The sequence below is a fragment of the Bubalus bubalis genome, chromosome 3, assembly GCF_019923935.1.
Source record: "Bubalus bubalis isolate 160015118507 breed Murrah chromosome 3, NDDB_SH_1, whole genome shotgun sequence".
Lineage (NCBI taxonomy): Eukaryota > Metazoa > Chordata > Mammalia > Artiodactyla > Bovidae > Bubalus > Bubalus bubalis.
The window spans coordinates 24487600-24598049 of NC_059159.1; the positions used below are offsets into that span (position 1 = coordinate 24487600).

General features: G+C 49.9%; 5 protein-coding genes and 1 long non-coding RNA gene across 19 annotated transcripts; 3 read left to right on the forward strand and 3 right to left on the reverse strand.

Moving 5' to 3' along the window:
- Window positions 1-19284: 19284 nt before the first annotated feature.
- LOC112583689 (syncytin-1) lies at window positions 19285-33116 on the reverse strand. Of its 7 annotated transcripts, none has more exons than XM_044939051.1 (3): window positions 32326-33114; window positions 28099-28924; window positions 19285-21856 (listed from the first exon to the last, which is right to left on the reverse strand). In XM_044939051.1, exon 3 carries the CDS (start codon window positions 20731-20733, stop codon window positions 19825-19827), a length of 909 nt encoding a protein of 302 aa, XP_044794986.1. In that variant the 5' UTR covers window positions 20734-21856; window positions 28099-28924; window positions 32326-33114; the 3' UTR covers window positions 19285-19824. The 7 variants fall into 7 exon arrangements, with proteins under 7 accessions (XP_044794986.1, XP_044794985.1, XP_044794987.1 ...); XM_044939050.1 differs by having other exon boundaries at window positions 32287-33114; XM_044939052.1 differs by having other exon boundaries at window positions 28099-29657; window positions 32287-33114.
- Window positions 32763-63949, forward strand: SP2 (Sp2 transcription factor). Of its 3 annotated transcripts, none has more exons than XM_006074315.4 (7): window positions 32763-32899; window positions 52470-52546; window positions 53363-54337; window positions 56826-57138; window positions 58465-58639; window positions 58826-59019; window positions 62713-63949. In XM_006074315.4, the coding sequence occupies exons 1-7, from the start codon at window positions 32893-32895 to the stop codon at window positions 62811-62813; spliced, it is 1842 nt and encodes a 613-aa protein (XP_006074377.2). In that variant the 5' UTR covers window positions 32763-32892; the 3' UTR covers window positions 62814-63949. The 3 variants fall into 3 exon arrangements, with proteins under 3 accessions (XP_006074377.2, XP_025136042.2, XP_044794984.1); XM_025280257.3 differs by lacking the exon at window positions 32763-32899 and adding an exon at window positions 40392-40530; XM_044939049.2 differs by lacking the exon at window positions 32763-32899 and adding an exon at window positions 49675-51349.
- Window positions 38994-55746, reverse strand: LOC123332614. The gene is made up of 2 exons (XR_006549495.1): window positions 55503-55746; window positions 38994-40625 (listed from the first exon to the last, which is right to left on the reverse strand). It is a non-coding gene; the product is annotated as an uncharacterized LOC123332614 (long non-coding RNA).
- Window positions 63950-70296: 6347 nt separating the features above from the next.
- PNPO (pyridoxamine 5'-phosphate oxidase) lies at window positions 70297-77204 on the forward strand. The gene is made up of 7 exons (XM_006074312.4): window positions 70297-70578; window positions 72977-73101; window positions 74149-74248; window positions 75097-75150; window positions 75404-75532; window positions 75836-75906; window positions 76127-77204. The coding sequence occupies exons 1-7, from the start codon at window positions 70441-70443 to the stop codon at window positions 76293-76295; spliced, it is 786 nt and encodes a 261-aa protein (XP_006074374.1). The 5' UTR covers window positions 70297-70440; the 3' UTR covers window positions 76296-77204.
- A 4680-nt stretch (window positions 77205-81884) lies between these two features.
- Window positions 81885-86928, reverse strand: PRR15L (proline rich 15 like). Of its 6 annotated transcripts, none has more exons than XM_025280263.3 (4): window positions 86706-86842; window positions 86293-86518; window positions 83201-83259; window positions 81885-82255 (listed from the first exon to the last, which is right to left on the reverse strand). In XM_025280263.3, the coding sequence occupies exon 4, from the start codon at window positions 82224-82226 to the stop codon at window positions 81924-81926; it is 303 nt and encodes a 100-aa protein (XP_025136048.1). In that variant the 5' UTR covers window positions 82227-82255; window positions 83201-83259; window positions 86293-86518; window positions 86706-86842; the 3' UTR covers window positions 81885-81923. The 6 variants fall into 6 exon arrangements, with proteins under 6 accessions (XP_025136048.1, XP_025136046.1, XP_006074375.1 ...); XM_025280261.3 differs by lacking the exon at window positions 83201-83259 and adding an exon at window positions 84332-84394; XM_006074313.4 differs by lacking the exon at window positions 83201-83259 and having other exon boundaries at window positions 86766-86920.
- Window positions 86929-98374: 11446 nt separating this feature from the next.
- Window positions 98375-107836, forward strand: CDK5RAP3 (CDK5 regulatory subunit associated protein 3). Its single transcript, XM_006074311.4, has 14 exons — window positions 98375-98510; window positions 98736-98781; window positions 100485-100616; window positions 100896-100996; window positions 101380-101428; window positions 102265-102443; window positions 102666-102802; window positions 102981-103125; window positions 103522-103632; window positions 104155-104233; window positions 104801-104889; window positions 106662-106867; window positions 107237-107408; window positions 107500-107836. The coding sequence occupies exons 1-14, from the start codon at window positions 98505-98507 to the stop codon at window positions 107563-107565; spliced, it is 1518 nt and encodes a 505-aa protein (XP_006074373.1). The 5' UTR covers window positions 98375-98504; the 3' UTR covers window positions 107566-107836.
- Window positions 107837-110450: the final 2614 nt, after the last annotated feature.

Below are 110450 nucleotides of genomic sequence, written 5' to 3' on the forward strand. Positions count from 1 at the left end.
AGAACCAAACACAGACAGATACCACGGAGTCACTCCACTCCCTGTCGGCCCACAGTGACCACGTGTGCTGGTGCTGACGGACATACTCCCTCATGGTGTCACTGTGACCTGCAGTGGTCACACACATGCTCACGCAGAGACCCTCACTCCAGAGGAGACCTGCACTCATGTGCCTCCATCACACACTCCCCCTCCCTCACCTGCAGACCCTATAGTGAGCACCTGCTGTGTTCTGGGCACCGGGCTGGAGGCAGATCCAATATGGCGCCTCAGGGAATTTGCAAGGTGACGGGATAGGCGACTCAGACCAATAAACAGGTTGTTGCCAAGCATGCACTAAGGGCTGCAGAGGAGTAGACATCAAGTACTATGGGGACTTACTCAGTCTTGGGGGTCCCGAGAGTCTTTTCACATAGTGTGGCATCTTTCCCTTTCTAAAGATGCACTCCTGCTAAAGGCTCAGGGCTTCACAATCATTGTGAGGTAGGTATTAATATCCCCATTTTACAGGAGAGAAAACTGAGGCTTGAATAAATGAGAGGAAAGTCTTGCAGCTGATAAGGTAATGGAACACAGACTCCAACCCAGAGCTTCCTGAGTCAGAGCCCAGGTGCTCATGGCCACCATTAAACTGCCTCCGCTGGGGACTTGAACTTTCACACTCTCAGGACCTACTCTCTAGAGCCATTCAGCAACCCTCCTAATGCCACCCAGACCCCCCAAGCCCCAAGCTTCTTGTACACACACAGGCCCACCCTCCAGCCAGCTGACCTCACGGGTCCTCCCTCCCAGGAGTCAGGGCCACTTGTCACTAGAGGAGCCATAATTGGCAGGTGCTGAGGCTGCTGCTGGGGCTTTAGAACAGGCAGATGGGAGGGAGGAGAAGGGCTCCTGAGGCAGGGGGCTTGGGAGCTGGGACGGGGGAAGAGGGAGGGGGCTGGCTCCAGTGCCCTCTCCTCCTCTCTGCAGGTGTAATTAGCCCTGGCAGATGAAAGGGCGTCTTTGAAAGCGGGTGAGATCCTTGTCTGTCAGCAGGGCGCTCTGGGTGGCATCGGCAGCTTATCCTGAAACCACACACGGCACCAGAGCCGGGCTGTCTGGGCGCTGCCCGGGAGGCAGGGAGGCAGACCCCAGGGGCGTGGGCCCTTGAATCCCCTCTCCCCAGTCTCCCGGCCCTGGGCTTCCTGCCTCTTTGGGCAGGAGCTTCTCAGAGCAGAGAATCCTCCAGAACCTGGCGGTGCCAACCCCAATAGGCTGATGCCCCATCCCTGGGCCTGAGGGGGTAGCGTACTTCCTCCCCTCCCCTGCCAAGCTGGACAACAGGCCAAGGACAATGGCCCTAGGCAGTCCTTTCATCCTGAGATCTCAAAGCGCCATCTAATTAACCCTGCCCAGGTTGGGGACTTCCTCTGAGTCCCTTTAGAGGGGTGTGGTCTGGGACCAGCAGTTCCCAGATCCCTGCTTGGATAGGAGCCCTTAGAGAACAAGGTCTCCCAGAGTGTTCTTCCTGTTTGGGAACTGGGGATACAGAAAGGGATCTCAGGGGAGCCTGAGTTTGAGACCCAAAGGGAATGATCTCTGATACATCCCATCAGTCTCCTCATGGATGGGTTCAAACTTTAGCAAAGGATGAATCTCGCAAACTCCTGCAGTGAAAGAGGCCAGATACAAAGAGCACACTACATGACTGCATTTACATGACGGTCGAAAAATCGGCAAAAAAAAAACCTATATGCTCTTCGAAGTCAGAATATTCTATTACTCCTGGGTAGGGGTTAATAACTGGAGGGGACACAGTGAGGGCTTTGGGGTGCTGGTCAAATTCTGTTCCTTGAGCTGAGTGCTGGTTACCCAAGTGTGTTCACTTTGTGAATTTTCACTTCATTTTTTAATTTACTTCTATCATGTACTTGTGGCACCTTTCTCTTTTTGTTTGTTTTCTTTTAATTTATTGTTTAATGGGAAGAAAATTGCTTTACAATGTTGTGCTGGTTTCTGCCTTACAACGAGACAAATCAGCCACATATCCTATCTTCCTCTTAAGCCACCTTTCTATATGCATCTCATACTTCAATAAATGTTTGCATTAAAAGATTTTTACATATCAAGCCAAAACTATGCTTTTTGAATCCTTGAAGGACCTCTCATATTGGTCTCTTTCCTCGGCTAGAAGATCATAGTGATCACTCCAGAATGAAGACCTAGTGGGGCCAGATTCCTGGAGAATTTCTGGACTGTATGTGCGTGTGTGGATAAGAAGGGGGATAAGAAACTGTACAGAGTCAACACACTGGGGGAGGCTCTTGCACCCCTTTTCCGGCCACCCCCCCCCCCCAATACTCATACTAACACGCTAACCAGTGCTATTTTGCTGAAAGCCAATGGATGCTTTGATGCCCAGGGAACCAATGAGATTGTCAGAATCTCTGCTTTCCTCTGCCCCACCCCCTCTAGTCTGCTCCTGAAATCCATTTCCAGTCCACTCCCACCTTCTCCACCCCCCCATCCCCTAAGGTCAGCTCTGTCCCTTTCATCTTCCTCCTCTGCTTCAGGGCCTAAAGAGGTATCTGGGGAGAGGTGGAGGGGTGTTCGTGGAGAAGCCTTTGGTCTCCACCTCATCAAATGACATCCTTGCTTCTTTGTCTTTCCTCTACCCTGGAAAAGGGTAGGAGGCATTGCTTTCTTCTACTGCCACTGAGGGAGAGGGTTTTGAGCTGGACCTTTGGGACAACTTCCTGATAACTGAGGTGGCAAGACGTGTGTGAAGAGACCAAGGAAAGAACCAGGAGAGAAATGCACGAACACAATGATGGTGCTTCCCCTGACATTGTCTGGTTGGCATAAATGTCTGGGTTTCTCAGTGGGTAGCCCAGAACCCAGTCATATCAGACACTGAACCTCTGCCTGTGCTATGTGACCTCAGGAGGGACCCACTCTTTCCTGCTCCTAACTTAGTGGGGAGACCTGGTGCCCACTGGTTTGATTGACGGTCTCCATAACCTGGAGCCAAGAGCCACCTTCCCTAGTCTTCTGGCAAATCTCAGCACCCGTTGAACTCATCCTCTCTAAGCAGCTCCACTAAAACACACTAAGAGGGATTTGTACTTTTCTGAGCTTCCTTCCAGCAGGCAGAGTCCTTGACCTTCTGAAGTATTCTCAAGGACCCTTGTTTTGTTCATTAATTATATCAGAAGCACCCAAAACAGTGACTGGCCCATAGTAGGAGCTCTATAAATATTTGCTGAATGACAAATGGTTCTTATGCTTGAAAAGTCCCCCTCAAGTCCATCCTACATCCCTATAAATGGCATTCAAATTTTCAGTTGTTGGAGCTTCAGAAGAGAGGGGTCATCTGCCATCAACAATGATGGATTGAACACCTACTGTGAGCCAACCTTTGAGATATGTGACTGTCTTTTCATAATTTAAGAGTTTTTGTACATCACAGGGAAATATAGACATTTTGTAGTGCCTTTAATTGGAGTATAATCTATAAAAATATTAAGTCTCTATGTTGTACACCTGAAATTAACATGATGTTGTAAATCAACTACACTTCAATTAAAAAAAAAAAAAAGTCTTGGCTCATCTCAATGCTTCTTACTACCTCCCTTCATCCTCCAAGTCCAACTTTCATTCAACCTCAATGATCTATGCTCCAAGAGTTACCCAAGGTTTAATAGAATACAAGAAATAAGGAGCTTGTTTTCTCTAATTTTGTTTGTTCTTTCTGTTTCTTCTTGTGTCACCGTTTTAAGTAAAGGCCTCTGCATTTCTCTGTCCTTTGTCTCTGTGTGCCTCTTGCTCTCCGTAGTCTCTGTTTCTTTGCGTGTGTGTCTGTTTCTTCCTTTGTCTTTGGGTGTGCCTCAGGCCCTCTCTCTCAATCTCTCTCTCTCTTTTCCTCCTTTCCTTTACAGCAAATGGGTAAACAGGTGGTTGAGAAATGGCAAATGGGAGGGGGAAAAAAAAAAAAACAGAAGAGGCTAGAGTGGAGTGTTTTCTTCCAGGTATCAGGGTCGCAGGTAGCTCCAGCCCTCCCTGGGAGCGAGTCCGGACAGGTGCAGCGCCTGTCCAGATGTTGCGCAAAGCGAGGCACGTGCCCAAAGCCCAGGCCTGGATCAGGTTGCGGGGCAGGGACAGGGGTGGGGGTTTGTCCAGATCAGAAATAGCCTTTCAGGTCCCTGTCCCGGACAAAGACCCTGGCCATCGCCGGGACTGCTCCTCCCCACTCCGGCTTGCGGGCGTGGAAGGGTGGGTTGGGGGAGGCCGAGAGGTAGTTTGCCGGGAAAGGACACTTGGGGACCGGGGAGGGGAGTTCCCTGTGTCTGGGCCGCGGGGGGAGCTGCAGGCCGGCGGGGGTGAGTAAGGCCCAGCGGACGCAGGAGGCTCAGTGGCGGCGGCGGCGGCGATGGGGAGGAGGGTAATTACGCTGGGAGGCTCTCGCCACAGCACGTCCCCACAAATGAGAGGCCCCGGGCCCCAGACACCACACAACAAAGCAGGAGGCAATTATTTGGCTCCAGTGGGAGGGGACAGCCCTTCGCCGGCCCACTGCCGCTGAGCACCCGGCCTCGCCGAGGGCGCGGGGGCTGAGAGAGCAGGGACCGCTCTCACCGGCCCCCGCGGGCAGGGGGGCCCGAGGGACTCCCGCTGGGTTACCCTCAGAGGGGGTCCCGGTTGGGGCAGGCAGAGCTGTAGGAGGCCCTCAGCATGATTAGAGCCATCGCTCAGCCAGCCCGGAGCCTCCCACAAGGCCTCGGGGAGGCCTCCTGGGCACCCAGGAGAGCGAGGCGAGCAGGACCCAGGGCGGGGCTGGGGCGCGGAAGACTCTGTGCGAGTCCTGGGGAAGCCAGTGGCCAGCATCTGAACCCCCCTCACCCCTCTTCCCCAGCTGTGGCCACACAACTGGCAACCGGGAGGCTCCCAGGCAGGTGGGAAACCACAGAGGAGGGAGCAGGAGCCAGGGAGATTCCAGAGCACGTGGCCAGACCTGGAATTCACACAGTTGATATGCAAATCAAATGCAAATTTGTCTTCTTTTATTGCCCCCCTCAAAAATCTTCGGATCAGGCCCTTTTGGAAGTGAGATATGCCTGATGAGCTGGGAGTACTTCAGCCTCCGCTGACCCTACCCCCCGCCCCCCACCTCCCACCCCCGACTCTCCACCCACCCATGTTTGCTACAGGAAAACTGTTAGTTAAGTCCTGTTAATACCTTGGATTCATTTAGGGCCTTCCTGCAAAGGACTTTCCCCTCTTTAGATGAAAGAGCCCAAAGTACAGATGGGGAAAAAGAGGCCTCAAGAAATTCAGGTACTTTCCCCTGCACTAAGAGCCCACCTGGAGGATGGCAGGGCTCCTGGAGCCTTCTGACAACAACCCTAGGTTATCCATGTGCCAACTGTGGGAGGGGAAAGAGTTCAGACTAGGAGCCCTAAAATCTGGTCTCTGGTCTCAGCCCCTAACTTGCTGGGTTATCTTGTTCAAGTCACTTCTCTAGGTTCAAGCCCTTCTCTAGGGCTTGGTTCCTCTGAATGTCAAAGGACCACCTCTGGAATAAAGCTCTTCCATATGTCTCAGGGCCATCTGGTGTTGTTGCTCAGAGACCTCTGAGACCACCATCCCCATCTTCATCCCCATCAGCTCCCACCCTTCCCTGCTCCAGTTCCATGGAGAGTGAACCCCTAACCCCTGACTCTCTCTTCAAAATCTCGCTCAGAATCTGCTTCAGGAAGCCTCTCCTGATTAAGCCTGCTGAACTGATTGCTCCCTTATGTTGGGGCCCCTCCGTCTGTGAAAGGCATTGTTTGTCCCCTAAGTTTGGCTGTGTTGTTATTGTTGCTGAAAGAACTCCTAAGTAATTTTGAGAATGTGTGTAATATCCCCTTCTGCCCCCGCCCCCTGCCCCCAGCACAGGCTGCAGGCAATGACTGTGTCTCTTCCATTGGACTAGGGCCTTCCTAAGGGCCTGGACGGTGTCCTTGGGACAGAGGCCCCCACCTGGGTGGAACTGTGTCTCTACCATCAGATTAAGACCTTCCCTTAGGGTTGAGGACTCTGCCTCCCTGACTTGCCTAGAGCCTTGTTCAGCAGGGGCCCTTCTCAGGGGAGGAGGGACCCAGACAGTCTGCCTCTCCCAGCTCTTCACTGGCTGATTTCTCAACTTCTCCTTCAACTTCGTGCCATGGCCAGGTGGCTGATTTTGCCATCTCCCTCTCCTGCCTGGGGGTCGTTCTGCCTCTTCCTCAGGAAACTGGCCTGCAATCTGCCTCCTACCCTCCCTCCTCCTCTCCTAGCCTCCTGCCTCCCGTCATCCCTCTCTAAGACCTCAGGGCAAATATTTGCCATCTGCCTTGTTAGTGGGATCCTGGGGCTGGCTCTCAGTCTCTCTGCTGCCCTGGGGGGTCTGAGAACACTTCTCATTAGAACTGCCCTCACCACCGCCAGAATGCTTGGAGGTCCCTTGTTCACTGCCCTCCTAGGTTTCCTGGGGCCGGCAGTGTCTGGGATCCGAAAGTCCTAGTCTATCCTCTCTACTCCGGGGCTGGAAAACCTGTCAGAGTAAGCCTGAGGGGGTGGAGGGGCCACTGACGCTGCATGAATCTTCCTGAGTGTCGCTCATTCACAGCTTCTCTGCCTTCACCTCAGAGAGACTCCTTACCTGGGAACCTGCCGCTTGGTATTAATTCGTATACTACATTTGTTGGTCCAGCCCAAGAAAATTAATGCAAATGCAATGCAAACCTGATACAAAGAGGCTCCACATCTGAAGGAGACTTGCCTCTCTTTCCAGAGGTGGTGATTCGCAATTCAGAGAAACTGAGGCTTAGATAGAATGCTTTCCTGGCTGGGATGCTGGGGCCTTTGGAAGATTCCAAAGGCCACTGACCTGAGTTGTGCAACAGGTATGCTCTCTTCTTCCTTGGACCTCATCTAGCCTGTGGGGCTTCTTTCACACAGTTTCTATTAATACACTTTTCCTTCTCTATGACTTGCTCCTTCTCTGGCTCCTGCCACTCCTTGCCCTCTGCACAGGAGCCCCAAACCCCACCATACTCCCTGTAGTTGAGTGACAGAGATGGTTCCCCAAGTCGACTCTGCGGGGCCTCACCTGCCCCAGTGGGTCCTCCCCACCAATCTGCTCACGAACCTAAAATCCCTGCTATTAGAGTGTTTCTGTGAGTGCCAGTGATAAATGCAGGCGACATCTATTTAAAGACCTGTGACACTGAGGGGTCTGGCTGACAGGTTACCACCTCAGTAGAAAGTAGGAAGTGTAGATTTGGGATGGTTGGAGAGGGCCAGGGAAGAAAGCTGGAGTGAAAGAAGGAGTAATCGCTAGAAATACATTCAGTTGACAGGCGTTTATTGAACATTTACTGTGTCCCAAGAACTGAGCTGGGCCTGCAGGTGTGGTGAGGAGTGCCCGCCCTCATTTAGCACAAGGGGGTTGTTCTCAAGCTTGAATTAGACCAGCATCACCTGCGATGCTCACTAAAACAAAAGGTCCCAAGCCCCTCTTGATTTAGGCAGTCTCTGAGGTCCCGGGAATGTGCATTTAGACAAGCATTTCTCCCCTTGCCCAGTGATATCCATGCAAGTGGTCTGGGGATAGAAAACCCTGGTAGGGACTTCCCTGGTAGCCCAGTGGTTAAGACTCTACCCTTCCAATTCAGGGAGTACAGGTTCAATCCCTGGTTGGGGAAGTTCCACAGGGTGTGGCCAAAAATATATAAATAAAATTTTTAAAAAGGGGGTGCTTCCCTGGTGGTCCAGTGGTGAAGAATCTGCCTTGCAATGCAGGAGATACTGGCTCCCACAGGCCTCAGTGCAGCTAAGCCTGTGTGCCACAACTGCTGAACCCATGTACAACAACTACTGAAGCCCGAGGTCCTAGAGCTCGTCCTCCACAACAAAAGCAGCCACAGCTAGAGAGTAGCCCCCAGTCTCCACAACTAGAGAAACCTGTGCTACAAAGACAAATTGCAGCCATCAAATAAATAAATAAATATTTAAAGAATTAAAAAGAAGAAGAAGAGAAGAAGAATCTGCCTTGCGATGCAGGGGACGTGGGCTCGATCCCTGGTTGGGGAACTAAATCCTACGCATTGCAACTACTGAACCTGTGCGCCATAACTAAGACCCCATGCAGCCAAATAAGTAAATAAGTATGAAAAAAAAAAAAAAAGATTAATGTTTCAAAAGTCTTTTATAAATCCCTGGTGGTATGTTTTGAATTCTAAGAACATCCTGGAGTTTTGAGGCCCCTGGGAGGCAGAAAGAGGGGAGGAGAGTGCTGAGAGGAAGAATGAGCGGGGGGTCTGAGCGGAGGTGCAGGATCTCCTCAGGGCGGCTAGCTGGTCCCTCACGGTCCCTCTCTCCTAAGGAGCAGGCCTGGCTCCCTCTCCTGAGGAGGGCCTTGCTCCACCGCAGCCTGCTGATTCCTGCCCTTCCCCTCCCATGGGGAGCAGGGCACCTTCTCTGAAGTCCATGGAGGGTCAGCACCAACCGGGCGGGATGGCAGAGCCGTCTGGCACAGACCCCAGGCCATACTCCCCACCCCACCTGTTCCTTCTTCCTGTTCTCAGAGGTCCTCCTGGAGTCAGTGACCATGCTAAAGAGAGAGGGGCTGAGAGGAAGGGCTTGAGGAAGCAGAAACGGTAGAGGTAGAGAGCGGAGGGAAGAAGCTGCCCCCCTCCCCTCTGCGCCTGGCGTTTGATGCTGGGGGTGCGGAGACATCTCCTCTCCCGGAAACTCAAGGCCAGACAGATAAACACAGATGGAGGGAGAGACTCAGCTGCTTTATTTATGGGCCCGGTGACAGGCCCTCTCCTGTCTCAGAGTCACTAATCTACCAGGCGGAAGAGACATCCCACCCCCTCGCCACCGTCTTCCCTCCCTCCTAAGACTGGGGCTCAGCCAGGCTCCAAGCCTCCCCCGCCAGTCGGGCGCAGGCCTGCGGTGCCAGCTCCTGGAGCCTGGGGGAGAAGCGTCCAGGGCTCAGGGTCTACCTCCAACAAAGTGGAGGACTTCGTGTCCTGCTCCCCTATGCCGCACCCTGCTCTGAATGGGGCATACAGAACCTTTGACTCTGCCAAGGAGACCCACTCCTATGAATGTGCCTGGGAACAGGGGGATGGTTTAGACACCACCTCAGGAGGTCCTTCCCATGGAGAGGCCACACAGTTCAAGTGTCTGGATTTGGAAGTGTCTGGGGAGCCCCCTGGGCTGGCCTGGCTTAGGCCTCCCTAGAGCAGGGACTTATGGGAGATTCCTGATGTCCCCAAGGGGTCAGACTCAGAGCCAAAGGGTCTGGTTCCCTGCAGTATTTCTTCCTCCTTCTCCTTCTTTTTTTTTTTTTTTTTCCTTCTTTTTGCCACACTGCTTGTGGGGTCTTAGTTCCCCTACCAGGGATCTTACCCAGGCCCCTGCAGTGGAAGCGCAGAGGCCTGGATGGCCTAACCACTGGACCGCCAGGAAAGTCCCTGCAGTGTTTGTTTCTAATGATCTCCCTCTAATGGTAATTAACACCCACACAGAGGGGCTCCAGGGACCCCTGTGAACTCTTCCTTCTCTCCCATGACATACTCCCGCCCCTGGCACTCTCTTAAATAGGGTAAATTCCACTGGAATTTACTGGAGTGGGATCCAGCAGTCACCAGGTCTCTCAGCAGCTGGACAACAGATTTTTCTGGCCTCCCCTGCCCTGTGCCCATCTGCATGGCCTCTTCATCCTGACATTTTGATCCAGGTCTACCCCAAATCTGGTCAGGGGGAGAAGTAACTCAGCCTTCCAGAGAGAACAGGTCCCTCAGGCCCCAGGCTTGGAGGTCAGAGAGCAGCCAGAGAGCAGGAAGAGGAGGGGGTCAGGGAGGGGGCAGATTCCTACGTGGTGGTCAAAACTGGACACGGGGAGCCTTTAAAATCCCAGAGATTTGGGGATTTAGTTCATAGGATCAGACGGCCAGCCGGCTCCCTGACTCACCAGACAGGGACCTGTTCAACTTGCCTCTCTCTGTCATTTCAGTGACTTTGGGTCATCCATGGGCCAGGGAGGAACTTCACCAAATGACACACTCCCCTACCCCCTCCCCTTCGGGTCTGTCCGGCTCTCTGCCGCTTCCCCTCCTCTGCACCTTATCTTTGCAACCTCCCCCAGCCTGGGAAAAAGGGGGTATTTGGAAACCAAGCTGAAATTTACCGTGAAGTCTCAGGCAGTTTCTTCTTCAGATAAATGGGCATAGCTTAAGGATAAGTGACACTCACTTGCCTCTCCCCCTAAATCTCCTTCACCTTCTCCTCTAGGAAGCCCCTCTGCTGGATTTTCTCCCCATCTTTCCAGCACCACCTCAAGATTTCATTCATTTGCTGTATGTCCTTGTTTCTGGACTCTGATGACGAATCAGGGATGTGTTCTGTCTTTCCCCTCAGACTGGGAAATCTTTGTGGTCTAGAACCATGTCTCCCCTACCTAACCAAGAGCTCCCTGAAACAGTCTCCTTCTGGACCTATTCCCAGTGCTGGGCACAGGACCCTGCCCACTGGCAGGCAGAGCCAACAGCCAGCCCTGGGGAGGGATGAGGGTGGAGGAAGGCAGGCACACTCATTTCTCCAGTCCTGTAAACAGATCACCCCAAAGGTAAACCCAGGGAGTGAGAGGAGCTTATGAGAAAGGCTTCCTTCCGAGTGGGGGAGACTTTTAATTTGAAAAGAAGGAAAAAGAAAAAGCATTTTCCCCCAAGAGTTTTAAAAGTGCCTCATCCCCCCCTGCCTTTCTTCCCCTTCCCACTTGCTTCTTCCTTGGAGGCCAAGACAGAGGGCAGAGGGTCTGCCCCATCTCTTTTGGACTGTCACGGTTCTCCCTTCTCCTCCCACTGGCCTGTCCTGCCCGCCTGAGGGCCCTGGCTCCAAGCCAAGTGTCAACCTGCCCAGCCCCACCCAGGGTCCTTACTCAGGGCAGAACCAGCTGGGGAGGCAGTGCCTCCTTTTCCTCCTGACATCTGTCAACCTGTCAACCCCAAAGTCCCCTTCCACGTGACAAGATGCAGTATTAATATGGGAAGCAGCCTGTGGACCACTCTGAACTCAGGGGCATTTCTCGATTCACAACAGAGAAGATGTGTGTGTTCAGCTTGGGTGTGTTTTCACCTCCTTCAACTGATTTTAGAATCCATGGTCTCGGAGAGGTCATTGTGTCCATCCTCCTGCCTATGCTGAATGAACATCTCTGTTGGGTTTGAGACCACCACCACCCTAGCAAAGAAACCATCATATGCCTGAGAATTCCCTGGCAGTCCAGTGGTTAGGACTCGTGCTTTCACTGTGTTGGTCCGGGCTCAATCCCTGGTCAGAGAACTAAGATCCAAAAGCCATGCAGTGTGGTTAAAAAAGAAAAAGAAACCACCACACCTCTCCCCAGTATTCTGAAGCAATGACATGCAGAGACCCACACAGAACCAACAGGCTGGTTGGTGTTGGCTACTCCCATTTAAACCTAGGAGACTGGGGTCCCATCTAGTTTCTGATTGGCAGAAAGCTGCTGCCCAAGAAGGCGTCTCTTCCCTTTTGCCAGCTGCCCAAAGAGCTAATGAAAGCTCTCATTTACCGAGCTCTTATTGTGGATCAAGCACACACAGTTTCTGGTTGAACCTTCACAACAAACCCTAAGGTTGGTCTTATTATTACTCCATTTTATAGATGAGGAAGGTTATGGCTACATTTCCCAGTCTCCCTTTAGGCCAAAGGCAGAATCATTGTTTGATAGACAGCAGGGGGTGGGGTGCCCACTGTGGATAAGGCTCTGAGCACTTGAGGGAAGGGTCAGTGGACAAACGCCTGGCCCTGTCTTGGGATGACATCTCTTTTTAAAAGAGTTTTATTTATTTACTGATTTATTTGGTCACAAAGTATGTGGGATCTTAGTTCCCCGACCAGGGATCAAACCCACACTCCCGCTTTGAAAGGTGAAGTCTTAGCCACTGGACCACCAGAAGTCCCAAAACACCTGTCTTGAGGAATGTTCAGCCTGGAGGAGGGCACTGGTGATCTGAGAGAAGAGTCAGATTGTACTTGAAAAAACAGCAATTTCCTGATCCCTAATGCCAACATCCCACTGGTACGAGCCAGAGGCTTCCATGTCTGTGTCCAGGTCCCAGGTGTGAGCCTAGGTCCCTGCCGACCCTATCCCCGGAATAAACAGACTTGGGATTCCTCTTCCCCGAGGACAAGAGAAAACCCCTTTCCAAGGCTGAAGAATTGTTGTGAAACACAAAGACCTTCTGAGTTCCCCAGCTGCAGGCCTCTCCTGAAGGAAGAACATTCTCCCACCTGAAAGAAGAGAGATGGCTAGCATGAACTCTGAAGGCATCTTGGACTTCCGTCCCATCCCATTTCCTCTTCTTCGTCCTGGCCAAGCTCTGGGGATTATGACAGTCCTCAATGTGGGCAATAAAAAGTGCCTAATTGGTTGTTGTCCAGCTGAGGCTGCTCCCTCTTCCCCTGGTGGGGGCGGGAAACCGGCTGAGTTGGTTTCACTTTTGTTACTTCAGCCTCCCCATGGTTGCTGGGTGATAGCGGAAGCAGGCATCCAGTGGGAGTCAGCTGCTAGTCCATGATACTGCTTCTGCAATAGGCATCCCTGGGGAGGCAAAGGGCCCCAGAGGGGACCAGAATGGTAGGTAGGCCACACTGCTCCTAACCTGGGAAAGAGGATACCACCCCCTGGCTTCTGTGGGAGTCAGGAGGAGTGCAGGCATGCTCTCTGCTCTGGCCTCAGCCGCAGCACCTTGAGGTAGAGGGCAGGGGAGGAGAACACGGGCTCCAAAGCCAGGCTGCACCTGACTGTGCCATTATCCAGCTACTGATTCTGGGCAGGTTACTTAAGCTCACTGTGCCTCAGCTTTCTCATCTGTAAAGTGGGGCTAAGCACATACAAAGCACTTAGAGCATGTAAGCCTGGCATGTAATAAATGTTGAATGATTGTAGTCACTAGCACTTTCCTAGCTTGGCGATGGGAGTGAAGAGATGGGATGTAAGTCAGGCTGAATTTCCACATGGGGGGAAGCAGGGTGGGGGGTGGATGAGATGATTTCTGGGGCAGAGAAGCTGGGTTTCCCAAGGGTTTCTCCGAGATTGCCCATGCTGAACACAGCTCTTCTTGTTTCCTCTTGGGGATAATGGACCTGACCTGTCTACCTGGGTCTTAGCCAGAGACTGCACAGTCACCTACGCTGGATGGCTTCTTCCCTTCCCATTTTGAGGACACCCCTTCTAAGCTTAGGACTTCTCTGTGGTTCAGATGGTAAAGAATCTGTCTGCAGTGCAGGAGACCCAGGTTTGATCCCTGGGTCAGGAACATCCCCTGGAGTAGGAAATGGCAACCCACTTCAGTATTCTTGTGGGAATAATCCCTATGCACAGAGGAGCCTGGCAGGCTACAGTCCATGCGGTTGCAAAGAGTTGGACACTGAGTGACTAACACTTGCACTTACTTGCTTCTAACCTTGGGCCAGAGAGCCCTGAAAGCCAGGAGGGTCAGTGAGACCCCAGGATGGGAGATCCTCTGCTGTAGAGGCTGTGTTCCGCTCCCCCCAGCCCTCTCTCCCACCGCCCACCTTGCCTCTCCTGACCTTCAGCAGGAAAGCTATTCCTCTCTTCCTACCTCTGATTCTAGGAAGGGCAGAGCCAAGCACAGGCTCCTCACATTCCTGGCAAACCTGCCTCCCAGGCTGCGTCTTCTCCCCCTGGGAGTCTTTGAACAGACTGTTCCCTCCTCTGGGAAACACCCTGCACACTCTGCAGCTCTCATCTGGTCCTTCCTGAGCCCCTCCTGTACCGGACACCAGCCCATCCCTTCCTTGCCTGTCCCTGCCCTGAGACTCCCCAGGGCCTTCAACCTGAGACCCTGTCTCTCCCCTCGGTCCAGGGTGAGTGTCCAGCCTCCCCCATCAGGCTTCGAAGCTGCGACCTGTGTCTTACTTCTGATCCCCCTGGACCATGCAGGTCATCCCTCTGGGTCTCAGCCATGATAACCTTTTCCCATTCTTCAGGCTCCCCATTTTTGATCCAGGAGAGCGGCATAGTCACTGGGCTGCCTGCCACCTCTGACTGCACCTGGGGGCTTGGCAGACAGACAGCCACCTGTCTCAGGAGGCTCAGGTGGATGCCGGCAGGCAGTGGAGGCCAGGGGCTCCCCATCAGGGACTCCCCAGAAGCCCGTCCAGCGCTGGAAGCTGCCGCAACAGATCACCCAGTGACAGGGTCAAGACCCAGCTAGGCTGCAGCAAGAGAGGAAAACCCCTCACCCAACTGTTGTGCCCTGCTCAGAACTTTTTCTGCCCCCTCCCCATCCCCTGCGGCTGCTCTGTGTCTGCTGTCTCTTGGGTGGGGGGATGCTTGTGAGTAGGGGGTGGAGTGGGAGGAACGCTGCTAGCCTCTGGGGGGCAGCTGAGATTTATGGGACTGGATTTTTACAGGCTGGGGAGAGGCCCCAGGCGGGAGCTGTGGAGCCTGACTGAGGAGCAAACGCATAAAACCTCCAAACATGAAAGTCTCAGCTGCAGCCTCCCCCCACCCCCTAGGCCTGTGGGTGGTGAGAGATTTACAGCTCTTGCACAAGGCCTGGAGGGGACCTGGGGAAGTTGTGAGGACACTTCAGAGCCAGGGTAACTCCTCACCAAAGCCTTCACCTTTCTCCTCTAGGAAAAAAAAATTACTCACCACGAGAACAGGTTGGAGCTGCCAGAAAGATGGTTATCACTGCGGGGACCCCGCCCCACCAGGTGACTCCCAACTTCCTCCCCTACCCTGGACTCTTCTCTGCCCTCAGGTCAGGGAGAGGTGCCTGGGGCTATGTGGTGGGGAGGAAGAGGGGACAACCTCCAGGAGTGCCTCCCTCTGGGGACCGTGGGGCTCAAGCTCCCAGGGTCCCATTTCCCAGACAAGGAAAGGGCAACAGTGGCCTGGAAGTGGGGGCAGGAGTGCGGTTGGGTTCCCGACAATTCGGGAAGAGTCTCAACATTTAGGGAGTGCTTTCAGAGTGTGTCCGTAGGGTAGGAGTGTTACCTGAAGGGAGATAAGGATGGCCCAATAAGAACACACAAACAACGAAAACCCCGGAGCTCAGCGGCGGTCTCTCGGATCAGCCAATGAGCCAAAAAGCTGAGCTGGGACTCTCGGGAGTGGAAGGCACTTGACTCAGCCCCACACCCTCAGTTCTTGCCCACTCAACTCAGCTGCCAGTTTTCCCCTGGGCCAAACCTCTGGCTCCTTCCCTACCCGTGGCAGGATTATCTGTGTCTAGGGCTCCACACTGGGGGCAGTTTAGTTGGTTCAAGGGTGTATTTTGGTCTCCTCCCTGACTCTGGACTCGGCACCCCATCATCCTGGTCCCCCACGTCCCCTGCACCTGTATTGAGAAGCCCTAAATTTCAGCTGGGTGGGGGAGGGGTGCACTGCAAACCACTTGAAAGGGGCCGGTGAGCATCGTGGGACAGGTGGAGATCCAGAGCCTTTGAACTGGGAGGGGGCGGGGCTGCTGCCAGAAGATGGAAATCCTGGGCCAGGCTGGCAGCGCCACAGGGAGAGGGACGGGGAGGAAGCCCCATAAAAGGCTGACCCACCCTCTCTCCAGCCTAGCCTTCCGTTCCACGCCCCTTAGTCCAGCCTCCCAAGACAAGAGCTGGCGCTGAGACAGCTAACTGAGTAATGTCTCGGGTGCCCAGCCAGGTGGACAGAGACTCACTGCCAGGCCCCACCCTGAGTGGTGGGTCAGCACCCCTAGGACCAGGCCGGGGCACGGTGGGGAGGAGACGGAGGCACTGCCAGTCCAAGCAGGGCACCACTTGAATCCAGCCCACCAGGGAAGAGGTTGGGGTGGGGAGCCCTGTATTCAGGAGAAGGTGGGGTGCAGCTGTACTGTCCCTCTTAGCCTTTCTCTGACTGGCAGGCAGGTGGGCAGGGCAGGGAAGGAGGACAAACTCAAGGTCAGCGCTCCAGAAGGGAGGGGGGAGTCAAAGGGGAAAGAGGGCTTTCTGCTCCCTTGGCCCCTAGCCCCCTTCAGATGACAGGCCCAAGGAGGAGTGGGTCGGGCTGGTCAGGACCTGCCTCCAGCCTGCCTTCCTTCCCAGCAGGTCGGCAAAATTACTCTCCTGGTACTGCTTTTTTTTTTTTTAATTTTTTGAAGCCAGATCAAAGGTGGGATCCAGCTGGGCACTCTAGTAAAATCTCAGCAATGCGGAGCCTCGGTTTCAGTAGGGGAACCAGGAGCTGGGGGAGTCACTGTCCCTGAGGGCTCGGGGATGCGACCAGAGTCAGGAGTGGAGCTGGTGGGTGGGGGCCCTGTCAGGAAGGATCAGTGACTGGAAGGATCCAGGCCAGGCTGCGGTCACCCTTGTCTCCACTGCTCTCCAAGGAGGGACCCACCCACGTGTGACTCTCCCAGTCCCAGCATCCAAGCTAACTGGAACCTGTGTTCACATTGGCTGCATGTCACCGTGCTCATCCTTGTCACTGGCTCCAGGGCATTCCTTTGTAAACCAGGAAGCTCTTAGATTAGATAAACTTACTCCCTCCTGCTGCAAAAGAGAGCGCATTCCCCCTTTCCATTCTGAGTTCAGACTAGAAAAACTCATCTCCTTACTTCTCTGTACTCTCCTGGTGAAGCTGAGATTCAGTCAGCGGAGCCAGCAGCAGCTCTCCCTGCCTTCCTTGCTGATGACCACAGTGTCTTCCTATGTAGGCCAAATAACTGCTATTCTTGTTTGGGAGACTTTTTCCTTCCCCCCAAGGACTACCACATCTCTTCTTCTTCCTGGGGCCGCACTGCCATCCTTAATATTGTGACTGGATGGGGTTAATGGAATCCTGCATCCATACTGGTTTTCCGAATGAACACGTCCTTGGCACTGTCAGCGGGGGACTTGTTGTGCAAGCAGCCCACCCTTCTTTCCTCACGAGTCCTGAAGTCTGGAAAGGCCTGGTTGTGACTGGCATGCTGCTAGACACAGATGCGTCCAACAGGACAGAGGCAGATTTCCCCAGAACCTTGGCTGACCCTGAGACACCCTCCTTGGTCATGACAAGGATGGCCCTCCTTGTTGCCCTAGGCAACAATCCTTTACTCAGATTCCGGCGTCTCCCAGACGTTGAGGTCCCTGGCAAGGCCGATTTGGGATGGACAGTGAGAATGTGTGTTCCTGGGCACACACACTTAGGTGGGTCTTGATGTAAAGGAAAGGAAAGCGAGAGTGCTACTTTCACAAATTCTGCCATCACTACCGCCCTGCGTAACCTCGGCCAACTCCTTCACCTTCTCAGGGCTTCAGTTTTCCAACCATAAAATAGGGGGTTAATTGTCCTTCCTAGGGAAGCTAGCAGGGTTCGTTGGGCAATGTCTCTGAAGTGTCTAGGAGGAAGGAGATCTATGAATATAAGGGATCATTAGAGAGGATTTCACAGCCATTTTGTGGGCCCCAACGTTATTATTAATATTATTATGGTTATTGTTATCACCACTTCCCGAGTCTCTGCCAGCTGGGTTGGAACTCCCAAGTGAAGAAGTCGTGCTCTTGAGCCCAGTGTCCCAGATAATGGCCTTACTCAATGCCCACTCTCCACACTCAGGGGGTCTGGGGGACTCTCAGGAGGCTAGTGACGGAGAAGGAGATGGAGTTTTGACAGAAGGGCGTTGGGGACCCAGAAGAGAAAGTGCCTGCCCAGGGAACTTCACAACTGCTCTGCGTTCCTAGAGATGTTTCCAGTCTGCTGTGGGGAGTCTGGGCTCTGAGAAGCAGACATGGAGCTGTGTTCCCAAGGTCAGGAAGGGTAGGGAGGGGCTGGACGCAGGCAAGAGGCCGAGGGGGAGAGAGGATGCTGTTACCACAGGCAGTAAGAGGAGCTGGTTGGTAGAAAATGATTCCTTGGAGAGGCAAATGGTTCTTTTCAAGGAGTCTTTTGTAGAGGCTGGAACGTGCTCTGTGTTCAGGCGAATCAGGGCACAAGCCTGGCAAACAGTGGGTACTCAATGAATGCTTGCTAAATTGGATTTTCAAGCTTGTCTTTCTGCTCCAATATTAAAAAAACAAAACACCCAGCATCCGCTGTTTGGAAATGCCTTGGACGCCCCCTGGTGGCGACACACCAAGGCTGGGGAGCCGCCAGTGCCTTCCATCCTAAAAGGATCCTGTGGGGGCTGCCTTTTGGAGGATTCACAGAGCTCATCCCAAGGGGACTGGGAGTAGGGAGAAGCTGGGGAAGGGGAGGAACTCTGTGGGGAAGGATGAGTGGAATGTCCTCGCTGGAAGATTCCATGGCAGTTGGTGGAGGACAGCCATAGGTCTGGGCAGGGGAACCACGGGACAGAGAGAGTTGATGAGTCAGTATTAGGCTAGGCATCTCTGGGTAGTGGAGAAGGAGGGGTCACTGTGTGTGCGCACCTGGAGTGAGGATGGGGTAGCTGCCAAAGTAAAATCCGGGAGATACATTTTACAGCCTCTGTTAAATTTTTCGTGCTCAGAAAAGACTAAGGAAATCTGGATAATTGAAATCATAGATGGACCTGGGAGAAAAAAAAAAAACAATGGTTCATTTAAACTAGGTCTATGTCCCATCAAATCTTTCTCTTGGGATGTAAGAGTGTCAGGAATGGTTTGAAAAGTCTGCAACTTTGATTTTTCTGTAGGTGGCAAGAGGAGATGAGAATGTAGAAAATCAGAGGAGGGAAAGAGAAGCAGAGGCTACTGGGAAAATCCTTAAGGCAGAACGAGCAGCCTGTAGAAGGCTGAGTTGGCTGCAACTCTTCAAAAATAACACTAAAGCTTGGGTTGTAGTGATGAGTGAGGATCAACAGAAAGTTAAGTGCTGGGACATTGATATTCTTCTGATTTCTGGACATCCAACAGCAGCTGCACCAGGTGGTTCCTTTCATAAGAGGTCCCAGAAGGAATGTGGAGCTTCTTGAGGGCAAAGACTGTGGTTCTGCAGCCATCCCTCCCTCCCTCTGGTGCCCTCGGCATCCTCAGGGATAGATGCTCACTATCTGGTACTGATGAATCAGATGCGGGCAACCACATGCAGAAAAGGAGGAAAAGGAAAATGTCAGGAAGCAGGGAAAACATGGGAAAATGAAGAGGGAAAGGGGTTAAGAGACAGACAAGGAAGGAGAAGTGAAGTGGAGGTGGAGGAAGCTGGGACTGGAAGAGAAGGAGCTCAGTACATGAAAAATGTTAAAAGGATGCTGTAAGGTATAGTTTGGGCCGAGGCAGAAAAGGAGAGACAACCTCAAAGGAGGTAGGTTACCTTTATTCAGCCAAGGAGGGGTGACAGTTGGCCTAACGACCAGGCTGAGCGCAAGAGGGATCAGGGAGGCTTCATATTTAATGGGAGGTTTGTGGAAGCGATAAGGGAAACATTATCAGGTGGGACGTTTTGGGTTATCTTTAGTTGAGATGGCATTTGTAGTTGAACAGGGGGTGGGAGGTTTCTGGGCAGGGGGTGATAAGTCCCAGGTAGATGCAACCAGCCCGGAGCACCAGGGTGGGACTTAAAAGTTCAGTTTTGTTTTCCCCCGCAGTTAGATAATTCAGCAAGAGCCTTTGAGACTGTTGTTTTCTTTTCTAGGCCCAAGGACTCCTTCATTCCAGACCCTGAAATCATAAGAAATGGGGAAAAGGGCACTGTATCTCTCTGGCTACTTCCTGCTGGATAGGGACGATGGTTCTGGGTCTGGAACGGAGGATCGTCCTAAGGCCCAGGTCTCCTTTTCCTGAGGTCGGGGTGAGGCTCTTAAGAATGATCTTGACCTGGTCTCGAGAGATGACCCAAATTCATTCTTGGAGAAACCTTTGAAAGAGATTGAAGAGACAAGGTCCAAATAAGAGGAATAAAATGATAAGTACCAATGGTCCCAAGAAAGGGAGCAACCAAGGGAGGGCCAGTTGGAACAGGTTTTGGGGAGTGTAAAGGTTTTGTAACTCTTTTCTTCGGCATTCGATTCTGTCTCTAAGTTCTTTGACTCTGCCCTGGACTATGCCCGTTTCATTAACAAAATAGCAGCAGTCCTCTCCTAGGAAAAGGCAGCTCCCTCCCTTTTCCGCGGTGAGAAGGTCCAGGGCTCGCCCATTTTGTAGGGCCACAGAAACTAATGAGTTAATTTGTCTTTGGACCAAAACGAAGGACTCCACTACCTGCTCCATATCCTCATTGAGTTCTTGGGACAGCTTGTAGTAGAAATGGGCCGAGGTCGAGATGCCCCCGGTCCCGGTGCCTAGGGCTGCTGCTGTGCCGGTCCCAATCAGGAGGGGGGCTACGACAGCTCGTCTTTTCCTGTGGGAAAGTTCCCCTTGGGGGTAGACTATTTGTTCTATCTCTTCTCTGAGGAATGTTAGACCTGGGGTCAGGAACACCAAGATGCAAGGTCCAAGGGGGTCAAGGGGGAGACATGAATATGCGTAGGTCCCACAGAGAATGAAGATTCCCGGGTTGGTGCAATTATTTGTGCTGTTCCAGAGAACCCAAGTGGAACAGGAGCAGGGAGCGGAGTTTGTAAGACCAGTGTAGTTGGGACTAGAGTAGTTAATACAGGTTAGGTTTGAAGAGGCTGAGAGAAGGACATGGTCAGAGACTGGCCCAGTGAGTTGTGTAGTTTTTTGTTGGGGAGGGGAGGTACAGTTGCCCTGTGACAACCAGGTTGAGGGTAAGGGAACTGCTATGTGCGGTGAGGGAGACAGTGACATGCATATCCAACACTGGGATGTGTGTTGTGTGTACTGGAAGAATTGGAAGGAAGAGTTGAGAAGGCGGGTAAGGTGTTGGTTGTCAGAGGGAGGTTTTAGGAGACGCCGTAATTGGGAAAGGAGGTCTAGGCGTTTATAAGGCTCAGGGGTAGCCTGTAACTGGGAAATTATGTTCTTTATGACTTGTTCTTGTTTCTTTTCCCGATATTAATCTAGTACCCCACTCCCGTTGGAGAAGGCAATGGCACCCCACTCCAGGGTTCTTGCCTGAAGAATCCCAGAGACGGGGTAGCCTGGTGGGCTGCCATCTATGGGGTCTCACAGAGTCAGACACAACTGAAGTGACTTAGCAGCAGCAGCAGCAGCAGCCACTGCCGTCTGAGTACCCCCAGTGGGTAATGGGATAGAAACATACATTTCTTCCATTTAGCTTATGGCAGGTGCTCACGAAATTCCCTCTCTTCTGTACTTTAACAGTGAGTAGGGATTTAGACTTCTGCCCCCCCCAAGGTTCATGGTCTTTGAGCCATATTATAACATGAGGAAGGAACATAGGAATAGATGTCTGAGCAGGGGCAGGGACTAGCCAGAAGGCAGGGGAGTGCAGGAAGGATAAGGAACAGGGGGAGTCATGGGTCTGTTAGTTAGGCAGTGTGGAGGAAATAGCACCCTAGGAGTAGAACACAGCTAACAATGTAGGCGATATCGACGAAGAGATGAAGGCTAGGTGACCAGTCCCGAGGGGAGACAGTTACTGGGCTTATAGCAAGGACTAAGATTAAGAGTGCAGTTATAGTTAGAGAGAAGGGGAGAGGCCAGTCAGGGTGAGGGGCAGAAGGCCCCAAGTTGGTGGTTGCTTGAATCTGAGGAGGAACAGTGTTCATGTATGAGAGTAAAGAAATCAATTTCTTCTGGACTTAGGTTGTAGAAGGTCCCCTGGAGCCATGGATGAGACACCGGGGTGGTCAGATCTTCGAAGGAGGTTCCGGTCGGGGCGCTGGTCCAGAGGTCTTGTAGTAGTTGGGTCAGGGACAGTTGTAGGTTAAGGAGTGTCCGGGTCATTCAGTGTCCTCTTGGATGGTTGACAGGGGTTGTCGCCGGGTGAATTTTAAGGAGGTGGGTCCTGTGGGGGAGACCTGATAAGTCAGTTAAGGAGGGCAGAGCAGGGTCGGAGGTAACCGGTTTCAGGCGAGAGGTGTACCCAGGAGGTGACCTTCTGAGTTTAGCTGCAGTCGGCGTGAGGAGGAGGATTTTGAATGGTCCCTGCCACTCTGGGGTTAGGTCACCCTGTGGGTTATTAGACAGGTAGACCACGTCCCCAGTTTGTAAAGGGGGCAAGGGGGTTTGGGGGTCAGGGGCAGGCAAGTTGTGGTTGACGCACTTCTAGAGGGCATTGTAGAGTTCCATCAGCAGAGGGGAGTGTAGGAAGCTTGGTATGGGAGGCGGTTCGGGGGGGAGTCCAGGAGGGAGCATGGGCCTTCTGTACATCACCTCAAAGGGGCTCAGCCCCAGGGGCTTTCTGGGCAAAGCCTGTACTTTGAGGAAAACAATCAGCAAAAGTTTAGTCCAATCCAGATGTACCTCGAGGGATAGTTTGGTAAGAATTTCTTTGATTATTCTATTCATCCTTTCTACCTTTCCTAAGGACTGGGGACGAAATGGAATGTGAAATTTCCAGGGTATCTGTAAGAATTGGACAAGTTGTTGGGTGACCTTGGACATAAATTCTGGGTCTTTATCAGACTGTAGGGATGAAGGTAAGCCAAACCTGGGGATAATTTCTGTGAGGAGGATTTGGGCCACGGTGTGGGCTCTTTTGTTTGTGGTAGGAAATGTTTCTACCCATCCCGAAAAGGTGTCCCCAAGGACCAGGAGGTATCTGAATCTCTGAACCAGGGGCATAGGAGTAAAGTCTGTCTGCCAATCCTGTGCTGGGAGGCTGCCTCGCATTTGATGGTTTGGAAAGGGTGTAGGTTTATGCTTGGAACTGGGACTGGTACGTTGACCTGTCTGACAGGAGCGGGTAAGGTTATCTAAATGTTGTTGGTCAGCAGTCGACATGGGGAAGTGGTTATGGAGGAGGAACTGTTGGAGTGTCTTGGACGAGGGATGAAAGAGTGAGTGTAGATAAGAGAGGATTTCTCTGGTGGTGGGAGGGTTGGATGGAGTCAGGGCTAAGATGACAGGGGACTGGAGGGAAGGATCGACAGGGCTATCTCCTTTGCCTTCTGGTCTGTGGCATTGTTGTAGGCTGATATGAGACTTCCCTTTTGATGTCCCCTACAGTGGAGGATGGCGGCTTTGTCTGGTCAGAGTGCTGCCTCTAGGAAGTCTGTGGATCAGGTCTGAATTAATAGTGGGGGATCCCTTTTGGTTTAGGAAACCTCTTTCTCTCCATATTAGGATGTTTGCATGAAGAATGTTACAGGCATATTTGGAGTCTGTGTGGATGTTAACCCTTAGATTTTTAGCCCGAGTTAAAGCTCTGGTGAGAGCTATCAGTTCTGCCTGTTGGGAGGTGGTGTGAGGTGGCAGAGGTGAAGCTTCAATTGTCTGGGCCCCATGATTGTGACGAAGGTCCCCTGGATGATGGCATATCCTGCTGCAAAGGGTGGGATTTTTGAGAGCTGCCATCAATGAACCAGTGTGGGGTGTCTGGGTCTAGGATGGGCTGATCTGTTAAATGTTGGAAGGGGTTTTGGGTAAGATCTACTGTTAGGCTGCAGCTATGTAGGAGGGGGTCTGTTGTAGAGGACGTGGGTAATAAGCTGGCAGGGTTAACGGGAAGAGCAGGGGGAGAATGAGAGCTGAGGGTTGAGGAGAAAGGCATGTAGGGCCTGTACCCTGGAAGGGGGAAGGGAGAGAAGCGCTCGATGTGATAGTAAGTCTCGAAAGGTGTGTGGAGAACAAACTGTTAAAGGGGCATGTTAGAGAGTTTATTTTCTTTGGGTACGAGCACTGCAATAGCAGCCATGGCCTGTACACAGGGAGGCCATCCCTGGGTCACCATGTCAAGCTGTTTTGACAGATAGGCAATGGGAGCCCAGGTACCTCCGGCCCACTGACACAGAAGTCCCAGGGCCTGTCCTTGGTTGGACTGTGCAAATAGAAAGAATGGTCTAGTGTGATCTGGCAGGTGGAGAGTTGGCACTTGGAGGAGGCTCTGGGTGAGCTGGCAAATAGGATTGGCCAGCGAAGAGGGGTTAAAGAGGGGCTCATCTGGACATCCTTTAGTTGCCTCATAGAGTGGCTTTGTAATGAGGGGGAAGTTAGGGATCCAGCTACTGAAAAAGTTAGGAGGCCGAGGATACACAGGAGCTCCCTTTTTGTTTTTGGAAGTGGACAGTTAATCAAGGCCTGGATTCTACCTGGGGGAATAGTTCTTTGTTGGTGGGATATGGAGAGCCCCAGGTAGGTGACGTTTGTCTGGGCTATTTGGGCCTTGGATCGGTATACCTGATAACCCCAGGATCCCAGGGTTCCAAGAGGTTTGGCAGTATGTTGGAGGCAGAGTTTTCGGGTTGGGCTACAAAGGAGGAGGTCATCTACGTATTGGAGATGACTCGGGGCTAGGTCGAGTGTCTGTAGGTCCTTTTGTAAAGACTGTCCAAAAAAGTGGGGGCTGTCTCTGAACCCCTGGGGGAGAACTGTCCATGTTAGTTGTAGGGAAACATGAGTCTTGAGGTCTTGCCAGGTGAAGGCAAAAAGGGTTTGGGAGAGGGGGTGGAGGGGGATGGTGAAAAAGGCGTCTTTGAGATCTAATACCGTGAAGTGGATTGCAGTCGGGGGTATGGCAGACAGAAGGGTGTAAGGGTTAGGGACTACTGGGAATGTCGGCATTGTGGCCTCGTTGATTTTTCGCAGATCCTGGACCAGTCTCCAAGAGTTTGGTCCCTTCCTTACTGCCAGCATTAGGGGTGTTGTGTGGTGAATTGGTAGGAATTAAGATGGAGACTTGAAGAAGATGGTCTATGATAGGCTTAAGTCCCTTGTGGGCCTCCGGGGTAAGAGAGTACTGTTGTTGGGTGATTATAGTTGAGGGGTCTTTTAGGGTAATGTGGAGTGGGGGATGATGTTTGGCTATGGATGGGTGATCAGTGTCCCAGACTTGGGAGTCTAAGGCGGGTAGATCCAAGGGAAGGTCAGGGTGAGGGATAGGGACAGTCCAGGTGCCATCTGCATGCAGAATATAGAGACTCTATAGAGGGGGGGTATGGTAATAAAGACCCCCAATTTGGATAACAAATCTCTCCCTAGGAGTGCCATGGGACACTGAGCCATTATGAGGAATGAGTATATGAGGGTCGATTTTCAAAACTGACAGAGTAATGGAGGGCTGATTTTTGCCCTTAAGGGAACTCCACTTCAGTTGTTCAGTCATGTCCGACTCTTTTGGACCCCATGAATCGCAGCACGCCAGGCCTCCCTGTCCATCACCAACTCCTGGAGTTTACCCAAACTCATGTCCATCGAGTTGGTGATGCCATCCAGCCATCTCATCCTCTGTCGTCCCCTTCTCCTCCTGCCCCAAATCCCTCCCAGCATCAGGGTCTTTTCCAATGAGTCAACTCTTCGCATGAGGTGGCCAAAGTATTGGAGTTTCAGCTTTAGCATCATTCCTTCCAAAGAACACCCAGGACTGATCTCCTTTAGGATGGACTGGTTGGATCTCCTTGCAGTCCAAGGGACTCTCAAGTGTCTTCTTCTCCAACACCACAGTTAAAGAGCATCAATTCTTCGGTGCTCAGCTTTCTTCACAGTCCAACTCTCACATCCATACATGACCACTGGAAAAACCATAGCCTTGACTAGATGGAGCTTTGTTGGCAAAGTAATGTCTTTGCTTTTGAATATGCTATCTAGGTTCGTCATAAATTTCCTTCCAAGGAGTAAGCGTCTTTTAATTTCATGGCTGCAATCACCATCTGCAGTGATTTTGAAGCCCAAAAAAATAAAGTCTGACACTGTTTCCATGTTTCCCCATCTATTTCCCACGAAGTGATGAGACCAGATGCCATGCTCTTGGTTTTCCGAATGTTGAGCTTTAAGCCAACTTTTTCACTCTCCTCTTTCACTTTCATCATGAGGCTTTTGAGTTCCTCTTCACTTTCTGCCATAAGGGTGGTGTCATCTGCATATCTGAGGTTATTGATATTCTCCCGGCAATCTTGATTCCAGCTTGTGCTTCTTCCAGCCCAGCATTTCTCATGATGTACTCTGCATATGTTAAATAAACAGGGTGACAATACACAGCCTTGACGTACTCCTTTTCCTATTTGGAACCAGTCTGTTGTTCCATGTCCAGTTCTAACCGTTGCTTCCTGACCTGCATATAGGTTTCTCCAAAGACCCCCCTTTATTGTGAGTTCTGAGTCTTGAGTTGGGCCAGAGTAGGAAGTTGAGAGAGAGAAAGTGGCTCCAGTGTCTACTATAAAGGAGGTCTTTTCACCAGCCACTACCCCGTCTACCCTAAGTTCCAAGCTTGTGTCCAGGACACGGGCCAGGGGGCTGGAACCCAGATCCCATCATTGGAACAACTCTCGTAGGGTTATGCTGGGGTTCTGGGGAGAAGTGGAGATCTCTCCAGGGGTGCCAGGGCATCCCTGTGGACATCCCACTCTCCAGATCTGGGAGGTGGGGTCCTCCCCAGGAGTGCCAGGGTGTCCCTGGGGACAGTCCATTTTCCAGTGTCCCGAACAACCACAGTTTGGGTATGCTTTTGTGGGTTTGGGCATGTCTTTGCCCAGTGTCCTGACTGGTTGCATTGGAAGCAGGGTCCGGGGGGGTGGGTCTTAAGCCCCAGTCTAGGATGACTTGGGCCAGGCTGATCTCTTCCCTTAATTGCTGCCGCCAAAAAGGCATATTTAGCTTTTCTCTCACGGTCTTTTTCTCTCGTAGCCTCTTCCTATTATTGAACACCTTGAAGGCTAATTCTAGAAGGTCTCTTTGTGGGCGGTCTCAGGGCCCTTCTCTAGTTGTCAAAGCTTGTGTCTAGTGTCAGGGGCGGACTGGCTGATGAACTGAACATGAAGGTACAGTAACCCAGCAGGGGTGGTGATATCTAGGATGGTATACTTCTGGACTGCCTCTGTGAGGCATGCCAAGAATAAGGCTGGATTTTCGTCCGCCCCTTGGGTGATTTCCCTGACTTTATCATAACTGACATGTATAGGAGTATTTTTCTGCATTCCTTCTAGAAGGCAGGTAATCATATGATTGAGTCTCCTGATACCTGGGTCACTGGGCTGGTAAGTCCAGTGGGGATCTAACTGAGGCACCGCCTCATCAGCAGCTGGGCTATCCAGGTCTTGGTTATGTAAGTCATCAGCATGGGCTTTTGCCGCTTGCCAGATACGGTCTTTTCCATTTGGGGTGAGAGTGGCATTTAGGATATAATATATGTCACTCTACGTGAGGTTATAGGTCTTGGAGAGTCTCAGGAATTCTTTTCTGTATCTGGTAGGATTTTCAGAAAATGATCCTAACTTTTCTTCTATCTGGCTCATGTCTGACAATGAAAGTGGCACGTGGACTTGGGTGGGGCCGTCTGGTCCTGCCACCTCTCTCAGGGGAAACATGTACTGACCCTGTGGGTACTGACCCTGTGGGGGGGGGGGGATGGGGGTGGGGCGGGGGAGGGAAGGGGTCGGGGTCAGGAAGATGCGGTAGTGGGGTTGAGGGAAGAGTCAGGAGAGGTTTCGGAGTCAGTAGGTGAGCTGGATGAAGGGGAAGGAGAGGGTCGGAGGTGTGGCTGGTAGGGAGGGGGCTCGTCAGTGGGGTCAAGCTCCAGGGGTGCGGAAGGCACCATAGGCGGTTAGTTGAAGAACAGCCCTTTTGTTTGGGAGACAAGCTGCATAGAAGGACCTTGTGGGTGGAGCAGGCCTTGCATAAGGAGGGCCTGCTCTGAAGGGCCCAAAAGGCTTGGGCACGTGGGACCTCTGACCACTTGCCATTCCGTTTAGGGAAGTCGGTGAGATTTTGAAGAATGTTAAAGTCAAATGTGCCAAATTCAGGCCAGTGGCCTTGACTGTCCAATTGGTATTGAGGCCAGATCTGTATACAGAGTTGTTTTAAGCGGTTAGCTTTAAGTTCAGTGAGTAAGAGCGGTTTGAGATTTTTGAGAACACAGGCCAGAGGGGAATCTTTTGGGACAGACTGGCCAGACCCCATAATTGAAAGGCAAGCAGAGACTCCTATTGGGAGTTCAAGTTGTCATCCATAACAATAGGAGTTATGAAAAGAGAGCTCTGTGTCGAGGTGGAGCATCCCCCATGGTTGCTTACAGAGTGGCCTTAGGCCAGGGGTCCCCAGGACCCGGAGAGGACTGGGTTCTAGGGTGCCTCTAGAACACCGTCCAGATCTTACCTTAATCTAGGGGCCGGCTTGAGTGGAGTGTTGCATGTAGAGTAGTCGAATGGCAAGAGTTCCCTATACCGGAGGCTTTCAGAGAGAGAGAGAGAAGGGGATAGAGCCGGAGGCCTGTGGGTACATAAAGCACCAATAAAGCCTTAGGACAAGGATTGCACCACTCACAAAGGCACTAGGCGTCCCTGAGGGGAACTTATGAGCCCTGGCAGAAAGTGAGTTCACGTTTCCAGATTCCAGGAACAGGGGAAACAACGAGAGGGAGAGGGAGAGTGAGAGTGAGAGCGAGAGCGAGCGAGAGAGACAGGACACAGGAGTGCCGCGCCCTCTCCCGGGTTTCGGCACCAAAAATGTAAGGTATAGTTCGGCCAAGGCAGAAAAGGAGAGACAACCTCAACGGAGGTAGGTTACCTTTATTCAGGCAAGGAGGGGCGACAGTCGGCCTAACGACCAGGCTGAGCACGAGATGGATCAGGGAGGCTTCATATTTAAAGGGAGGTTTGTGGAAGCGATAAGGGAAATGTTATCAGGCAGGACGTTTTGGGTAATCTTTGGTTGAGATGGCATTTGTAGTTGAACAGGAGGCGGGAAGTTTTGGGCAGGGGGTGGTAAGTCCCAGGTAGATACAACCAGCCTGGAGTATCACGGTGGGACTTAAAAGTTCGATTTTGTTTTCCCGGAAGTTAGATGGTTTAGCAAGGGCCTTTGAGACCGTTGTTTTCTTTTCTAGGCCCAAGGACTCCTCCAGATGCAGTCATTCAGTCAGTCAACAAGCATGTACCATGCACCGGCTATATATCAAGCAATGTGCTGGGAGTGAAAGGTGCTGTGGTGGACAAGACAAATAGAGGGACTTTAGCGGTGGAGAACAGGTTAACTTTACAAGTTAGAAATGGGGAGAAAGTGACAACTTAGAGCAGGAAGAGGCTGAAAGTGGTTGGAAATAAGGCAGGTATCACCAAAGGAGAAGCTATGTCCAGATGCACCCATGGAAGATCACCAAAGGAGAAGCTATATCCAGATGCACCCATGGAAGAGATTCTTCTCCTGGTTGATGCTGAGACCTGCAGCTGGAACCACCTGTCTGCCCTGGCTCCGTGGAGATCGAAGCAGGTAGGATGGGCAGGGGAGAAACTCAGGAAGAGGGACAGGAATGGGTACAGGTGGAGGTTATAGACTATTCATAGTGGTTTACCTGAGGACCCCCACCAGAAAACATCTTTGGGCTGACAAGCAGTTCTCTAATTTAGCTGCCTGTTGGAATAACCTGAGGAACTTAATACCCTCACCAGGGTTGCACCCCCAGAGATACTGATTTTCTTGGCCATGGTTTAGAATTTATTAAACAATCTCTAGTGTTCTTGCCTGGAGAATCCCAGGGATGGGGGAGCCTGGTGGGCTGCCGTCTATGGGGTCGCACAGAGTCGGACACGACTGAAGCGACTTAGCAGCAGCAGCAGCAGTGAATCTAAAGAGCAGCCAGGGGAAAGCAGGCATTAGGAGCTGGCAACCTTGCCTGTCCTCTCTGTAGAGTCTGGGGGCCATCTGCGGGAAGCAATCTGTGGGAAGAGAAACTGTGTGATGGCTTTAGTGTGTTGTAAGTGAGGCTCAAAGACTCCAAGGGTCCAGGCAAAAGTACAAGGGGGTCCTCTCCATGGCAGGTGCCCCCTTCCTCAGCTGTACCTCTGGTGGAAACAAGAAACATGGTGGTCTTTAAAGGAACCATTTAAACTACTCAAAACTGCTGCCAAATTCTTCGAAGTTTTTGCACCCTGCCCACTACCCACACATACAAATCCCTCCTGCTTCTGCTGGCTTCATGACGGGGCTTCTGGGGTGGAAGAAGCACAGCGGCCCCAGCTTTCATCTCACAAGAGGTTTGGCAGCAGCCCAGCAGGAAATTCAACCCCACCTCGCCCCTCAAATCCCTGCACCCTAAAGTAGCTGACTCATGGAACCCGGGTGGAGTCTTTGGCTCAACAGTGAAGCAATCTTACCTTGAATAATGGCATGGGAACAGAATGTACAGTCTACATAAACAAGTCATATGTAGATGTAATTGTATGCAAATATTCATTCTTTAGCTCAGCATACATTTCTTGCCAGTCTTCTAGTACTGGCCTCAAAACTTCCACTGCAGTCCACAGTCTACAGTCAGAAGAATGAAAGTGGGTAATGCAGTGTGAGAGAGTGAAGCTCTTTGCCTGTGCCAAGAACAGCCCAGAGAAGGAAAAGGATCTGGCTTAGCAGGAGATCAAACTCGGAGCAGGTTCTTGAAGGATGCACAGGAGTTTACCAGGAAAAAGGAAGGAAAAAGTAAGACAGGAAATAGATGAGTATGTGTTTAGGAACTGTGGAACCTTTTCTTGAGGCAAAAAGGTAGGATTATGGAAAGAGAATAGGATGGCAGAGGGAGATGAAACATGCAAGATACACCAAGAGTGTGAAGGCCATTGTTTGCCTAGAAAGGAGTATGGACTTTTTATCCAGAACAGCGAAGGGAGCCAATGAAGGATCTTAACTGAAAAAGTGAATTCTTTTGAAGTCCTATTTTTTCAAAGGGATAGCCTGGAAGAGACTAGTAACAATTATTCAACAATTACAATATACTGGGCATACTGCTCTGTATTTTATTACATCAACCCTTCATGATAATGTTATTCAAACTGCCGGTCATGATCAAGAAAAGAAAGTAAGGGAAGGGATAAAATAGGAGGAGGCTGGGATTAACATATACACATAGGGCTTCCCTGGTGGCTCAGATGGTAATGAATCTGCCTGCAATGCAGGAGACCTGGGTATGATTCCTGGGTTGGGAAGATTGCCTGGAGAAGGGAATGGCTACCCACTTCAGTATTCTTGCCTGGAGAATTTCATGGACAGAGGAGCCCCCATGGGCTACAGTCCAGAGGGTCGCAAAGAATTGGACATGACTCAGCAACTAACACTTTCACTACTATATATAAAATAACAACTTCCCTGGTGGTGCAGTGGTAAAGAATCCACCTGCCAATGCAGTAGATGTGGGTTTGATCCCTGGTTTGAGAAGATCCCATGGAGAAGGAAATGGCAACCCACTCCAGTATTCTTGCCAGGAGAATCCCACTGACAGAGGAGCCTGGTCAATGGGGTCACAGAGTCATACACAACTCAGCAACTGAACATGCATGCATATATAAAATAGATAACCAATAAGGACCTACTGTATAGCATAGGGAACTATACTCAGTAATTTGTAGTAACCTATGAGGGAAAAGAATACACACACACTGTGTATGTATTTCAGAAGGAATACATTCCTTCTGAAAAGGAATACAAACACACACACACATATATATATCTGAATCACTGTGCTATACACCTGAAACTAACATAATACTGTAAATCAACTAGACTTCAATATTTAAAAAAAAAAAAAAGGAAAGGAGGGAGGGAGGGAAGAAAGAAAAAGATAGGACAAGACAGAAAAACATCAGTGGATCATGGTAGGAAGGGTAAGTATTGTTTTTGTAAAATTTTATCATACACTCACAGGAGTATAAGTGTACCGGGTGAGAATGCAAATGTATTTCTCACTGTGGGGTTATGATAAAAAAAAAAAGGAAAGTCCTGCTCTAAGTTGTAGGTGTGAGCAGCCTCATTTCACAGATGAGGACATAAGATGCACGGAGTTTCGGTACCCTGCCTCTCTTGTAAGTAGGCCGTGCGAGTTTCGAACCCAGGCTGGTATGACACCAGAGTGGATTCCTTCTCACTAACGCGTTCCAAAGTTACACATCTTATAGGGAAGATAAACCTACCCAGGTCGCGCCTGCCAAGTGCTGTACTCACAGCACTTCATTCAAGGAGGTAAGTGGGGGCAGAGGCCAATTCTGTCCACCAGAGGCGCTCGTTAGAATACATATTTCTGTCGTGCGCCGGACACGAGAGGCAATCCTAGAATCTTTTAGAGAGCTTCAGGTGATTCTGATGCCCACGTTGGCAGGTTGATGCAATAACCAGGAGAGGATTATGAGGGATTTGAACTGAGACGGTGAAAACACTTTGAGAAGTGTCACGCAGCCCCAACTCCCGCTATTGTGCCTGCCGCCAATGTCTCACTGACAAAGTCGCCTGAAGGCTCACTTCCCTCTTCAGAAGCGATGAAAGATAAAAAATTGAATAAAAGGCTGGTGGCTTTCAACTCACCAGACAACGGGTTGAAAAGGCTGGTGGCTTTCAACTCACCAGACAACGGGTTGAACAGCAGAAGAACGAGACGCCCCTACCACACCAGGGCAACGCTGGATTTAGGATCAAAGTAGATGCTATTTATAGGGCATTTGTCGGCCTCACCCTGAGGACTTTTGATTGGCTTTAGGGCAGATCTATCACTCATCTTCTGGATTAAAGGTGGGTGGAAGGTCAACCACGACCAATACAAAACCACTCCTTAGCTAAGCCCCTCCCCATCTAGCTTCCTGTTGCTGTCCATCAACCACCTGGTAGGTGGGACTTTGCCTCCCTTCAGTTGGCTGGCGAACATGTCGTTCACTCTTCAGTAAGCTTCCGGTTGGTGCCCTCTACCGTCCGTCAGTGACATTTCACAGGTCTATTGGCCAAGGCAACGTCGCTCTAGATGCCTCTCTTTGATTGGTTGATAGTGCTGTCGGTCCCCAATGTACCGAGCTCTTATTGGTGAACGCTGCCGTCGCTCGGGCGGTGACAGGCTCCGGGATTGGCGGGTGCTAGGCGGGCGGTGTCAGGCTCTCGGTGGCGGCGGAGGCGGCGGAGGCCAGGGAGGAAGATGTCGTAATGAGCGGTGGGTCCTGACCGCTGCCGGCGGGGTCTTCCCGGCTCTGAAGGGTCGGGAAGACGGGCAGAGGCCGCAGGGAGAGGGAGCCGGGACTGGGGGTTCCCCCCTGGGGCCGGACCTGGCGCCGGGGCCCGGCTCCGGTAGGGGCGGGGAGGGAGGATTCCCGCCCGGAGGAGGAGCGGGGCTGGCCAGCCAGGCGGAGGCACCCGGAAGGGGGCGTTCGACTCCCCGCCCCCTCGGAGCCCGCTAGGCGGGAGGGAGGCGCTTCCGGGGCTGGCGAGAGGAGCGGGCACCCAGGGCAAACCTGGCACCCCGTCTGCCTGGTCGCCGGCCCACCTGAGTGTTTCCCGGCCCGGGGACGTTGCCTGGGTCTGCTCTGAGGAGGCGGTCGGCTCCCTGTGCGCTTGTCCTGTGTTCCGGGACCCTCTTGCATTCTGACTCTAGGTGCCCACCAGCGATTCAGTGTTCTCCCGAGTGCAGAGAGGGGCGGGGGAATACTTGAAATTCCGACGGCGCCAACACATGGGCACTGATGGGCGTGGAAGCCAACGTAGTTCTCTGGGTAGAAAGTCTAGAGATGGTACCAGGACACAAGGGCACTCCCTAAGTAGATGACCTCTCGCCTTAAACTGAGGAGTGGGCAGAAACCTTTTAATATTTTCTCTTGCATCTTTGAGCTTCCAGCTAGATATCTGCCAACGCTTAGCAGAATTGTGAGACGTTTAAGAACTTGTGGACAGAGCTCCCAGCCTGTTGCCTGATATCCCATGGGGGTGGGGAGGGTGGAACTGCCGAATCCCAAAGGCCAGGAGCAAACCTAATGAATAACTGAAAAAGTAAAACAATATGGATATTTACTTTCTTCCTCCACCCCACCTCCATGCCCATTGCTAGCTTATGATTCTCAGCCTTCTACCCATGCTTCTTGGCTTATGTTCTGGGTGGCTTTCTAATTTTAGATGAAAAGGAATTGTGTCTTCTCCTCTGAGCAATTGAGAAACCTGTCCTCACAGCATTCCTTGGTTTTGATTCCAAGATACTGTCATGTTTAATTGTTTCTTAATTAACTTGATCCAGGGGGCCTCAGTCTGGCTTTTCTCAGTGCATATTATCCCGAAGTTTGTGTCTTCTTCTGAGACTTCTTGCTCACTTATCTGTTGCTTTCTTAGAGAAAGGGAGGGAGGAGCTGGTAAATCCGCTTTAAACAGTGAATTGACCCATGGTCACCATTACACGGGTTTGATTGCAGATAGAAGAGTGATGACTGTTGGGCAGTACACTGGCATGCAGTAACCTTGCATGCTGTACCTCAGAAGGCATTAAGTATGACAGTGGAGGACTAAGTGTTGAGTTGGTATTTTGGATGATTTTTCAGGCTAGAACATTTAGGGTGTTGGCCAGCTCATAGAGAGGCTTTGAAGGGAATGATGGTAGAATCCACACCATAGGAGTAATTTAGATTTGATAGCATAAAGAAACCTGTTGTCTGCAATAATGAATATAACTGCAGTGTCTTGTTTTGTTTTAAATTCTTGTGTGCGATGAAGGGGGCGAATATGTCAGACAACCTATCAAATGGGCTGATGATGTCAGTGTTCCAGTGGCTTCTCAGTTCAGTTCAGTCACTCAGGCCTCCCTGTCCATCACCAACTCCTAGAGTTCACTCAAACTCATGTCCATCGAGTCGGTGATGCCATCCAGCCATCTCATCCTCTGTTGTCCCCTTCTCCTCCTGCCCCCAATCCCTCCCAGCATCAGGGTCTTTCCCAGTGAGTCAACTCTTCGCATGAGGTGGCCAAAGCATTGGAGTTTCAGCTTCAGCAACAGTCCTTCCAATGAACACCCAGGACTGATCTCCTTTAGGATGGACTGGTTGGATCTCCTTGCAGTCCAAGGGACTCTCAAGTGTCTTCTCCAACACCACAGTTCAAAAGCATCAATTCTTTGGCACTCAGCTTTCTTCACAGTCCAACTTTCACATCCATACATGACCACTGGAAAAACCATAGCCTTGACTAGACCAACCTTTGTTGGCAAAGTAACATCTCTGCTTTTCAATATGCTATCTAGGTTGGTCATAACTTTCCTTCCAAGGAGTAAGCATCTTTTAATTTCATGGCTGCAATCACCATCTCCAGTGATTTTGGAGCCCCCCAAAATAAAGTCTGACACTGTTTCCACTGTTTCCGCATCTATTTCCCATGAAGTGATGGGACCAGATGCCATGCTCTTGGTTTTCTGAATGTTGAGCTTTAAGCCAACTTTTTCATCCTCCTCTTTCACTTTCATCATGAGGCTTTTGAGTTCCTCTTCACTTTCTGCCATAAGGGTAGTGTCATCTGCATATCTGAGGTTATTGATATTCTCCCAGCAATCTTGATTCCAGCTTGTGCTTCGAAAAAGAAAAGCCCAGCGTTTCTCATGATGTACTCTGCATAGAAGTTAAATAAACAGGGTGACAATACACAGCTTTGACGTACTCCTTTTCCTATTTGGAACCAGTCTGTTGTTCCATGTCCAGTTCTAACGGTTGCTTCCTGACCTGCATATAGGTTTCTCAAGAGGCAGGTCACGTGGTCTGGTATTCCCATCTCTTTCAGAATTTTTCACAGTTTATTGTGATCCACACAGTCAAAGGCTTGGCATAGTCAATAAAGCAGAAATAGATGTTTATCTGGAACTCTCTTGCTTTTTCCATGATCCAGTGGATGTTGGCAATTTGATCTCTGGTTCCTCTGCCTTTTCTAAAACCAGCTTGAACATCTGGAATTTCACGGTTCACGTATTGCTGAAGCCTGGCTTGGAGAATTTTGAGCATTACTTTACTAGCGTGTGAGATGAGTGCAACTGTGCGGTAGTTTGAGCATTCTTTGGCATTGCCTTTCTTTGGGATTGGAATGAAAACTGACCTTTTCCAGTCCTGTGGCCACTGCTGAGGTTTCCAAATTTGCTGGCATATTGAGTGCAACACTTTCACAGCATCATCTTTCAGGATTTGAACTAGCTCAACTGGAATTCCATCACCTCCACTAGCTTTGTTCGTAGTGATGCTTTCTAAGGCCCTCTTGACTTCACATTCCAGGATGTCTGGCTCTAGGTGAGTGATCACACCATCGTGATTATCTGGGTCGTGAAGCTCTTTTTGTACAGTTCTTCTGTGTATTCTTGCCACCTCTTATTAATATCTTCTGCTTCAGTTAGGTCCATAGCATTTCTGTCCTTTATCGAGCCCATCTTTGCATGAAATGTTCCCTTGGTATCTCTGATTTTCTTGAAGAGATCTCTAGTCTTTCCCATTCTGTTGTTTTCCTCTATTTCTTTGCATTGATCGCTGAGGAAGGCTTTCTTATCTCTTGTTGCTATTCTTTGGAACTCTGCATTCAGATGCTTGTATCTTTCCTTTTTTCCTTTGCTTTTCGCTTCTCTTCTTTTCACAGCTATTTGTAAGGCCTCCTCAGACAGCCCTTTTGCTTTTTTGCATTTCTTTTTCTTGGGGATGGTCTTGATCCCTGTTTCCTGTACAGTGTCACAAATCTCCGTCCATAGTTCATCAGGCACTGTATCAGATCTAGTCCCTTAAATCTATTTCTCACTTCCACTGTATAATCATAAGGGATTTGATTTAGGTCCTACCTGAATGGTCTAGTGGTTTTCCCCCACTTTCTTCAATTTAAGTCTGAATTTGCCAATAAGGAGTTCATGATCTGAGCCACAGTCAGCTCCTGGTCTTGTTTTTGCTGACTGTATAGAGCTTCTCCATCTTTGGCTGCAAAGAATATAATCAGTCTGATTTCGGTGTTGACCCTCTGGTGATGTCCATGGGTAGAGTCTTCTCTTGTGTTGTTGGAAGAGGGTGTTTGCTATGACCAGTGCGTTCTCTTGGCAAAACTCTATTAGCCTTTGCCCTGCTTCATTCCATACTCCAAGGCCAAATTTGCCTGTTACTCCAGGTGTTTCTTGACTTCCTACTTTTGCATTCCAGTCCCCTATAATGAAAAGGACATCTTTTTTGGGTGTTAGTTCTAAAAGGTCTTGTAGGTCTTCATAGAACCATTCAGCTTCTTCAGTGTTACTGGTTGAGGTATAGGTTTGGATTACCGTGATATCAAATGGTTTGCCTTGGAAACGAACAGAGATCATTCTGTCGTTTTTGAGATTGCATCCAAGTACTGCATTTCAGACTCTTTTGTTGACCATGATGGCTACTCCATTTCTTCTAAGGGATTCCTGCCCACAGTAGTAGATATAATGGTCATCTGAGTTAAATTCACCCATTCCAGTCAATTTTAATTCGCTGATTCCTAGAATATCGACGTTCACTCTTGCCATCTCCTGTTTGACCATTTCCAATTTGCCTTGATTCATGGACCTGACATTCCAGGTTCCTATGCAATATTGCTCTGTACAGCATTGGACCTTGCTTCTATCACCAGTCGCATCCACAACTGGGTATTGTTTTTGCTTTGGCTCCATCCCTTCATTCTTTCTGGAGTTATTTCTCCACTGATCTCCAGTAGCATATTGGGCACCTACCGAGCTGGGGAGTTCCCCTTTCAGTATCCTACCATTTTGCCTTTTCATACTGTTCATGAGGTTCTCAAGGCAAGAATACTGAAGTGGTTTGCCATTCCCTTCTCCAGTGGACCACACTCTGTCAGACCAGTGGCTTCTAACAGGCATTAATACCTGTTGGAAATGGATTCTCATTGGCTGGGGTGATTGGTAAGTTTTCTAATTCTGGTTCTTCCACTAGGTTATACAGAGGCTTAACCTCTTTGTTAAAAAGCAGCAACAATGAGAAAAAAAAAAAAAAGCTGGTCTGACATAATTATGAACCCTCTGGGCTAGGCTTGTAAAGACATGGTCTCTTTGTCCAGGAGACCCAAGTAGAATTAGTTCATCATTGGAGCGTCACTTCACAGCTCTGCAGGGAGAACTGATGCCAGGAGGAAGAGTTTGGCCTCACTATTTGGCTTCTTATAGACCGATAGGCTCTTTTCTCTCAGATTCTATTAAGTTTGGGCCTCTGCAGGCCTGTCAGAGGAGAGAAGAAGCGTTAAGAAGATTCTGACAAATGTCTGGGTAAAGGAGCCTCCTGTCATAACAGCAGAGAGGACAATTCATTTTGATATCTTTGGCCTTGAAATTGCTAGTTCTTCTGTTGGTGAATAGTAGCATTTTGGAGAAGTTGCACAGTCTCTTGTAGCCTAAACAGTTGCTTTCGCTATAGGTATATGATCATTCACAAGCTTGCTTTACGCAAGGATTGCCCAACCAAGGCCTTTTTGAAAACATTTAAGCTTGTTGCAGCTAACCAGTAGACCCTAGTGTTGGCTTGGGTTTAGCAATCTTATAGACCTTGCTCACCCACATTTCTATGATGAAATGTAACATATTCTTATAAGATGTAATGTTACCTCCTTTGTTTTCTGTCAACACACAAATTGAAAGCTTTATGTCGAGAGATTGAAAAATTTAGGAATTATTTTGCAGGAGATAGACAATGGCCACAGAATGAAAGGTGCAGAGAAAAACTGCTTTAAAGGGTGCATAGAGTATCAGAAAATGTAGAGATATGAGTACTTCTGAGTTTAAATGATTACATTGTCCAATCTGAAACTTCGTGAGCTGCAGACTTAGAGCAAAATCTATTCGGAGGCGCTCTAGTATTTTCTTATTAGTGTATTGGGTGTTATATCTGGAGTTTCCCTTTGAGCAGCTTAACTGGATTTGTGAATGTCTTCCCAGCAAGTTCTAAACCAGCTGGGCTGGAGGCCAAGATGGGCTGAGAAGTGGATATCGTTATGGAATGCATTTGTTGATGCTTTTTTGTTTTTGCTTTGCTTTTGTTTTGAATCCACATGGATCTCCTCAAGTGACTTCCTTCTATTGAAGGAAGGAAAAATAACTTTTTCTTTATTCCTTTCTACACAGAGTCAGCACTTAGATCTTTGTATTTCTGAAACATAGTTCAGAGTCACTTTTCTCTGTTAAGAACTACTTCTTCAGTTATCAGATCTTTCCTTGGCTAGCAGCATTCTCTTGGAGACCTCAGGGTGGGGAGGTCTCACTTTGCTGTCAGTTTGCCCGTTGTCTGTTGAAGCTGGGTGGAAAGATGAATGAAGAAGGTGAAAACGTGGGGCAGTGCTAATTCAAGGGCACTATCTGTTTGAGTAGGAAAGAGGTTAGAGATTGCCCTTGTGAAGATGCTCCACTGGTGGATTTGTTCCAGTTGATAGGATTCCGAAATGGAAAACGGGTTTTTGTATTGCCTCACTCAAGGTGAGAAGAGAGCCCAGAAGCAAGCTGAATCAGCTCTGGCAGCTTGGGGACACTGCCACTTCCACTGCTCGTCTAGCTTACACTCTTCCTGGATATTCTGAGGCCCCCACTGGCCTGGGGGGGTTGCTTCTCATCAGCTTGGCCTTCAAGCTGGCGTGCTCTTGGGAGATGAGTGCTGCTCAGGAGCAGAGGAGTACAAAGAACAAAGTGCTCAGTTTTGCTGCTTCTCAGTTTACCCTCTGTGAGCAACTCTAAGCAACGTTGAGATGTCAGAGCTGTTTGGCACAGGAAGAAGGTGCTTGCAGACCCAACGGAATCCTCCCTTTGCCCATCTCATTCCCCTGAGCTACAGTTTGTTTCCGCATCAGCCCTGCATGCTGTCTCTAGCCAGAAGCCCCACCTCACTGGATGCATCTGTCCCCATGCCATGATTGAGGCTGTTAGGTAGTCTCTTCATCCCAGCCACGCAGTGAAAACGGCTCAGAAAGCAGCAGGCACTGGCCTGCACACTCCCAAATGTCCTCTTTCTAGAGCTTCCTCTGTGGGGTGTTTGTTATCTCTCCTAGGGGACTCGGTGGAACCACAAAGCCGCCTTTCAGAGGGTGTGAATAAGGAGGAAGAGACAGCAGGCAGGGCCGTGTGATTGGATATGGACTATTTCTGCCCCCAGCTAGTGTCTAACTGGAAGTCTTCTCAGACTAGTCTCAGAACAGACCCAAACATTTCCCAGCCATCAAAAGAATAAATGGTGACTGTCTAGTCCCAGGGGAGATGAAGTCACCACTAACTTTAACCAGTTGTGTCCCAGACGAATGTACAGAGTGACTCACAAATGTGTCAAAGCAGAGAAAGCATGTACATAAAATTTGTACATAATGATATTCTTTAGAGGGGAAAAAGTGTGTTTTGGTTTCTTCTTTCCTGTTTTTGGCAGTGTTCTGAGGCCCAGTATTTTTGTACCGTTGCCTGGGACTCTTTCTCACCATCCCCTGCTGGCTGTCCCATGTCCCCACTCACTTCTCTAGGGTCCCTTCCAGTCTGATAGGATGCGAGCTAGCAAATGATACAGTCCCATTTTCAGGAGAGAGCTGCAGGGTGGAGACAGATAAGAGGTCTTCAGACAGCAGGGACCCGCATCGTCTTAACTCACTTGTGAAAGAATTTCTCCCCAGTACCTGTTCATTGAAAGAGGCATTGAGATGCGGCATGTGGTGTGTGGTGATGAGGCACACGTCTGAGGTTTCTGTCCAGGAGAAAGACTCGACTGTGCTGGTCCACACACACACTCTTGTCCCCATGTGAGGTGACCGGCAGAGTTGAGTTCCTTCTGCGATTGGATCGGCTGAGCTGACCTGGTGAGTGGATGCCAGCACCTAGTGCCAGGATATGCAGATCTGCAGGTTTTCTATATATGAAGCATCTTCTTTGCCAGTAGGTAAGGAAGGTACATCTGGTAGAAGACATTAAGTAACTAGTGGATATCAGACAATAAGAAGTGCTAAGGGGAAAACTGAATAGAGGACAGGAGAACATGAGGGGTATGGTTTACATAGGGCTGTCAGAGAAGGGAGTTTGAGAAAACCCTGAAGGAGGGATGGGAGGGATTGAGCCAGGCTTAATCTGGGGAGTCCATGGGGTCGTAAAGAGTTGGACATGACCTAGCGACTAAACAACAATCTGGGGAGGGGAGACGGTGAGAACTCAAGCAGAGAGAACAGTGAGTACAAAGGGCCTGAAGAGGGGCCCTAGCTGGCATGTACTGGAATAGCGGGGAGGCCAGCATGGCCTAAGCGGTGAGTGAGAGAGAGTGACAGCTAAGTCAGAGAGGTCACATGGACCCCTTATGTGTCATGGTGTGGACTTTGACTCTTAATTTGACTGGGAGATAGTATGTATTAGGGACTTTGAGGAGAGGAGTAACAGGATCGCATTTACGTTTGATGGGTCTCTGGCTGCTGGTTGAGAATAAAACCAGCAGGGACAAAATCAGAAGCCCAGCTAGGAGACTTTCACAGTTATCCAAGCGAGAGATGATGGGGACCTGAACCTGGGTGATAAAAAAGAGTGGTTGTGAAAGCAGTCAGATTCTGTGTATATTTTGAAGATAGAGCTCAAGTGTTTCTTGACAAGTAGAGAGTGGGCTTCCCTAGTGACTAAGACAGTAAAGAATCTGCCTGCAATGCGGAGACCTGGGTTCAGTCCCTGGGTTGGGAAGATCCCCTGGAAAAGGGAATGGCTACCCATTCCAGTATTCTTGCCTGGAAAATTCCATGGACAGAGGAGCTTGGCAGGCTACAGTCCATGAGGACACAAAAGAGTCCAACAGGACTGAGCAACTAATACAGAGTGGAAAAAAGAAAGATCGAGGGTGACTCCCAAGGTTTTAGGGCTGAAAAGCTGAAAAAGTGGAGTTCCATTCACTGCCCTGGGGAAGTTTGAAGGAGGCACAGAATTAGGGAGCTAACAGGAGCCCTCTTTGGGGCTAGGGCAGGCTTGAGTTGCTTACCAGTACATCCAAGGGGAGATAACAGTAGGCAGTCAAGATATACACGTCTGAATATATGTTTAGGAGTCATCAGAACTGTGGTGGTTTAGTCACTAAGTTGTGTCCGACTCTTGCAATCCCATGGACCGTAGCCCATCAGATTTCTCTGTCCATGGGATTTTCCAGGCAAGAATACTGGAGTGGGTTGCCATATTCTTCTCCAGGGGATCTTGCCGACTCAGTGATCGAACCTGTGTCTCCTGCATTCCAGGCAGATTCTTTAGCACTGAACCACCAGGGAAGCCCGGACTAGGTCTGTATGAACCTATATATATGATTGGTTTCTAAAGCTACCAGACTAGATGAAATCCCCCAACAAACAGGTGTAACAGAAAAAAAAAAAAACAGGACTTAAGACTGAGCCCTGGAGCAGACTAAGCATTTAGAATTTGAGAGACAGACCCAGCCAAGGAATCTTAGAAGAAGCAGCCAGAGGGGTAATAGGCCACCCTGCAAGCCAAGTGAAGATGTTATTTTAAGGAGGAAGAGGGGCCAACTGTCAGATAACACAAGCCTAGATCTAAGAATTAACCATCCAGCTTGGCAAAGTGGAGGTCCCTGGTGGTGGGGCTGATTTTTGTGGTGTGGATGGAAAGGGGCAACCTGGCTGAAACAGGTTCAAGAAAGACTGGAAGGAGAGCAATGAGGGACAGCAAGTACAGTGGCTGTTGTGAGGAGTTTTGTTCGATAAGGAGAGAAATAACGGATCTTGGCTGATAAAGGGAGTCTTCTTGGTGAAATTGTGGACACACACGTGGGCTGAGACTGAGGTCAAAGTTGGGAGAAGACTGGAGGGCTCAATAAGTGGGTGGAGACAGGATCTGCAGTCTTTACTTGCCTCTGGCAATAGCCACACCTGGAACTATTCTCTTTTCATGAAAATCAATGAAATTCCTTCTACTGTTATGGATCTCTTTTATATGATTATTCTAATTGTTGGATTTTTGCTCAGAGTATTTTAGAGTCTTTCTTGATCCTTTCTCTGTCTCAGTCCATTCTTAGCTCCCTTTGAGGTCCAGCTTAGTTTCCTAAAACCAGCTATGGTTTAGTCTTTCCCTTACCAGCTCTGAATTCTTCCAGGCTAGGCAACTGGACTGGGCCTAGGAACTGTTGCTGGCTTCAGGCCCAGGTGAGCTGACCAAAATAGCCACAGAAGAACTGTTTGCACAGAGTGAAATTCCTCTAGGGGAAATAGCATAGCAGACAGCCAAGAACGCCATAGTTAGGGTGGTAAGACCCCACGACACAGTAAAAACAAGTACCCCCAAGGCCTGGCTATGGAATTTGAGCCAAGTTCTTTCTCAGCTGTGTTTCTTTGTTTCCCTTCTCTCTCATTCCCTGGCTCAAGAGTGGTATTCTCAAGTGAAAGACTAGTGAAACAACCCCCAGTGTGATGGCCAGGGCTCCAGGGTCCCGTCTGAAGCTTCTTCCTGTTACGTGGTACTCCCTGAGGCAGCCTATGGAAAGAGCTCTAGAACAAGCTGCGCTCCCTGCCCTGTTGCGGGGGGAAAGTTCTGTGAGGGTCCCATGGTGCATATACACTGGCACAGAGCAGCTGCACTTGCCTCACACGTGGGGAGCACTTGCCCCAGATGTCAGGAGGGCTACACAGGAGCTCTGAAGAAGGACTGGAGTTGGCCAGACAAATGGGAGAGACTGTGCTTAGGCTCCGGGTGAGAATGTGTTGTAGTTCCTGAAATGTTTGTGGAGAGAGTTGAAAGGGCAAGAGATAAAGTAGGAGAGGTTGGGGGCGGGGAGGGGGGAGGTGGTCAGGGAGGGGCAGCTTTTTTTGGCCTAAACTATTGAAGGATTTTTTTGCTGACTGTATAGAGCTTCTCCATCTTTGGCTGCAAAGAATATAATCAGTCTGATTTTGGTGTTGACCCTCTGGCAATGTCCATGTGTAGAGTCTTCTCTTGTATTGTTGGAAGAGGGTGTTTGCTATGATCAGTGCGTTCTCTTGGCAAAACTCTATTAGCCTTTGCCCTGCTTCATTCCATACTCCAAGGCCAAATTTGCCTGTTACTCCAGGTGTTTCTTGACTTCCTACTTTTGCATTCCAGTCCCCTATAATGAAAAGGACATCTTTTTTGGGTGTTAGTTCTAAAAGGTCTTGTAGGTCTTCATAGAACCGTTCAGCTTCTTCAGCATTACTGGTTGGGGCACAGGCTTGGATTACTGTGATATTGAATGGTTTGCCTTGGAAATGAACAGAGATCATTCTGTCGTTTTTGAGACTGCATCCAAGTACTGCATTTCGGACTCTTTTGTTGACCATGATGGCTACTCCATTTCTTCCAAGGGATTCCTGCCCACAGTAGTAGATACAATGGTCATCTGAGTTAAATTCATCTGAGCTGACTGTGGCTCAGATCATGAACTCCTTATTGGCAAATTCAGACTTAAATTGAAGAAAGTGGGGAAAACCACTAGACCATTCAGGTATGACCTCAATCAAATCCCTTCTGATTATACAGTGGAAGTGAGAAATAGATTTAAGGGACTAAATCTGATAGATTGAGTGCCTGATGAACTATGGATGGAGGTTCATGACATTGTACAGGAGACAGGGATCAAGACCATCCCCAAGAAAAAGAAATGCAAAAAAGCAAAAGGGCTGTCTGAGGAGGCCTTACAAATAGCTGTGAAAAGAAGAGAAGCGAAAAGCAAAGGAAAAAAGGAAGATACAAGCATCTGAATGCAGAGTTCCAAAGAATAGCAAGGAGAGATAAGAAAGCCTTTCTCAGTGATCAATGCAGAGAAATAGAGGAAAACAACAGAATAGGAAAGACTAGAGATCTCTTCAAGAAAATTAGAGATACCAAGGGAACATTTCATGCAAAGATGGGCTCGATAAAGGACAGAAATGCTATGGACCTAACTGAAGCAGAAGATACTAAGAAGAGGTGGCAAGAATACACAGAAGAACTGTACAAAAAAGAGCTTCACGACCCAGATAATCACGATGGTGTGATCACTCACCTAGAGCCAGACATCCTGGAATGTGAAGTCAAGAGGGCCTTAGAAAGCATCACTACGAACAAAGCTAGTGGAGGTGATGGAATTCCAGTTGAGCTAGTTCAAATCCTGAAAGATGATGCTGTGAAAGTGTTGCATTCAATATGCCAGCAAATTTGGAAACGTCAGCAGTAGCCACAGGACTGGAAAAGGTCAGTTTTCATTCCAATCCCAAAGAAAGGCAATGCCAAAGAATGCTCAAACTGCTGCACAATTGCACTCATCTCACACGCTAATAAAGTAATGCTCAAAATTCTCCAAGCCAGGCTTCAGCAATACGTGAACCGTGAAATTCCAGATGTTCAAGCTGGTTTTAGAAAAGGCAGAGGAACCAGAGATCAAATTGCCAACATCCACTGGATCATGGAAAAAGCAAGAGAGTTCCAGGAAAACATCTATTTCTGCTTTATTGACTATGCCAAGCCTTTGACTGTGTGGATCACAATAAACTGTGAAAAATTCTGAAAGAGATGGGAATACCAGACCACGTGACCTGCCTCTTGAGAAACCTATATGCAGGTCAGGAAGCAACCGTTAGAACTGGACATGGAACAACAGACTGGTTCCAAATAGGAAAAGGAGTACGTCAAAGCTGTGTATTGTCACCCTGTTTATTTAACTTCTATGCAGAGTACATCATGAGAAACGCTGGGCTGGAAGAAGCACAGGCTGGAATCAAGATTGCCAGGAGAAATATCAATAACCCCAGATATGCAGATGACACCACCCTTATGGCAGAAAGTGAAGAGGAACTCAAAAGCCTCATGATGAAAGTGGAAGAGGAGAGTGAAAAAGTTGGCTTAAAGCTCAACATTCAGAAAACCAAGAGCATGGCATCTGGTCCCATCACTTAATGGGAAATAGATGTGGAAACAGTGTCAGACTTTATTTTGGGGGGCTCCAAAACCACTGGAGATGGTGATTGCAGCCATGAAATTAAAAGACGCTTACTCCTTGGAAGAAAATTTATGACCAACCTGCTGCTGCTGCTGCTAAGTCGCTTCAGTCGTGTCCAACTCTGTGCGACCCCATAGACGGCAGCCCACCAGGCTCCCCTGTGCCTGGTATTCTCCAGGCAAGAAACTGGAGTGGGTTACCATTTCCCTCTCCAATGCATGAAAGTGAAAAGAGAAAGTGAAGTTGCTCAGTCATGTCCGACTCTTAGCGACCCCATGGACTGCAGCCTACCAGGCTTCTCTGCCCATGGGATTTTCCAGGCAAGAGTACTGGCTGCTGCTGCTAAGTCACTTCAGTCGTGTCCGACTCTGTGTGACCCCATAGACGGCAACCCACCAGGTTCCCCCATCCCTGGAATTCTCCAGGCAAGAACACTGGAGTGGGTTGCCATTTCCTTCTCCAATGCATGAAGGTGAAAAGTGAAAGGGAAGTTGCTCAGTCGTGTCCGACTCTTCGTGATCCCATGGACTGCAGCCTACCAGGCTCCTCTGTCCATGGGATTTTCCAGGCAAGAGTACTGGAGTAGGGTGCCATTGCTTTCTCCGATGACCAACCTAGATAGCATATTAAAAAGCAGAGACATTACTTTTCCAGCAAAGGTCTGTCTAGTCAAGGCTATGGTTTTTCCAGTAGTCATGTATGGATGTGAGAGTTGGACTGTAAAGAGAGCTGAGCACCAAAGAATTGATGCTTTTGAACTGTGGTGTTGGAGAAGACTCTTGAGAGTCCCTTGGACTGCAAGGAGATCCAACCAGTCCATCCTAAAGGAGATCAGTCCTGGGTGTTCATTGGAAGGACTGATGCTGAAGCTGAAACTCCAATACTTTGGCCACTTCATGCGAAGAGTTGACTCATTGGGAAAGACCCTGATGCTGGGAGGGATTGGGGGCAGGAGGAGAAAGGGACAACAGAGGATGAGATGGCTGGATGGCATCACCGACTCGATGGACATGAGTTTGAGTAAACTCTGGGAGTTGGTGTTGGACAGGAAGGCCTGGCATGCTGAGCAATTGAACTGAACTGATTGAAGGATTTAATCTGGGGGAGTAGTTGAGTGAATTTACATTTTAAAAGATTGTTCAGACAAGATTGTGGAGGCTGGATTAGAGGTGGCTAGGCCAGAGGCTAGGGAGCCATCTTGAAGGCTTTGGGCTGTATTCCGGGCTGGGTTGAAGGTGGTTAACTCTAGCATAAGGCAGATGGAGAGAGATTCATATTTAGGAAGGAGACCCAGGAGGACTTGATGATTGGGTGGTGATGAGGATGGAACTCTGGTTTCATTGTGATTGGAAGTACCAGAAGAGGGGCTGGTTAACCAGAAATATTTATTATCCATTCAGCCTTCAGGCACTGGTGTCACTGTGCTGTGTAATAGGCTTGATGTAGCAGCTCAGCAGTGAAAACAGACCTGAGCCCCCTGATTTCTGTGAGTGTGGAAGAGAGACATTAAGCCCATAATGATTTAATGAATGGTGAATTACCAGAGGAGTTAACCTCATCTCAAGGCTCCTGGAAGGCCTCTCCGAGGAATGACATGCCTTTTACACAGTAGATTTTGAGGGGAAAAAAAACCAGCCTGAGATCTGAAGGGTGAGTCGTGTTAGCTAGTGAAGAGAGAAGAAAGTTCTGAGCAAGGACAGGGCAGGGATGAGAACTGGGAAGAGATGGAGGCTCTTCAGGGATCTGGAAGGAGGCCCGTGGTGACTGGGGATGAGCAGGCCGGGGAGAGAAAGGGCCCAGGTAACAGCTCGGCATTGGCAGTTCTCTGGCTTTTCACCCAGGTGAAAAGCCCACAGAGGGCTGGAGGTACTGGTCCACCACTCAGAGGGGAGATGTGTAGGCCATTCATAGACCTGGGGCTCATCAACCTGGGAAAGGTACCTGAAGCCATGTGAGTGGGCACAGTCACTTCTGGAATGGGTGTTGGGTGGGGAAGATGATAATGAGGAACATCCGTATTGAAGGAATGGCAAAAGGAGCCCACAAAGGGAAGAGGTGGCTGGAGAGGTAGGAGGAAATCTGTGGGGATTTCAAGAGGAGGGAATGGTCAAAGGGTCAGGGGTCCATTGAATTTAACAATGAGGGGGCCCCTGGTGGCCTGGCAAGTGCAGTATCAGCAGAGACCTGGGGTGCAAGTCCTAGTGAGCAGGTGAGAAAGGAGGGGGATAGCAGGGTGCTGGCAGCTTTTCCACTAAGTTTGGCCAAGGAATGAGGAAACTACAGCTGGAGGAATGGAGGTGGAGACAAACCATTGTATGTTCATCCAGATCTGAGACACTCATGGTTTTAAATTGGAATTAAGTTGGTTTCCAGTATAGGGAAAAGGAAAATCAAGGGTGGACCCGTCAGGCACTGAACACCCCCCAGCCCCTGCCTGGAAGCCTTGTGTGACAGCCTTGGAAATTTTCCTTGGAGCCTAAGACAGCTGCAATTGCTGCTATAGCAAATCACCATAAAACTTCACGAGACAGGGAAAGGGGAAAGTTACAGCAGAGTCCTGACGCCAGCGCAGACTGAGGGCGTTCTCCCCGCACCATCTTGGTTGGTTTCATTTTCCTCCCCGGCTGGCCCCTGAAATATTCCTCTAGATCTCAAACCAGTGGTTTCTCTCTTAGAGTCTCGCAGAGCTTTGTGGCCCTCGGGCTGTGGAGCTGGACAACCAAAATGGAGACTCATCTCCCTGCCACATCCTGGGATTTCATTCTGCAGTGGCGTCAGGACTCTGCTGTAACTTCCTAACTGAAAAGCCACTCAGGCCAGCGGAATCTCTAGACACTTTGACTCCAGGGTGCTAATGACCGCAGAGGGAGAGGGATGGGAAAGGGAGGTGAATAAGCGCTGGGCCAGTTTTCATTTTGTTTGTGCTCTATCCTTTCCTGGTGTCCTCCTGTTTCATAACAGGGGATGTCAGAGGGAGAGTCATTCGCCATTTTTAGCTAAGTGAACCTGAGCCCAGGGGAGCCTCCTGGAAGAGCCCCTGCCTGCCCTTCCCAGCCCTGCCAGCAACCAACTCATCCTGTGTTTTTATCTGCAGTGAGGTTTGAGGATTATAAAAAGATTTAAATTCTCAGATCAGATCATTTCATGCACCTTCCCACCCCGCCGGAGGGACACACATTGCACCTCTGGCTAAATGACTCCAGAGAAGGGAGAACATTACCTCAAGAGGCAACTGATCCCAGTGTTTGAAAGTTCTCCCCTCTAGAAAACTGAAATTTCCACCCCAAAGTCTTGGTTCTTCTCATTCAGTACATATGTGGAATAGATGTCCTGGTGGATATTGCTGCTCTGGTATCCTGGTCCCCACCACAGCTGCCCTCAAGCTCCGCTTGAAAATCCCTCTTTCAAAACATCCCTCAGGACGGAACCCGACACTCCAGGCGGGGCCCAGTACAGAGCAGACGAGGACTATTATTTTCTATGATTGAACTTTTGGAAATGCAGCCCAAGATTGCAGTAGCTTTTTTGGCAACCACATCTAGGTTCTATTGCTTCCCATATAACTTTGAGTCAAAACCACTGGGGCTTTTTCACTTGAGAAACACGATTAAGCTCTGTCTTCCTGTCCTATATACGTGTGATTTTTTTTTTTTTTTCTTAACTCAAATGCAGTGTTTACTCAACTTCAAAGTTTAAACCACCATTTATTGATTACCCACTCTAGGCTCAATATTTTTCATTACTGACGCCTCCTAGAATTGTGTCAGGACGACCTTACCTCTGTTTTACAGGTGGTGCGCTGAGGCTGGGAGAGGAATGCCCCGGCCGTCCCACAGTCTGAACGCTCATTTTGGTCTGGAGCCTCATGCTTTTAAGCACTGCACATACCGGTTTTTTTAAGTTCTCTTTGAACCCTCGTACAGATACCCATTGTGTTTACAATCCTCAGTTTTGTGACATCCATAAAGTTAATTTGCCTTCTAGGTCTTTTGCATGGTTTCCCTAACTTGGGTGGTGGATAGACTGCTTTGAAGCCATGATTCCAGCCTGTAGGGCACAAAACCAATTTAGTGAGTCACAACTGGCATTTAAAAAAGTGAAATAGAGTAGAAAAATATCAAAGCCCATCACATGTAGCAAGGGCAAATTTTATTTCAGGAAATTCTTACTGCATGAGCACAGGACGGGGAAGTATGTGGGGGTGTATGTGCATATACTGGGTCTTGATGTAAATTGTTTTTATGATTGTGGTTCATGGTCTAAATAGTTTAAACACTGCTCTAAAGGGAAGATGTTTTTTCAGTCAACTTAGGTTGTTTACACTGTAAGGCTGCAACCTACTGTAATTATGTATAACAATCTGTTTATCAGTTCATAGATGTAGTTCCTATAAAATTAATTCAATAACTAAAGAAAAGCCAATAAAATCAACAGCATCATTTGGGGGGAAAAGTTGACTGAACCTAAATTGCTGCTGTCAGTATACGTTCAGCACAGATTTGACACCCTGGCTCCTTGAGTTCTGCACACCCACCCTGCAGTCTCTAGTGTCCAGCGACGTGGTCCTCCGAGGCTTCTGAAGAGCCATCATCCATCACTTTGCATAAATGTGCCTTGAATTAAATGTGCAGAATCAAGTTGTCTTAAGCCCATGTAGTTAGAGTGGTGCCACTTGGTACCAATACAGTTGTGCACAACTCACAGAGGCTCAGAAATGTGCAAATCTTGGTTAAGCAGCAGTTACTCATCTGTAGTTACTCATCTCATCTTTTTTGGCTGCCTCACAAGTCAGTGCATGATCCTAGCCCTGACTAGGGGTCAGACTCATGCCCTCTGCAGTGGAAGTGCGAAATCTTAACCACTGGACCACCAGGGATGTCCCAGTATATGTTCATTTTTAAAAGATGATCATCGCAGTGAAAACACAAGAATAAAACATTCTGCTAGAAAAAGCCTCCGAGGGGAACCCTGCTGACCCGGTTGGGAGACCCACCTCTAGCAGGAGACCCTGGATGACCTCACAGCAGCACACTGCTCAGGACAGACTGGATCTCAGCGCTTGGGTGGAGGCATGTTCAGCTTAGCCCCCAAACTAGACTATTATCCTGCATGTAGTTCTTTCCCTTGTTCATTAGAATACTATGACCGTTTCAATCAAATGCCGTGTTGATACACAGCTTTTGTATACTATTCTCTCAGTGTAGCCATCCAAAACCCCATAAAAAAGAAACAGGTTTGTTCAGTATGACTTGGTTTTAACAACCCCATGCTTATTCCTTGAGATCACTGCCTTCCTTACCTTAGTAACTGTAGCGCTGTTCAGTCGTTTGTTCTAGGGTTTTGCTGAGGATCAGTGTCTAATATTTCAGGATCCACCTGTGCGATCTGCCCAGAGCTGCCCTCTGGCTCCTCACACAGTCTGCTGCAAAGTCTCTGCCTCCTGTGGAGTGCAGCTCATGTGGCCTCGGGGCCTGGAAACCGTTTAAGGCATTGACAAGCCTGCTTACTAACCTGTCCTGGGCTGCAGTTTCCTGCTTTACCTTTTCTTTACCTTTTCTCATTTAAGAATCATTCTCCCAAAGAGAAGCCAGAGACCAGCCAAACTGTGAGTGGTTCCAGTCGCTCAATGCCTGAGCCGTTCTGCCTCTTCCCATCTCTGAGTGATACCCTTCTTGTTTCTGTACTTCCTGAAACCTGCTTTCCAAAGGTCTGAGGTATATACAAGTCTGACTCTCTGCATGGTGCTCTTTTTCTTGTGATCTATAAACTCTAAGATGGCTTAGAGTCTCAAATTCCCCTGATTTCCATTTTACTTGTCTTCTGTTTCTCTTAGATTAGACCTAAGTTCAGAGTAGAGATTCCTTCATTACTTCCTCAGCGTTCTTTATTTTCCCTATTTAAAATGAAAGTATAGTAGAGTATATTCATTGTGGGGAAAATGAGAAAATACAGAAAAATGGGAAAAATTATTTAAATGAAGCAAAAATCTACCACCAGGAGATAATGGCTTTTAACATTTTAGCCTTTTTTTTTAAATAGATTTTTTTCCACTGCTATATTCATATATAGAATTACATACACATTTAAGAAAAAGCAGGATTTATGATATTTTCATTCTCATTACATTCAGTTATTAACTCTCCTAGTCTCGGTGATACTATGGGGCCATGCCTATCATGCTATGTAAAACTATAAATTCATTTAAAGCAATTATTCATATGTGTGCTCGCTCGCTCGCTCTATATATGTGTATAGCTCGATACCTAGGCCATTGTGTTCATGTGGTAAAGGCTGAGCATAAAGCGATCTAGACTTTTACATGGAGTGGATGTGTCCTTCTTGTCAGAGATCCCAGCTCAGCGATGCTGCTCTCCCAGACTGGCTTGGCATCTGGTTACAGCAGGCGTGAGCAGAAGGCCTTGTCAGAGCTACAGGAATAGCTGGGGGGGGACGCCCCTGCCCACCATATAGGGGCTCCAGTCTGGCTGGGGAGAGTCAGCAGTGCCTGGCAGAGGGGGCTCCATTAGGTGGCACCGCTTAGTTACTGAAGCCCATGTTCTTATAGTCTCGGTATCTTTACATTCTTCTAGACTTTTTGATGGTTGGAAGACAGCCCAGTGGAGGACCAGCTGTCCTCACAGCCTGGATGGCTAAGTCTGAGAAAGAGAGAGGTCTTTGTAGGGTTGCTAACTTTGAGTAGGGTAGTGTGGGAAAAGGCCATCAGCCTCTCATGGGGAAGCAACAGCAAATAGAGGCAAAAAGGAAATCTGAGGCAGGGGACTTGGGTTCTTTTCAAGCACCATGAGTATTACTCCATCTCTTCTCTTCCAACAGATCCACAGACCAGCATGGCTGCCACTGCCGCTGTCAGTCCCAGTGACTACCTGCAGCCTGCTGCCTCTACCACCCAGGCGAGTGGGCAGTGGGCTCTGAGGGTTGGGAGCTGCATTAGCCTGCAAGGACTTGCTGAAGCTGACATGAAACCACAACTGAAGCTCTGTGCTGGCTCACTATAACTCCCCAAGGCTATGAGACCAAGGAGCGTTCAGTTTTTCACTTTTTCTGACCTAAGAAACCAAGGTAGCCCATCTAAGGTGCAACAGTTGAGTCAGGAGGAAAAGCAGGATGCAACTCAAGGTCCTTCCACCAGTCCCCGCTGACCGTACAAGGACAACAGAGACTGTCCCTGTACCCCAGAGGCTCTTTCCTTGTAGCTTCAAAAGAGCAGCCCTCCTCCATCGAAAATGTCATGTCCCAAGCACTGGAAAACGTTTTTCCAAAGGGTTTATTCCTCCTGTCCCCTCCGCTTGTCTTTCTCTCCTTCCCTGCCTCAGCGCTTCCTCACTTGATGACCCAAGGATCCTTTATCGCTGGGGTGGGGTGGAGGCTCATAGAGTTCCGTCTACAAGCTGAGGGTGATTCCAGGTCCCCATCAGACACCATTAGGCCCAGGGAGTAAGAGGTCAGCTCATGTTGCTAGTTCACCCTGTCAAGGGTGCTTCTGGGGAGTTCCTTCCTGAGAAGGACACTTTCCACCTTTTCTCTGTTAATTCCTCAGTGGAGAAACCACTGGGGATGGGGAGACTGGGACAACTGCAAGGGAAGGATGCTGGCACCCCACTCGTCAGGTGGGGAGGAGCCTGCCAGGAGGAGAGGATCCTAAAGGCTGGGGCGGCTGGGCAGCAGGCCTCACATCTCACTCTTGGTCTCCTCCTGGTGTTTTGCAGGACTCCCAGCCATCTCCCTTAGCGCTGCTTGCCGCGACATGTAGCAAAATTGGCCCTCCAGCTGTTGAAGCTGCGGTGACGCCTCCTGCTCCCCCCCAGCCCACTCCACGGAAACTCGTCCCTATCAAACCCGCCCCTCTCCCTCTCAGCCCCAGCAAGAATAGCTTTGGAATCTTGTCCTCCAAGGGAAACATACTTCAGATTCAGGGGTCACAGCTGAGCACGTCCTACCCTGGGGGGCAGCTGGTGTTCGCCATCCAGAATCCCACCGTGGTCAACAAAGGGACCCGATCGAACACCAGTATCCAGTACCAGGCGGTCCCTCAGATCCAGGCCAGCAGTCCTCAGACCATCCAGGTGCAGCCCAGTCTGACCAACCAGATCCAGATCATCCCTGGCACCAACCAAGCCATCATCACCCCATCCCCGTCCAGTCACAAGCCCGTCCCCATCAAGCCAGCCCCTGTCCAGAAGTCAAGTACGACCACCGCTCCAGCACAGAGCGGGGCCAATGTGGTGAAGCTGACAGGTGGCGGTGGCAATGTGACCCTTACTCTGCCTGTCAACAACCTCGTGAACACCAGCGACCCCGGGGCCGCCACTCAGCTCCTCACAGAGAGCCCTCCTGCCCCGCTGTCTAAGACTAACAAGAAAGCCAGGAAGAAGAGTCTTCCTGCCGCCCAGCCCCCTGTGGCCGTGGCCGAGCAGGTGGAGACGGTGCTGATCGAGACCACCGCAGACAACATCATCCAAGCAGGAAACAACCTGCTCATTGTTCAGAGCCCTGGCGGGGGCCAGCCAGCCGTGGTCCAGCAGGTCCAGGTGGTGCCCCCCAAGGCCGAGCAGCAGCAGGTGGTGCAGATTCCACAGCAGGCCCTGCGGGTGGTGCAGGCAGCGTCCGCCACACTCCCCACCGTCCCCCAGAAGCCCTCCCAGAACTTCCAGATCCAGGCTGCTGAGCCATCACCTACTCAGGTACCATGCTGACCTTTCCGCAGCACTTCCCTCTCCTTCTCAGCTCTAAATGTCTGATGCTCCGTTCCACTTGGCTCGCTTTTCTAGGTGATGCTGATGCATCTTCCCATCTGACCTCAGCGTTGGGAGTCAGGATTGTTTGGGATGGGTAGTAAGGGCCCATTTCTGCCAGATTGTAGGGCCACATACTGCTTATCTTTAGAAATCAAGTACAACGTGCATATATACCCATATTTTGAAAACTTCCTTTAGGGGAGTCTTTTGGTAGGGGGATGAGTATGTGGCAGATATGTAAAGTTGAGGGACTTCCCCTGGCAATCTAGTGGTTAGAACTCTGCTTCCACTGCAGGGGGACACAGGTTTAATGCCTGTAGAGGAACTAAGATCCCACATGCCGCAAAAAAGAAAATTTTTTTAATTCTAGAACTACATACTCAGAATGATAGTAAGAGTGAAAAAATTCTAGTCAGAACCATAGAATTTTATATAAAGTAAGAAAACTAATGAGAAAAATGCTAATCATTGTTAATGACAAAAGTTTAGAAGAGGCACCCCTCCCTAGCTTTATAGCAGGAACATTTAGGATACATCCATCTGTGATGCTGACCTAAACAGGAACTTATTTTTGGCATTTATTAGGGGGCTGTAATATTCAAATTTATATGGCTCTGCAGGGCAGCATTTATACTTTGTGTAAATTTAGTAAAAGCCAGAGATTAGGCCCATGTTGCAGATGGAGAACCTGAAACTCAGAGAAATTATTAATATCCAGATCTAATAGAGCACAAATAAGTGGATTCAACGTAAAGAGCCAGGATTCAACTCAGATTTCAGACCCACACTTTTTTTCCCTTATTCCACCCTGGCTCACTATGTTATGTGTAGCAGGGGCTACAGTTAAAATGTGTAAGGATTTCTTTTTGAATATAAAAAACCAGCTCCTGCCATGGAGGAATTTATAATCCAGCTGTCTAGAGAGAGAACCAGGGCATCAGGGTGAGTGATGACAGTAGGGAGTTGTGCAGGTGGAGAAGCACCTGGGGAGGAGATCGAGGCCTGCCCTCAAGTGCCTCCTCCCTTCTGGTACATTGCACACTGCCAAGTGGCTTTCTATGAATCAGTGTAATTTGTTGTAGCACGTGTGAGCCTCCCTTATCGGACCTACCTTGATGGTGAAGAACTGAGGCAAGACTGCTCAGGTGCTGCAGCCTCCAGGTGCCTCCCTCTCTCCCCTAAGGTCCTGGGTCTTGAGACTGATGGAGACAGGGCTTAAAATCGGGGTCCTCCTAAGGAAGTAAGAATACATGTGCAGAAAGATTTAGCACTACAACGTCATGTTTTAATGATCGTATATTTCCTGAGGTACTGTCTGTTATCCAGCTAAAACCCAGCTATTAACTATGGATCTTCTAGGCTAATTTCAATCTTATCACTAAATAAATTCCTAAAATTGGTCAAAGGATATGCATGTTTTTAAAAATGTGTACTGTACTCTCTATGAGAGAGATTCGCAGTCCTCAGTCCTGAGGTCACATCTGGCCAATTTGTGTGGTTATTCACCGTAAGACAGAGACCTCAAGACCTGCGTAGCCTAAAATATGTATGTATTATCTTCCCTTTACAGAAAAAGTGTGTTGGACTCTGCTCTATATTGTGAGAAAGAAAATGTTCTAGTAACAGAAATTTCAGATATGCAGAAAATAGCAATGATTTTTTTTTTTCTTTAGCAATGATTTTCAAAAGGGGCAGGCACATACCAGAAAATTGAGGATGAGATGTGTACTTAATAATAGATAACATGAGGTTTGTTTGCTTTAAACTTGAGAAATATGGTTCTAAATAATCCAAGGATCAAAAATAATCCCAATCAAAAAAAATAACTCCAATCAAAATCATAGCAGAATTTTTTTTTAACAAATCATTTGAGTATAAGTTGCCATCTTGCCCCTGTTACTCCCGAATGCTTTATAGAAAGTGTGTAATTCTTATACACAAGAAGGACATTCTGTATAACAACAGCACAACCATCAAGCATAGAAACCAGCAAGGATGCACACTAACTTTTAATTCAGAGACTCCATTCAGGTCTCACCACTTGCCCCAGTGATTCCTTTGTGGCAAAAGGATCTCCTAAAGGCTGATTTCATTTGTTCGAAGAGCATTCACAGTGCATCTTTTGTGAGATCATCATTTAGCTGCCTTCTAATTCTTCAGTTTGGAGATTTGGCATTATATTTTTCTATGCTAAGTAAACTGTTTTGTTTCAAATCAGCAGATAACATCTGTCAGCTTAGTACAGGGATGCCATCAGCCCTGTTTGTTGGGCATCAGCAGCGGGCAAATGTAGGTCTGGGCTAGTTGGAGAAGACTTGGGTGGACAAAGAGGTCCCCATTTCTTCCTTGGGGCAGGGAGATGGTGTTGCATTGAAACGTGGCAGGTGCCAGGACTCTCAGGGGGCACTGACTTTTTCTCTCTGGCCCCTCCCAGGTCTACATCCGTACGCCTTCTGGTGAGGTACAGACGGTCCTTGTCCAGGACAGCCCCCCAGCAACAGCTGCGACTGCCTCCACCACCACTTGTAGTAGCCCCGCATCCCGTGCTGCCCATCTGAGTGGGACCAGCAAAAAGCACTCGGCTGCAATTCTCCGAAAAGAACGACCCCTGCCAAAGATCGCTCCTGCTGGGAGCATCATCAGCCTGAACGCAGCACAGCTGGCAGCGGCAGCCCAGGCCATGCAGACCATCAACATCAACGGTGTCCAGGTCCAGGGCGTGCCCGTCACCATCACCAACACTGGCGGTGAGGGAAGTCCCCTGGGCCGGGGTGTGGGCAGCGTGCCTGCGCGTCCCACACATAGGCCTGATGTTTGCCTGGTCCCTTCCATCTCAAAAGCATGTTCCTTGGTCCTTATGGCAGCTTTGTGAGATAGTTTAAGACACATGTTGGCCCTTCCAACAGCTAAAGACCTTGAATATGATGGAGAGCATAAGATACACTCAGTAAAACTTTACAGCTAACATATGCATACAGAATAGTTTGGTGCAGACCAAAGACATGTTCAAGGGAGGCTCTGGGTAAAGGTACTTGAAGAAAAGCCTTGACTTAAGGTTGATAGAAGAGAAGGGAGCCTTTGGCAGCAAGACTGGCTTGAATGGCACTCAGTTTGGTGGCAATATTTAGTAATATCTTCAGTATGAAAGCCACGTTGCAGATCATAAAACACTAGTTACTGAGCAAAAATGGTTCATTGCATTCTTTAGCTGGGTGAAGGGTACTATTCAGAGTAGTTGAATCTGTCTGAATCTCCTCCCTTAATCCTTTCAAATGAATTTCAGGCACTTTAGCACTTTAGGCACTTAAACCTTTGGTTTAGCAGCTGGGAGGAGTTCAACTGCAGGCACTCCCCTGCTTTGATGGCTTTGTGCAAGTCCTGGGGGACTTGATTTACTCCAGAGGGCAAGGCACTGTCTCTCCCTCTATGAACAATAATTCCTGGATGCTTTTCTGGGAGCAGAGTTGGTGTCTCACAAGGACCTAAAGCTGGAGGAGATTCTGGAAAAGCGTTTCAAGATAAGACCCAGGTGGGCAGTGTCTGGAAGTGACCTCAGCCTGTGTAGCATAGTGGTTCTGGGCATTGACTATGAAGTTGATGACCTGGGTTCAGATCCAAGTTCTACAAGTTCTGGCTGTGTGACTGTGAGCCTCAGTTTCTTCATCTGTAAAAGGGCATGGCAACCCACTCCAGTATTCTTGCCTGGAGAATCCCAAGGGCGGGGGAGTCTGATGGGCTGCCATCTATGGGATCGCACAGAGTCGGACACGACTGAAGCAACTTAGCAGCAGCAGCAGCAGTACCTATTTCATGGGCTTATGAAGCTTCAGTTCAGTTCAGTCACTCAGTCGTGTCCGACTCTTTACGACCCCATGAATTGCAGCACGCCAGGCCTCCCTGTCCATCACCAACATTTAAGATCTCTAAAATGGTATCTGGCACACAGCAGGCTGAAAACTGTTAGCCACTATGACTCCCAACCTCACCCTGTGCAGGAGGGCAGACGGGTCAGGCTCCCTCCTCTGTGCCTTTCAGCTTCCTCACCCTGAACTCTGCCCCCGTCCTTCCCATAGGACAGCAGCAGCTGACTGTGCAGAATGTTTCTGGAAACAACCTGACCATCAGTGGGCTGAGCCCCACCCAGATCCAGCTGCAGATGGAACAGGCCCTGGCTGGAGAGACCCAGCCTGGGGAAAAGCGGCGCCGCATGGCCTGCACGTGTCCCAACTGCAAGGACGGAGACAAGAGGTAATTCGAGGCAACTGGCCAGGTGGCCAGCCCAGCGTGTGCCCTGTCCCCCAAGCCCTCCCTGGAACACAGAGAGGGGACGAGGCAGCAGTTCCCGCCACCTGGCCTCTTCCCCTTCCTGTGCTCTCCGGCCTGACCCCACGTCCTCTCTCTATCCTGTCCTGCCCCATTCAACCCAATTCCCAGGTCTGGAGAGCAGGGCAAGAAGAAGCACGTGTGCCACATCCCCGACTGCGGCAAGACTTTCCGTAAGACGTCCCTGCTTCGGGCTCACGTGCGCCTGCACACCGGCGAGCGGCCCTTTGTTTGCAACTGGTTCTTCTGTGGCAAGAGGTTCACACGGAGCGACGAGCTCCAGCGGCATGCCCGCACCCACACAGGTCTGCTTCCCTCCCCTGCAGCGCCCTCCAACCCACCCCCATGTCAGCTCCCCACCAGCGACATGGAGATTCCTGGCCTGGCCACGGTACTGCCACACTGATCGCAGGGTACAGACTGCTTCTCCAGTGCAGGACTACCCGGGAGGTTCTCACAAGCCTTGCCTTTTTCACAGTGTTGCCCACAATGAGGTCACTTGCACTGCATGGCCTTGATGACTTCTGCCACAGCTGCATAGTTATTTAACAAGCACTGTGCCAAGCATGTTTTTGTGGTTGTTGTTCAGTCTTTAAGTCATGTCTGACTCTTTGCAACCCCATGGACTACAGCACGCCAGGCTCCTCTGTCCTCCACTCTCTCCAGGAGTTTGCTCAGATTCATGTCCATTGAGTCGGTGATGCTATCTCACCATCCCATCTTCTGTTGCCCTCTTCTCCTTTTGCCTTCTATCTTTCCTAACATCAGGGTCTTTTCCAGTGAGTTGGTACTTTGCATCAGGTGGCCAAAATATTGGAGTTTCAGCTTCAGCATCAGTCCTTCCAGCATTCAGGGTTGATTTCCTTTAGGACTGACTGATTTGATCTCCTTGTAGGCCACGGGACTCTTAAGAGTCTTCTCTAGCACCACAATTTGAAAGCATCAATTTCTTGGCACTCAGCCTTCTTTATAGTCCAACTCTCACGTCCGTACATGACTACTGGAAAAATGATAGCTTTGAATAGATGGACGTTTGTTGGCAAAATGATGTCTGTGCTTTTTATTTTTTTTTATTTTTTTATTTTTTTGTGCTTTTTAATATGCTGTCCAGATTTCTTTCCAAGGAGCAAGTGTCTTAATTTCATGGTTGCAGTCGCTATTTGCAATAACTTTAGAGCTCAAGAAAATAAAATCTGTCACTGCTTCTACTTTTTCCCCTTCTATTTACCAAGAAGTGATGGGACCGGATGCCATGATCTTAGTTTTTTTTGAATGTTGAGTTTTAAGCCAGCTTTTTCACTCTCCTCTTTCACCCTTATCAAGAGGCTCTTTAGTTTCTCTTCACTTTCTGCCATTATAGTGGTATCATCTGCATATCTGATATTGTTGGTATTTCTCCTAGCAATCTTGATTCCAGCTTGTGATTCATCCAGCCCAGTATTTCATGTGATGTACTCTGCATGTAAGTTAAATAAGCAGGGTTGACAATATACAGCCTTGTTGTACTCCTTTCCCAATTTTGAACCCAGTCAGTTGTTCCCTGTCCAGTTCTAATTGTTGCTTCTTGACCTGCATATAGGTTTCTCAGGAGACAGGTGAGATGGTCTGGTATTATCTTTGTAAGAATTTTTCTAGTTTGTTGTGATCCACACAGTCAAAGGAGTAGTAGTCAATGAAGCAGAAGTAGATTTTTTTGTGTGTGTGGAATTCCCTTGCTTTCTCTACAGCAAAGGTTAGCAGTTTGAGCTCTGATTCCTCTGTCTTTTCTAAACCCAGCTTGTAGATCTAGAAGTTCTTAGTTCACATATTGCTGAAGCCTAGCTTGAAGGATTTTGAGCATAACCTTGCTAGTATGTGAAATGAGCCCAAGTGTACGGTAGTTTGAGCGTTCTTTGGCATTGCCCTTCTTTGGGGTTGGAATGAAAACTGACCTTTTCCTGTCCTGTGGCCACTGCCTAGTTTTCCAAATTTACTGACATATTGACTGCAGCATTTTAACAGAATTATCTTCTAAGATTTTAAATATCTCCTCACACCTGGAATTCCATCATTTTTACTAGCTTTGTTTGTAGTAATGCTTCCTGAGGCCCACTTGATGTCAGACTCCAGGATGTCTGGCTGTAGGTGAAAGATCAAACCATTATGGTTATCAGGGTCATTAAGATCTTTTTTGTATAGGTCTTCTGTGTATTCTTGCCACCTCTTCTTAATCTTGTCTGCTTCTGTTGGATCCTTACTGTTTCTGTCCTTTATCGTTCCCATCCTTGCATGAAATGTTCCCTTGATATCTCCAATTTTCTTAAAGAGATCTCTAGTCTTTCCCGTTCTGTTGTTTTCCTTTCCTTTGCATTGTTCATTTAAGAAGACCTTCTTATCTCTCCTTGCTATTCTCTGCAATTCTGCATTAAGTTGGGTTTATCTTTCCCTTTCTCCCTTGCCTTTTGCTTCTCTTATTTCCTCAGCTATTTGTAAAGCCTCCTCAGACAAGCATTTTGCCTTCTTACATTTCTTTTTCTTGGGGATGGTTTTGGTCACCACCTCCTGTACAGGTTACAAACCTCCGTCCACCCTCAGTCCTTCAAGCACTCTGTCTACCAGATCTAATCCCTTGAATCTATTCATCACCTCTGCTGTATAATCACAAGGGATTTGATTTAGGTCATATTTGAATGGCCTAGTGGTTTTCCCTACTTTATTCAATTTAAGCCTGAATTTTGCAATAAGGAGCTCATGATCTGAGCCACAGGCAGCTCCAGGTCTTGTTTTTACTGACTGTATAGAGCTTTTCTATGTTTGTCTACAGAGAATATATAATCAATCTGATTTGGGTGTTGACCATCTGGTGATGTCCATGTATATAGCTGTCTCTTAGGTTGTTAGAAAAGGGTCTTTTCCTATGACCAGTGTGTGCTCTTGACAAAACTGTTAGCCTTTGCCCTGCTTAATTTTGTACTTGAAGGCCAAACTTGCCTGTAATCCAGGTTTGTCTTGACTTCCTACTTTTATATTCCACCCCTATACTGAAAAGGAGATCTTTTTGTGGTGTTAGTTCTAGAAGGTGTTGTAGGTCTTTATAGAACTGGTCAGCTTCAGCTTCCTCAGCATCAGTGGTTAGGGCATAGACTTGGATTACTGTGATGTTGAATGGTTTACCTTGGAAACAAGCCAAGATCATTCTGTTGTCTATGAGGTTGCACCCAAGTACTGCATTTCGGGCTCTTTTGTAGACTATGAGGGCTACTCTGTTTCTTCTAAAGAATTGGTTATCTGAATTAAATTCGCTCATTCCCATCCATTTTAGTTCACTGATTCCTAAGATGTCGATGTTCAGTCTTGCAATCTCCTAGACATTTTCTCATTAACTAATTTAATTGCCATACGACTCTATGCGAACAGTACTATGATTTTGCCCATTTTCTGAGGCATGGAGCGGGAGCAGGGTCACATAGCCAGTGACTGGTGGAGCTGGTTCAGCCCAGGCCCTCTGGCTCCCAGCTTTCCTACTGTTATTTAACAAATGATTTTCCTTAAATCATTTCACTATTTTTACTCTTTTATGTCCAGTGAAGGATTAACTTTTCACATCACAGACTTGAGACCATAGCTAAGTGTTTTAATGTACTGACAAATAAATACAAAACTATAAAGTAGAAAAATGTTCATCCGTCTACCACTTAAGACCTGGCTGCCTCCAGTGGTCCACAGCACATGCTTTGAGAACTGCTATTCTGGCAGATGCTCCCAGTGAGCAGACACGTGGCCTGGGCCTGGGACGCGAGGCCAGTAGGAGGGGCAGGTCTCACCCACCCTCTGTAGCCTCAGAGTCAATACTCAGAACAGTAGCTAACCCAGCCCAGGTGGTGGGTGTGATTCGGGCTGTTAGTGCTCAGGCTGGCAGGTCAGAGGGGAGAGGGCTTTTCCTGTGATGGGGAGGACTTTGAGCCGGGGTTAGGCAGAGGGACACATATCTGTGAGTGACAGGCATCTCCTCTTCCCAGGGGACAAACGCTTCGAGTGTGCCCAGTGTCAGAAGCGCTTCATGAGGAGTGACCACCTCACCAAGCATTACAAGACCCACCTGGTCACGAAGAACTTGTAAGGCCAACTGAGGCAGAGGCCCCACAGATGCAGACCTGCCCGTGTCCTGCCTGGGCCTCTGGCAGAAAGGAGGCCCACGCTGTCATGGGCCCGCCTCAACCCCCGTTCCTGTTGTGCGACTGTCCCCACAGGAAGGGGCTCTGCTGCCCCATATGCACCTCCTTCTGAAGCCCCTTGGCTCCGCCCTGGCCCTCCCCTCTCACCACAAGCTCCTGGCCTGCCCAAACCATGGACACTGGCCATGCCCAATGAGACGTTCTAAATCAGGACGAGTGGGAACCCTTATTTCCAAAGGAAAAACATGAATTTCACTCCGTCGAGGAGCAAAGTGAGCCCCCTCCCCCCAACACTGCCGGAGTCGCATCGTGCCATGCCCCCTCCCTCTCCTGCACCTCTCTGGCCCCCTCGGCCACTGCGGACGCCTGGACGTCCGGGGCCCTGCACCCAGGGCTCCGCTGGCAGCCAGTCCGCCTCCACTCCACACGCCCCACCCCACCCCGATTCTCCTCCAGCACATTCCAACTTTCTATTTAAAAAGTAAAGCTACCCACCCACTCCCTGATTCCCCTCTTTTTCTATGGAGAACGTTGCCTTATACTCTACTTCCGATGATGAACACTGTGTATTGTGTGTGCTTTAAAGTTTATTTAATTGCTCCCTTCTTCCTGTCCTTGTTACTCACCTCCCCCATGCCTGCTTTTAGTTTAGGGTTTTTGGGGGGCAATGATGAGCATATGAATTTTTTTTTCTCACTTAGCAATTCTCTTTTCTAAATGACACAGCATTTCAACTCGAATCTGGATTCAGATGAAACACCTTCCCATCCGGAACCTCGTCCCTCTCCCCATCATCTCCCCTACCCTGACCAGCCCAAGCCCTACTTGTGTACAGTGTATATTGTATAATAGACAATTGTGTCTACTACATGTTTAAAAACATATTGCTTGTTATTTTTGAGGCTTTTAAATTAAAACAAAAATCCAACTTTATTTTTAGTTGTAACTGCTTGAGGTATGTTTTATGAATTAAGTGACAGATTTGTTATCCTTTATTAACGATGTACTTTGTTGGTCAGCGCTGGGCTGACAAAAATTTTTTCTTGCTAATAAATTTAGTTGCCTGAGGCAAAATCTGCAACTTGGCAATGCAGCTTCCTTTGTCTTTTCCCTGGTAGCAGGGAATCCTGAGAAGGGAGCCCTGGTCTCTTCAGAGCAATCCACACTGGGACCAGGGTGGGGCCTTGCCCTTCTGACCTTGGCAAATCCAGGACGCAGCCCAGAAAGGGCCTCAGCCACACGGACCTGGCATTGGCACAAGCCCCCAGACCACCTGGTGGGACTCCAGAGGGCTGGGCTTGGTGCAGGAGTTTCTGCTTTGTTTTGCCTGGTTTTGTCCAGATCGAAGCAGGCAGACTCTGTCCACAGGCTCAAGTCAATAGCAATGCCTTCCTTACCAGCATGTGAATTCCTCCACTCAACTCTCCAACCCCTGGAGGAGAGCTTTGGCCTCCGAGCCCGTTAATAAGAAGCTTGGGAGAGAAACCCAAAAGGACCTCACCTCAGTCACTTGCAGAAGGCTAAAGAATCGGGAGAAAACAATTCCCCAAGACCCCTTCCCAGGGTGGAGGGCCAGGCCAGAACCCAGCTCGAGAGAGAACCCTGGCCACAGATTCTGTTTTTCTTCTATCCCCTCACCCCAGCACCCCAGGGAAGGCAGCAGGCTAATTTTGGTTTTTACTGCAGATCTGAATTTTTGGAGGGGTGGGGATGGGGCAAGGCTATGAGGGGATCCGGCCTCGTGATGGTAGGCAGGCTGAGATTAGAGCCAGTTCACTACCTGTGTTTAAACCTAGGAAGGGCCTGAAGAGCATCTGGGCTGAAGGAGAAGAGACAAGTTGTTCTCAAGCATATAGAGGATGGTATGTGCTTTTCTTATATCAACAATTCCTCGTAACCAGCCTCAGAAGGATCCAGCCATGGTGGCGTTCTGTGCAGGAGTGGCAGGGCTCGCTTGGAGCTCTCCACCCGCTTAACTCGGTTTCCTCTGCCACCAGCAGCCTGCATTTTTGCAAGCAAACATCTTGTCTTTAGAGCCTGAACACCCTCACATCAGCTGAAGAAATAAAGAGATGGATCACAGGTTTGTCTGCCCTGATGACTTCTTTATTAAGGTAGGGAGGCCCGTCCAACAAGCATACTTAAGCCCTTTGAGTGATACCAGACCCACCACTGACTTCCCTGACATGAAGCCTCCTACCTAGCCCAGCAGCCCCACCTCTCATCGCTGCACTGGCAGGAGGCAGAAGACATGAGGTATATTCATCACTCTCGAGCGTGGAGCATGTGACCAGAAAACTGCCGTACTGTCTCCTGGATTGGGACTAGCGGAAAGAAGGGGAATGTTAACAACTGATCTCTTTCTGCCACATGTTCCCCACCGGCTTTGCTCTCAGCCACAAAGAACTATCCTTTCCTGGGAACTGGTTTATGCTTCAAGGGCGGAAGCTGACCTGAATCCTCGGCATCCTTTGGAAATGAGGTGCCAACGCATGCTGTCACTCAGGGTTTCCCTTCTCCAGTGAGACACATACCTGATCATCTCTACCTCCTATGGGACGCCTGAGTTAGAAGGGGAGCAGGAAGATGTATTCTGCCTGGCATGGCTAATGGCCTGAGGAAAGAACAGAGAGACCCAGTGGCTAATTAGCCCTCATCTGCTTCAATCTATCCCTTACTGAGACTTAAGAGTTGCAGGGGTGGGGACTGTTAGAGTGATGCAGCCCAAGCTCACTGCAGGCCAGAGGCCTCCCCAGGACACCTGATTGGCCCTGGTTGAAAATGACACCCCCATCAGGCCACCCCCAGCAGTGTGAGAGTGGGGGTCACACGGAGTTCCCCGCCCAGGGTCCAGTGCTCCAAGGCCACCTCTCTTGTCTGTTCAGTGATGCTCAATGCTGCAGCTCACCCATCCCAGATACTAGGATTAGGAGGCTGAATAAAAGGGGTCTGGGAAAGACTCTCCTCTCCTGAAGGCACATCGGGCACGATTTTTTCCTAACTAAACCAGCAAGTAGACCTCAGGCATCCTTCAAACTACTAAGCCCATCTTGACAATTACCCTTTGAGGCCCTGCACTTGAGTTTAATGATGGGAGCCACCTGTAGCAGCTCAGGTCACTGGACCCATCAGGGGCTCGTGGCCGAGGTCTAGATGGTGGTGGATTCAGGGAATCTAACTTGGGGGTCAGGGACCTTCTGTGATCTGACCAAGGTCTCTGGGGCTGGGAACTGCTACTCAAGGAACTGCAATAATCTCAGGACAGGTGACAGTTGGGTTTCCTAGTGAAGGGGCCCTCAGGGAGTAGAAGAGCAGGAAGTGAGCCTGGGAGGATGGAATAAAGAACAGGAGTGTGGGTGAAAAGAAAGCAAAGAACGGAGGGAGAAGCAGAGAATCAGGGCTTGGAGAGGAGCATCAGATACCTGCTCACTGGGATCCTGGGAAAGAGGAAATAAATGACCACAGGTCAGGCCAAGACAATTGACCAGGAGTCCTTAAATAAAACTAAGGAGCCACAAGGTCATGTCCTTTGGGCCTGCTGAGACCCCATCAGGCCTCCTCCCGCTCCTGTGGCTCACTCAGTGCTGGGGCTAAGATAGACGCCCCAGAGCTCACTCAGCCTTGGAAACCTTAACATCCCTCCAGTCCTACCAGATGCCCAAAACCCCAAGCTCCACTCACCAGGTTCAGAGAAGCTTAAGAAAAGCAGATTATGCATAAATATTACACATTAGCATTTCCTGGCTGGGATTGTGAGAAGGAGCCGGGGACATTAAGGAGTCCTTCCCATGAAGGAGCTTCTCATGGGGTACACATATGAAAACGAAGGGACATATTTGGGAAGCAGCCCGTGAGCACGTGAAAAGGATCACATGAGGGGTTAACCCCATAACTGCAAGCGGGACACTTGGGTAAGGGTCAGCCTCCTTGCACCCCACTCTGGGTCCCCTGGTAACCACACTCAGGGTTCAGGCATCTGCCAACAGAGCACCAAGTACCCCTCTGTGCGTTCTGAGGCTCCAGGCTGAGTTCACCCAAGGCCGGGCCAGAGAATTCCTGAGATTTGGGCCCCCAGTAAACCTGGGGTTGGTTTCAGCCTGCTGTTGGTTCCCTGGAAAGCTGGGGGCTGTACTGCATAAGCATCATTAACTCCCCCAGGTTCCCCTCCCTTCCCAGACATTCTCATCCTTCCCTATGGCTTCAAGTGCCACCTTGGAGGCTCATGACACCTAAACCATCCCATCAGTCTAGACCTCTCCCCCAGCTTCAGAAGGGCTTTTTCAACCTGACCACACGTGGTTGTCTCATAAACCCTCACACTCAACAGGCCTGATGGCGACTTCATCTTTCCCTGAAACCTCTGCTCCAACATGCCCTCACTTTAAAGAATAGCACCTTCCCTGGTGGCTCAGACGGTAAGGCGTCTGTCTACAATGTGGGAGACCCAGGTTCGATCCCTGGGTTGGGAAGATCCTCTGGAGAAGGAAATGGCAACCCACTCCCTTACTCTTGCCTGGAAAATCCCATGGATGGAGGAGCATGGTAGGCTACAGTCCATGGGGTCGCAAAGAGTTGGACACGACTGAGCAACTTCATTTTCATTCACCGCCCAGCTCACCTAAAGGCATCCTGCTGAGTTAAATCGTTCCTCTCTACTTCATACCCCCCAAACTCAGGCATCAGGCTCCCCACTCCCAGCTCTAGCTTAGAGAACAGCATCTCCCAATGTCTCCCTGCCACTGCCTCACCCTCCTTTGCCCATCACCTACTGGTAACCAGAGCCAAGTCCCCAAACAAAAATCCAGCCACCAAGATGTAACTGAAATGTATAATTTAATAAACAATTAGACTAAAAATGGTGATTTAAGAACATAAATGCAAAAGCATTTATGCATTTATGAAAACAGGCAAGAAATAATAGGCAATAGAAAACAGGCAAGGCATAGTCCCCAAACAAAGTCTCCAACGTTTTGCTGCATACTGAGAAATTGGGGTGTCTCTGTACAATGCAGTATTGCAATATAGCTTCTATTCATTAAAGACCTCCAAGAAAAGATTAGTAAATTTACAAAGTTGGGGGGTGGTAAGCAAAATATTTAAGAAAAGCAGTAAAAAAGAAATTCATTTCTCCCAAGCAGTCAAACCCCTTGCTGGGGTCACAGGAGGAGCAGCACCCACAGCGGGCATCATGTCCCCCCTCTGGTTTGCACTGCAGGGCCCCTTTGTGATCTAGACACCAAATTCCACTAGGCAGAAAGGCACAATACAAGCCTACTGATTATCTTCAAGACAAAGGGGAAATATAAAAAGGCAACTAGTTAAAAAAAAAAAAAAGGCAACTAGTTGTAAATTTCCTCACTAACAGCCAAGGATGGAAGAGGCTGTCAGAATCTAGTTCTTTTTCTTGCTACCTGGCCTTAAAAAAACTAGGAATTAGACACCCTGGTTCGACAGCAGCACAGGATGAAAACTGAGAAGAGATATCTAAAGCTGGCCCTTGCCACCTGTCTGATCTTTAGCTGTCACCTAGCCCCTGCCTCCTTGCCTGGCCTGTTTTCTCACCACCTTGCTCTGGCAGTATCACACTCAAGTTACTCCCTCTTCCTGGAATGACTGTTCTTTCCCCATCTGGAGAACAGTTACTCATTAAGACAAATCAAACGTCTGTTCCCTTTATGAAGCCTTTCCCAACTGCGTAACCCTTGGAGACCACGTTCTCATTTTTGCTCCCTTTACCTTGCAGATACATCTGTTAAACTTCCTGTAAGTCTTTAGTTTACACATCTGTCTCCCCCTATAGAGTGTAAGCTCCCTGTGGGCAGGAACCATGCACCTTTATCTTCATATTCTCAGACCTAGCTCAGTGCCTGGTCTTTAACACATGTCTTCCCCACTACACTGAGCCCTTGGCTTTTAAATTTTAAGCAAGCCATTCAAATGATCCTAGTCTTTGTGCCCCAGAATCTGGGCCCAGGGTCGCATAACCCAGCAGTGCTAAGAGTGTAGCCCCATGAACAAAACCATGTGAGCTGAAGAGTACTAATCACTGCTTATCCAGGTTCAAATGCAGGGAGGAGGGAAGCAATGGTCATATGTGGAAGAACAACCTCAACAAGAAAGAAAGTCCAGTCACCTCTCTCTCAATTGTGTCAATAGAGAAAAATGATGGCCACACAAAAAAATTTCAACCAGTGGAGAATCCATTGATCAACATCATTAAACCTTGAGATGAATTATTTCTTTGCAGCAAATTTGTCTTCCAGATGCCATTTGGCTCAAGCTACGTGCACGTAATAAAGAATGACAGTCATCTAATGCAGGGCTTAATGAAGCTCAGCAGTAATGCAAACACCTGGGCAGGGCAGGGAAGTTCTCCTTACCTGACACAGGCCTGGGGTGCCTGCCTAAAAGGCTCTTGCAGCTCCCCTTCTTGATGTTCAGGAAGGACTACAGAGAGGCCTTGACCCTAGGCTGCCCAGCCAAGTCAAAGCTGGAATGGGCACTGGTAAGTGTCCTATTACTCAGCCCCTAGTCCACAGCCTGGAAGTGACTTTGCATGGCAACCTGCTCGCCTGTGCCTTTAATTATGGTTGGTGACTCCAACTACCTAGAAGGGGCAAAATGTGAAAAAGGAGAAACAATAAAGAGGGAGGTGGGCCTGGAGCGGTGGGGCAATCTTTCCATCTACTGGAACACTGGGTAGTATGAGCTCTGCGGCAACCACAAAAGAGGAAACCATGAGGAAAGGGAGGAGCATGCTCTGACCTGCATTACAGAAATGAGGCTGGAGAGCGGCAGTTCAGAGCTGAAAGAGGAAGATGGTTCTCATCTGGGATAGTTTGATCCCACATTTCCCTCTTCCCCTTTCCCATCAGGCCATCTGCTTTCTTACCCATAGTCTTCTCCTGACCCAACTGATCCTCCCAGACACCAGAGTACCTCCCCATACTCACACACTATATACACACTCCTATCCCACGAGACCCGAAGTCACATTTCAACCTCTCCCACTCTCGAGCCCAAATTTCATCCCCCCACCAGATCGCCCCTTTCTGTGTCTCCAGAGTCTAGCCCCTAATTCCATTTTCCGTTTGTCCTTTCCAGACCGCCAATCTCTAAGCTAGCTTTCGGACATCTGCTAGGGGCGGGCCTCTTTCTTAATACTATCTCCACAAGCCCCCAGGGGCTCCTCCCTTGCCCCACCCGCCTGGGCCGCTGCAGTCCCTATACCTTTAACAAACCTCCACGTGCGTGTTAACCGAGGTGACAGCATTTCCTCGTCTCTTTGCTCCCGCCCCGGGAGGCGCCGTCCATTGGCTGCCGGGTTCCTCTGTTCTGTTTCTAATTGGCCTCGCTCCTGGAAAACTCCAACCAATGGCCTCTCCGCTCCCGGCTCCCTCCACCGACTCTGGCTTCCCATTGGTTCCCAGTGGCTCGGAGGACTTAGGCTGTCGGCCTGGCTTGGTGACTGGTAAATTCTTCCTTGCCGGGAGTTTCCCCGGCTAAGACACTGCTTCCGAACGCAACGGAACCCAGCGCGGAGCCACGCCGAGTCACGTGGCCAGCGGCCCCATGACATTCTGGCTGCGGAGCGTCATCGTGACGTTTGGGCGACCTGCCGAGTGGCCCCGCTGCCTCCGCCACCTCTGCAGCCGCGGTGCTGCCATGGACCTGGGACCGATGCGCAAGACTTACCGCGGGGACCCAGAGGTGCCGCTGCCCTGCAGGGCCTCCGCAGTCATCTCCCGAGGGGAGGGGCATGGAAGGGATCCTCTGGGGTTTCTGATCCACCTCTTGGGGCTCGGGGTTACCCCTATAGGAGAAGCGGGGGTTCAAAGACAATCAATGGGGGAGGGTTTCTGGAGAAACCAGGATGAAGGTGGACTCCAGAGGCAGCTCGTTATAGGCACTCAGGGCGCTCATTCGGGGGTTGCCTGGAAGGAATCCTGCAGGTCGTTGGGCACACTTCTAGGGCGGTTTACTCACTTCTCTGGGTCTCAGTTTCCTCACTTCACAAGTAATATCACTGACCTCACGGGGATGTTATGGACTTTGATATTTGTAAAATACCTCTGTTGTTCAGTCGCCAAGTTGCGTCAGACTCTTTGCAACCCCATGGACTGCACCGGGCCAGGCTTCCCTGCCCTTCAGTATCTCCCAAAATTTGCTCAGGTTCATGTTCATTGAGTTGGTGATGCTATCTAACCATCTCATCCTTTGCTGCTCTCTTCTTTTGCCCACTTTCTCATTTTGCCTTCAATCTTTCCAGCATCAGGATCTTTCCCAAGGAGTCGACTGTTTGCATCAGGTGGCCAAAGTAGTAAAGCTAGGATAGTGCCTGCTGCTGCTGCTGCCCCTAAGTCGCTTCAGTCGTGTCAGACTCTGTGCCACCCCATAAACGGCAGCCCACCAGGCTCCCCCGTCCCTGGGATTCTCCAGGCAAGAACACTGGAGTGGGTTGCCATTTCCTTCTCCAATGCGTGAAAGTGAAAGTGAAGTCACTCAGTCATGTCCCACTCTTAGCGACCCCATGGACTGTAGCCTACCAAGCTCCTCCATCCATGGGATTTTCCAGGCAAGAGTACTGGAGTGGGTGCCATTGCCTTCTCCTGAGAAAAAGTGCCTAGAACAGTGATAATCAGCTTGTTTAGTCACCAGTTTTCTCCAACTCTGCGACCCCATGAACTGAAGCCCGTCAGGTTCCTCTGTCCATGGAATTTCCCAGGCAAAAATACCGAAGTGGGTTGCCATTTCCTTGTCCAGGGGATCTTCCCAACCCAGGGATTAGAACATGTGTCTCCTGGATTGGCAGGCGGATTCTTTACCACTGAGCCACTTGGAGAGCTTATGTTTGTTGTTGTTGTTGTTTTTAAATGTAACTAGTTAATTTATTTTGTCTATTTTTGGTTGCTCTGGGTCTTCCTTGGGCAAAGGCTTCTCTCACTGGGGAGCATGGGGCTCTAGATGTGCGGTCTTCCCATAGCTGCAGCCCATGGACTTAGTGGCTGCCCCCCCGTCATGTGGGATCTTCCCAGACTAGGGATCAAACCCCAGCGCCCTGCATTGGCAGGTGGGTTTTAAACCACTGGACCCCAGGAAAGTCCATAAATGTTTGATAAATAAATAACACTTTGAGGAGGAGGAATAACTTACCTAGGGGTGCAGGAGAAAGCTCCTGGATCTTCTTTTTCTCTCCTCAGATGAGAAACCAAGAGAACTATTTTGGAATTAGGGCCCAGAGCCTGGTTACCAAATCTAGTTACATGTGAACATTTCCAGAAATGCTTGTTAAACATTGAGTTTTTCATTAAATCTCAGACTTGTTAGGGGAACGACTGACCCAAACTGCCCGCCCTGGCCAGGCCCCAAAGTAACCACTTGCATGAGTTATCTTAAACCAGAGGTCCCGGGAAGGAACCTGGAACTAACAAGCTAACACCAACTAGAAGAATTGAGAAAGGTCAAAAGGAGAGAGGAGACAATCTGTATGTCCTACCCACCTCCCAGAATCCTTCTGACTGGAATACATCTTGGCTGAGCAACGTGCGTGCCACCAGGAAGGACCCTGAGTCATAATGATTGGCCAGAGACAACCCAGAAACCAACAGCATCACCATAAAACATGAAACTGCAAGACATGTGGCAGAGCAGTTTCCTGGGTTCCCTTCCCCTGCTGCTTGCCGCCCGGGCCCTCTGTCCCAATAAAGTCTTGTTTTGACAGCAAGTGTACCTCCTTGGACAATTCATTTCTGAGTGTCAGACAAGAGCCCGCTCTCAGGCCCTGGAAGGGGTCCCCCTTTCTGCAATTGACCTGCTGAATGAGAATTTACTCGGTGGAGCCCAGGAGTTTTGTTTTTGTTTTTGTTTTTTTTAGGCTTCCCAGGTAATAGGTTTGACACCCGTTATATGAAACCCTGATTTGTCAAATTATTCACCATTTTGTACCTGTTTTCTCACCTATAAGATGAGGCTAACAGAACCTTCCTGGGGACAGGTTTTTGTTATGAGGACTAAATGAGTTAACACTCGAAAAGGGCCTAGAACAGAGCCATGTATACAGTAGACACTCTATGTGTTTGTAAAATGAAATAAAACTCTCCCTTCCCAGGCATTTGAGGAGACTCATCTGACCTCCCTGGACCCTGTGAAGCAGTTTGCTGCCTGGTTCGAGGAGGCTGTTCAGTGTCCTGACATAATGGAAGCCAACGCCATGTGTCTGGCTACGTGTACAAGGTAGGCATAGCCGTGGGCCCTTCTGTAGGTGGGTGCAGATGAAGTAGGAAATTTAGGAAGCTCTCAATTTGATGGATGACAACTTTATGATTCTAGTTCTATTATTAACATGCTGTGTGGCCTCAGGCAAGTAATTTGTCCTCTCTTGGCCTCGGTGTCCTTACCTGTAAACCAAAGATTAGACTTGACTCAATTCCATTTAGTGATAAAATGTAGTGCCTCATTCATCTCTGCCCTTGATGCTTCCACCTCCCAGTACACACACCCTTGTCTCCCTCAGCTCCCAGTCTCCCCATTTCCCATCTGGGGAGGTAGATCTCCATAAAGCCATCTCCCTCTCTTAAAATCTAGCATAGTGCTGGTTTGTATCATTCATTTGACAATCAGTCATAAATCCCTTGAGACATCTCTTGAATTAGCCTCATATTCAGCTCTTCTTCCCCTCCTCACTAAAGTGTAAGGCTTTGGAGCCAAGGCTCTTGTACTGTGCCCCTGGATACCCCCCAGAGCTAGTCTGCTTGGGCCACCTTAACAGAGACTGGGTGGCGTAACAGAAACTTGTTTTCTCACAGGTCTGGAGGCCAGAAGTCCAAAATCAAGGTTCTATCAGAGTTGGTTTCTAGCAAAACCTCTCTCGAGTCCTGGCTTACAGATGGCTGCCTTTCTGCTGTGTTCTCGCATGGCCTTCCCTTTGTGTATGCAGGGAGAGAGGGAGTTCTCTGGTGTCTCTTCCTTTTCTTATAAGGACACCAGTTCTACTGGATTAAAGTCCCACTCTTAGGATCTCAGTTAACCTTAATCATTCCCTAAAGGTCCCATCTCCACATACAGTCACATTGTGGGTGAGGGCTTCAAAAATGTTAGTGGAACCCACTTCAGTCCATTATAGGGCCCTAGGCAATGGAGTCATGCTTGCACCTCTGGGACAAACTCCCATGGGGCAGCTTGAGTGCCCAGAGAGTGCAGAATAAGGGGGCACAGGTGTAGGGGTGCTCAGACATCCTGTGGGGAGGGTCTCTCACCATGGTGCTCTGCTCTTTGCCCCAGAGATGGAAAACCGTCTGCCCGCATGGTGCTGCTGAAGGGCTTTGGCAAGGATGGTTTCCGCTTCTTCACAAACTTCGAGAGTCGAAAGGGAAAAGAGCTGGTGAGGGTTCACGGTAAACCCTTCCTGGGCCTGCAGAGTCCAGCCCTGGCTTCTTGGTCGCCTACTCATGCCACCCCTGCCCCAGTCCACTTGCCAGCCGCGCTCAGGCACTGTCCTGACTAGAGGCCTTTGCACTTGCCTTCTCTCTGCTGTGAATGAGGGCAAGCTTTAAGCACCTCCACCTCCCTAGCTGTTTATCTGAGTAGCTCCTGTTTCTTCAGGTCTCAGCCCCCACGTCACCTCCTCACGGAAGCCTCTGGACTCCCAGGCTGAGCCAGCCCCTCTCACTTCGGTCACTATAATTTACAAATTTCCTTTCTGCCATTGTTTTAGTTTCTAACTGCATGTATTTAGGAGATTATGTGATTAATGCTTATGTCCTCTGCTAAACAGTAAGCTTCGTGGGGGCGGGACTGCCTCTGAGATGTCTCTGTTATACCCCCAGCACCTGTCCTGGTGTTGAGCACAAAGCTGGCACTTTGTATGCGTTCAGTTAATGAATCCAAAATGAGTAGCTCTCCCCCAAGTCCAGTGCAGTCAAATGTGCATTTCAGAGGATTTGCAAATCTGTGGGTAAGAGAAATGGCAAGCCTCACTTCGGAGTCCCTCTGGCTGAGGTTTTCAATGCAGGTCTTCCATTGACTCTGTGAACCTGGGAGTGTTAGAGAACCTCTCTGAGCCTATCTCCACACCTGTAAAAGTAGGCCTACCTTTGGGGACTTAACGAGATGCTACAGTAAATGCATCTGCAGTGGGCCTGCGTGGTGCAGACCCCCTACCTTCCCCCTGTGCTCAGGCCTCCTCTCTGCTGTCCTGATGACCGTCTGTGGATTCTCTTCCATTTCCAGGACTCGAATCCCTTTGCTTCCCTTGTCTTCTACTGGGAGCCCCTGCACCGTCAGGTGAGTGAGAATTCCTGGGACAGCGGGGGGTGGACTGGAGGTAGGAGGGGCGTGAGTTTATGGCTGGACCTGGTGAAGGTCCCCAGGCTGCGTAAACATCCTGCCTTTCAAATGACTCTCACTTAGCTGGGCTACCTGGAGTCAGGCACAATGGGGCAGTGGATAAAGAGAAGAATAAAGAAGACTGGAGCCAGTGCTGGTCAGGAAGGCAGGTGGCCTTGAATGCTATCTAACCAGGGCCATCCCTGGGCAGGTGCGTGTGGAGGGGCCCGTGAAGAAGCTGCCTGAGGAGGAGGCTGAATGCTACTTCCACTCCCGCCCCAAAAGCAGCCAGATTGGGGCTGTGGTCAGTCACCAGAGTTCTGTGATCCCGGATCGGGAGGTGAGTGGGGCTTCTCCTCAGTCCTTTGAGTGGTGGGTGCCTTGGCTCAGCCCCAGAGGCTGTCCCCAGGGGATGCCAGGGCCCTCTCTCTCCAGAAAAGTGAAATGGATAGTCTCCCTGGGGAATGTGAATATGGGGAGCAGGGGTCAGGCCTCCTGTGTCTGTCTGACCCTCCTGTTGAACTGTGCCCCCGAAGGTCACCTGTGTCCCCAGCACCTGGCACGGAGCACAGGCCCTGTAAGTGGTGATTAAATGAATCACTGACTGAGTCTGGCCCTTCCTTCATTTCCTTCCCCTGGACAGTATCTGAGAAAGAAAAATAAGGAACTGGAGCAACTCTACCAGGAACAGGAGGTGCCAAAGCCAAAATACTGGTGAGTGATACGGGGGGGGGGTCACCTAGAAAGGGACACTGGGACCCTCATGCTTCCTTGAAGCCATGCTTGGAATTACAGATATACTCCTCCCTGGAAACCCTTGTCAGATGGATGCCAGCAGCTTCCTTCACGGGACCCTGGCATGGTGTGGAGGGTGGTGGGGGTTGCCTGGCTAGAAAAATGCACAGAGCACCAAACCGTCTACTTCTCCTTGTAGGGGTGGCTACATCCTGTACCCACAGGTGATGGAGTTCTGGCAGGGCCAAACCAACCGCCTGCACGACCGGATCGTCTTTCGACGAGGCCTACTAACCGAAGACTCCCCTCTGGGGCCCATGACCCACCGAGGCGAGGAAGACTGGGTCTATGAGAGACTTGCGCCCTGACTCCCAATCTGTTGGCACTGAGTGGAGCTGGAGCCAGTGCCCCAGAGAGGGTATGGGATGTGGGGCCAGACCCTTCTAAACTCAACCCATTTCCCTTCCTGCCTCTTATAGTCAGGGCCCTTCAGTGTTTACCCTTGGAATTCTCCGTAGTCAGCTAGTCTAGTGGAGTTTAACAGTGGCATAGACCATCACAAACAGAAAACCTCGTGATTATCTTCTCAACCTTAACTATGATTTATTGGATTAGCTCCCTGTAGGAGTGGGGCTGGTGTGACAGGGGGTGGGGCCCCAGCGGCCTTGTCTATTATCACATGACAAGAGTCTGACCAGAGCCGATTGGTCCCAGCAGAAGCACCTGAGGCAATCTAGCCAATCGGTTTTTCTTTTCTTTCAAATTTGAAATTTGAAATCTAGAAACTCAGGGCATAGGAGCTGTTGTAGCCAAGTAAATAATGGTGGCCTAGAAACAGCAACTTCTGGCTGCTGCTCTTGCAATTCTCTGAATGATCCATGGATCCCTTCTTCCCATGCCTGGGGTTGTCCAATTCCTCCTCCTACCTCAGAAAACCCATTGTCTGTAAAAAAAAAAAAAGGAGAGATTTATTTTTTCTTGGCTTAAACCAAGTCAGAATTGATGTGCTTATAACAAACCTTAACTAACTCATTTACTAATAGGATATTTTTAAACCTCTTACCCAACTGATAGCTGCCCTCCATTATCTGAAGAAGAGCAATATGGAAAAGAGACTAAATTTATTCTCTGTAGCTCTAAAGGACCCATAGGTGGAAGTTAGATGAAGTTAGATTTCATCTCAATATGGGAAGAAATTTCAAACAATTGGAGCTGCCTAAGAGGGAGTAGGTTAGTTAGTGAGTGTTCTGTCCCTGTCACACAGGAGTTTTGTAGAAGGAACTCATGCTAGTACCTGTGGGTCAGGAAGATTCTCATCAGGCCTTACTTTCCACATTTGTTTATAAAAGCTCAATGTATGTGAGGGCTTTCCAGGCGGTACTAGTGGTAAAGAACCCACCTGCCAGTGCAGGAGATGTAAGAGATGTAGGTTCAATCCCTGGATCTGGAAGATCCCCTGGAGGAGGGCATGGCAACCCATTCTAGTATTCTTGCCTGGAGAATGCCATCGACAGAGGAGCCTGGTGGGCTACCGTCCATAGGGTCGCAAAGAGTCAGACACGACTGAAGTGACTTAGCACAGCACATATGTATGTGAAATACGTATATGCATACATTTATATGTATTTCACTTTCCAGATATAAAATTAAATAATAGAGCTTATACTTTTCTGACACACATCCCTTTACCTCCCTTCCACCCCTACTGATGATGACTCCTAGGTCACTGGTTTTCACTGGAATTACCCAGGAGCTTTAAAAACCCTGCTGTTCAGTTCCACTCTCAGAGGTGATTTGACCAGTATGAGTGCACGCTGGACTTGGGGAAATTTCAAAGGTCCTTGGGAATTCTGTGTAGCCAAGGTTGAGAGCCCCTGTTAATAGATCCTTGCTACTTGCATTGGGCTTCCCTTGTGGCTCAGGTGGTAAAGAATCCGTCTGCAATACAGGAGACCTGGGTTTGATCCCTGGGTTGGGAAGATCCCCTGAAGAAGGGAAAGGCTACCCATTCCAGTATTCTGGCCTGGAGAATCCCATGGGCTATATAGTCCATGGGGTCAAAAAGAGTCAGACATGACTGAGCGACTTTGATTCACTTGCAGTGTAGTCTACAGGCCAGCACCTTTAGCTTCCCTTGGGAGCCTACCCCAGACCCATTGAATCCCACGCTGCTTTAAACAGGACCACCCCTGCTTCCAGGTAACCAGATTAGCCTCAACCTCTAAACCAACCACTTCTGCAGCTGGATTCTTCGGTAGCATTTGGCTGAGGCCTGTGCTGAGCTATAGTCTTCGAGCACAAGTCTGGTGTCCAGGGGTAACGTGGATGAGTGGCCTCCAGGCTACGGAGAGGAGCTAGGCTGGGCAAATGTTTGCTGTGACTAAGCCAGGATCAGAGAACTGACTGTTTGCACACATTGGCCATTGAGCTTGCAACTCTGTAAACCGCTTCATTCCACTGTATGGGTGTGTGCTTTGGCATCTGTTACTGACTGCCTCCTCCAAGAGCGGCCTTCTGGGTGTTCACCACCCCCAACCCCCACCGGCTTCCTTAAGCCAGGGTGCAGGAAGGCACAGTGCTAGCCTTGTGGCCACTTGCAGGAGAGGGTGCTGGAGTGCCCTTCTCTACCTTGTCCTGTTATGTTATGGGGTCTGTGTATATCCCCTGCTTTGAGCCTGGTCTCAGCTGTTCCTTTCCTTTCCTCTGTCTGACAGTCCCTGTGCCAAGTCTAAAATAAAAGTTCATCAGCCATGCATGATGTAAATATTCAATCTAGCCTGGTCTCATTCCCCACCCCCATGTTTGAGTGGAGTTGAAGAATATAAGTGACTCCTCCTACCTTAAGCTTCTCCACTTGGGGAGGTTGGGTGTCCAGCAGGGGGAGCCCGATGCCCAGCGTTGGCCCCTTCTAGGCAGCACAGGCCAGTTCTAGTTGGCCCCTCCTGCCCCCTTTCCCCTCTTGGGTCCCGTCCCAGTGAAACTGTGGTCAATAACCGTGGCCTCTCCCGTTCCTGTTCATATTTTCATATTTGCACTCTTGCTTCCTCCTCCTCTGGCCTGGTGAACACTTGTGGCTGCCTGGGCACTGACTTCCTGGGCAGCCAGGTCTCCTTTGGCTCTTATTGCCTGCCCCCAGCCTGTCCGTCCATCCCTTAACTTAGGGATATGTGTGGAGTTTTCATGGGAGATTCTGTGGCCATCACTTTGGGGCTGTGGAGTGGAGTGGCATGCACAGGGTTGAGGAACCCACATACCCTCTCACCTAAGAGGGAAGATAGTGGCCTGGTGGTTGCCAGTATGAGACAGAAGCACAGGTCAGTGGCCTGGGGCCCAGCCTCTCGCCCCTCCCCACCCCTTGCCTCAGGCAACCTCAGGATGGCTGAAGCGGGAGGTCCCTATGGTTTGGGGTCTCACCCTTGAAACTGGTTGGCTTTTCCTCACTGCTTCCAGATTCTGGGCGGCCCCCTCAGAGGATGCTCGCCTCCCAGGACCGCAAGGCCCAGGCATGGCCCTCTCTCCCCACCTTCCCACTGCAGAAGGTGACTGTACCCCTTTCCTTGTTCTGAGCCTCAGTTTCCCTTCCCTGTTGTTCATTTGCTCTGTCCTGTCTGACTTTTTTGCAACCCCATGAACTGCAGCACGCCAGGCTTCCCTTCCCTAAGCAGATACAAATCCAGGGGGAAGGGGGCTGTGTGGTGCAGCAGCCATATGCACAGATCTGGCCTCAGTCCGAGCTCTGCCACTAGGAACTCCTGACCCAGGTCTAGTGACTTGATCTCTTAAGCCTCAGCTAATGCCACTGGAAAACTAGAAAACGGTGGTAATGACAGCACCTATGATGAGAGGCTTACAGGAGGAACTTCGTGGGGTACTCACCACAGAGCCGGCTGATTATAAACCCTCTGAGTATCAGCTGCGAACTCTGGGCAGAGCTGCAGTCGGCGGAAAGTCAGCTCCTCCATGGGAGGCTTTATGGACTGAATGATTGTGGGGACCCTAGAAAGTTCCAAGTGGTGGGGCGGGATGGGGAAGAGGCTTGGGGGAAGGCCATATACCTGAGCCCGCCTTCCCTCCCTCCAGTCCCTGGGCTTCCTCCCTCTTCTTCAGAGTTGCCTCTGGCCTGGGTGAGCCCAGCTAACAAAGGCCCCCTTTGTACAGGTCTGTTTGTTTTGGTAAACGTCCTGAGTAACCTCCCTGGGGTGGCCCAGCAGCCTGTGAGGAGCTGACCTGGAAGCCACAGAATCACATTGTTTAGCTGTCACCTTGGTCTCTTTCTGTTCCCACCATGAGCTCCAGAGATTTGGCCAATTGTTTTCCAGTTCTCGGCTCCTGGGGCTTGAGGAGGGTCTCCACCTAACAGCATAGGGAGTAAGCTCTCTCTTCATCCTTAAACGGAACCATGAGCTGTGGTGGAGTTCCTTCATAAAAGAGAGGAAAGGAAACCTGATATGCATTGGGCACATACATAGGACTACTTGTGGGTCATGTGATACTGACCATGTACGTGTGCTAAGTCACTTCAGTCATGTCCGACTCTGCAACCCTTTGGACTGTAGCTCTCCAGGCTCCTCTGTCCCTGGGATTCTCCAGGCAAAAATCCTGGAGTGGGTTGTCATGCCCTCCTCCAGGGGATCTTCCCAATCCAGGGAAGATCCAGGGATCAAACCTGCATCTCCTGTGACTCCTGCATTGCAGATGGATTCTTTACCACTAAGCCACCAGGGAAGCCTAAACTGGCCACTGTCTGTGAAATAGATATTAGTACAGCCCCTTTTACAGAAGAGGAAGCTGAGGCTCAGAGGAGATTTTGTTTTTGTTTTTTAATGTTCCCCAAATCACCCAGCTGCTAAAGGAGGAACCAGAATTTGAATCTGGATCCCAAACTGAACCCCTGAGATTTGGGGGTCAGTCACCAGAGGTCTGCTCCATTCTCTTGGAGCACCTGAAAGGCCTTTCTGTTGCTGAGGTATAACTAGCTCCTTCCTTTGCGCTTTCCATCTCCAGATGCTAAGATGGCTTGGTGGTGAAGTTAGTGCCCCGTGCACTATATTTTTTCACCTGGGGACCTTTCCTGATGCTCAAAAGAAACAGTTTGAACACAAAGTAAAAAAGAGTAAAGTCATGAAAAACAGCATTTTCAGTAAATGTAAGACAAGAGCATATATAGGTTCTCTGCTTTTGCAGCATTGTTTATTACAAAAAGAAACCTACAATTTTTTTTCTTTTGAACAAAATTCAAGGCTCCAGTACTCATCTCTGGAGCTGATCCATCTTAAATACTAATAGGGATAGGAGGGCTCCTGCCAGAACTTCCCACCCCCTTTCCAAGTTTAGACCCGAGGGGCTGTGTACTTTCCCTTTGAGGGTGCATGCAGAACTTGTGGGGTCCCTGGTCCAGCCTTCTGCAGCACCTCCTAGGGAGTGCCAGGGTCCCCTCCCCCTTCACACCTGGGGGCAAAGTTCCAGGAAGTTTCCCACTTGAGTTAGGAGGTGAACTCAAGTTCATCATCTCCACCTCAGCTCCAGGAAACCACCCCCATCACGTGGCTTCTGGAAAATGCACTCAGAATTGATCCAGAGAATAATCACAGGTAGAGAAAGTAGAGGGAGCAGTAATTTAAACTCACCCTTGACCCTGTGCCCCGGCAGGGGGTGAGGTCTGTCCGGATCCCCTGCTCCATTCCTTCCACGCCCACCTCCCTGCTGGCGCTGCCAGTGCTTCCAGGAGGGCTGTCCTTCCCAAGTGGGACTTTTCAACCTTGAACTGAAGTGCCTTTGTATGTGGTGGGGGAGGGCGGGAGGACCTGGGATCTCTCAGGCCTTCCAGAAAGCCAGAGCACATAAATACAAACCTAAAACCAGACATTTCCTGCCAGCAGGCATCAAGTCCCCCCACGGCTTCAGCTGTGGCCAAAGAGGCCAGCGTGGTGAGCTCCTGTCTCAGACCCAGCTGACGGCAGGGAGCGGGAAGGTGCTAGCGTCCTCCTCGGCCCCCTTCACTGTCCTTTGCCCTCCCTGTCATCAAAGAGGTTGGGGTTCTCCGCCAATGAGGCTCGGACCTTTTTCTTCTCCTTGAAGCGGCCTGAGTTGGAGACTTTGACGTGCTTGCCCTTGGTGTTCTTGTCCACAATCTTCTCCAAGCGGGTGTTAAAGTTGCTGTTGGGGTTCCCACTGTCAGGCCTCGGGGGCTCCGCACCACCCTCACTCTGGGTGTAGGTGTCAGGGATCTCATACAGCACTTTGGGAGTGGATTTCTTTTTCCTCAGGAAGGTCAGCTTCCACCAACCAACTTCGGTCATGGCGTTCCCAGACCTGAGTGTGGGGCTTCCTGCAGGAGCAGGGGATGTAGAGAAAGGGGTCAGTGGGGAGAAGGGGTAGGGGCCTTGGAGCAGCCCTTTCTAGTCTCCCAACCAGGCTTGATAGAATTGAAGGTGGGGCCAAGTGAACCCAGGATTTAGGTAAGCGATGCAATCCTTTTGGTGAACATGAGGAGAGAGAAGGGTCTGGGGAAGAGGCGGTCAAGAAAACATCCATGGGGAAGCCATCTGAGCCAGGCGGATGGGACAGTGGGACAACTACATACCGCTGCCAGACAGCTTGACACTCCAGGCCCCTTGGGGCTGCAGGAGTGTGAATAGCTTGCCAAGTCATAGAGTAACTAGGCCTTGGCCACCTTCCCAAGCTCTTCCCGCTATGCCTCCAGGCCCTGCTGCCAGGAGCAGACAGGTGATCAGCTGGTATCAGACAGACAGAAATGCCCTATGCATTTTCTTTGGAATTCATTACAAAATTAAACAGGATTTGCGATGTTCGGAGTAATTTGGACTTCCCAGTGGTCACCACTGGGGCTGAGGAAGCAGCTGGGGTTTTTATAAGGGAGAGAAACATCAGGCTGGGAGTAGGAAGTCCCGAGAACTATTCCAGCCTTGTGACCTCTGGCAAGGTACATCTTTGGACCTTGTGTCCACCTGTCCTTTCCAGACCTAACGTTCAGCCCTAATGTTAATCCTTGCCCACAAAGTAGACATGCTTTGCAAAGTAAAACTTATTGAGGGGTGGTTCCCTTTGCCCATACAGCTTCTATAAGGACAGGAGTTTGAAGGAAACCTGAACATTTGGAAGGAGGTTTGGTGGGGCCAAGAGGTACATGTGGGGTCTGGTTATCACAGGCTGGACCCTCCATAAGGGTACCCCATGAGAGGTGGGGCAGGGTTCTGAAATCCAAGCTTCTCCACTGACAACGTGATGTGTCCTGACACAGTAGTGGCCTCACCTTTTCTATTCCATGAAGTTGCTGCCTGAGCTGGTGGAAGTTTTGGCAGATGAAGCTATCTGGACACAAGAAAAAGAGAGTATAGGCTAGAGATATTAAGATCAATGAAAGAGCAGGCAGAGTGATGAGAAATGGAAACATCTTTGGACCTGGAGAGGTTGGTGGTCTGAAGGGAGAAGTCAATTCTGGCTCCATGTTGAAACTGTTTCCTTGACTTGCTTTCCATTGCTTTTGTTATTATAATCCTACATAATGGCCTGCCTCAGAGAATCCTGCCCCTCTGCCTGACTGTTAAACTAAAGTGCCTCTGTTCAGAACCCTGTCCACCCATAGATGGCAGGAAGGAAAAAACCAACACCCCCCCCTGCCTGAGGCTTGCCATTCTAGGAGATATTTGCAAAATTAATGGCCTTTTTACTTTGTTTCCTCCTCCCTGCCATCTCTGATCCATAAAAGAACCTGGCATTCAGACCCCGAAAAGATGGTTATTTTGAAACATTAGTCTGCCATCTTCTCGGTCAGCTGGCTTTCTGAATAAAATTGTATTCCTTGCCTCAACACCTCGTCTCTCTGATCCATTGGCCTGTCATGTAGAGAGCACAGCGAGCTTGGAGTTGGTATCAGTGTGAGCTGTGCAAGTCCTGAGGAGGAGAGTGCAATAGCCACAGCATATCGGAAAGCTAGATGATCAACCAGCCCAAGGTCAGGCAAATATATCACCTACTTTTAAAAACTGATGGTCTTAACTACATTTTCTAAAAAGACCTGAAGAAATATGACAAATGATTAATATTGGTTTTCTTTAGGTAGTAGGAATATGGGATGTTTTCTCCTCTTTCTCTCTACATATATATATATATATATATATATATAAATTTTTTATTTTATTATTTTGATTCCCAGATTTTCCATAATGAGCCTGGAGCTTTTTTTAGAGGGGGAGCAGGTCAAATTCATAAATAATGAAAGAAGGACTTGCTGGCAGTCCAGTGGTTAAGACTCTGTCCTTCCAATGCAGAGGGCATGGGTTTGATTTCTGGTCAGGAAACTAAGATCCTACATGCTGTGTGGTTCAGCCAAAAAAGTATTTAAAAAGAAAAAGAAAGAAAGAAATGAAAACAGGATGCTGACCTTAGCTTGAAATGAACCGAGTGCCTGCATCCGTGGCCTCCTTGTCGTGGTTGTCCCCTGGCCCTGCAAAAATCCATCCACTTGCCCAGAGCAAGGGGGTTCCTCCCCACCTCTCTGTCCAGGAAGCAGATCCCACTTTGCCAGCTCTGTCCCTCGAGCTGAGCTCAAGAAGCAAGAAAATCCCAAGGAGATCTAGTGCAGCTCCCACTTAGAAAGTGAAGGAGGGGTAAGTGGTCAGGTAAATACTTTCAGGGCACCCTGGAGAGGTGAGTGCACCAAGGAGACAGCCTGAGAGCTTTGCTTTGGCAGCCTGCCCCACCTGGGCTTAGCACAGCCTTGCACAGAACTTGGTGTTCCAGAATAGGTTTCTGGAAGGAGCCTTGGGGAGGGCCAGGAAGGAGGGTCAGGGTGCTTGCTTGGCCTATGGGTGCCCCAGTCACCACCTGGTCTGGAGCAAAGCCCACAACCCCACCACAGCCCATCTGGGACTGCTAAGGAACTTGGGGAATGGAGGATTCAGCTCCTGAAACAACAGTAACCACCAAACTGCCTTGCGCCATGAGAGTACCCTCTGCTTGTGCCACTTAAAATATACCACTTTAACAGGTCTCTGAACTTGGCATTCATGGGTCTTAACTCTCCTTGGAGTAAAGGGAGCCACTTGTCAGAAAACCACAGAAAGAGGTCAGAGTAGCCCTTGGGCCCTGCCCTGGAGCCTCCACCATGGCACCAAAGTATTGGTGCCTTTGGCTCCTGGCCTTGAATTCTGGTCTCTCCAAAATACTCTCTGCTAGGCCTTGCTGTCCCTTCTGTCCAGGAGGACATGACACACCAGTAAGCAGGTGTTTAGCCCTTTAAGCAAGGCAAATCTATGGAAATCTGAATTTGCAGAATAGATAAATTAGAGGACTATTCTTTGTTTTTCAAAACAAGGGGGCTACAAGATTCTTTTAAATAGTGAGCTACCTCAAAATTGTGTAAAGTCTGATTTGTTTTAGGAAAAAAAATGTGACACAACAGTCAAACTTTCCCGATATCCAAAGTTGCAAAAAGCCAGAGGCCAACAGTCGCATGCCCACGCGTAGTCACAGGAGGCTAGAGGTACCTGGGGGAGGGGATGTACTTGGAATTTTGAACAGACTCAGCAGCTGGTGATATAGCTGCTTCTGCAGGGCCTGAGCAGGCGCACTGAGGGCAAGGCCCTTGCCCCAGGGCCTTGCAATCCATCAGATGATAGAAATCAGCCCTGAAGATGCAAGTTACACCTCTACTGTTTGCACAGCTTGGGAATCCACAAGGGCCTCACTGGATAGCCTGCCACCCCGTGCCTATGGTGGTTAGCACCCTGGCATGTATGTGGGCACCCCAGGACAGCTCCCACCATGCCAGCTGGGTTCTGTGAACTGCCCTAAGGGCCTTGCCCAGACAGGGTTGGGCTCCTTCTGAGCTGGAACAAGTTAACCATTGACTGGGGTGGAGGTGGAAGGCTGGAAGCGGGGGTGGGGGGGGTGGGGGGGGCATTGAAGGGGTGAGTCGGCTTCCTGCAGTAAGACAAAACTTAGAACCTCTATTCCTTGCACCTCTGCATGGCCCCTGTGGTACTTCTCCACTCTGTGTGACACTCAGGTACCCTGGAGAGGACAGGGATATATATTCCTACTAGACAGCCAGAAACATCCTCCAGCGGGGGAGGGGGTAGCAGGTGGTAAGCTCCTGTCCAGCAAGAGTTAATAGATCACTGCTCTGGAGTAAAACTTTCCCAGAAGGAGCTCTGTTGGAGGCCTGGATTGACTCCAAGAAACCAGTGGGATGAGTCGAGCTCTGCCTGCCCACCTAGAGATGGGAGCCGGCATGCCTGGATCCCCCTTCCCAGCTGGGCGTATCAGCTGTGGAAGCAGAACTGAGCCCCCGGACAGAAGTCCATGCCTTGGTTTCCCCTCACCCCCACCCTCTGCCGGTACCTGTGAGCCCGACTGCTGGGAGGCTGGAGGCGAGAGCTTCCCTAGAGAAGAGCTGAGTGCAGGAGCTGCGCCCCGGGAGACTGGGGGAGGTGGGGGTGCCTCCGGACTGCCGCGCCAGGCAAGGCTCAGGCTGGGAGAGCTGGGTAGCAGCAGCTGTGCAGCAGGTGCTGAGAAACAGGTGCAGGACGGTACCTGCTCCGCTGTGGCTCCGGGAGTCAAGGTGAACCTGAAACCCAGCCCCTCCCGGCTAAGTAAACAGAGGCCGGCTCAGCTGATGAATATTCATTACCCCAGAAATCCAATCCCAGCGCCCCTGCACCCACCCAGAAGACAGGGTCCTCCAGGGACCGCCTGGCCAGGAAGAGGAAACCCCAAGGGAAGTCGGGGGTGGGGAGAACCCGGGAGCCTCTCACCTCATTCTGCCACTCTCAGGGGCCTGTTTGCACCCCAGCCATAACTGAGGTCATCCCTACCTGTTCCATGCCCCAAAGAGGCCAAACCCCTCTCCAGCATGAACTGCCACCTGGACTTTACCCCAGGCACAATCCAGAAAGGGTTAAGGGCCGCTGCTCCGGCTGGCGGCTGGCGGGAGAAACGGGAGCACCCAGCTGCTTTGAACTCAAGAGTCGAAACCAGTCCCTGGTCAAACTGGTTGGCAGACCGGTTCCCAGGCTGCCTGCTTCCACCCCAAGCCTCAGGCGGGTGCTGGGTGGGAGGCTGTGGTTCCCTCCTGACCTGAAGGCTTTTCCTCAAGTTCTCCCTAGAAGGGGGTTGAGTGGCACCAGCTCCTCCTTAGGCCAGGTTCTCCAGACCCACCACAACCTCAAGTGTCTACATCCCTGCCTCCCTCGCTTAGAAGCAGTCTTAAAAGACCTTGAAATTCTGCCTTCCGCCATGGACTATATGGCCCATTCCAGGACCGAGGAGATCCAGAGGTGGGGGTGGGGTGGGGGGTGGGCACTGGGTAGAGGAAAAGCGTACAATTCCCCCATCCTTGGCACTCCCTCCAAGTTGTATTCTAAATTCTAATTAACCAGCTCTCAAACCTGCCCACACCTTCAGCACTGAGTCTACATGGTTCAGCTTCTCAAGGCCTCTTGAGTTCATCTTTGCCTCCATCCTAAACAGCCCCTGTGTCCCTGGGCCTCAGGTAGACAGTCCTGCAGAGACTCCCCATGGCCCATAGTGGAACCCACTTGGCCTGGCCCTCCTAGTCTGCACTTTCTTTTCCAAACTCTCCCTGAACGTGCACACAAGGCCTTTCTCTGCCTGCCTTCCTTGGTATGGAAGCTGTCTAAGAGGACGAGATTAGGAATGGTCTCCCCACCCCCTGAGTAAACCCAGACAAACTCCTATTCATCCTTCAAGGCCTAAATTATTATGCCCCCTACTCCCCCGAGAATTGTCTTACTCCTACTGGGCTTCCTCACATGCTTCTATTTAACATGCCATATACCATGATTGATTACGTGTGTACATACACACATATACATATATAGTAATGTAATGATCCAGTCACGTATTTGCCTCCCTTAGAGAATGTTAGCGCCTTGAGAGAAATATCCTATGATATCCCTTATATGCAGAATCTAAAAAGAAATGAAACAAATGAACTTATTTACAGAACAGACTCACAGACTTAGAGAAGGAAGAGGATGAGGCGAAAGGATAGTTAGGGAGTTTGGATCAACATGTACATACTATATTTATTTAAAATGGATAACCAATAAGGACCTTTTGTACAGCACAGGGAACTCTGCTCAAGGTGATGAGGGAGCCTGGATGGGAGAGAAGTTTGGGGGAGAATGGATACGTATGTATATATATCTCTATATATATCTATATATCTATATCTATATCTATATGATTGAGTTCCTTTGCTGTCCACCAGAAACTGTTACAACATTGTTAGTCATTTATACTCCAATATAAAATAAAAAGTTAAAAAAAATGTTAGCTCCTTGAGCCCCGAGATGTCTGTCACTGATACAGACCTGGCGTATAGTTAGTACTTAATGCAAACTTTAAAATACAAATAAGAAATATAAATATTGTCTTTAAGAAATTCTTAAAAAAAAAAAAAAAAAGAAATTCTTATTGCAGCCACTTGTCCCAGGTAAATGTGAGAGAAAACCCATTTATTTCACTTCTGGCGGTTTCAGCTACGCTCACTTGCTGATGTGTTATCAGCTCCCTGGGGATCTATGAGAATGAAGGATATTGTTTTGTAAGGTTCTCCTAACTCTCGTCAGAGGTATACACAGCTGTCCCAGGAAGATTTCTAGATCTGTCACTTTCTCCAAAAGCCTGGTTGAGAGTCAGTGTCCAGTCCAGAAGATACTGAAGAGGCTAAAAAGTTAACTGAGGTATTGGGAAAATAGTAGAAGGATGATGGGATGAGCACTAGCTTGGGGAGTGTAACCAAGGGTCAGGACACTGTTCCATCTGTACAGGAGGAAGGCGCTTGTGCTGAAAACACTCACTCCCTTCACCCCTCTCACCCCACACCACCCTGCTTCAAAATCCAGGCCTTTCTGATGTGTGCAATCCAGAGGGGGCAGAATTCTGTTCTCTCAGCTCCACTCTGGAGGAGGCACCCCAGTGGGTGGGATTTAAGCGGATGCCTACGTGACCTGCCCTTCAGAGAAGGCCAGCAGGGCCAGGTACAGGAGCAGAGGCCTGCCCCAGCTCCCCATCCTGGGAGGGACCAGCCTGGGAAGTTAGGCCCAACCCCTGACCTTTGGTAGGTTTATTTCTGGGAGGAGCAGGGTTGGGAGAGGAGTTTGAGATAAGGCTATAAACTATGACTATCCCTTAAACAGATCACCCCCACAAGGCTGCTGTACTGTTTTCTAAAATTTTCCACCTTTTAACACACCTTCTTAAAGCTAGGTTCAAGTGTGATATTTCAAATACAAACATGAAATGTGCAAGTTTTCAAAAATGTGCCCTTGTTGGCTAAAGCAAGTTAAAATACACCTAAGGGAGTCTCAAGGACCTTGGTGCCCTGTTAGACATGCAGCCATGGGGCCCCATTGGGTTGCAGATCTAACCTGGCCCAAAAGATCATTCCTAATTTATTGACCTCTGTCCAGGGAGTAGATCTAGGCTCCAGGGATATTTATTTCCCAAAGCAGGGAGAAGGGAGGGCCTGCCATCCTCCTCAGCACTCCCCTTCCTCTGGAAGGCCGGAAGATGAGAGTTTGGGGGTGGCCAGCGTGGTTGAGGGGCAAGTGGGGCAAGGCGCTAGACTGGTCTCCAGAAGCTATACCAGGTACAGCTGGGAAGACGGCAGGGCAGGTCTGAGGTGGGTGTTGAAGTTGCCACTGGAGGGGCTGCCATTGCTCTCCTTCAAGGAGACCTCAGTGGGCAGTGGGAATATGAGCAGCCAGTATTCATGCGGACTGTGCAAATACTTAGAACTCTGAATCCTCATTGCACTCGAAGATAGAGCCTCTGAGTTGGGTTCACCAACTTGCATCCCCACCAGCAATTTTGCTATTACTCTTTGTATTAGTTTCTTGTGGCTGCTGTAACACATTACTACAGACTCGATGGATTTAAGCAACAGAAATGTATTCTCTCACAGTTCTGGAAGTCAGAATTCCAAAATCACTTTCACTGGCCAAGACTAAGGTCTTAGCAGGGTCATGATCACTCTCGAGTCTCCAGGGACAGTTCCTTGCCTCCTCCAGCTTCTGGTGCCTGTAGGCATTCCCTGGCTTTCGGCCACATCACTCCCCTCTCTGTCTCCTTCATCCTCACGTCGTCTTCCCCTCTTTCATGTTGTCAAATCTCTCTCTATCTCTCTTTTATAAGAATACTTGGGAGAGGGACTTCCCTGGTGGCCCAGTGGTTAAGAATCCACTGGCTATTGCAGAGGACACAGGTTGGATTCCCAGATTCCCATGAAGCAACTAAGTCCACCTGCCACACCTACTGAAGCCCAAACCCTAGAGCCCGTTCTCCGAAACAAGAGAAGTCACCACAATGAGAAGTCTGTGCATCAGTAGCCCCTGAGTGCTGAAACTAGAGAAAGCCCGGGGCAGCAACCAAGACCCAGCACAGCCAAAAATAAATTAAAAAAAAAAAGAATACTCGGGAGAGTATGTAGGGTCCACCCAGACAATCCAGGATGATCTTACTTAATCACATCTGCAAAGACTCTTTTTTCAAACAAAGTCATATCCACAGGTTCCAGTAATTTGATGTGGACATCTTGGCGGGGGTGGGGCGGGGGACTGGAAGATGACTTTTTTGTCCTACCACACTCTTCATTTTGACCATTTCTGTACTGTCAGACTGGTAGTGAGTGTGCCAACCAGAATACCCTGCAAAGAAGGACTTACTGCCTTCCTCAGCTGCTGGCCTCCAGCTGTCAGCTCTTCCAGGGTCCACCTCAGCTGCAGAGAGAATCTCTCCCAAGGGCCTGCCCTTCTAGGGATGTAAGGTCCAGCCATTTCAGCCCCATGAAGGACATGCCGAGGAGCCGTATTCACTTCACTAAACTGACGGAAGTTCTGTAAGGCCTGCGTTACAGCTGGATTTCTCTCTCTGTTCAATCCTGCTTCTGTCTGGTTCCTCTCACAGAAAGTGATCCCTAGTAAGCATCTTGCCCCCTAAACTTCACCTACTCTGGAGAACACAACCCAGGACAGAGACATTAACATTTTTGCCAATGCGACGGAAGTGAAGTAATCATTTTTGTGTCTTATATATTTACTTCTCCCTAGAGCACTGGATTGAGGCTTCCCAGGTGGCTCTAGTGGTAAAGAACCTGCCTGCCAATGCAGAAGACGTAAAAGATGTGGGTTCGATCCCTGGGATTCCCTGGTGGCTCAGAGGTTAAAGCGTCGGCCTGCAGTGTGGGAGACCTGGGTTCTATCCCTGGGTCGGGAAGATCCCCTGGAGAAGGAAATGGCAACCCGCTCCAGTATTCTTGCCTGGAGAATCCCATAGACGGAGGAGCCTGGTGGGCTACAGTCCACAGGGTCGCAAAGAGTCGGACACAACTGAGCGAGTAGTCTCTAGCATGCTCTAGTACACTGGATTGAATACTGTCCCCCAAACTCAGGTCCACCTGGAATCCTGAAGTGTGACGTTATTTGGAAATAGGGTGCTTGCAGACGTAATTAGTTAAGCTGCTGCTGCTGCTGTGTCGCTTCAGTCGTGTCCAACTCTGTCCGACCCCATAGACGGCAGCCCACCAGGCCTCCCGTCCCTGGGATTCTCCAGGCAAGAACACTGGAGTGGGTTGCCATTTCCTTCTCCAATGCATGAAAGTGAAAAGTGAAAGTGAAGTCGCTGAGAACATACTAAATTAGGGTGGGCCTTAAATCCAAGGACTAGTGTCCTTACAGGAGGAGAGACATGAAGGGAGAACGCCATGCGATGACAAGAGCAGAGGATGAAGTGATGCAGCTGCCACTCAAGGAACAGCAAGGATTGTCTGTAGCCACCAGAAGCTGAGTGAGTGGCAGGAACAGACTGTCCCTCAGAGCCTGTGGAAGGAACCAGCCTTGCTGACACCTTGATGTTAGACTTCTGGCCTCCAGAACTGTGAGAGAATACATTTCTAATTTATTTAAAATTTTTTTATTTTATTTTATCCATTTATTTTTAGCTGCACTGGGTCCTCACCACTTTTTTCAGGCTTTCCCAGTTGCAATGAGCAGAGGCGGTGCCCAGGCTTCCCTTTGTGTGACTTCTCTTGTTGTGGAGCGTGGACTCTAGGCACACGGGCTTCAGTAGCTGCAGCGTGAGGGCTTGGTGGTTGCAGTCCACAGGCTCTAGAGCGTGGGCTCGGTAGTCATGGCGCACGGGCTTAGTTGCTCCAAGGCATGTGGAGTCTTCCCGAACAGGGGATCAAACCCGTGTCCCCTGCGTTGGCAGGCAGATCCTTAACACTGGACCACCAGGGAAGTCCTTATTCTATTTTTCAATATTTATTTATTTGGCTGTGCTGGGTCTTAGTTGCATGATGCAGTATTTTTAGTTGCAGCGTGCAGGATCTAGTTCCCTGAACAAAGATTGAGCCCAGGGCCTCTGCATTGGGAGCCCAGAGTCTTAGCCCTGGAATACCAGGGAAGTCCCATATTTATTATTTTAAAGCACCTTAAGTGCAGCACAGTGCTTAGTCACTCAGTCGTGTCTGACTCTTTGGGACCTCATGGGCTGCCCACCAGGCTCCTCTGTCCACAGGGATTCTCCAGGCAAGAATACTGGAGTGGGTTGCCATGCCCGCCTCCAGGGGATCTTCCCAACCTAGGGATCAAACCCAGGTCTTCAACATTACAGGTGGATTTTTTTTACCATCTGAGCCACCAGGGAAGCTCTTTAAAGCACCTGTTTGGTGATAAGTTGTTACAGCAGCCCCAGTTAACCATACACTGAGTTTCTAGTAAGACTGAGAGTCTTTTCACACATGTATTGGCCATTTGGGTTTCCTGTTCTCTAAAAAGATCCTTTCTCAATACAGAAAAACATCTCCACCTGCCCACTGTTGTCCTTCTAGCACTAAAATAATACAACTGCTTTTATGGATTCTTGGGCTCTTGGCACAACTCTATAGCTTGACAGATATCGGCTGCCTATTGGTTGGGAAATCTGATCTACAGGATAAAATTTCAACCCTTCATCAGGGACCTGAGTGTTCCTCGTGGTCTCATCTTGCCAGTCTCTTCAACCTGATTTCTCTTCCCATAAATATCCCACAATAGACTTCTTGTGGAACATCCATGCCATCTCTCACCTATGTGCTTTATCCATGTTACTTACTTCCTCTTCCTAGGATGACACCCATCACTTACATGTCTCTCCTCCATCCTCTCCCTCCTCCCATAGTTCGTTCCCATCCTACCAAACTCAGCTCAAGTATTACTTCTCCCAGGAATCTGCTCTGACGGTTTCCATCCGCATCTCATGCCTTTACCCCCAGTTGAGATGGATATTCCCCCTTTTCTGTTTCTTTAACCCTCTAAGCATCCCTCTTATTTTGTCTGTATGGATTTTTTTAAGCACTTACTATGTATGAGCACAGAGTTAGGCTCTGGATGTGCTGTCATGGGATTTAGAATGTGGTGGGCCTCTCACATATCATACAGTCATTTCCTTTGAGGGCTGAGACCGTGTCTTCATGTTAAGGTCTCCAACACATTGGCAAGTGCATTCAGTCGCTCAGTCACATCTGACTTTTTGTGACCCCATGGACTGTAGCCCTCCAGGGTCCTCCATCCATGGAATTTTCCAGGCAATAATACTGGAATGGGTTGCCATTTCCTACTCCAGGGGATCTTCCTGATCCAGGGACTGAACCCACGTCTCCTGACTCTCTTGCTTTGACAGGCGGATTCTTTACCATGGAGCCACCTGGAAAGCCCATCTTGGCAAATAGTGCTTGACAAATAGAGGGTAACTAACACTGAACAGAATGAGAAGGGAGGCTAAAGAGGTGAGAGGTGTGGCAATAGGCTTGGTTTTCTTCCCGTGAAAGAGCAGATTCCCTCCACCCGCCATGATGGGGATGAAGAAACCATGGAACGCAGGGGCAATCCTCAGAAGATGGCACGTTGAACCCAATTCATGAAACTCCCCAGTGAGTTATTTTCCCTTAGACGACTAACAAAGGTGAAGGGAAGGAGAGGGCATGGTGGCCAGGGTTTATCATGGGTCCCAGAGCACCACCCAGCTGACTGGCACCTCATGGACCTTCTGGCTTATGCTTAACTTATGAAGCTAACCAGCCCTAATATCTTCGCCTGAAATTCCTCCCTCGAGCTCCAAGTGACTCCAAGTCCTGAGCTGTAGGGGGAGGGGTGAAGAAAAGAACCAGGGCATGCACAGCCCTCCCCCCAGACCGAGTGATCATGGTCCCCACTCACTGCTAAATACCTCCCTGCACCCGCTGCATCTTCTCTCATTCCGTCCTCCACAAGCATCCGTTAAGCAGCTGACACTCAGTGTCCAGGTCATACCAGGGGCTGGGGTCCCAGAGATGAACAGGCCTCTACTCCCTGCCCACAAGGTGCGCACTGACTAGCTGGGGAGACAGACTGCAAAGACCAACCCAGAGACTACACTGCAACCAGCAAGAGGCCAGCTGAGAATGCTGAGTTTTCAGAGCCTTCAGCCCAGCAGGCAGATACACACCACACACACACACACACACACACACACACACACAGAGCACAGTCAGTGTTATTGTGAGCAAACACACATAAGACATGGACCATAAAGTCATAAACATATGGTAGATAAAATAAATGGATTATCTGAATGCCAAGGGTAAGCCTTCCTTTTATAGATATAAGCAATGGACCTTCTTGCCCAGAATGGGGCGTGGTAAGAAAGAACTTTGGTAAAGGCCAGGAATTGCCAGGGTGGGGTGCTGACTGTCTGACACAACATCAGGGGAGAAAGTGGGAATCAGGCCGAAGAGGAGGGAGGAAGAAGCCTGCGTCTGCAGTGGCCCAGCTGCGTGAATGCAGCAGGCAGGGCTGCCGGAGAAGCCACATCCCACGGAGAAAAAGAATGCGGGCGGGGGAGCCAGACAGGCCTGGGTTTGGATCCCAGCCTCACCAACTACCAGCTCTATGATCTTGGACAAGTTACTTAATTACCTGAGCTTTGGCTCCCTTGCCTTTAAAACCTGGCTAATAACAGTACCCAGATTATAAGGTTGTTTGGAAGGATCAAATTAGATAAGGCTTGTAAAACATTTAGATCTACACTGGCACTGGGCACAGACTATCACTTAATAAGCAAGCTAACAGCAAAGGATGGCAAGGCAGCCCGCATACACAGCACCCCGGGGCCCTGTGCTTTCCTGTCTAAAGCCTCCACAGGCCTCCTAGCTTCTCCCTCACCTTCCTAAGTGCTACCCCTCCCACGACAGCACCCCACCTGCTAAATCAGCAGAGAACTGAGATTCACAGTCAGAGCCTTTCACAGCCTCTCCCTGGCACTATCCAGAGGATGGGAGCCCCAAGGATCTCGATGCCCTCGAGGCCAGACAACTTGTGTGCTTACCTGCCCATTGGCCCTGAGCCTCTCGATGGCTTCAGAAAAGGACAAACAGTGCAGATACTGCACAAAATCCGCACCCCTACCCTCTCTGGGGCCACCACCCTGACGCTAGCACCCGGGCAGAGCTGTTCTCAAACACACTTCTTTCTGCATGAGTCACCTGGGGTGCTTCGAGAGGGTGGGGGTGAAGTGCTGGTGGTCTCTGCCTCTACCACCTTACCAGGGCTGGGCCTTCCAGGCTCATCCTGCCCTGCCCTGCCCTGCCTGTTGGTTCAAGGAGGAGAGATGCACCTTGAGGGTGGGGCAGGGCCATACTTCTTGGGATGTCCCAGGGAGCCAGGAACACATAGTTGGAACCCAGTAAGTTTGTTTAATCATGGGGAAGCTCCAGTCATTCCTATAGCTTGAGTCAGGACTCTACGATGGGAGCCAAATTCCCATGAGAGAGCCCTAAAGAGGCTCTTAGTTCTGCCCTATGAGCCATTTTTATGGAAGACTTTCAACCCCTTCTATAACAATAATGATTACTGTTTCATAGACACACACAGAGTTTGCAAATAATGAGAAAAAAAATCTATGAAAGTATGTTGTAAACTATAAAGAGTTACATACATCTAGTGGGTTTGTTTATTTAAGCTTGTAAATAGAAATACCCTGAGATGGTCAGGATGTTTTATCTCCATGTTGAGGAAACCGTGGCTGGCAGAGAGCTTATCAAAATGGCCCAGGATCTCATTGGGCAGGAATCTAGGTCTTCTCACTGCCCTATCACATCACACAGTTCAATAAAAAATTTACTAAGCCCCAAGTGATGTGCTGGGCAGAGGTGATGGAGGAGATGGGTCACTTAGAAAGACTCAAGCAGAGCCTCCTGGAGGAGTTAACAACCTGGAAGGGAAGGGTACAAAATGGCACATCCAGCCCTGTGAGACCCCTTGCCCACCCTCTCTCTTCTCTCCTCTCACCCTCTTTCCTCTGCACTTCTGGACCCATCTCATGCTCTCCCTCAGCTTCAGCCACAACCTGGACCGCAGATGAGTCAGTCTAGCTCTCCAAAGCTGTATCTCCAGCCCCCTGAAATCCAGAGCTGCAGACCCAAGTGCCTCCTGCACACTTCTCACAGGGGAGTCTCCCTGGGCCACCAACCCCACAAGTTCAAAGCTGAGATGCCCTCCTCCTCACCCCCTGCAGGATGCTCAGCATCCCGATTCCCTGAATTAGGTGGGGGGTCTCCCACTCAACCACCTATGCGTCACCCTGTTGTCCCAGTCTCCACCCACACAGCCAACCAACTGCCAAACCTGTCCATTTGCCTCCAAACCATCTCTGAAATCTAGTTCTTCTCTTCCTCCTCATGCCATTGTGTCAAGTCAAGCTCTAACTCTTGCATAATAACCTTTTAACAGTCTCCTTGCCTTTAGCCTTACCTCCCACGAATCCATCAGTCTCTGCAGTCAGTTTGTACAGGTCCCTCTTTGCCTCAAGCCTCAAAGCCTTGAAACCCTCCAGTGGTTCCTCTCTCCCTGCAGGGGTGAAGTCCAAGTTCCTTCCTGAGATGATATGATATGATACCACCCTTCCGCCTTTACAGTCCCTTCTCCAGCCAACCCCTGCCTCAAACATTTCATGGCACAGAAGCTGGCCTGTCTGAAGGGCCAGCTTCATAAGTGTGAGACCTATGCAGTATATATATATATGTGTGTGTGTGTGTATATATATATATTTATGTATTTATTTGGTTGCACTGGGTCTTTGTTGCTGCACACAGGCTTTCTCTAGCTTCAGAGAGTGGTGGCTACTCTCTCTAGTTGTGGTGCAGGGGCTTCTCAATGTGGTAGCTTCTCTTGTTGCGAAGCACAGGCTCCAGGCACACCAGCTCAGTAGTTGTGGCTCCCGGGCTCTAGAGCACGGGCCCAGTAATTGTAACACACAGGTTAGTTGCTCTGAGGCATGTGGCATCTTCCCAGACCAGGGATCAAATCCAGGTCCCCTGCAGTGTCAGGTGGATTCCTATCTACTGCACCATCAAGGAAGTCCAGTTCATAATTTTTAACAAGGGCATTTTAATTATACACTGGACTCCTGCAGTTATCGTGCCAGTCTTGCCTGCCTATTGTTCCCTGCACCTCGTTGCAAAGCCTGCAAAGCTTTGTACAGTCTACTCCACCTGGAACACCACTCCCACATCTCCCTCTTTCTGCAGCTCTTCTTTTAACACTCAATTTAGGTGTTATCTTTGGGATGCCTCCTTTGACCCTCCTCCCTCCCGATCCCTGCCCTAATCACATAACACGTAGCAGATGTTCAACACTTGTCTATTACATAAATTCAGTGAGAAGGTAATGTGTGACAAAAGTGCCACAAAAGACTTCTAAACCATGATCCACGGTAAAGTGAGGCAATGAGGGCGTTTCTAAAAAGACTCTTCTTGAGAGTCTCTTGGACTGCAAGATAAAACCAGTCAATCCTAAAGGAAGTCAACCCTGACTATTCACCGGAAGGACTGATGCTGAAGCTGAAGCTCCAATACTTTGGCCACTTGATGGGAACTCACTGGAAACGACCTTGACGCTGGGAAAGATTGGGGGCAGGAGGAGAAGGGGGCGACAGAGGATGAGATGGTTGGATGGTATCACCGACTCAATGGACATGAGTCTGAGCAAACTCCGGGGGATGATGAACGACAGGGAAGCCTGGAGTGCTCCTATTCATGAGGTCGCAGAGTCGGATACGACTGAGCATATCTAAAGAACATCAAGGACCTCTAGGTTCCTCAGTAGGCGCTAGGACCCTATCGGTAGACTCGTTAATCTTTACGCAGAGGGCTCCGTGCCTGCCTGGCCGGAAGCGACTGGGACCAGCTCCAGGGCGCCACCTGCCGGGATTATGCCGCCTCTGCAGCCCTTTCCTGGAGCCCCGGCTCCCGCCAGGTCTTGAGCCCGCCTCGCGTCTCCCATTGGCTGGCTCCTCTTCTCCCGCCCTTTCCGGGCTCAGCCACTCGGAACCCCGGGGTGGGTGGGGCTTGAGGCCTGGGATGGAGCGCGCGTCCCGATTGGCTCTGAGGAAGGCGGTGACGTGGCCAGAGAAGACCCATCTGCGCCTAAACCGAGGCTCAGCCACAACAGCACTGGATTAGTGGTAGGCGGGGCGTGTCCCGGTCGGAGGCCGGAAACGGAAGTGAAGGAAAGATGCAGGTGGGGGAACAGCAACTGGGGAAATGGGGGGCTGCCCTGGGGCCCCTGGGCTGAGTTCAGCTGGTCCTTTCCTGACCTGCTTCCTCAGGCTCTTTCCGGGGGGCGGCCCTCCCCGTCCCGTTGTGCTGGCCCCGCAGGGTGACGGTTGGGGGGATGAAGTGAGCGCGCGAGTGGCTTGTCCGCTCGCAGCACTCACGCACTTTTCCCCGCCGTGTTTCCCGCCAGGACCATCAGCACGTGCCCATCGACATCCAGACCAGCAAGCTACTCGGTAGGAGGGGCGCCCCCGCTCAACTACCTGTCAAGGGGAGACCTGGCCCCCTTGCCCTCTGTCAGCAACAGCGGAAGCGCCGACCACTCGCTGTGTTCTGTGCTCCCATCTGTGGCTGGACCTGCCTCAGTAAAAGGAGCGGGAAGGAACCACGCTTAGTCTATACTTGACCTGTGTTTTCTGTTTTAACGTATAAAACATGTTGTCAATCATATCTTTCAGGGACAGCAGAGAGTTAAAGGCTTACCTTAAAGGTGGTCAGCTGCTGAATGGCAGATCTGAAGTTAGAACCTAAGTCTGTCAGGTTCCAGTATTGTGTTATGCTGGAAAAACAATTTTCTTCCTTTTTATTTTTACCTTTGATTTTAGGAGGAAGAGGCACATAGGTCCAGTCGAAAATAAAACCTTTTAGTGGCCAGGCCATCTCCCTGGTGTCTGTATCGGGTCTATATACCTTCTCTCCAGTTCAGAGCCAGGGAAGGACCTCTTCACTCTGACCCCTCTAGGGCGGTGCACAGCTCCTGGATTTTTAAATGGTCTTTGAGTTTAGTTGTTTTGATGCCAGTCATGTCATTAAGATGACATCTGTTTGACTATGTCATCCCTTTGCTTCTACTTCTGTGACATCTACATAGTTTTTGTTTTTGAAGATTTTAGTGGAGTGCAGCAATGGGAATATAACTGATAACTAGTGTGGGCTCCCAGTGTTTGACCAATTAGATTTATTAACAAGGGCAAGGTGGCCACTTAGTGGAGCATCTTTAACTTCATTTCGGATTTGTCCCAGCTCTTCAGGACCTGTACACTCTTGATGTACATGCTTGTTATTGGTCCCGAAACCCAACCATCTATTGAGGGTTTATTCTATACCAAGTGCTGTTTTATGTGCTTAACATTATGAAAATGAAGATCACTGCAATTCATTGAGCCTTTGCCATGTGCCAGGCACTACATTCAGTGTTTTACCGTTTGTACTCAGTATATTTATCTTCCCCATTTTACATGTAGAGAAACTGAGGCACAGAGAGGTTGAGAGACTTGCCCAAGAAAGTTGGTGATTAGAGCCAGGACCAGCTGACCACAAAGTCTAGGTCTTAGCTCTCTCCTATGAGGAAATGTACATGGCTCTCATTCACCTATACCCTCAACTAAAAACAGGTCTGGCCCAGAATCCAGGAGGTCAGTCACATTGGTACTCATATGTGCAGGATGGTGCTTCCCTGGTAAGAGGAGTCCAGTATTATTTAGTCCTTAGGGGCTTTGCAGTTGTTCCTTCATCTGGTATTTGGTGTAACCATCTTGGATTTTTCATTGTCATGGTTAATCCCAGCCCTGAGAAAGTATAAATTGAATGGCATCCTCTGTCAGTAAGAAAGATATAATTATCCATGGAAGCAAAAATATCATGGAGAATTTAGAGTGGTCCAAAGTGGCACTTTGATGTCAGGACCAATTCAAAGCTTTCCTTTACCCTGTGTTGAGGCAGTTACTTTATAAAAGTCACATTGTGGATAAAGTTAGGTTGCTGGAATCTGTTTAGCCCCAAGGATCCCTTTGAGCCTGTCTTCATTCCCATCTTCCTGTGACCCCCCACACCTTAACCAATATGAGTACAACTTTTAGCCAATGCCTTAGCATATTTCACTTGAATGAGTGATGCAATTTTGGCCATGGGAATGCTATAATTTGGGTTTGTGCTATAGACTGGCTGGTAGACAGAAGGCACTGCAACCTGAAATGGCAGAGTCTGGTATTGACCATCCGAGAGAAGATCAATGCCGCCATCCAGGACATGCCGGAGAGCCAAGAGATCGCCCAGCTGCTCTCTGGATCCTGTGAGTGCTTCAGGGCTGCATTACTGGACCCTCCTCTTTCCTGGGGTGGTATATATCTGCTGAGCTGTTCCCTTTTCTTTAGTCATAGGACTGACCTCCAAAGAAAGAGAGGCTTCTATTTGGGGTATAGATGCTGGTTTATTTCAACACAGAATGATGAAGGGGAGAGCTGTGCCCTCTAAAGTTACTGGCATATACATGAGTCAGCCATATATGGTGGCCGCAGTGGTGGGTTAGAGACTGTTATTTCCAAAGTCTTTGTTTTTCTTTGCTCTGCAGACATTCACTACTTCCACTGCCTAAGAATTGTGGAGCTTCTCAAAGGCACTGAAGCCTCCACCAAAAATATTTTCGGCCGGTACTCTTCACAGCGAATGAAGGCAAGTATGGATGACGGTGGTAATGCGCAGCTGGAGGCATCCGGTCCAGGGGGCCAGAGGCTGTCTGGTCTCGCTGAGGATCCATTGGAGATATCCCCATGGAGTATTTCCTCAACTTTCTCTCTGTCCCCATAGTTCATGCCAAAAGTAGATCCTGAAAGTGAAAGTATCCGTCGCTCAGTCGTGTCCAACTCTTTTGACCCCTACCCCTGGGTTTACATTTGCTTTGGGAATCGCTCGTTTGCACCATACTCTTAAAGTGGATGGTCTAGCTAGCATTATGAAGGAGGATGAGGATGCAGAGACTGGGAGAGCGTCCCCTGTTGGGGGATTGAGCTGGGATGTGGCTGCTCTCCTGGCTCACTTCCTGTTTCTTTTCTTAGGATTGGCAGGAGATCGTAGCCCTCTATGAGAAGGACAACACCTACCTAGGTAAGGGGCCCAACCTGGGAGTCCCAGTGTCCACAGGGAGGCTCCCTCCTCGAAGTTTGAGACACTGGGCTTCTAGAGGTACAGTTCATGTGAGGGGAGAGGCTGGTGTGTAGATGTTTGTGAGGTGGGAAAATAAATTTCAATGAGTATTGGGAGGAGGATGACCACCAGGCAGGTTGTGGGCATTTGGACGGGTGCTTATGGGTCTTCTGCCGGTCACCTCTTGATGACTAGCTCCCCCGGAAGAAGCACAGGTTGACCTGGGGCCTGTATCAAGTGCCTGAGAGAATAACTAAAAGGCTGACTGTAGTTTGGGTTGTATTTGCTAGCAGTGTAAATAATTATAATAGCTGCTGCTGCTGCTAAGTCGCTTCAGTCGTGTCCGACTCTGTGCGACCCCATAAACGGCAGCCCACCAGGCTCCCCGGTCCCTGGGATTCTCCAGGCAAGAACACTGGAGTGGGTTGTCATTTCCTTCTTCAATGCATGAAAGGGAAAAGGGAAAGTGACACGACTCTTAGCGACCCCATGGACTGCAGCCTACTGGACTAATATTAACCAAATATTAATACTTACTAAATGCAAGGAATTATACTTGTATTTTATATGAATTCTCTTAATTCTCATGATAAATATTACTGCCCCTGTTTTATAGTTGAGGACTGGATTGGAGAGGTTAAATGACTATCTTAGGTTCCACAGCCAGGAAGGGGAGGAGCTGGGAGGTCAACCCCCGTGCTCTTCGCCACCAGGCCAGGGTATTGCGCATGTCCTTGGGGCGTGCCTGCCTTAGGTGTGGGGGTCTGGAGTGAACATCCTGGGCCCATCTTTCTCAGTGGAGCTCTCCAGCCTCCTGGTTCGGAACGTCAACTATGAGATCCCCTCCCTGAAGAAGCAGATCACCAAGTGCCAGCAGCTGCAGCAAGAATACAGCCGCAAGGAGGAAGAGGGCCAGGCGGGGGCTGCTGAGATGAGGGAGCAGTTCTACCACTCGTGCAAGCAGTACGGCATCACGGTGAGCAGCCCAGGTTTCCCGCGGAGAGACGCATGCCTGGGGCCTCTGTCTGTCTTCCTGGGCCCAGTGCCTTTGCTTCTGGGGAGGGCTTTCCTTCTCTGCCGGTTGGGCCCTTCTTGGGCCAGTTTCTTGCCCATCTTTAATCTTCAGGCATTGTCTTTAATACGCTGGACTCCACTTCCCACCACTTTTGTCTAAGCCCACCTCGTGGATCCTCTCTAGGGGGACAATGTCCGAAGAGAACTGCTGGCCCTGGTGAAGGACCTACCAAGTCAGCTGGCCGAGATCGGGGCGGCGGCCCAGACCCTGGGCGAGGCCATTGACCTGTACCAGGCCTGTGTGGGGTTTGTGTGCGAAAGGTATTGAGGGCCCTGGCTTCTCCCCCGTGGAGGAGGGGCGGGGACCATCGAGCTGCTTCCCCGGCTGTGCTCTCTTCTCCACTTGTGCTCTCCCCATGTGACACTTGAGTGCCAGGCCCAGCAGTGGGCCTGGCCTCACAAGGGGCAGCAGGAGGGTCAGCGGCATGCTCCATTGCAGCCCCACAGAGCAGGTGCTGCCGATGCTGCGGTTTGTGCAGACGCGGGGGAACTGCACAGTGTACGAGTGGAGGACGGGCACGGAGCCCTCGGCAGTGGAGAGACCACACCTTGAGGAGCCCCCTGAGCAGGTGGAAGAAGATGCGGTAAGACAGGCCGAGTGAGAGCCGCTTCTTTCCCTCGTACACGGTTCAGTCCTCCCCCCGTCCCCTTTGAACTCAGAGTCCAGAGGGAAGAAAGGGGTGTTCCTGTGAGAGAGACTGTAGGTGGAAGGGCCCAGAAGGCCCTACTCCTTCGTTTTTTTCTGGCTTTCTTGAGACGACAGGGTAGATGAGTGCTGAAGAGGCCCAGGAGGCTGGTCAGCTTTGAACTGGGAACCCTTCAGTCCCCTGAGCTCTCTGAAGACAGACTCTCCTTTGGGAAGCTTGGAGGCCATTATGTTTGAACAGTGTGCCGGTGCTCCGTACTGAGACCTGGAAGAACTTGGCAGGCCCCTTTTTCTCACCCATCTTCTTTGAGCTAACACTTTTCTTCCCTTCTAGATTGACTGGGGTGACTTTGGGGTGGAGGTGGCTTCTGAAGGGGCTGACTCTGGCATCTCTGCCCAGACTGCTGGAATTGACTGGGGCATCTCCCTGGAATCGGATTCAAAGGTTGGGATGCTCTCTTGGTCCATCTCTCTTGGGGAGTTTCTGTGATTGCTGTTTTGGTGATAAGAAACATGTTGGGAATTTCCTAGTGGTCCAGTGGTTAAGACTCCACGCTTCCACTGCAAGGGGCAAGGGTTCAATCCCTGGTCAGGGAAACTGAGATCCTGGGTGCCTTTCAGTGTGGCCAAAGGGAAAAAAAAGTTTTCTCTCTTTCTCTTTAAAGACATCACTTGAAGTTCACAGCTCTTGGACCACATATAGTTTGGGAGGAGGCAGTTTCCAAAGTGACATGTCAGAGTTTTGACCTCTTTCTCTTGGTGTTTGGGGCAGGTGTGGGGGTATAGGCAGGTGGTACCTCTATGCATGGGCCCCACTGCCATCTTTGCCACTTCCATCAGGGCTGCAGGTTCTTCATACAGTTGAAATGTGCCATCATTGGGCTTATTGAGGGCTTTAGTTTATCCTGGCTCCCTTTGCTGGGGAAAGTTCTCCCAACACTGCAGGGGTTCTTTGCTCTCCACCCAGGAAGCTGGGGGTGATGAGATAGACTGGGGAGACGATGCTACTGCTCTGCAGATCACCGTGCTGGAAGCTGGAACCCAGGGTGAGTACATCGCTCCCTGAAACCCTGGCAGAGGGTACCCCTGTGTCTCTAGAAGCAAAGAAAAAGTACGCTGCCAAGACTGCGCTTCTCATACAGTTACCTGTTTTTTTCAAAATCTTGTTGATGATGTGAGTGTAGTGGATAAAGAAGAGTTCTTAAAATGAAGCCTAGAAACTCTCAATGCTTTGGATATCGAATGCGGGTCAGCCTTTGCCTGGGATGTTCCGAGAGGGCTAGCCGGCTCTGAAGCCTGACCTGGCCCCAGAGGCTGTGACGGTGATCTGAGCCACTAGAGGGCAGTGCAGGATGAGACTTGATGCCCACCAAAGGGAAGGCACGCTTGGTTCTTTGGAACTCAGCTCTGTGGTCCTCCTCACAGACTGCAGTTGGCTCTTGGTGCCTGATTAGGGCTGCGACAAATGGGAAAGGGTGACCCTTCCTTCTTGGGTTGGAACAGGAAGTGGCTTTAGTGTAGTGTCTGTGTCCATATTAATGCACCAGGACTTCTCAAACCAATGGTCTTGTTTAGTCTTTAGCCACTTTATCACTTCTCTCTCTTCCTGGCAGCTCCCGAAGGTGTTGCCAGGGGCCCGGATGCCCTGACACTTCTTGAATACTCTGAGACCCGGAATCAGTTCCTTGATGAGCTCATGGAGGTACTTTTGTCTCTGGATGATGTGCGGGGAGGCCTGGCACCAGCATAGGCGGTATTGCTCTAGACACCTGACCTGACCCTCCTGTTTCTGTGAAGGATGCGGAGTGCTTTCAGTGTTCCAGAGCAGGGGCACTCCCATTCACTCTGGGGCATCAAGATGCTTCCCATTCATTCCATTCGTTCAACGGACTTCCCTGGTGGTTCAGTGATAAAGAACCTGCCTGCCATGCAGGAGCCGCAGGAGACATGGGTTTGATCCCTGAGTCAGGAAGATCCCTTGGAGGAGGGCATGACAACCCACTCCAGTATTCTTGCCCGGAGAATCCCATGGACAGAGGAGCCTGGCTACAGCCCACAGGGTCGCAGAGTTGGACACAACGGAAGCGACTGAGCACGTATTCACTCAACAGTGTTTATCATGTTTATCATCCTTCCTAAACCCCTGGCACTGTCTGAGGAGACTGAGCAGAAAACAAGGCAGAATCCTTGACCTCATGGAGCTTGTGGTCTAGTGGGGAACACAGGCAGGAAACAAGGCAAGCAAGTGAAATATGCAGCACGTTAGGTGTTAACAGAGTGCCATGGAGAAGGAGATCTGGAAAGGGAGATGGGGCTGCCGGGAAGGCCTGTTTTTATGATTGTGGTCAAGAAGGCCTTGTTGCAAAGGTGACCAGTAAGTCAAAACCTGCCGAGAGAGCCACGCCCACGTCCGGCAGAAGAGCCTTCCAGGCAGGAGGAGCGACACAGAAGCTTGGAGGCGGAAGTGTCCTGCACACGTGATGAACAAGGAGGCCGAGCAGGGGAGCTGGGGGGCTGAAGGGAGCTGGGAGCTGCTGGGGCTTTGGAGCAATTTGTGTCTCATGTCATCTCTGTGGCTGAGGTGTCTGGCAGCCCACAGTAAGAAGCTGGTGTTCTTGGACGTTCTTTGTGGTACTAGGAAGCTGGGGCCTGCCTTAGTTAATTTCTGAGTCTGTCCACTTCTCAGGCCTGCTGGCAGGGGAGGGCCTCATGGAAGGTCTTGTCCTCACCACTCTAGTTCAGGTTTCCATGGGTGAATAAAACTGACAAGATATGTGACTGGTTCTCAGATTCTGCCTAGCCTTTTCTTAATCTAGGGCTTCTCAAACATGGATTCCTGTTCCCTGAATCTCATTTTTCCCATGAAATTACCTTCATTCAGCAGAGAGAACCCCTTGAATCTCTGCTTCGTAGTTATCTGATCCATAGCCTGGGAGGAGGAGGGGGTGGTCCTGGGTTAGGTAAGGCCTGAGGCAGCAATGAGGGGCTGAAGGGTGATGGTGGAGGCTGCCCCAAACTCCCGCCTTATAGTTGGTGAGTTTCTAGCAATAGAAATGCTCAGAGGAAATAACTGCTCCTCTGTTGTTCAGTCACTAGGTGTGCGTTAGTCATTCAGTCGTGTCTGACTCTTTGTGACCCCATGGACAGTAGCCCACCAGGCTCCTCTGTCCATGGAATTCTCCAGGCGAGAATACTGGAATGGGTTGCCATTCCCTTCTCCAGGTGATCTTCCTGACCTAGGGATTGAACATGGGTCTCCTGCATTGCAGGCAGACTCTTTACAGTCCGAGCCACTGTTCATTCGCTAAGTCATGTCCAGTTCTATACGACACCATGGACTATACCACACCAGGCAGTCCCCTACTGTGCCTCCTCCAGAATCCAACCCTTACCTTATTCTTTATTTTGAGCAGGCTGAGGGCCCAGCTTCCGAGTTCGTTTCTCAGTTTGAACCAAATCCTCTTCTGTCCTCAGCTCGAAATCTTCTTGTCCCAGAGAGCAGTGGAGATGAGTGAGGAGGCAGACATCCTGTCTGTGAGCCAGTTCCAGCTGGCTCCAGCCATCCTGCAGGGCCAGACCAAGGCAAAGGTGGTCGCCATGGTGTCGGCACTGCAGGATCTGATTGGCCGGCTCACAAGTCTTCGAATGCAGCACCTGTTTATGATCCTGGCTTCACCAAGGTCTGGCTTTCCCCTTGATGTTGGGCTATTCCAGGGCATGTTGCAGGGTGCTGCCATCTTGGGCAGCCCTGCCTCCTGTTTCCTCCTCTCTGTGACCCCTTGGACCTCATCCCTGCCTCCCATAACTGCACCACCCCAACTGGGGTTGGGGGTTCTCTTTGGGGCAAGATGGGGTGGCTTGAAATATGCGGGCAGAATCTGCGTCCTGGGTAGGATGGGGAAGTAGGAGTGGCATTCCATACAAGGAAGGACTGACGGATGTGGAGGCTGAGTGGCCAACAGAGACTGAGCCTCCCCTGTTCTAGCAGTTGGATGGGGACACCCAGGCTGCCCAGAGACACCGAACACTTACGTGAATGCCCTGCCCAGGTATGTGGACCGAGTGACTGAGCTCCTCCAGCAGAAGCTGAAGCAGTCCCAGCTGCTGGCTTTGAAGAAAGAACTGATGGTGCAGAAGCAACAGGAAGCCCTCCAAGAGCAGGCGGTTCTGGAGCCCAAGCTGGATCTGCTGCTGGAGAAGACAAAGGAGCTGCAGAAGCTGGTGAGAGCAGAGAGGCAAACCTGCCCAATTTCCGCAGAGCGAGGCCCCTTTGCCTTCTGCCTCCCGCCCACCTGGTATCACTGTCTTTCAGATTGAAGCCGACATTTCCAAGAGGTACAATGGGCGCCCCGTGAACCTGATGGGAACCTCTCTGTGACCTACTGCCGTTGTTGTTCCTGCCCATCTTCTCAGCGTTCAGGAGGGAGGAGGGACAGCGCGGGGCCCTTCCTGGTGAGAGACTAAGCCGACTGGAGGATGGAAGGCCCCGTGATGGAACTGTCACCCGGATGGTGATCTCAGCACTCTGTACTCTCTGCAGGAGGCTGTCTTGATGGTCCTGCGGCCCCTCAGCCTCAAATCACAGCTTCTGCTCCTTCTTGTTAATGTAGTTGGACTTTAATAATAAAGAGAGAGATTCTTGTTCCCTACTGACAGTGCCCGTCTCTGGGCCTGGGGTTGAGGCTGTGTACCCATTTGCATGGGGTTCTTGATCCTGTGAGGTACCAGGTTGGGGTCTTTTTCCTCTTTGCCTCTGGTGGCAGGGAGGCCTCACAGATTAGTATCTACAAACAATTCAGCAAGGGGCTCTGGAGTAGCTGAGTCAGCTGGGGCCCTTTCTCTCCACGGCCAGGCCCAGACTGCCCCACTCAGGCCAGAAGCCCAAGGGGAGCAGTCAAGTGGCAGCCTCGTTGGAGCCAGCAAAGCTGTATTTTCCTTTTAATCACAGCTTACCTCCAGGCAGAGGGAGAGTGCGGTTTGGGAAGGAAGGGTCTGATCAACAAGGTGGAGACAGGAGTTGTCGCCTTTGCTAGCTGCCCGTCCACTTCCCACCCATAACTGCCTGCTCTGTGATTGGGTACAGCCCACACTAGGCCAGCACCCCTCTCCCCGGCCACCTACCCATCCCCATTTCCCAGGAAGGGTAGGGGTTGGGGGTGGCCAGCAATTCGATTTTAATTTCATAGCAGAGCAGTTGATTCATGGCTCTTTGTCGCTGGCGTTGACTCCCGTAATGACTTTCCATCAAAATGAAAAGTGGAGTGACACCACTCATTATTCCTGCTGCTTGTTATCTCAGTTCTGGGGAGGGCCGCCCCCTCCCTGCTGCCTTTCAGCCGTCCTGGACAGTGAGTGATGGCCCCTATTAATCACCGACCCCGCGGACTCCGGCGGACACACGCTATCCAGAGAGAGAGAGATAAGGCCGCATGAACTGCTCGAAGCCGCTCCTATCAATTAATGTCAGCCCATCACTTCCCCCCAGTCTTTGCCTGTTCACCTCCTTTTGCGGGGATTGGAAGTCTAGGAATTGAAAAAGGAAAGACATTGGTATGGAATGTCCAGGTACAACTGTCCTTGGAATAGAAGGGCTTTGGGGCCTGAGCGGGCGTGTCCCACCCTCAGGCGCTGTGAAGCCTCGGCTGGGGAGCTGCCTGCGGCTCTGGGGTCTTTCCTCTCTGAGAGAATGTCGGCTACCTCCTGCCCCACCTGTTTGGCTGCTGGCTCCACTGGCCTTCTGACCTACCCCTTGCGGCCGCCATCAGCTCACTGAGGCATGCTACCCCTGCCCACTAATGTCCCTCATCCAATCACCAGCTGTTACACAGGCTCTTTGCTCACAGGCACTGGGCTTTGGGGAGAACCCTGTGGTCATGTGACCACGGCAGGCTGGGTTCAGGCCTGCTAAGCTCTTGCTCCTGCCCTCGAGACCACCTCACTGGCCTTCTCTGCCCTGCATGGGGCCAATAAGGGATGTTGGAGGTGCTGTTTGGCTGCAGGAGACAAGAAGTGGGTTTGATAGGTTTTCTTAGCAGATTTTGGTCACCTTGGTAAGCAGTGTGGCTAAGGGACTTCTCTCAGGGGGTACCAGGCCCATTTCACTGCTTATCTGGTGAAATCAAGGCCCATCTAGCTGTAGGTTCCTGTAACTGATTTCTTAAAAGAACCATAACGTAGGGTTTGTTCTCCAGAGCCTTCAGCCCCACTTGCCTGTGCCCTGTGCTTTGCTTCCCGGGTCCTGCTTTCCCCAACCACCCAATGGCATTAAAGAGCCCGCCTGGCTGTTTGACCCCGCAGAAGGCAACTCTGTCTTTCCAACCTGCTCCCAGATTTCCCAGAGCATCACTCTGATTGCATTTAGCTTCCTGCCTGTTCATCTCAGAGGTGGTTGTGAGGATTAAATGAGTTAACATCTGCAGAGCTCTTAAAACAGTGCCTGGCACAGCGTATGTGCTCGCTGGACATATGTGAACTCTTATTTTGGGTTTGTGAAACAATGTTAAGGATGCTTCCTCCTGTCCTAACTTCCTTCTTTGAAGCAGGGGTGGGGGTGTGGGGGGTGGGGAAGAGGCTCCTTGGGGAGCTTGAAGACCAAGTTCTGAGCAGTCAGGTTTCTGGAACTCCCAAAACAACATTCAGGGAGAGAGAGGAGATGGGCCCAGATTACATTTATAATCCTTTGTTGGATGAGAATTGTATTGCCAAGAGCACTCTACTTCTATGTTTGCTTTTGCACCACCTCTTTCCAGAGAAGATTTAAGGTGCTCACTGCTTAGCTAAGACATGTCATTACTTGCTTCAGATAAGGAAAGTATCACCTTTCCAAAATCCTTTCACCCAGGCAAATCCAGGCATTGTCAAGCCCACTTACCATGACTCTGTTCAGATGAAGCCTTTCTTCCTGCATAGACTCTGTCCTTTCCAAGTCTGGTTCTCAAAGTGTAGGATCTCCTTTGCACTGCAGCCCATGATGGCCAACCATGAAGGTGGGTTAAGTAGAGTGCTAATGATCGCTCCTCTGGGTTCCGGCCACTCAGCTAAGGGCTTGACAGGGAGATGGGTCCTATACACCCAGAACGACTGTCCCAGGGCCTGTGTGGGCCAGGGGTTATCTGTATTATTGAGACCAAAATCTCACTCCTCTGAGTATGATCTGCTCCAGAGGACTGGCCCGGAGCAGAGGACCAAAGAAAAAGCAGACCCCAGGCCCTAGGGGAGCAGGAGCTAATTCTGCTTGGTTGTGTCTGTTAATTCCTTGTTAAT

Excerpts from the sequence above, each read along its gene's own strand:
- LOC112583689 (XM_044939056.1), bottom strand. The coding sequence starts at position 20,733 with ATGTCACTGTCTCCCTCACCGCACATAGCAGTTCCCTTACCCTCAACC.
- SP2 (XM_006074315.4), top strand. Across the intron at positions 52,547-53,362 it reads CTGCTGCCTCTACCACCCAG|GACTCCCAGCCATCTCCCTT; the intron begins GCGAGTGGGCAG and ends GGTGTTTTGCAG. Across the intron at positions 54,338-56,825 it reads CTGAGCCATCACCTACTCAG|GTCTACATCCGTACGCCTTC; the intron begins GTACCATGCTGA and ends GGCCCCTCCCAG.
- PNPO (XM_006074312.4), top strand. The coding sequence starts at position 70,441 with ATGACATTCTGGCTGCGGAGCGTCATCGTGACGTTTGGGCGACCTGCC. Across the intron at positions 74,249-75,096 it reads GTCGAAAGGGAAAAGAGCTG|GACTCGAATCCCTTTGCTTC; the intron begins GTGAGGGTTCAC and ends TTCCATTTCCAG. Across the intron at positions 75,533-75,835 it reads CTGTGATCCCGGATCGGGAG|TATCTGAGAAAGAAAAATAA; the intron begins GTGAGTGGGGCT and ends TCCCCTGGACAG.
- PRR15L (XM_006074313.4), bottom strand. Across the intron at positions 82,256-86,292 it reads CCCAGCAGTCGGGCTCACAG|GAAGCCCCACACTCAGGTCT; the intron begins GTACCGGCAGAG and ends CTGCTCCTGCAG.
- CDK5RAP3 (XM_006074311.4), top strand. Across the intron at positions 100,617-100,895 it reads CCAGCTGCTCTCTGGATCCT|ACATTCACTACTTCCACTGC; the intron begins GTGAGTGCTTCA and ends TTTGCTCTGCAG. Across the intron at positions 104,234-104,800 it reads GCTGGAAGCTGGAACCCAGG|CTCCCGAAGGTGTTGCCAGG; the intron begins GTGAGTACATCG and ends TCTTCCTGGCAG.